General features: G+C 40.3%; 2 protein-coding genes and 1 pseudogene across 5 annotated transcripts in view; 1 reads left to right on the top strand and 2 right to left on the bottom strand.

The window, feature by feature from the left end:
- Nucleotides 1-6790, bottom strand: part of LOC146526189 (E3 SUMO-protein ligase ZBED1-like) — a 7381-nt gene extending 591 nt beyond the window's left edge. The window contains exons 1-3 of the mRNA XM_085161416.1: nucleotides 740-6790; nucleotides 356-368; nucleotides 1-37 (exon numbers count right to left, since the gene is read on the bottom strand). The exon at nucleotides 1-37 is cut by the window's left edge and continues 591 nt beyond it. Of these exons, the coding sequence (XP_085017542.1) occupies nucleotides 1-37; nucleotides 356-368; nucleotides 740-957 (268 nt within the window). The 5' untranslated portion in view covers nucleotides 958-6790. The remainder of the gene's footprint in view (nucleotides 38-355; nucleotides 369-739) is intronic.
- A 34242-nt stretch (nucleotides 6791-41032) lies between these two features.
- Nucleotides 41033-140863, bottom strand: LOC146526187 (protein MTSS 2-like). Of its 4 annotated transcripts, XM_085180076.1 has the most exons (16): nucleotides 140295-140863; nucleotides 119155-119216; nucleotides 118399-118472; nucleotides 71732-71816; nucleotides 70826-70917; nucleotides 69724-69798; nucleotides 66770-66778; nucleotides 63590-63747; nucleotides 61952-62059; nucleotides 61765-61862; nucleotides 58947-59223; nucleotides 58557-58631; nucleotides 54469-54624; nucleotides 53835-54017; nucleotides 51547-51712; nucleotides 41033-50996 (listed from the first exon to the last, which is right to left on the bottom strand). In XM_085180076.1, exons 1-16 carry the CDS (start codon nucleotides 140379-140381, stop codon nucleotides 50128-50130), a joined length of 2574 nt encoding a protein of 857 aa, XP_085036202.1. In that variant the 5' UTR covers nucleotides 140382-140863; the 3' UTR covers nucleotides 41033-50127. The 4 variants fall into 4 exon arrangements, with proteins under 4 accessions (XP_085036202.1, XP_085036287.1, XP_085036369.1 ...); XM_085180161.1 differs by lacking the exon at nucleotides 66770-66778 and having other exon boundaries at nucleotides 140295-140861; XM_085180243.1 differs by lacking the exon at nucleotides 54469-54624 and having other exon boundaries at nucleotides 140295-140850.
- On the top strand, nucleotides 109617-110471 carry LOC146526188 (uncharacterized; annotated as a pseudogene).
- Nucleotides 140864-144179: the final 3316 nt, after the last annotated feature.

Genomic DNA, 144179 nt, shown 5'->3' with positions numbered 1-144179 from the left:
TGAAGGCAGGACTGTGATGCGGTTTTCTCCCTCGCCACTAGAGGGCGCGGCCGTTTTGTGAGTAATGTTTTGACTGGGATGAAAAATGGTGTTCGTGGAGGCAGTGTGAATCACAAGTTATGCTCGGGAGCAGTTTATGTGGGTTCAATGAGAGTGTGCGTCCATAAGACTGGTGAGTTACAGGATATTTCTTGTGTAAGAAGGATAGCCTGTATGTTTTATCGCTCTGGACATCCTCTGTTTGTACATTTTCTATAAGCTAAGTTATCGCTAAGCTAAGCGGGCTAAGCTAAGCTAAGTTCGCCTAGGCCAAACTGAGTTTGGTTTGAGTTGGTGATTTGTTATGTGTATTTACCTTCTTTAGTTGGCTTCATAAGTGAGTAGGGCACAAGAGTTAAGTGATAGGAAGATGTTTATGTTCTTTGTTGCCAAATATGGTTCAGACTATAGGTAAAGGCCGCCAGCTTAGTAGTAGGGCCTATAAGACAAGTATGTGGCTGTAATATGTTATATGGTGATTATTGTTGTCTATAATTTGATTGTAATTTGTGTTCTGTTTTTCCATTCTGTTTGTAGAACCACACACATACCCACACTCACGCAAAATCTGCCATTAAAGAGCTGAACGATCATCCCCTGTCCTCGTTATTTTCTGGAGGGTCATAGTGGCACTTGACCTGTGCACACCCTGCGATCACCACTGTAGAACTGAACCTCATATCAGAAATCATCATAACACTCGCTCATGTGCTTTTTGCAGAGGTGGTAGAAGAGGTTTGTCGTGTTGGAGTCTGTGGTAGCGATCGGTTTGCAGCATAATTTGCACAGTACCGTTTTCTGGTCTGTGTCAGACTCTTCAAATCCAAACCATCTCCATATTACAGAGGTAGCCCCTCGTTTAGGAACAAGGTCCTTCTGTGTGGAGCTACCTGGTGTTGCCTCGTCTTCATCAGCCATGCTAGTGTGTCTGCATCCACGTGGTGGCCATCAAAACAATGAAGAAAATATTGCCGTAAACAGTTTATTTTGCAACACCACGAAACAAACGATAGCGTAATGTGCAGCTATATACGTTTTCATATCATCATCATCCGATATATATCGTTATATTGAACAGCCCTAACTCACTTATGGTACTGCATTCTTTCTATCGAATAAAAACTGTCAGTGACTTTGTACCGCAGTATATACACAACAGTTAAGATAATGTAACCATAAACGATAAAACAAGAACATCTAAACAGCAGCACATGTCGGGAGAGAACTAACTGCTCCCCCAACACGCCACAATATCTTTAAAGGTCTGCAAGTAATAAGGCTGAAAATTCATTTTGAATGCCCAGGAACTTTGGACCCTCAGGCAGCACTGCATTAAAAAACAGGCAAACAGGCATGGCTTTGTCATGAAAATCACTGGCCTCAGGAACACACACATAGAATCATTTTTACAACACATTTTAGAGTGCTATTGTAGTCATTTGAGATATTTCGGTTACATTCTCTGCATATTCATTTATTCTCTTTTAGTCCCATTTTTGGCATCCATCCCATCAACTTGTGAATGACATTCTTGCAGATTTAGCAGCTAAACAGTTGCTGCTGTAGAACATTCACTACTAAACAGAACTGACAAGAGGTAGAGACAGTTTCTCTACCTTGCAAAAAGGTACTGATAAATTTCAGAACTGGAGCTGAGAGCCCAGATCCCCCCTCCAAAAAAAGTACCAGAAACTCACTGCAAGAAAGTTGATAACAATTAGTAGTAAATTGAGTAACTGAAAGATTAAAACAATTCTTTGAAATGCTAAAAAAACAAAAAAACAAAACAAATTAAAAACAAAAACCTCTTACTAAGTAACAAACTATTACAATCAGCCCTGAGAAGCAGCTGGGAAGTCATCAGGGAGATGCAGATGCAGCTGGGGTTGAAACACAGACTTTTGAGCTGTCAAATGATGCAGAGAACATGATCGTTTTAGATGCACAATTCCTACAGTTTTCAGTCTAAAGAAGGGACACATTTTGCAGGATTTAAGACGAAAGCTTCGACTACGTGCACAGAGATTCACAACCAATTGGAACACCTAAGAACCGAGGAACACACACAAACCACTGCCAGTCGGGTGAGGAAGACTTTTTGTTCCCCAATACAATGCTATAGAAAATAATCCCAGTAACATCTATCCATCCACTGCTGCGTTTCAGGTTTGCCTTGAGCCCTCCTCCTATTAAGGCATGCCTGAGACACCTCACCCAGGAGGCACGCGGGAGTCAGATGCCTAAACCACCTCAATTTCTAAAAATACATTTTTTTAAAAATCCAGTCGCCTAAAAGAAAACAAAAAGATCCTGTTACCTGATGAATCAAAGTTTCAGATTTCAGTCAGTGGAAGTTATAAGGAGATAAATAAGAGATCAAACTTACAATGAAACACGGTGGTTGGAATTTTCTGTGTGGATTTGCTTAGCTTGAGTTAGGCACCTGTACTGAATTCTACTCTGACCGAGTGGAAGCAGCACTCCTCTTCAGACACATGCTTAACCTTCATCTCTGTGGAGAAAGGATTCATGCTCCTGCAGGATAATGAGCCCAAACATACCTTAAAGCTTTGCAAAAATGACTTGAAAACCAAAAAAGACCAGGAAGTGCTCACTGTAGTTGACATTGACTTCATAGACACTTGATCACAAACCTACTGAGCATGTATAGAGGCAGTTAGAGACTTAGGAAACCAAATTATGACACTGTGAGAGTCTCTGGGTAACAGATAAATCACGCTGGGATAAAATTGCTGAGCTGCTGTCCTTTAAGAGAAAGAGGGGACAAGTCAAAAACACACGTCAAAATTCATGTACATTTTAACCTTTAAATTGCTGTTAATAACAATAATATTACCTTTGAAACAAATGTAAAACAGTATTATCTTCACTAGTGGTGTCAGTCACTGGTTTAAATAAAGGGCACTCATGAATCCTATCACTGTCCTATCGCTATTGAAGAGGGAAATATGACTACTGATGATGATTTTGCTGAAGCATGTGCTGAATTAATAATATTATGGGCACTATAAATAACCTAAGCCATGCGTAATAGATGCGCATAATGACAGATGAAAGTCCACTACCTCCTTTCCTGTTCATTAAAAAGACTGACAGAGCACACAAAAGTATTGATATGCAAACAGGTCATAAAGGTTGTGTCTAAATCCAGTTCTGGTCGTAGATGCAAGTGGAATGGATGTCAGACCTCCCAGCTGCAGTATTAATTTGTAAATCAGACTGACGGATATCTGCTTTCAGAAATTTCTAGGAAAATGTCAGTCTTTGTGCACACATCTTTATCTTTATCTGGAACTGGTTTGCTGGATATTCAATGGAGTTTATCAGGTGTGAAAACATACTTAGGCCCTCGATATATAATAGGGAAATTAACCCTTTAAGACCTACCATAGAACCAAGTCTGCCAGAGCTTACTTTATATTTTTACATGCTGTAGAGCCATTTTTGGGAGCTTTTCAAGTTGCTATACGTCAATACAACTGTTATAGCCCATATTTTAATAATATGTCTGCATTAAGTCCATAGTAATTACATTAATTGCAAAAAAGTGCAATAAACTACAAAAAAATTAAAATCGTTTTTGTTTGTTTTTTTTTACATATATTTCTACTTGGAGAAATTTAAGAGGCTTATCCCTCAAAACTTTAAATACAAAAAAGTTGCAAAAAATAGTTTACAACAACAGGAAATTTATTTTGAGTGTCTTCATAGTTTTATTTTTGAGATACACCAATTTTTATATACTGCAGGAAAAACGAATAACAATGCAAAGAAAACAGCATGTGCATTAAAATAAACTATTTCCAGCAGTGCAATTTGACTTCTAAGCATCACAGAAACTATTCAGAAAAGCACAAAGTCAAACATGACTTATAAAAACACCAGTATATGCTTTTAAGGCCTACAAGTAAAAAACTATATTTTGTGCGAAAATGACATCACTTCCGGTTTCGGACAGGAAATGGTGGACATGTGGTCGCTCGCACTGACGTCTATTTCAATGTGGGAAGTGTTACAAACAGCTGATCGGATCGGCAAAGCGTGTTTCTGGAATATTATGTTTTTGTTGCTGCAAGCGCTTTTTATGCAATTTTTGCAAAGCTATATGTGGAAGGAAACTGTGACCTAGGACAAGCTGATGTCATAAGATGTAAGTACAACTCCTCAGGTTTCATATGCAAAAAAATTATTGCGCTAGCTTACGTGGTTGCAGTGCTACCGGGATTTTAAAATAGTTACGCAAAACGGAGCGTGTCCACTCTGACTGGCTTTAAAGGGTTAAAAAGCCCAGTATCTGAAGAGACTCCAATTTGTGGTTCCAAAGAGAGCTTTCTGAATTATACAAAGGGTCTATAGTCTTTGTGAGAAATATTGCCATGTGTTTGGGTTATTTAAACCACAATTACAGTTTTAGGACTGATGCACTTTCTTTGATCAGTAATGTATTACTGGGCAAGTACCAACTCCAAAATAACAACTGCAATGTGATGAAATCTGTACTGAAACAGTGAAATATGGAACACTCAGTATTCATAACATACTGACCATGTAATCAAACACAAATATAGCCTCCACCCCTGTGTCCTAATTACTTTGTTGACTTATTAATGAGAACCAATTAAGATCTCAACTTTAGTTCCATGCTAAACCAACCATAACTGCTGAGTAAATCTGTTCAATGATTATAACAAATAACTTACAACACAATGATTCATGCATAAGGAAAACAGAAACAAAAACGCTGCATAAAGGTACCTTTGACCTTGTGTGCAAGGGTCAAGAAAAAAAAGATGTCTCTGCAATAGATCGTTTGCTTGCAGTTCAATTTACTATAGAATCGAATTGTTCAGTTTAAACAGTATTTCTTATCAAATCCCAGCGCACTTCTACCTTCGGTAAATGGCACAAACCGTGTTCTCTTCTTATCTCATGTAATGATTCTGCCTATTTAAGAAATATACCTTTCTGTAGTTTTTGAAGCCCTTCAGGCAAAAATCTACACGAGCTCTTCTTTTGTTTCTGTAATCTTACTTCAATCAGTTTTGTAAATGCAAAGATTTTTATCCTGAGGCTATATACACTTGGAAACATGCAGCTTCACTATTTAACTTCATTAAGAGACAAAAGCTGGAGTGTTTTATTAAATGAGGAGCAACGAATTGATATTTTCTCACACCAGTCGCAGAATGTACTGCATACTTTCATCTGTTGTGCCTTTTAACACTAGAAAGAATGATCAAATTGATTGTGCATGTTCTGTTTAACACTGTGTTTGTCCTTTTGTTGTTCTGTCACTGTGTTAATCAATATGTCTTGATAAGATCTAAAAACAACAACAACAAAAAAAAAATCTGTATTGGAGTTGATCCAAATGTATCTAAATGGTTTGTATCGGGTAAATGGTGAAACTGCTCTCTTTAACTAGTTAGTAGTGACGGATGTGTCTGTCCAGTCTAAAAATCAAGTGCAAGCCAACTCCCCAATCAAATCAGACCTGGAGGCCATACATGCATCATAAAAAGCCTGCTTTAATTGAGAGCATTTATATAGTGCTTTCCAAGCCTTATTGACCACTCAAAATGCTTTACACTACAAGCTACATTCATCCATTATTAGTGGGATTTTCCTGACACACACACACACAGGCAGTTTTTAGGGTTCAATACACTGTTACATGTAGAGGAGAGAGGCTTGGGGTGGGATCAGGGCACTGACTTGTTGATTATTGAACGATGGGGTATAGGGCTATAGGGCTCACACAAACGCACTCTTTATTAGGACGCAAGCTATAAAATTCCAGGATCTGGTGAAGTTTAAAACAGTGCAAATAATATATAAGGCAAGGAAAGGGATGCTCCCAATCGAAATAAGTAAATGGTTCTTAGAAAGAGAAGGGAGGTATAATTTTAGAGGGAAGTGGAATTTAAAATTACAAAGAGTAAGAACAACATTGAAAAGGATGTCTATTTCAATAGCGGGAGTTCAATTCTGGAATGAGTTAGAAGAAGAAATAAAGGTCAGTAGTAGGGATGCAACGATACTAATTTTTTCAAATCGATACGATACCGATACTTGGATCTGAGTACTTGCCAATACAGAGTACAAAAAACGATACTTCTACCACACACACACACACACACACACACACACACACACACACACACACACACACACACACAAATACAATTAATTGGAAGACAGGTTTTATTATATTCCCTGCCGATAAAAAATAAAATCTTAATAAAAATGACCACAAAAAAATTTCAAGTGAAAAATAAACACTTCTGTTAAATTATTGCAGAGTCTCCACATTGTAATTTTACAAAATATCACTGAACTATTGGCACTGTCTCGAGCTTTCGGAATAATAAATAAACACTTCTGTTTAGAATAAAATAAATACAAATTAGGTTTGAGAATAAAATAAACTTTTAAATTATTGCAGAGTGTCCATATTGTAAACAAAGAAACAAAATAATTATTATTAAATAAATAATAAAATATAAAAAATTATAAAATAAATAATAAATAAAATAATAATTGTCCCCCTAGTGGCCAATCTAAAAAACTACAACAGGAATGACAAGCCACCCTCTGACTAATGAAATAAGTTAGTATCGGTTCATGGTATCGGTTAACTTTTACGAGTATGAGTACACACACATTTTACAGTATCGCCCCGATACCCGAAACCAGTATCGGTATCGGTGCATCCCTAGTCAGTAGTGATATAAACCAGTTTAAAATAAAACTCAAAAAAGAAATTTTAAATAAGTATAAGAATGAAGAAAATGCAATTAACCCAAGACAGCAGTCAAACTGATGATTATTTTCTTCTGCAAATTAGCAAATCTAAATATAGTTTAGTTGAACATGAGAAAATATGTTTTTTGTGATGTTATGTTCTAAGTTGAAGGCGTTGTATATGTTTTTGTTGTTCAAATTTAGACGATGAGGATGTAAACCTGAGGGGGTAGGGCTAAATAAGTATATACTTCTGCCTACTCCTTTTCAAACAACTGCATTTAATGATTTTATGAAACGTTGGTGAATGTAGAATTAGAATTAGAATTCAACTTTATTGTCATTGCACATGCACAGGTACAGGGCAACGAAATGCAGTTTGCATCCATCCAGAAGTGCTTTAGTGATATAGTTATATTACAATATATATTAGCAATAATATAGATATGTAAGTATGTTACAGAAATGGGTCTATTATGGTATGTTATAATGTACACGGTATGAAGTATGTTATGAATATTCTATAACTATAAGTATGTACAGGCTGTAGTGAGTACAAGCTATGTACAGGCTATGAACAGGATATAAATATGAAATAAAAAAAAAAACTATACAGAAATCTGAGATATACAGTTATACAGAAATGTGAACTATGCAAGTTATAAACAGTTGTAGGATTAAAAATTATCGTATGATTATTTACACAGAACTATACAGTAGTGCAGTTAAGATAAGTGAGATATGTGGATAATTTCTACAGAGGTATATAAAGTGCTAGTGATTGTGAATGGTGGTTCAGTTCATGTTATTATTGTGTGTTTGAGGGTACGGTTGTCCATTGTGTGTGTGTGTGTAGGTGGTTGTGGGTGTGTGTATGTCCAGTCCATGAGTTTAACGTGGGTCAGATGTCAGGAGACAGAGTTCAGGAGTCTGACAGCTGTGGGGAAGAAGCTGTTCCGGTACCTGGTGGTCTTAGTCCGGAGTCCGGAATGTATATGTTTGAAATAAAAAAGAACTGAACTGAACTGATGTACGTCCTCAGCTATAGTTGACCCAGACAGACATTTAGTTTTATAAAGTAATATTATCATATAAATAGTTAAAAAAATATGTTAAGTCCACTTTGTGGTAACTTTAAGAATGTCTGGTTTCATACCCAATGTGTTATATTACTTTTTTGTCTTTAGCTAAAATATCACTATAGGAATATGTATCGAGATAACCAAGAGGCTAAACTCACTGCGAGGCTCATGTTAGGAATCACTCAGAGTGAAGTGGCAGAGTGAGAGCTCTTCTTTTCAGATGAATCTACTCACCATGAAAGGACACAGTTGTTGTTAACTATTGTTAACTAATTTAATAAAAAATGTGAAACCTCAGTTTTAGTACTTTGGCCGTCACCATTTTGGTTTTGGATGAGAGGGTGTACCAGCTACCACTAGCAAGCTTGGCTAAAAAAGCTGCACCCATACACTATATAGAGATTTAATGCTCAGGTACACATATCTGCTAATTAGCAAGGTTGTTATCGTTAACGAAAACTAACGAAATAACGAAAACTAGAAGTGAAAAAACATTTTCGTTAACGGAAATAAAAATAAAAACAAAAAAAGGAAAACTAACTAAAACTATAATGAGTGTTCACAAAACTAACTAAAATTAACTGAATTTATAGCAAAAATGTGTTTAGTTTTCATTGATGTGTGCGTGTCATACAATAGTCAAGGGTGAAAATGAAGTTTAGTTTACAGATTTTTTTCTTGCTGTCTCATTATGCCAGCAGGTGGCAGCACGTTAGTCGAGTAGTCTGTGTTGCTGCTCCGTCCACGCGCAGAATCATGTCAGGAAAAGTCGGGAGCCAGAGTCCAATTTGGGATTACTTTGAATATGACTGTGTTTTGGATAAAGCAAGTGTCTTGTAGTGGAAAGAGACAAATCATGAGGGACATTTCTAAAGGGAAAAAAATCCCACAAACCTTAAAGTGCACTTGAAAAGCTCACACAAGAAGGCTAACCTAGCTTACCTTGAGAAGGTAAGGGAGCACACTCAACCCTCATCCCCAGAAACAGAAGCTAACCCCAGGCAAGGCAGCGTGATGCATCCCGAGACAACAGGACGGGGATATCTACACAACTGTGTGAGTCAATTGCCTTCAAAAAGTTTATCAATTCACTTGAACCAAAATTACGAACACCCGGTGCTGCGAGAGTTAATAGTCTCATTGGGGCCAAGATATACATTTTATAGTTGCCTGGTATCAATGGTTGTTCATCTGCCTTTATTTATTTATTTATTTATTTAAAGAACCCATAGGTGGGAATGTGATTTGTCTGTCTCTGCGTGTTAGCCCTGCGACAGACAGGCGACCTGTCCGGGGTGCAGTATGGTAGCTGGAATAGCAACATACCCAAGGATGAGCAGAAGAGAATGACTGATATGATGAAACTGGGACTTTGTTACGCTTAATTATTGCAAACACGACTAAAACTATAACTGAAACTAATCAAAACTAAACTGAAACGAAGGATTTTCAAAAAAATAAAAACTAAACTAAACTAGCAAACAATTGGTAAAAACTAATTAAAACTGATATAAAATTGAAAATCTGAAGTCAAAACTAAATAAAAATAAAAACTAATAAAAATTGCAAAACTATTAAAACCCTGCTAATTAGTGTCAATTTAGTGCCACTAAAAATGCTGAAATACCACAAATACAATCAAGATGTCCAGTGTCTATAATAAGTGGAGATCAAAATTAGCAGATGTAGGCACAGCTGTTAATCAAGGTGTACACAACTTTAATTTTAAGCCTTAGCAGTTTCATAATACATGACTTATCCATTTAACTCCCCATAGGGTTAGTATGAAAGAAGAAATTAGGTATGAGTTTAAAATGGTTTTATGAGAAGAACGATAACATTTTCATTTTTATGTCTGAAGTTGAGCATTTTAAAAAGGAAGTCTATAGGGATTCATTTGTTTTCAGAGCCAGCCAGCAGCTGATATTTTGAGCTACAAATGCTGGAATCCCTCATATCAGTCCAAAGTAGATCCATCCCACTAACCAGTTCAGGTTGGCAGTGTCATGGCCTGGGTCTGTTGACCCAGAGCTCATGTATTTTTGGTATATTTTTCAGTATGCTATGTTTTTGGTGGTTTTCTCTCCCTTTGTCCTTTCTCCCTGTGTTCTCCCGGAGGTTTTGGGGTCGCTGAGGGGACGGCGACCCGGAAGCGTTCCCGCACTGGAGGCTGCCCCACCTGCCGCTCATTAGCCTTCACCAGCTGCACCTGATGGCCTCAGGAGGAGCGTCGTATTTAAGAGGGTGGCGGAGCTCCAGTCGGCGCGGGATTATACTAAGTCGAACCTGTTAAGTACCTCCGTTGATTAGTGAGTTTGTGAACGGCTTCGCTAGTGAAGGCTGCCTGCTGAGCTGTGTGTGTTTTTGTGTCCAGTGTTGCCAACTGCTCAGTAAGGAAAATCGCTATTGGTTGTCCTAAAAGTCGCTAGAAGTCACTAAATGACGTCATCGCCTAATTTGCATAATTTGCCATGCTAATGTATTGTAACCTACGTTGTTGGAGAGAGAAACAACATCGTGGAAGAGACATAAAGTGAGTAAAAATTGCATTTAGAATTCATTTAGAACTACAAATTAAATTTCTTTTAGCAATTATTGTTTTTTTTAATGTCACAATTCCAACCCTGCTCCTTTATCCGGGCTTGGACCGGCAAAATAACCCAAAAATGGCACTCTGGTGGAGTTACTTTGTGTGTGTGGGTGTGTGTTTATTAGTAGTTTAAAACCTTGTGATCCACAAAACAGCATAACAGTAAAAGAAGAACTGACTGCGTTACAGTCAGTGCGAGAGCAACGGCTTCGTTCATGCGCGATTCATTTGCAGTTTGGACGCACAGGTGTGAACATCTGCTGTCCTGATAGCAGCTGGGGGAGGACTATCCTCCGTCGTCATAGATAACTCTCCAGTAATACCAGAAAAAGTCGCCGGATTTGTCGCTAGTCACTTTTTAGAAAAAAAGTCGCTAAGGGAGTCTGAAAACTCGCTAAATATAGTGACAAAGTCGCTAAGTTTGGCAACACTGTTTGTATCACCAGGAGTCGGGAGTCAGGAACGTCGGCACGAGGGAAAATCACGGAGTGGAATCGGGTTTTTGGAGTTGTTGTCACCTTTTTCACTGTAATGGACACGTACACTGTGTGGGATTCATAGGGGAATCGCCACAGGAGTCACAGTGCAGAATTGTATATAGTTGTTGTTTCTGTCCACTCACTACAAATAAATCCACTGTCCTTCACCAGAGTCTCGCGTTTGGGACCTACTTTCTCTACAACTCCACGGTCTGCCGTCGCAGCCCGTGACAGGCAGGGGTGTTGGACCCCATTCCAGCTGTGGGGGTACACCCTGGACAAGTTGCCAGGCTCTCACAGGGATACAACTTGCATATAAAGTTGGATATATATATATATCAAGCTTTTAAGTGATGCTTGTCTTATGATGCCACCTTAATAGGATTGTTCAGAGATACGAAACCACTGTTTCATAAACTATATTCACAAAATCTCTGTTTATAAAACACAGAAAGAAAACACGGCAGAGCCAAAGTCTCAGAGCTTCGTATTAGGTGGTAAAGTCATTTTTCTATTTTAGTTCATCTTTTTCTTTTCAAAATTACACAATGTGCCAATTGTCCCTTTGAAAGAATGCTTCACACTTTTTTTTCACAGTGACTTTCCACAATCAATTCACCGCCCACCTAATGTGAGGATAGATTATTGTGCAACATGTAAGCCCATTTCACTTCATCACAGTAAAAAAATAATACCCATTAGAAACAATTAGACTGCTGCTGTCCCTGTATCAAATTTTGGGAATTGTCAGTATTGCACATGCTACTTCCTTATTCGAAGCTGAGCCCACAGGTCGTTAATATAGCTGCCAGTTTTGTGTTTTTTTGTTGTTGTTTTCTTGCCAAATCCTAGTTTACACATAATTACCAATGCGTGATTAGCACACGTGCAATGTTCCTGCTGTGCAATCTCCATCTACTGCCAGTGGTTGGTGTGCATCATCCAATTGTTTTACATGGGGGTGTTGCATGTAATCAGAAGCATGACAGCCCTGATTTATGTATTTAGCATATTCGAACACTAAGCCAACAACAAACATAAACGCCCTTAATTATTTATTTATAAATTTCTCATATAAATTTAAATCCCTTATTTTACAAGTACATAACCAGCTTCCAGTTTGGATTCAGGAGACAGACACTATCTCTACTTTTAAGATTAGGCTTAAAACTTTCCTTTTTGCTAAAGCATATAGTTAGGGCTGGACCAGGTGACCCTGAATCCTCCCTTAGTTATGCTGCAATAGATGTAGGCTGCCGGGGGATTCCCATGATGCATTGAGTTTTTCCTTTCCAGTCACCTTTCTCACTCACTATGTGTTAATAGACCTCTCTGTATTGAATCATACCTGTTATTAATCTCTGTCTCTCTTCCACAGCATGTCTTTTATCCTGTCTTCCTTCTCTCACCCCAACCGGTCGCAGCAGATGGCCCCGCCCCTCCCTGAGCCTGGTTCTGCCGGAGGTTTCTTCCTGTTAAAAGGGAGTTTTTCCTTCCCACTGTCGCCAAAGTGCTGCTCATAGGGGGTCATATGATTGTTGGGCTTTTCTCTGTATCTATGAAGCGCCTTGAGGCGACATTTGTTGTGATTTGGCGCTATATAAATAAAATTGAATTGAATTGAATAACTGACATAACGCTCATCTTTACTTGAAGCAGTAAAGATGATGCTTAATGAAGCAGTCTTAACCTTGTCTGTGTGTGTGAGTGTGCATGAGAGAGAGAGACAGAGACAAAGCATGTCTGTGTCCACTTAACCTTAAAAAAAATATCAATGTGTTCTCTTTCCTTCTTTGTCTTCATCTGTTAATTTCCCTAGCGAGTGATTACAAGCACATTAATGTGGTTCAACAGCAACCTTCTCTGAAGACGATTGGCCGCTTAATTGCCCCATAACTGCATTCTCAATATTGATCAGGAATGAGTGCTGCACCATCACACATGGTTTAATACACAGAAAACACGTGGGAGGGAAAAGGAGACTAAAATTTAGGGGTAACAAGCGAACACACAGCGAGATGATAGAAGGAGAGAGATCGCTGTCTGTTTGTAGGTGTGTTGTGAGGGGAGCTCTGGATGTAATTTGCTGCAGCATTGCAGTAGTGTGGTGGGGAGTTGCTCTGAGAGCAGCCATCTCACCTGACTCATTAGAGAGAGTAATAAATCGCTGACTATAGATCAGTGTCAAGGGGCTACTCCACTTTACCCACTGCATCAATGTGCATTGTAGGTGTGTGTGTGTTAGCACCAATGTATTTGCATTTGTGTGTGTCAGTACACGTGAAAGCAGCCGCACATTTGTATTTGAGCGCGCACGCTTGTATCTCTTCTTATTTTATTGTTTTTGTTTCCCTGCAAGAACGTTGAAATCTTCACATACGATTGCACTTTGTCTTCTATGCATTCTCTTAATGAACATATAACACATATATGCAAAGTACCATCTTGTATAGTCTTTATTGCATGTGCCGTGGCTGTCACGTAAGGAGAGGGACTATTGTTTTAAGGTCACGGCTAAAGGCAGAGACATAAGCTAAATCAACCAACAGGTTTTTATATCCTGCCAGTTTTCTTGATGCATAGACGAGATTTGGGAACTGCAGTAATGCATACCGCCTTTTCCACGGAACCATAATTAAAGACAGTGACATATTCAGACCAAATTCATGCTGAATGCAAAGTGTTGGTCTGTGAAATGATTTTGCACTCCTCATTTGTTTGCCACAAACAGCCAATTTACCAGCTATACAGCTGTTAGAGGTACTGGAGTGTGACTGTGCGCGCAGTAGCTTCCATTCAGTTTCTCTCAGTTTTACCCCTTGTCTCTCTGAGGCCACTAATTAAAACAGAAAACTTCCAACTCTGCTGAAGCTTTTTTACTGAATTCCAGAAATTTTGAAGTCATAAAATGTTCCACCTGGAATAAATTACTGACTTGGTAAGGTCATCCAAATACGCACCATGCCACATACTTTGGTGAATCAATTAAATTCATATTCTGCATAACAGTGTGTATTGTGCTTTTGGCAAAAATCATTACAGTCACTGAAATGTGAGATGGACTGACTGATGAAAGGAAAGGGCCAGTATGTGTGATGTAGGTGTCACGGTTTTCACTGGCAGACCGTGTGGAGGGAGGAAGAGGACCCAATGCAGACACTTGGAACAAAATTATAATTTAATAAAAGGCAAGCTGTTTATTTGTGGCTGGAAAAAAGGTACAAAACAAAACGCAGATGAACACTGAGGCAAAACTAACTAGAACTAAACTAAACGCTGACCAAGAACAAAACTTGAACGTGGAAAAAAACCTGGAGACATGACAGAACTCAACAGACGACCGGACACTGAACAAAGGAAGACAGAGGACTTAAATACACACAAGGGTAATGAGGGAAATGGAAACACATGGGGAACACAGCTGACACAAATGAACATGACGCCACAGGGAAGCAACACTAAACACACTGAACATGGAAACACAAGCCTGTCAAAATAAAACAGGAAACATAATGAGATGAAGACTGTGACAACACGAGCCTGTCAAAATAAAACAGGAAACATAATGAGATGAAGACTGTGACAACACGAGCCTGTCAAAATAAAACAGGAAACATGAGATGACTGTGACAACATGAGCCTGTCAAAATAAAACAGGAAACATAATGAGATGAAGACTGTGACAACACGAGCCTGTCAAAATAAAACAGGAAACATAATGAGATGAAGACAGTGACAACACGAGCCTGTCAAAATAAAACAGGAAACATAATGAGATGAAGACAGTGACAACACGGGCCTGTCAAAATAAAACAGGAAACATAATGAGACGAAGACTGTGACAACACGAGCCTGTCAAAATAAAACAGGAAACATAATGAGACGAAGACTGTGACAACACGAGCCTGTCAAAATAAAACAGGAAACATAATGAGACGAAGACTGTGACAACACGAGCCTGTCAAAATAAAACAGGAAACATAATGAGATGAAGACTGTGACAACACGAGCCTGTCAAAATAAAACAGGAAACATAATGAGACGAAGACTGTGACAACACGAGCCTGTCAAAATAAAACAGGAAACATAATGAGACGAAGACTGTGACAACACGAGCCTGTCAAAATAAAACAGGAAACATAATGAGATGAAGACTGTGACAACACGAGCCTGTCAAAATAAAACAGGAAACATAATGAGACGAAGACTGTGACAACACGAGCCTGTCAAAATAAAACAGGAAACATAATGAGAGGAAGACTGTGACAACACGAGCCTGTCAAAATAAAACAGGAAACATAATGAGACGAAGACTGTGACAACACGAGCCTGTCAAAATAAAACAGGAAACATAATGAGACGAAGACTGTGACAACACGAGCCTGTCAAAATAAAACAGGAAACATAATGAGACGAAGACTGTGACAACACGAGCCTGTCAAAATAAAACAGGAAACATAATGAGACGAAGACTGTGAAACACATAACAGACTGGGGAGATGGAACGATATACAAGGAGAGGAACAGGAAACAGATAAAGGGAAATGAGGCACAGATATAACTAAAAATCATACATAAGAGGACAAGTGCATCATGGGATGCCCCCAGATGCAGATGCTGTGAATTTATGTATATGTATTGAGAGATATTCTAATCAATCTATCAGTTTATTAGATTCCATTAGCAAGAGTATGATTTAGTATAAGGCTGGTGGAAATTCTAGCACTACTGGGCAAAATGGGATATGCTTCTGCTGATAGTGTTGGATCATCAGGTAGCACACTATGCTATTGAATGAAGTGAATGTTGTTTTTTTTCCTTGTCTTTGCCATGTTTGTGCTCACTTTTTAGGATGCTTGTGCATACAGCTGAGCATGTGTACCCAAATTTTAAGGATCTCCTTTGCTAAAGATAAAATTCACGATCTCAAAAAGCTCAATTTGAGGGGAATCATCATGTCGGCTTCAAAGCTTCTAAAAGGTCCTCTCACTTCAGTTTGTGAATTCACAAAAATCTCATGAAATGGCGTTTCGCTCGTCGAGAGACATAGCGCTGGAATCAAAGGCATGGATCAATTATCCACAGTTACTACAAGAACACAGCTTCAAAGGATACATATCAGATCATAATCTCTGAGGGTTGTGCTTTCTCCACCTCCTCTCAGATTTCACAAACACAAATACACGGGGAGAGAGAGAGTACGCAAGGAATACGCACACATATGAGTTGTAAAAACATTTAGTTTTTACATCCTTGCATTTGATATCATTAATGTCATCAGATCAGGGGGACTTATTTGACTGATTAATCACACTGATGAGACTGCCTTAATAAGTGAGGAATTGAAATTGGTTCATTACTTTGTGAATCTGACCCACTTACATAGAAGAAACAGAAGGAAACAGAAACAGGAAGAGAGACGATGCCACACTCTTGAAACCAAACAATGAAACTTGTTTAAGAGAAGATAGCGTCACACCTCAAATTCAAAAGCATGGAGGAAAAGGTTGTTTACTTCTGTCGGGGATGGACATGTGAAGCTACTCGAAGAAAAAAAACATTAAATACAACAAAATGCCAGAAAAGACATGAATGAGGCCTGTGCAGTGAGACATCGAACTGTGATGCTCTGGTTTCAGAGGAGAATAAACGAGGTTGAGAAAAGTGGGCCTCCAGATGTGACTCCTTGTTCTTACGCCCCCCTTGGCATCATCTTCAGACGGCTGGAATGTGTTCAATTATATTCATAAATATAGGATCGTCTCATAGCTGACAAATATAGACTGGATTTGTATTATTTAAATGCAACCTGGGAGGAAAATTACAGGGTGAATATGCAAATGGGTTAAGAAGATTAAAAAGATCAGCAAAAAGTAGGGGTGTTTATGTGGCATGGCAAGGCGCCACAATAACGGGGAGGGTAGTGGGGAGGACAGGAAGAGAATGAGTGAAAGAGTGAGGGAAGAAGAAGTGAATGATGAGAGAAGAGGGTGAAAGAAAGCAGAGAAAGGGAGAAGAGATAGGAGAGATTATGAGCGATTGAAGCAGGGGTGGAATCTGAGGAAAGGAGACAAAGTAGGAGTGTTTGAGGATCGGACAAGGACGGGTGAATGGTGTTAAACCAGGACAAAAGGAGCAGATGAATAAGAGCAGAGGTGTTATCTGTGGAGAGGAGTAAGAGTATTATGTGCAAGAATAGAGCTGCAAAGCACTTTCTTAAACAGCAGAGTGGGCCAGGCACAAAAACTGATCCTGATCTAATCTTCTCTATTGTCCTTCACTTGGGCGTCTTCAAACTTCAACCACATCTCTGCCTCTGCACACACTGGTTCAATCTGCTGCCACAGTTAAGCACAATTAATCTCATGCTGCCGATCGTAGAGAAAAAAAACAAGTAGGGGAAAAAAGGCATTTTTAAAACTCCGCTAAATAAATCATCGTACGAGCGAGTTAATTCCTGCTCTCCCACTGGTTTGTTTTTGACAGAAATTTCCTGACCAAAGGAGCGATGACGAATACCTATATCTAACTAGTACAGCTGATAAGTTGCCATGGTGACGATTAATGAAATCCATCCCCATCTTCTCTAAATGTGGCTCCTCATTAACATGGTAATAAACATTGCAGTCGTTATCACGAAGACAGATCGGCGAGAATGATAGCTCATCTTTTTCCACAAAAAAATTGAGCGGTGGTGGTTTGGATGTAGCGGGGAGGGCAGGAGGAGGGTCGACTGAAGAACTGAGGATATAAGGCGAGACAAAAGGCTGTGGGAAGATGAAGCAGAAGATATGTAACAAAAGAGAGAGTCTACAATGTTCAGAGTGGATTGTTCAAAGCTTTAAACAGATGGCATTGCTATCCAGAAGTCATTGCGACATTTCATTTAAAATATTTTCAGCACCTTTTTAAATGTCTGCACTGAGGATTTTTTTTGTAACTATATGAAAAAGTTTTTTTTCTTCCTTTAACAAGTCTCTGATATTAAATTTGCATTAAATATTAAAAACAGTCTCAAGAGGAGCGCTAGATAAATTTTTAAAGTGAAAGAATCACTGTTTCACTGTGATGCTGCAATCCCCCAGTCATGCTCACAACACAGACATGCATCTTCCAAGCTTGCTGCTGTTCAGCTGACCTCTGTGGGCTTATTACTGGATGTTTATTCATGAACTTGCCATCAGTTTAGAAGGACATTCCATTCCAACATGTTTTAATAATTATTTCTTCTTTATATCTTCTTCTTCTTTCAGAAAATTACATGGCAGAGCCTTCAGAGAGCAATGAGAAAACATATACTCGAAGCAGGTTCGGTCGTTTTAAATCTAAGAAAAAATATTCCTTATTCAAAAAGAAACCTTGTGATTTTTGTCAATATATTACCGACCAAAGAGTTGGAGTCTAGAGAGTTCACTGAATTCTCATGACTAATCAGTGTTGCTTTTTTAACTCTCTCAGAAAATGACCTTAATATGTGAACATGAATACCTCTACCAAGCAAATTATAGCTCTCATTTGAATCTCACAAAAATCTGAAAAGGCTGCTAAATCCCTCCAGTCTGTCTTCATGCTGCGATTCGGGAGATTTTTTTTGGAACATGATAAAATCTTTGCAGACTTCCTCAAATATTTGCTATAAATACGAACGGCTCAGTCATTATGCAGGCGGATGCTAAGATTTATGGTTTTCAAAAATCAAATCTGACAACCAGTAATCAGTTTTAAAGCAAGGTCTATCTGTGCTTGAGAATGTCTACTTCCATTTCCTCCAGTGAGCCTGTTTTTAACTGCTCGGTGATTGAAGACCAGTTGTCAAGAGGAAGGGGAAAAAATTGTTTTCAAGGCAAATATAGCATTTAGTATTTTTACAATGTGACAAATAATCTCCGTAGCAGATATTTCACTGAGTCCTCTCGTTACTCGTTTTATTTGTGCAATTGTGAGGTTGTGACTGTATTATTGATGTCAGTTACGGCAGCGGTTTGAAGAGAAAAGAATGGTCACTGAGAAAAGTTCAAACTTATTTGCAAATTTATTTGTTTACACAGAGAAAATAGAGACGATGATAAAAAAAAAAATGTTTTGATCTTGTGTCTCTGTGGTAAAAGAGAAGTGTTATGCTTTTTCTTATTTCTCTTAGTTACAATCAAACTTTAATGAAAGCTGATTAAAATATAAGCAAATAACTCAAAGCCTTCGGTGTAATGACATTAAAACTAGAATCCAGCAAAGCACAAAGAACATGGCAAAGAAAGAAACTAAATGGATGAACACCTGACATGCAGAAATATTTTTGGTGGCTGCAAAAGAAAACAAAAAAACCCCTAGCCATATGGATAATGGAGTTAGAGACTGCTATGATTAACAGGTATCCTGTTACAGGACACCGGTGCCCATCACTGCCTGCTATTCCTCACCTCTGCTTAGTGGACTGGACTGAAGTGCTACCAAGAGCCAAGTTCAGTCCTGGCAGTGGCCAAAGAAAAAACCTCAGTGAAGCCGTTGAACAAGACTTTCAGCTGATGATGAGACAATTCTGTCAAACTTTCAGGTGCCTCAGGAGGATGAAGCCATTTTCTGACTACATGTATATACTGGGGTTTGAGTACTGCTGTCTACTGGGGATATAGTAGGATGGGAGGAGAATCACCTGAATCCCACTGACATGTCTTCTGTAGAAGAAGCAGAGAAACTTACAACCATCAGTGTGGCTGAAGTCTCTGAGGTACCTAAACAGCTGTGTGGCTGGGTCCTGGCTTTGTATTAAATTCATTCTGAATTCCTGAATGTTGTGGGGCCATGCTGGTTGTAATATCTCTGTTGCACTGCATGAAAGTTGGGGAAACTGTCTGAGAATTTGCAGACTGGACCAGTGGTTGATTCCCCCCCAAACAGGGTACCAGAGGGTGTACTCCACTTTCACTGGGATCAGCCGCCCTGGAAAGATCTATGCCTCAGATTCAGGGAGAACAGTATGTTTTTTTACTGTTGTGGAACAAAACACCAGCTTATTTTCCTCTCAAGGATACTTTGGTGGGTGTGGACTTCTGACCAGGACTTTTGGAGTGATTTATGGTGTTTGGAGCTGGACTATAGGGTCTGTTAAGTAAGACTTATTCCCAGTGAGTGTCGGACTTCACCGAGGCTGTCCTGTAGAGAAAAAAATGTTTATAAAATTATGGCTATAATTTCTAGGAACAGCCAAGTGGTAGGAGGTACTCTCTGTTTTATGTTGTTATGTACTCATGTATTCTTGTACAATGCACCTGAGTGGGAAGTGGCAAAAATGAGAGGTAGCCCCAGAGTCTCCAAGTCTAAGGCTATGGTTCTCAGCCAGAAAAGAGCAAGCAGAGGCGTCCCAGGGCACAAAAAGTAAAGGGAATGACTGAAGGATTGGTACAGTGTCCGCTGCTACATGGTCTGGAAAGAGGTTATAACTTTTGGCTAACTTGAAAATGCCTCAGCATTCAGAAGAACTGGAGGAGCTGGTGGTGAATAGGGAGATCTGGGCACCTCTGCTTAGACTGCTGCCTGCAGGATCAGGTCAGTGTAAGTTGAAGAAAATGAATATATTATTGAAACTCATGCACACATTGTGATTCCACCAAATGTGCTGCAGTGCATTTAGGCAGCAATCCCAGTTTGTTTGTTTTTTTTAAGCCGTTTCAAACTGCAGAGTGCAGGTGAGAGAAGGTCAGACACAGGAACAACATAGATAATCCAGAATAGGCCCCGTGCAGAATAAGCACTGCACTTCAGACACTGGTGTGATTTATTGTGACGGACGTAACAAAACTGAAAATAAACACCTGGTTTATTCCTGGAGTGGGATGTATCTGTCAGTCACAGTTGTGACTAAAAGTTCAAGTGACGCAAAACGTTTTCAGATTTCAAACCGGGCTGCAGCATTATTGAGACTGCAAGTCTCGTGGTTTACTTATTTCAGTTTAGTCATACACAACAAACCCCTCCTCGTCGTCTGTAGTGGAAAAAAAAAGATAAGCAACACATTGTGTCCATCCATAATGACTCCAGGTGATTTAATACACAAGAAGATCATAAAACGATTATGATTTCAGGAAACTAGAGAGAAAACAAATGAAAAAGTTGATTTATTATCTGCAGAAAGTGGTCCCACTCTGGGCTTAAATAATTACAATGTGGCCAAGGTTTAGCATTGTGAAACATCAAAGAAAAAAAACTGCCTTGTGGCGTTCTGATCTTAATCTGCTAATGAAGGGTGTAATTATACAACATCATCAGGTAGAAAATGAACTTGTTCCTAATCCCACCCACCCAAAATTCCTCACTGAAAGATTCAGTGGAACTGATTGGGAGAGCACATTGTGGGTGCAGCAGCCAATTGAATTTTCCACCCCCTCCCTCCTCCCAAGAGACTCTGCTCCAACTTTCATTACCCACAACTTCCCCCCTTTAAATGTTATTGCATTTACAAATCCATTAAATATGTCCTAATTTTTATCTTTTAAATCAGTAATTGGAGTTGCCAGCTCTACACAGTGGCTCCTGCAACAGCAGCTAGCTGATATAATTGCAATGTATGCGTGACTTGAGTATAATACCAATTAGCTGTGTTACCTCCTTGAAGAGCAAACTGTGTCCAAATAAACACATCTTAATTATGCCCGCAGAGAATAGGATGGAGAACACACAATTAAAGTGGCTAATTAATTCAGTGTTTTATCATGATAGTTTTTCCTTTTTTTCTCCTTACCCTGTCTTGCTTTAGCCACAATAATGCAACTAAAAGATTAATAAACTGTTCGTCCTCTTCACAGGACTTTGGGTCAGCCTTTATAGTTTTTGTCCTGGCAGCCTGTTTGCCTCTATGGACTGAAGAAAAGGGGAACAGTGAAAAAGGAGAAAAAAAGAGGGAGAAAGTGCCAATCTCATTGAGTTTCACTGTGCTAACCAGACCAATCAGGCCTATTGGCTTCTATGGTCCACCAGACCTGCTGTCTACCCTAAATTCTCTCAAACTTGACAAAGCCTTTCTTTGAGTTTAATCTTACAGCTTTTGTCTTCTGTTCTTTCAACAGCTCTTTATATATTGTGTTCATGTTTTTATTGGCTTCGAGCTTACAGAGCCAATCACAGCTGTCACAGGGCAAAGGTGGGGGTACATGCGGGAGAGGTCATTAGTCAATCACAGGACTCATAAACAAAGACAGACAATCATTTACACCAATTTAGTCGAAGGAGCTTGCAAAGAAAAGTGTCTGGACTTCTTTAAGTTACTTGAAGACGTTTCACCTCTCATCCGAGAAGCTTCTTCAGTTCTAAGGTCAAATGGTGGGGAGTCCCAGATATAAACCTAGTGGGAGTTTCCCCCCACAGAGGGACAAAAGGACCCCCTGATGATCCTCTAATTGCCTGAGCCAAGGTGTGAAACTGGGTGTGGGTCCCAATCAGCCAGAGTTTCGGGTGAGTTCATTGTGAAACCTGGCCCCACCTTATCATGCGAATTCCTGAGGTCAGATGGCCCAGGATGTGAGTGGGCGTTAAGGCGTCTGGGAAGGGATCTCAGGGGGTCCTTTTGTCCCTCTGTGGGGGGAAACTCCCACTAGGTTTATATCTGGGACTCTCCACCATTTGACCTTAGAACTGAAGAAGCTTCTCGGATGAGAGGTGAAACGTCTTCAAGTAACTTAAAGAAGTCCAGATGCTTTTCTTTGCAAGCTCCTTTGACTACAATGACCTGGATGACTGAGAACCTTCACAGACATACATCAATTTAGAATTTCCACAGGAAACCTAACCCCATGCATTTCTTCAGACTGTGGGAAGATGCCGGAGTGCCCGACTGACGCATGAATTGGTTTGACGTTCGAACATGCAAACTGTTGGTGGATTAGAACCCGCTTGGAACTTCTCGCTGCGTGCTAAACACTGTACAACCATACTGTCATGTCATAATGGTATAATAATGAAAATAACATTAATACAAGGGGACATTCTTACATCATTCCACACTCCCATACTCTTTTCTCTACCTGCAAAATACAGAAGGTTTGTGTGTTTGCTGGTATTTGTTGAGCTGTTGGAAATATTCTCCAAAAGTTGATTCTGTTCATCTGGACGTAGCGTTTTGTGGGAGAAACGTTTCGTCATTCAAGTGACTTCTTCAGTCTCAGCTGACTGCAGGTTTCCCCAATCTTATAAACAGCCATTCCCCAACTCTCTGTCAATGGTACTCATGGCCATTGATCAGTGGTCTTTGGTCAGTGGTTGTTGATCAATGGTCATGAGAATTTGCATAATTAAGATTAAGGAACAGACCTCCCAGCCCATTGTTCCTGGGCTGGTTTCAGTCATTATGCAAATGTACTGTTTATAAGATTGGGGAAAGCTGCAGTCAGCTGAGACTGAAGAAGTCACTTGAATGAGTGACAAAACGTTTCTCCCACAAAATGCTACATCCAGATGAACAGAATCAACTTTTGGAGATTTACTTACCTGGTTGGTTGAGCATGCATCAAGATGTTGGAAATATTGCATTTCAATTTATTTGCAACTTATAGAAATGTTAGTTAAATGTTAAATGACCACAACCATCTGCACAAACAAAACAAAACAACCTAGATTGGTCCAATCCACTTTAACCCTTCAATACAGACCTATAAATGATACAGAAATGTTTTTTCCCCCAGGTCTTTCATCCCTTCCTGAGTGGTAAGCACTGCGTTTGATATGGTTTTATGTAGCATTGTTGCCTCTAAATTGATTTACAATGTCTCAAATCTACAGTAAAATGTTTGTAAAGTAAGGAATATAAAGTAGAGATGCTTGTGTCAAAAGGATGTAAAAGTAATATATCTGGGAAGTCTACTTAAGTACACTAATGATGTAATTTTACTTCATCACTTCCCTTCTCTGATCAAGAATATGTTTTAATTAAGTCACTTTAGAAGCTAACCATCTTGAATTTCCTCATTTGTAACTGCTCAGTACGGTAAACAAAACCTGTCATGCACATATGAGATACGTTATACAAGAAATGAGCATAGAGAGACAATAACAACATGACTATAAGAGAGTCTCTGTAGTCATCTTTAACTACAAATGTCTGAATAGGCTTACATCAGATCAGATACACAATCCACCACGGGCCCTGGCTGAAGCAGCACAGTACAAATGCAGGTTCAAAGTGTCGGTCCCCAGAGTGTCAGCTCTGCTCCCGACATTATGTTGTGAAGGAAAGTGGATCACATAGTCAGTCAATGAGTCTCCGTGGCTTTGTGAAATAGCATAGGAGAAAAGCTTGCATCAGAGTGACTCTAAACTCTCTCGGTGATGCAAGCTCTTGCATTATTCTATTTCAAGCAACAATGCAAGGAAGCGCAAAAGAAAAACGAATGCTTCCACTTAATTCATCATTACCAAACATTTCTAAAATACAGTTTATTTTGATAATAGTGATTCTTGAAAGACTCCTATAAGTTTTTAATAGATCCCCCACAGAACTTTCCACTCCCATCAGTTGCCCTGGTTAGCAAGTTTAGCCCCTTGACTACATACCTCTGCCAAGGTGGAAAATGTTCTCCACACCATGCATAATAATCTCAGTCCCTGGGAGGACATCTGAATCCAGATTACTTTGTGCTATTTTCTTAAATTAACATTTTAAACTCCGTGTGCCCCAGTACTGGTTTATATATTTGGACATCACAGAAAATAAAGAGCCTTTTTAAAATCCTTTTAAAACTGTTGAAGTTTGGCAAAACCACATTTCTCTTAAAACTGTTATGCAAAACTGCTTTTAATAATTCTGCTAACAACCAAACCAATCACATGTATATCTTCTTGGTGGAGATATTAACTGTACTTTACTGAGGGAAACATTTGTAGTACTAGGTGCAGGTATGTCAAACTCATTTTATATTGTGGGGGACATAACTCAATCTGATTTTAAGTGAGTCAGACCAATGAAGAAAAAACTATTGCCCCCCCCCTAAAAACCCAAATAACAAAACTGCGAACAGTTTTCATTTTTTCAGTGTAAAGACGTCCAACTACACAAATATTATCTGAGATGTATCAGGGAAAAGTGCAATTTCTAAAATAAGTCTCATTTTTTCTACATTATTCACAAAAGCTGCTCCATGATATAAAAAACAGAACCCCATCAACACGCTCGTAGGGTTGAAACTCGAAGATAAATTACATAAACTTTAATTTTAAAGTATAAATTATAACTTTAATGAAATAAAATTACAGAAAAAAGTAATGGTAACTCATTACAATTTTAATTACAAGATTTTTCCCTCTTAATTCTCTTAATTCATAGAACATGTACTTTTCTTTTGCATTTTTTAACCTTTACTATTGTTTAAAAAAAAAAAAAAAAAAATATATATATATATATATATATATATATATATATATATATATATATATATATATATATATATATATATATATATATATATATATATATATATATATATATATACATATACACACACACACACACACACACACAGTGGGGCAAAAAAGTATTTAGTCAGCCACCGATTGTGCAAGTTCCCCCACTTAAAATGATGACAGACTGTGAGAGACAGAATGTGAAAAAAAATAAAAAAATCCATGAATTCACATGGTAGGATTTGTAAAGAATTTATTCGTAAATCAGGGTGGAAAATAAGTATTTGGTCAATAACAAAAATACAACTCAATACTTTGTAACATAACCTTTGTTGGCAATAACAGAGGTCAAACGTTTACTATAGGTCTTTACCAGGTTTGCACACACAGTAGCTGGTATTTTGGCCCATTCCTCCATGCAGATCTTCTCAAGAGCAGTGATGTTTTGGGGCTGTCGCCGAGCAACACGGACTTTCAACTCCCGCCACAGATTTTCTATGGGGTTGAGGTCTGGAGACTGGCTAGGCCACTCCAGGACTTTCAAATGCTTCTTACGGAGCCACTCCTTTGTTGCCCGGGCGGTGTGTTTTGGATCATTGTCATGTTGGAAGACCCAGCCTCGTTTCATCTTCAAAGTTCTCACTGATGGAAGGAGGTTTTGGCTCAAAATCTCACGATACTTGGCCCCATTCATTCTGTCCTTAACACGGATCAGTCGTCCTGTCTCCTTGGCAGAAAAACAGCCCCATAGCATGATGTTTCCACCCCCATGCTTCACAGTAGGTATGGTGTTCTTGGGATGCAACTCAGTATTCTTCTTCCTCCAAACACGACGAGTTGAGTTTATACCAAAAAGTTCTACTTTGGTTTCATCTGACCACATGACATTCTCCCAATCCTCTGCTGTATCATCCATGTGCTCTCTGGCAAACTTCAGACGGGCCTGGACATGCACTGGCTTCAGCAGCGGAACACGTCTGGCACTGCGGGATTTGATTCCCTGCCGTTGTAGTGTGTTACTGATGGTGACCTTTGTTACTTTGGTCCCAGCTCTCTGCAGGTCATTCACCAGGTCCCCCCGTGTGGTTCTGGGATCTTTGCTCACCGTTCTCATGATCATTTTGACCCCACGGGATGAGATCTTGCGTGGAGCCCCAGATCGAGGGAGATTATCAGTGGTCTTGTATGTCTTCCATTTTCTGATGATTGCTCCCACAGTTGATTTTTTCACACCAAGCTGCTTGCCTATTGTAGATTCACTCTTCCCAGTCTGGTGCAGGTCTACAATTCTTTTCCTGGTGTCCTTCGAAAGCTCTTTGGTCTTGGCCATGGCGGAGTTTGGAGTCTGACTGGTTGAGGCTGTGGACAGGTGTCTTTTATACAGATGATGAGGTCAAACAGGTGCCATTCATACAGGTAACGAGTGGGGGACAGAAAAGCTTTTTACAGAAGACGTTACAGGTCTGTGAGAGCCAGGGATTTTCCTTGTTTGAGGTGACCAAATACTTATTTTCCACCCTGATTTACGAATAAATTCTTTACAAATCCTACCATGTGAATTCATGGATTTTTTTTTTCCACATTCTGTTTCTCACAGTTGAAGTGTACCTCTGGTGCAAATTACTGACTTCTGTCATCATTTTAAGTGGGGGAACTTGCACAATCGGTAGCTGACTAAATACTTTTTTGCCCCACTGTATATATATATATATATATATATATATATACACACACACACACACACACACACACACACACACACACACACACACACACATACACATACAATCATGTGTTTATATCATATTATAATGTGGAGTGTAACACCTGCTAAAATACAGTAAAAAAAAAAATTCCCAAGTGTCTGTCCTTCATTACATTTTTCACATTTTCTAAAGCTCCAGACCTCGCTGGCTCTGGGCCATGCATTTGGTTCTCCTGTTAAAGTTTCAACTATTTTTCCCCCCTGATGTTCTACTCAGAACCTGCCATACAAAGTTGATTGCTTTTAGACAAACTGTTTTTTTGTAGACAGAAAGTTCAAACACTGGAAAGTAAATGAAGTAAAAAAATAAAAAAAATAAAAAAAAAATCAGCCCAAAGACTTAATATGAAGAAATATTTACCCGCGGCCTTTGATTAAAATTTCTCACTGAGATTACCATCCTGACAAGTGGGTTCAAATTCACTCTCTTCACTGGAGCCATTTAAACTTGGGGAAAACTAAAGAACGAGCTCAGAATGGATTTAGCTGCAATAAGCAACAATGAATGCATCATCCTCGATATCAGACCATATCAGATTACATACAAACAGTTCCTATAAAAGACCAACTTTAAAACTGTAGAATGTGAAAAAAATCACATGGAAAAGGCACTAGGCTACATATTTTCTTTTAGAACAATATTTATGACCTCACTGCGGATTTTCCCACACATCTATCTCCAGGGTTTACAGAGAATGGTCCCAAAAAGAGAAAATATCCACTGTGGCAGTTCTGAGTGGTTAGAAATGACTTGTTGATCCCAGAGAACAGACCAGAATGGGCAGATTGTAACTAAAATAACCACTCACTGCAACCAAGGTATCCAGAAAAGTATCCCCGAATACACAACACACTGAACCCTTAAGCAGGCTGAAGCAGCAGAAAACAACTAGGTGCCAATCCTGCCACTCCTGCAATTTGCTCAGGTCGACCATTCATCCTTTATGACCACAGTGTACTGATCTTCTGAAGGCTGCTTCCAGCAGGAGAAGGCACATGTCAAAAACCTCAGATGATCTCAAATTGGCTACCTGAACATGACAATGACTTAACTGTGCTCGACTACAGTGATGTGTGGTGACCTTTACAGAAAGGCAATTCCCCTCCCATCCCCAAGAACAAAAAACAAACAAAAAACAAACAAAGACACAGACAACAACCCTCATCTGTGTGTTTCCCTATCAACATTAAATTGATTAATATTAAAATAGCTTTATATCGTTCAGATGAGCACATTTTAAATGCTTTATATTCTGTCATATTTGTAAATGGTAAATAGCTCTGGTTCTTATTAAGCACTTTTCTACTACTACATCCACACAAACGATTGCCTTTCTATGCTTTGTAGTGGCTGTGCAGTGAGGACCACATATCACTGGGAAAAACCAAACTGTTGTTCATGAACTCAAAAACGCAGACCTGTATCTTGATTTAAAAGGAGGAACATTTATTAAAAACAAAGAAAAAGAACTAAGCCCAATTAAAAGGCTTCAGCTGTGTGTGAATTGGTTAACTGTTAATATCTGTGGGGGCACTAAACATATTTAGCAAGATGAAGGTGCAATATTGGCACAACAGCGGGTAAACATATTACATTGAGACATTCTTAAAGATGCTATTTCCAAAAGTGCTGCTGAGTTGAATCTCCAAAAGTTGATTCTGTTCATCTGGACGTAGCGTTTTCTGGGAGAAACATTTCGTCACTCATCCAGGTGACTTGTACTGTTATTGGAGCGGACATGGTCAGAGCTGTCATCTCCTTTTTCCATCATCATCAAAGCTTTACTTGCCAATGTACTAAAGAAGTTCTTAACTTTTTCACACTCCATTTTCTCAACAGGTTGGCTAAGGTGATTAGCAGAGGTGTTTTTTTTCTTTGTTTTTGTTTTTTTCCACTCTTCACTATACCGCAGGAAGTTGAGTGATCAGTTTAGAAGCCAAACACAATTCAACTAGGGTGGGTGCAACTCCATGCCACCTTTCTAGACCGGTGCCAGTGGTTAGCAAGATGAAACTCACCTGGTACGATGATAATTCACTGAAGCTCGTTTACTTGCTAATATTAGTTGTGTTTCCACACAAAGCACAGATTGTAACTGATCTCAGAGCACTAAAATTAGAGCCAGCCTAGCACCCATCACTTTCTCTCTAAAAACCAGAGGTTTATCCATAATGTGCACATGTAATGTGCAACCACCAGGCAAATGCTGCTGGTCTCTCAGCTTGCCTAGCTCATGTCATTGTTAATGGGAGATGGAAACATTGTTAAATGGAGACAGCTACAGTTTTCTATGAGCATGAAACAAGCTAAGCTTTCTGCCATAATAGATGATTGCAGTTTCAAGATGCCAGTAATATAAAGGACGGATGTGGAACATTACAGCTCAAATAGCATCTTAGTCTCAATTCAATTGAGCACCTTTCAGATGTGGTGGAACAGGAGATTTGCATCATGAATTTGCACCTGACAAATCTGGAGCAACTGTGTGATGCTATCATGCCGCAAAGAATTAAGGTAGTTCTGAAGGCAAACGCGGGTCTCCCCAGTATTAGCAAGGTATTAAACCATATCCAGGAAAAGCTTACACATACAGTGCTCACATTGTAAATTACAGGAATTTTAGTATGCATCGATAGAAGATTGGCCATTGCACTTAAATCTGTGTCCGTGCAGCTGACATAGTGGAACAATGCAGCTGCACCTCCTAAAGCATAGACATCCTTTGAGGCAGGTATAGCCACAATCTTTATATAATATTTTAAACATTGATACATAGAAATTATGTATCATATCTTCAGTGCCAAAATGACTCTGCCATTTAAGAACATCTAAAACTGGCACTTGGTAAAGGACGATGGAACAGCTGGTCTGAAAACTATTTCAGTCTAGATGAGCAGAAACGTGCTTTTAGAAAGAGTCATCTTGATATTCATGTTCATCACCTGATTGGGTCTTATCAGTAAATAAAACTGAAATCATTACAGCTGAGCTAACAAATCCTTTGTGATTATATCCATCCTGTATGGACTGTTGCCTGAAATTTTAGCATAGCAATAGTTATTTCCTATGGTGAATGAAGCCGGAAAATTATCAGCTCTTGAGATAATAGTCCCCCCGATCAGCTTATGAATGAGCCAGCAACATAATGGATATTTGTCTAGATCGTGAAATTTAAGTATTTTATTCATTTTCAGATTCGACGCACCTTTAAGAGCCACATCAGGATTTTAGTTTTATTTTTCACAAATCTAACTATGTAGATAATTCTTTCCTATCGCCTCCTTTGAGCATCATAGCTCTATGTGGTTGGCCATAGACTCAGCATCATGAACAACTCAGCAGCCAGGCAGCTGTGAAGAGAGAGCGGGAGCCTTTATTGAAATGCTAATGCTGTCGTTCATTAGCTGTCTTTAATTAGTGAGTGTGCTGCTGTGGGCTTCTGGCTAACTGCAGCCATCAATGCCAGACCAGTCATCAACAGACAGGAGAAACGCACCATTCCCAAACAGCCTGAGAGAAAGAAAAAGAGAGAAAGAAAGAGAAAAGTCTGTGTGTGTCTGTGTTGGGAGGGGACAAGGGTATATTTTGGGAGAAGGACAGAGATATTGGGAAAATGGAAAGAATGAGGAGGAGATATTAATCAAAGTGAATAATCAGTATAGACTAAAATATGAGTCATCTGGGTTTTTACATATTAACCAGGGCGTATCTTTGGGGCACAGTCTAACTTGTTGTCAAAACATTCATAAGGCAACTAATAAACAGACAGGAAATCATTAGTGGTGATTGACTGGTGTGAAAGCTCACAGCCTTGTGGGATTCAGCTGGTTGGGAAGCTGAATGGAAATCATCTCATAACTAAATATTTGGTTAGTTTGGTGGTAATTTCAGGTATGACTGATGGAATACCAGGGGTTGCAAGGCAAAACATGAACGTTGGGTTTTCAGGGGCATACAATTTTGTTCTCCCTCTCTATATTTTGTGTGCAGCTCTTAAATAAATACACAGACAAAAATCAACCACTGCTGTCTAACCTGAGATTAACATAAACCTCTCCAACCCTCTTCCCATTATATCTTAATTGTTCATTTTAATTCATTGTGCTAATAACTGCACAACTTGTTTTTTACAAATTAAATACTACGTGCAGCTGTCTGGCTTGAATTGTGGTAGGCATATTAGTTTATGTTTACTTGTTAGACTGAAAATATCTATTAGAGTAAAAAGTATTGTTGTTGTGGTGGTACAGGAATTTAATACTGAAGCAAACACTTTGAAAGCAGACTCTTTCCTGGAAAAAAATACAATTAAATAAAATAACACAACTTAAAAGTAAGAAGTTCAGCCCAAAAAAAAAAAAAAAAAAAAAAATCATTAAAAGCCCAAACAAAAGTGTTTTCTTGTTACAACCACTACCTGATTCCATGCTAGAAACAATACTACTGGCACACTATACTATAACTACTATCTATCTCAAAAATGCTGTTTGAGGTAGGCGAGTGCCTTAAATCCCAAACTGACGTCAGAGTGACGTCTTTTATATGTCATTTTGGGACGTACAATTTTGGTCCGTTGAAGGGTCTTTTTTTTCGACTTCTACTGAACTTCTAGTGTTGATGTTCGTGGGACCTGTACGAACAGTTGTGTGCAGTAATGCAAAGTGATCAGCGGACATCTCCAAGATGGCACGGGCTCTTGATGCTAAAAAAAAAAGTGAGTAGCTGCAGGGTGGATTTTGTGCAGAAATGTTCCCCAGATTCTCGCAGGCAGTTTCCGAAATATGCGCAATGACAAAGACTGTGGAGCAGATAGTCCAGTTCATATATGCATATGTCACATAGATGTCCAGAATTGGTCATGGACCAACGGATCCAGTGTAGACATGACCTGCATATCTATCGGAAGTCCAATATTTAGTGGGATAGGTCTCCCTGTGGTACATACATGCCCTGTTTGAAAATAAGTAAGTATGTAGGCAGGCACATATTTGTCCAAGTTGCTCATCTAGAAGTAGCGTATTGAATGGAAGGGTAATGAGCACATAAGCACTATTCAAATATTGCAAGAATCTGTTCTTTTTCATCTTAAAATACAAAAAAAAGCAAACATGTTGAAGATGTTGAAGTCCAGCTCAAACTGGTGAGCGTGGAGCTGAGTTTGATAAGCTGACCTTGGATGTCCCACCAAGACCATTATGATGGAATTCGTAATTTGAAAGATTCTGTCAAACACTTCAACGTGTCTGTGAACGCTCTTCATGTTCTGCTGTAATTTGTGCACATTTCAGTGCGTTGTCAGTACAAACATACTTACTTGTTATATTGTTTTTTTCCCCCTTTGTTGTTCCCTCTGCTGTGGACATGCCGCAAGAGCATATAGCACATCATTTACTGAGACAGCCTTTCTTTCTACCACCAAGTCGCTCCTCTTTCTTCCTTCTCTCTCTGTCGCCAGTACTCAAGGCCACTATGTATGCAGAAGAGACATGCAATGGTTTGTTGCTGTAAGCTGAAGTATTTTGTGATTTCTGATGCAGCTTTCAACAGCTTCAGACCAAGGAGCCACCGTTATCCCTCAGGCCTGACAGCTACGTCGAGGATATGATGACAGTCGCAAAATGAGAAGACTGGCATTTTTCTGTCATTGTGTAAGACACCCAAGCTCCACATCCCTTTCATCTCAAGCAACATTGCTTTGTTATTCTCTCCGCTAATTCTTCCCCATCTCCCTCCATGCCCTCCATCTATCGTCAATAATATATACTTATATTAAACATGAGATCTTTGCGATTCCTTGTGAGGTGTCACAGCAGGCCACTGATCAGTGTAATAATAAAAACATGCCATCTTTGGCCTTGTTGCTCTATGATTAGGATTTCATCAAAAGTAAAACTAGTGCTTTCACCTTTCCCTTTTTAATTTCCTTTGCCATGTTTATACATGATAGTGTTTGTTGACAGTCTAAATGGCCCAGAGGAAAAAAAGCTGTTCGTGAGATCTCTCTCCCTCTATATCTCTCTCTATATATATCTATATCTCTATATATATCTCTATATCTATCTCTCTCTATATATATATCTCTATCTATCTCTCTATATAAATATCTCTATCTATCTCTATATATACACATCTCTATCTATCTCTCTCTCTCTCTATATATATATCTATCTATCTATATAAATATCTCTATCTATCTCTATATATACACATCTCTATCTATCTCTCTCTCTATATATATATATCTCTATCTATCTATCTATCTATCTATATCTGTCTGTCTATCTATCTATATAAATATCTCTATCTATCTCTATATATACACATCTCTATCTATCTCTCTCTCTATATATATATCTCTATCTATCTATCTATCTATCTATCTATATCTGTCTGTCTATCTATCTATATAAATATCTCTATCTATCTCTATATATACACACATCTCTATCTATCTCTCTCTCTATATATATATATCTATCTATGTATCTATATCTGTCTGTCTATCTATCTATATCATGTTTAACAACTTGCTATGAGTTTGAGTGGACTGCATATGTTTATTTATTTATTTTCAGAAAAAGACTAATCTGTGTTTCTGTCTTCAGTAATAGTAGTTTATTGCGAGATGTGTATGTACTTTGGTTCAACAAGAGTGGAAAGAGGTGCCACTTTATTAAATGACAATAGGTAATAAAATGTGACCCTAAACCTATAAACATATACCCTACCATTTCCATTTTTCCCCAGATTGTCAAAGTGAAATTGTTTGTTTAATTTATACAATTAGTTTCTATTTGACCTGGACACCAGACATGTGCAGTAAATCCCAAATGCTTGAAATTTTAAACAGCAAATAGAACAATCATGTTAATTGAGCTGACTCTGATTCAAAGGCTTCACGTTACAAGTTTCTCATGCTGCAGAAAACCACTACAGCACTATAATCATTCAAGAAGAAAGAATGGCTGTCTTCAGTTTCACCCACAATGTCATTGTGTGTTTTGTTAAATGGAGGGATTTCTTTCTTCAAGATAAAATGGCCATCACATTCACACTTCCTTAACCACTATATACATATTTCACACACTCCTTTCATTAATCCATGACATTCGTGTGCCCACAGTAGGAAATATTGCAGCAGACATAATATATTTCTGTCTCAGTTTAAAAATAGCAAGAGTCAGTAATTTCTTATTCACCATGTTTTGTCTGAGAGGAAAACAAAACATTCTCAACAATTTTGGGTTTGAAAATATGGGAAAGAAACTATGGGATGTATTTTTACTCTAAACCAGTGTGTAAATGAGCAGGACTATTTTAAAACCAGTTCACTGACACTGAGAGCACAACTGGAGGCTTGTTTTCAGCCTTTGTGGTCTATGTCACAACTCTAGCAGAGTTTTTGTTCATGAGCTGCAGCTGTCTAACAGACTTTTCAAGAGACCTGAGGAGATGACTTGCTGGAGTTAAAGGCATGGTTGTTTTTCACGCACTTCGTCAGACACGGATTCTTCAAGTGCCTCTGTAAGAAGGCTCCATGTTGTTCTTGGCTTTCTTGTTCTCCTTCTGTAATCAAGTAATTAGGGCAGTTTTCTGAATACCTGTTCAATCAAATGCTAACATGTATAAAAGTATATCAAGACCTTAGACTCAGTACTTTGCTTGGTCTTGTTCTGTGTGTTTCCACTGTACAACTTTGCACACCTGAATAGTTTATCTCTTTCCTGGCAGATCCAGTGAAGCTTCTGTAGATTGGATGTGGAACATCTGTGAAATGACATTTTTAGGTCCCTCCAGAGACATTCTATAGGCTTTATGTCTGTGTTTTGGTTAGACCACTCAATGCTAGTCAGGTACTTCCAGTATGTCATACTGAAACAGACATTCTTTTGACAGCCCAATAACTCCCCGTGTTCGCCTATAATCATTCCCCCTTCAATTTTGCCTTCTTTTCCAACAGCTAAGAAAGAAACTCCATAGCACAACACTGTCCACTACCACTGGTTTGTGTTAGGGATCAGATCACTGGGCAACAAACTGGTGAAAGTGCCTGGCTTTTGGAGTTGAGCCTAAATATTTCTCTTTTTGACAGAGAAAACATTCCCCTCATCATTTACCAAAAAGCCTCAATGATGGAGCACTGCTGAGGTGGTTTTCCTTTTGTCCTTATCTCTAAAAGAATTTTTCAAGCCCTGTTAAAGTTACTCTTTGGTTCCAGTCATTAAAATGACCAAGGTACCACAATTCTGGTAACTCAGTTTGAGAGATTTTACACTTTACATCATTAATTTTACTTTGGACCTTTTGGGTTTTTATGCCCTGACATGCAGTTTCAGATGTCTGGCCTTATATAAACTAATTTGTTCCTTTCTAAACAATGTCCTGTCTGTTCAGTTCACCACAGGTGGGTTCCAATCAAGTTCTAGGCACATCTTATTAAAGCAAATAGAACGCGCCTGACCACAATTTGGAGCCACAGAAAAGGATCTGATACATTTGTAAATTAAAGATTTCAGATTTTGAAAAAATGTTTTTTCACTTCGTCACTATGGATTATGTAGACTAATTGTAAAAAAACAAGTCTTGTAGACTTCTATGCATGTGAATAAACCATGCTTTCCAAGCACAGTTAATATATAAGAATGCATCCATACACTATATAATGTTGTACTCCCTCTTTTCTACTCATAACAATCAGTTCAGGTTATTGTTACCTTTGGGATATTTTTTGCACAGTATGGGTCAGGTTACCCTGAATGTGAAATCTCTCCATAAACCTTGCACAAAGTAAAAAAGATAAAAAGCATGGCATGCTTTGAATGTTACTTCAGTTTATTTGGATATGAAGGCAAAAGCACACACATTCTTAGGTCGACAGAAATATGCACTCACTGGGTGGAGTGTTTGACAGTGCAGGAAAACTAATTTAAAAAGCAAAGTTTAAAAGTAATAGTAAAATTAGTTGCTGATATACCTATCCTGCAGTGTCCGTGCTACTTCTCTATGAATAAAATCACAACAATACGTGAGTCTTTTCAATATGTCATGCAGCAATTCGCTATTTGTTCTGCTAACACTGAGCCACACGATTTAAACATTTAATTAGAGTCCCAGTATGAGGAGAGAAGAGCAGAGTAGAGACACATTCACTTCAGCTAAGAGCGCATGCACCCATGGACACACACACACACACAAAAGGCAGTATAACGGGCTTACAGTCTCAAGCTGCTGTGCGTTTGAATGAAGCTTGCCTCCCTCAGATTAATTGTGCCCCACTTATTTTTAATTAAAGTTCTATGTGTGGTTCCATGCTGGCAATTGGGAGTAGGTGTTAAGTAAAAGAAGTCTGTCCTTGCCCTATCAAGTGCTTTAATCAAAACCAGCTGACAAGATTTAGCTCAGTTACCCAGCAGACCATTCACTAATTCTCAGCAGATGATGGCCACCACCGGCAGCTATTGTTAGAAATGGAACATAAATCTCCAGAAACGATAATGAAGGCTAATGAAAAGTGTTTTTGGCTGTTTCAAGCTTGAAAAGAAAGAAAGAAAGAAGTTATTGATGCTTTAACTGTATTCACGGGAAAATTAATTTGATTCGTTTTAGAGTACCTTGCCACAGTTTGCCTCAGAAATGTAAGCCATCTGAGGATGTCCCTATGTCTGTGTGACATATTCCTGAACAACTCATGTTGTTTAACATATTTACATGTGTGTACAGTAAGCATGTACCATCACTGCTCTGTCTGCTTCAGACCCATTTCTGCATTTGAGAGTTAAAGGTCTTGGCTGCCCCCTACCAGCACGCAGTAGAATACATCTAATTTCTTTCACTTCATTTCCAGCCTCATGAGTGATCTATAACTCTTTGTCGGGAGCAATGACCTGGAAAAATCTGAATTGAAGTGGAAACTGCAAACTCAGCATTAGCAACTGCAATGTTCACTAAGGTGTAATCAGGATGGGGTTTAGTTTCTCTGGCCAAGTAATCAATGTCTGTGCTTCAGAATAAAACTCTACAGGCATTTCCAACACTCTTAGCCATGGTTTTAATCATTATTTATTTTCACTGTTAATCATTCAAATACAAATTTTTCTTGTCCGACATTCATGCCATTAAGAAGTTTCACTATCCTTTGAGTTTCAACCCTTGTTAGTTACTGAATGACTAGATACTAGCTACTTCAAAATGTGTTGTTAATTAAAGAATTGTAAGGATCTTTAACCCTGGAGAAACCATGGGGTCAAATTTGACCCCATGGTTTCCCTAGTAAACCAATGGGGTCAGCTCTGACCCCATTGGTTCTCCAGGGTTAAGGCATAGGGAAGCATTCATGATTTGTTCATAACCACAAAGGTTATGATTGGGTATTTCACAGTATAGTTTCTCAGCTGAAGCCCTTTTGATTCTCGGCAAACAAAAGATTTTCAAAGCACCCAGCTTAAGAGCAGCTGAAGGCTAAGCTTTGCAAGGTGTATGTGGGTTTTGAGAAATTCTTTAGCCGTCCAATTAGATTTTAAAATTCTTGTTTTCATTTTTCATTTCTGCCTCAGTGTGCTATATGCTCTCATTCATAGACAATATCTCATTCATAATTATATAATATATTCAATTCCCCTCTCCGCCTGCACACAGTCTTTATCCTTCAAGTTTGGGTCCATGTGCTCCAATTACCACTGAGACCACTCTTGCCTTCAGCCCTTGTATTTCTCGAGCTTCTCGTGTTCCATGTTCCTGAAGTTGTTATCACTCAGTATGGCAACATCTATCACTACGACCATCTTCTTCTTCTGCTTGTTCACCACTGTTATGTCCAGTTGGTTAGCCATCACCAGAAATGTCTGCAAGTCCCACAGGATCTTGGCTCTGTTCATTGTCTAAGTAGGCTATCTGATAACCGAGAGGGCATAGGTTGCTCAGATTTTGTTCCTTTCATTCAGCTGATTCTTGAGGACTTGTCTTACTCTCTGCAGGTTCAGCTTCGTTTCAGCCTCTTGGTGGTTCCCATTTAGCTGTAGGATTCACAGGTACCTCAATATCTGCAATGCTGCCTTTTAGTAGTGTGATCCCCTCAGTTCTGACTACCTTCCCTCTCTGTGTTGCTATCTGACTACACTTCTCCAGTTTGAATGACATTCAAATGTTGTTGCTGCAGATCCTAGTGGTGTGAAGTGATGCCTCATTCACTCCTGGCGTACAGCTTGCTGTAATCCAGAGGAGGCTGCTGACGATTGATCCATTCTGTAGTCAGTATCTGCAGCCAGTCAGTTATCTCACTGAGGTGGTTCAGGCCTGTGCAGAACAGCAGTGGGGATAAAGCGTCTCCTTGGTAGAACCCACGCTTGATGGTGACTTGTGCTATTGGCTTGAAGTTGGCCTCTAGAGTTGTTTGCCACATCCCCATTGAGTTCCTTAGAAGGCTCTAAGGAAGTAAAGTTTGAAACCTCATCTTAAAGGTAGAGCTTTGAGCTGGTTCCACAGAAGAGAGGCCTGAAAGATGATGGCTCTGGCTCCCATTCAACTTTTAAATACTCTAGGACCCACAAGTAAGTCTGAAAGCTCTAATGTGATGACGTGATACTATAAGGCAGGGGTCCCCAATCCCAGTCCGCGAGGGCCGGTGTCCCTGCAGGTTTTAGATCTCACCCTGGGTCAACACACCTGAATCACATGATAAGTTCATTACCAAGCCTCTGGAGAACTTCAAGACATGTTGAGAAGGTCATTTATCCATTTAAACCAGCTGTGATGGATCAAGGACACATCTAAAACCTGCTATAAGGTCATTAAAATAAGAGGTGTATTTCTATCAGTACAGGATTTTGCATCAACTGAAGGCTTTTCATGGAGGTTTTAGGACATCCTGTTAATAACTAATTACAGTAGTCAAGCCTTGAAGTGATGAATGCATGAACTAGTTTTTCAGTGTCACTCTGAGACAGGATGTTTGCAATCTTAGAGATATTGCACAATGGAACCAGTCCTACATAGTTGGTTAATATTTTATATATTAGCCCTCTATAATTTGAATTTGGAAGTTAGAGATCATCCAGGTCTTTATGTCTTTAAGACATTCCTGTAGTTTAACTAACTGGTATATGCTATCTGTCTTAATGGACAGATAAAGTTTGGTATCATTTGAATAGAGGTAAAAATGGGAGTCTATTAGATATGATTCAAACCACCTTCAATACATTTAATACAGTTTATTTAAATCCAGGTTGAAGACTCACTTATTCTCAGCTGCATTTGAATAAAGCACCAAATCCGCACTTAAGCTTAAATTTCAAAACTTACATTTTAACTACTGATTTTATCTACTGTTCTGATTTTATCTGTTTTGATTTTATATACTGTTTTGTTTGTTTGTTTGTTTGTTTGTTTGTTAATTAGTTAGTTAGTTTGTTTGCTTGTTTTAATCAATTTTAAATCGTGCTTTTTATTTATTTTTGTTTCTAATGTCTCTGTAAAGCACTTTGAATCACCTTGTTGTTGAATTGTGCTATACAAATAAACTTGCCTTGCCTAATACCTACAGTTGTACCTACAGACAGGGGACTACAGATGAGTCCACTGTCAAGAAGACACAAGAAGATCATTTGTAACCTTTACTAAAGGAGATGAGCTCTGAAACCTGACGGAAACATTCCTCTCCAGATGATCAGTTAGTTGTTTTACTCTTTCAAGTCAAGTCATCTTTATTTGAACAGATGACTTGAAGGTCCCCAACCCCCGGTCCGTGGCCCGGGGGTTGGGGACCGCTGCCCTACCTGGAAAAACTTTGCTAGACACGCCCCTCAACAGCTACCAGCTGTCAGCTACGTAGAAAAGGATCCTGGAGTTATTTGTCTCTCGGAAGTTCATAACTTCCCTTCAACTCATTCATGTCACCTAAAAGGCATCAAACCTCCTTGGCTGTAATTGTTCCAGCCCAGAGTCGATCATGACCATTTGGCCAGTCGCCACCTTTCATTGTTTATACCGTTACAAACAACAACAACAGTATAAAAACCCAACAACATCGGCCCATAAAATGAAAAATTACCATCGGTCCACCGATGGGCAGTCCAGCTGTGATGATACGTCTGTGAGATTGTTATGAGTACCTGTTTCTGTAATGGTTAAAATTTTATTTATGAAAAAAAATCATGAAGTCATTATGAGTGAAGGAACACTTTGCTCAACAGAGCTCTGACTTTCTGTCAGCCCGGCTACAGTGCTGAAGAGAAACCTATGGTTGGTCTTATTTTCTTCAATCAGTGATGAATTTTAAAATGCTTTAGCTATAGCTAATGCAAATTCTTTCCAGAGGTCCTTCTCAACACGGGTCTAATAGAGTTCACTAAACAGAGGAACCTTATTTGTAAGAATATAGACTCATCTGGAGACAGCAATGCCCTATTGAGCACTTCTTTTCTAGCTTAGAAGAGAGAAAGACCTTGAATAATTGGCATGCCTTCTTCCTTTTTGAAGGTGTGCCACACACATAAGGCCTTGTATTCTGCGTATGGAGAGGAATGTGCAATACACATAAAGACCATGTTTTTATATAAATGTGAGCTTCTATCAGAATGTACATATTACTCTTTTATCATCTGCAGACTCCTATTCAATGTTTCTATATACATGTGAGAGAGAATGTAATTCATTTTAACTCTAACTTAACCTGGACCTTCTACTTTTTATTTACATTATCTGCATGGAATCTTTTCCTAACCACTGTTATTGTGCACTGAAAGTGAAAGTGTCTTTCTTTGGTTCAGTGACTACAGGTAGCCTTTCTACCGCTGACTGGCCTATAGATGCCACACAGACTATTCACTGACCCATACTGAGTCGCTTCTTACAGTGCATACTAAACTCTGTAGATGGTTTAGGATTCTGACCATGTTTCTTGAATAAAAAGATTCGTTTTACACAGCAGCACACAGTTTAAGTACAACTTTTATTAATACTGGAATCATCACAGTGCGTTTTGTTACATTAGCAGTGACTAAAGTTAACAAAAAAAGGGTCAATCTTACAAAAAGGAAGACAGAAAAGAAATTTTCACCTTCAGCGACAGAGGCGAAACAAACTTAGAAATCAATTCACAATAAATTAAAGGAAAAAAAGCGGAAGTGAGGGGGCGTGAGAAGAGAGAAAGACAAGACCACAGTGCCTGCAGAGCTACTCAGGGGGAAAAAGAGGAGCTAAAAGACTGGTTTGTACAGAAAGAAGAAGCAGGTGTTGACTCTCTCACAATGTTATTATTTGGAGGAAAAAAAAAAGCCCCTCAGAAAATGCCTCAGCTGTGAATTTTGTAGAGATTTCATTGAGAGTTCAGATGTCGGCTGTCGAGAAAGAGAGCAAGCGAGCAAGAGACACTACTGGAACTGGAGTATAGACACCAAGACATTCAATTTAGTTGCAGTGACAGTGGCACCGGGAGGCCACTTCGGCCACTCTGTTCTGCATGGCTGTAATGCAAGAGGTTGCAATGTGTTACATCAGGATCTCATAGAGGACTTCAAGGTACCCTCATGTGGCTTCTGAGAATCAACCTTAGTCATGTTTGCTTCAGACCAGTGTGTATATGTGCGTGTGTGTAGTAATGTGGATACCTTCCGTATTAGACAGCAGGAAAGACTGACAGATTGTGTGTGGGAGGTTGAAGGGAGGAACAGTAGGGGTTTTAACCATCTCTCCTTGTACAACACACATAATCACACTCATACAGACACACATACACAAGTACATAGTTCAATATAACTTGGGCAGATGGCTAAACGAGTGGGTTGTATATAGAGCGACTCAAAACTTTTTTTTGTCTGATCAAAAATATAAAACAATCTGTTCTTCAATGGCCAGCATTGTGTGGTTTCCTTACTTCGATCAAGTCAGCAATCAAGAACATTATGTTCATTTTGACTGGGGTGTTTCAAATGAAGACATTTTTAAATCTTATGTAGCATATTATGTAAGCATACAACATTTAAAGGGAAGTTATTTCCATACAGATTTCTAACATTGTTTTCATGCTGCGAGCAAATGCTCACAGTGGAAGTCTTCCAACCGCCTATAAATCTCCGTAACCAGGGAAACGGATATGCATCGGGTCATGAAGTTTACCGGCTGAGAGAAGTTGGCCGTGCCTTAAGTTTCATCATCAGTCGTCAACATGCAGTTTGAACTTCTGTTCTGCTCTACTTTTAATTTTACTATGTTGCACTAACAGCAAAATGACAGGATGCTGACTGCTGCATCTTCTCCAGTCTCTATAACAGTGATGTAAAATGGCTTCAGAAGAAATAATTCAGACAGCAGTTGGAAAAAAGCTGATTACATGTGCAGCGATTTTGATAGAAAAATGACTTTTGTGCAAGATATCGATCTAGTAGTGTTGTCTCCTGAGCCATGCCGATCAAAAACAGAACATGTGAAATTGGCGACACTGAATGCTTAGTTAAAAGTAAACAATGTTGTTGTTTTTCATGTATTAAATGATGCAAACAATTCTTCCCTAAAAATGAGACTCTCAGCCTGTGGACAGATTTCTATTCGAAGGACTCGGGTTAAAAAAGCCAAACCTGCTTTAAGCCATCTTTTGTCTGGATGACATCAGCTAATGATAGCTAGCAAAAGACAAATTGCTAGGCAGCTAGCTAACATGTATCATCTACTTAAAGTAAATCAGAGAAGAACTGTTTCCTCTAGAAATCAACCTTCAGTTAAATTTGGGTTACAAGACCACGCTTAACAAATTGGTGTTACAGCTGTAGTTGGTGTGGTCAGTTAGTGTTTTAACCTTTTCCTGTATGTTGTTCAGGTTTTTTGTATTCTACCCTTTTTTACTCTTCTGCTTTGTCACTCCTTGCCACAATGGAAATCAATTCACAATTGAACTGCAATATATTTGAATTATTTACATATGGTATTTTGGTGGTCTCCCTAACTGACCTTGTACTGTTAGTTTAAAAAGCTCACATGGTGTCTTTGACAAAAGCTCACTGAGAAACCAAGTAACGTGAACGGCCTTTGAGGTGATGTCGTAAAAAGCCTGATCAAAATTAATTAAAATGTAATCTAGCACTGAGACAGTGTTAGAGATCCATCTGCTTGCCTTGAGACCAGCAGATATTAATGTGCACGCTAGGGAAAAGTTTAACCTACCTAATGATTCCAGCATTTTGAACAAAACACCCAGGTCCCAAAATGATAGCATCCATTAGCCATTATGACACACTGGATCCACACATGCATCCTGACATACAGTAATCAGACACAGAAGGAGGGGGGAGGGAAGAGGGTGAAGGGAAAGACTGAAAGATAATAAACTGAGCGTAGTGTGTATTCACTGTGGACTACGGTGAAAATAAAGACTTCATCAAAATTATTTTTCATTAGCTTTGATGGGCTGCGAGGCACAGAGAGACAGAGTAATGCTAATGGGGCTCCCATCTTGACAAGTGTTGTTTTCTGATTTGTCAGCCACACATTATCCCTGTGTGTACTGATTGAGGAAAGTGGATTAAAGTTAAATGGCAGTAGGGAAAAGTGAGAGAAGACGGGGATACACAAGTTTAAATATCTGGGAATAGAAGAACATTTAAATTCAGTTCTCTTCTGCTTTTTCCACTTGGCGAAATACGATTAGCATGGCTAACTGGTAGCTTTCATATACCTCCAGGCTGTTCAGACAATTATGGTATTAGGAATTTTCAGCTCAGTCCATCTCCAGTTACATAATCCAAAAAAAAAATAATCATGTTTTCATTAAAAGTTAAAGCAACCGCTTAACATTTTGGAAAATTTATGAGCTTATTTCTTTATTCTCTTGTCAGTGTGAGCCATTCACTGTGGGAACAACACTTGCCAGTTAACCTCTTACTTTGTATAATTTACATTTTCAGATTAAACACAAAAGTGTATTACTAAGTAAACTACAGGTATAAAGGTAGGTGGAGTGTTTCAATTTGGAGCGGTTGGGTTTCCTACAGCTTCCAAACCTCGCCATGCTAAAATTACCATCTGTTGGCTATGAATTATTCTTTAATGCACACACTCACCAAAATGTTAAACTAGTCCTTTCACATACTCTATGCAGCCTCGTGCTAATCATTGAAAAGTATATAGCTTTCTAGTTTTTAGTGCTTGTTGTGCAGTATTTTAAGTATACACAGTATTTTTAAGTACTGTGCATGTTTTTAAGTGTGTGCATTACTAAAGAAGCCGCACATTAACCTTGATAGAAAACAAGAAAGCTGATATAAAATGGAAAGTAAACTGTGGTAATATCATTGACTGAGCCAAATTATGAAATTAACAGAAGAGGAGATTGTTCTATATGTTAGTCCTGTTTCTAATATGTCCACAAGTGTTTCCATCTATGCACGCATGCCTGCATGCATGTATGTCTATGTGCCTTTGTATGTTTCTGCAGCAGCCACTTTGTTTGAAGGTGGGCCCACACTGAACAACACATACACTCATAAACTGTAGCACAGTTTTTCCAGCTTGTTCAGTTAGTTACACAGTTAATTTAGAATTTTAAAAACATTATTATTTAGTACGATATTTCTTGTGCTGTAAACTGGGTATTTTAAAGGAAAATAGCAGTGTTGTGTCCTTTAGTCATCTTAACCATTCAACCTTTTACTGTGTGCCTTTAGGCTGCCGTGATCTCATTCGATTTGAAAAACTCAGAGGTTTTAGAATACTTGTCTGATCCCAAGTTGTTATTTATAATTTGAGTGCTTGTTCTCCAGGGCATTATTAAAACTTTATTAAAGGAATAACTTCCTGTAGATAACTGGCAGTTTATTCCTTAGTTTTCGTTTCATTCAATAAATATGCAGCACTTAAAGCTTCAGACTCAGGGAGACATGTGTAGCTATGAAGACTGAAGTCAGCTTCTCATAATCAGAAAACCACACCCACTGGAGAAGAAAACAATCATAGCCTCAACATGCAACTTTTGCAAGACTTTAGAATATTTCATGGCTCTAGGGCTCCGTTTCTCAGAAAGCGATTAAGTCTGGTGCTAGGCTAGAACCTTTTTCAGTGGCAAAGTTTTCTATTAATCTGGGACTTTACACACACTTATTCAATCCCTCTCCGTGAGAGGACTGCTGCTAGCTGGATGAGTGTGATTGTTTATGCCCGAGTTTGCTGAGTGTCGCATCAAGCTGCAGCTTGATTGTTATACTGTATTTTTATTGTTTGCTGATTATTGCACAACACAACAACATTTTGTTTCAGTCTGTGTATGTCTGTAAACACCATGTAAAAACATGGAATTACAGAATAAACCTTCTTGAATCTTGGCTAGCCTTCTCACAACTCTGGGAAACTTTTAGAACATTACAGGAAGTAGTATCTTGTCAAACACTAAATAAAAGGAGCCTGGTTCTGTTGGAGTTTTCTTCTTTTAAAAGGAGTTTTTTAAATGTCCTACTGCTGCCAAGTGCCTCCTCGTCAGGGATCTTTGGATTGCTAGGTTTTTTTTTCCTATAATAGAATCTTTACATTATATATAGCATGTAATATAAAGTGCCTTGAGATAGCTGAATTAATAATACTAATGAAATTGTACATTTTCCTACTGAGTGACCAAGCCTTGCATAGCTTTATTAGGTTAACGCCTACAGTAACTTTATGCTGCAGTTTCAGGATCCCAGAGTTTTCCCATTCTTCCTAATGCCTCACATTTTATTACTTTTATCTAGCAGGGTTGGGTGATTAGACAAATATACTGACTATAAATAAATCTTAATATGGAAGTCTTGGTTCCCACGTCCATTTTGGAGTTAGGCGATATGGGTTCTGCTGCAAAATTCTGCAAATATATCTACAGTACCCAGTTGTTGGACTCATCGTAACCACCTGAAAAATTAAACACACTACCCAACACTAACACCCAGTTTTACCATTTGAATGGCTCAGTGTTTTGGTTTGGCAGCTTATTAAACCATTTGGTGGTGCACGACACCTCACAGCAGCTTTTAGGCAAGGTCAATTTTCAAAGTCAGTGAGGATGATACACCATTTTCTTCTCCAGTGTGTATTATTTATTTTGTCTCTTTAAAGATATCTGAACTCCAAATAACACCATTCGAGCTGTGAAGCGTGGAATAACTTTAAGGTGGACGACACAAGTATCCTAGTCTACAAAACAATGGTATTCTCCTTTATCATACCCACAGTGGATCATGATTGTGAATGCACATACATGCACTACCCCTGTATTGCTTTCCTGTTGTTTAAAGAGGAAATATCACCCAGTCGTACAGGAACAATGTTCTGACATTGCAATAGTTTAAGCAAATCGGACACAGTTGGATGCCATCCTTCACCATGTCATACATTCAGGTATACAGATTCATGGACACGGTGACCTTGACAGGTGGTTTAGGACAAACTCTTTTTCACTTTTCTCACTCAAAGCATGTTTTTTACCCCCTTTCAACTTCTAAGATTCAGAGTCAGATTCATCACACAGCATCCACATGTAACAACAAATGCACAGTTTCCTGTTGACAGAACATTAAAACATCCCCTATTTGATGCACTGTTGCAAACTTCAACAAAAAAAATGGTGTTTTTGCAGAAGGTGCCTATGTTAAAAACATCTGTTCTCCAACTCTTTATATTAAATCATTCTAAAGAAGCCACAAATGTGCCTGGAACAATTTTCTATTCGAGGCAAAAGAAAATAAATAAAATAAGTTGACAAAAAGAGTATATAGGAGAGTGGATGTCGCAGGCTATGTTCAGGTCACTGCTAAAAGAGCATACAGACATGTTGATGAAGAGTTCACTAGCCTAAAGATCAACAGCCAAACGAGGACACACTCACTCTCGGCCCACACGTCCTGCATCCGTATGTTACACAGCTTAGTAGTTTGTGTTACAACTGGAGTTTTTTCTTTTTTTTTTTTTACATTAATTAAAGTTAAGACAAAACATTCAAACAGTACTGTAGAAGAAAAAAAAAACAACTAAATATTCCATGTAATATTTTCTAACAAACCTTTATACCAAATCTGTGCGCCTGATTCTCTTTAACAAGTACAGCACATACAGTACATATTGTATGAACAGGCAGTGAAATGCTCATTTCACACATCTTTTCCTCTCTGTCAACTTGCAAAGTTAAATATTCCCACGTCTTTGTCATCAGCGAGCCGGCTTCACCATTCCTTGCATCTTAATGTTCATAAAAGTTTCTTTCGCGCAGCCGTATCCTGAGCTGAACTGGGGCGGCCTTTTTGTGTTTAGACACCAGCGTTGTGTCTCGCTGCTGGGAATACATTCATTTTATGCGACTGAATAAATGTGGGGCTAAATAATTACGTTGCGTGTGATTGAGCTAATTCAAAACCAGCTGGCCAAAGAATCTGAAAAATTTCGGTTAGATTACATTACTTGTTACAGTCCTCCAGTACTTGTACTGGATTTGAGAATGGTGGCTTTCAATAGCTTCAAAGGCAGTCTCACCTTACACCCTGTGCAGAAGTCCAACTTTCAATTGAAGACTTGGGCAACAGCAATACTTTCAGGAACTTGCGGGCAGCTAAGAAAACTTTGACGCATAATAACCACTTTGACAAATGTACTCCCCCTGCACTAGGCAAACTCATCCTGTCTCTTATTTGAAGAGTTGAAAACGATCTCAAGTCTCTTGATCTGCCAAGACTATAAACACGTAGACCTCCAAATTGTTGAATAGCAATTTTAATGCTATTGTTTAGTTTCAAACAATAATCCCTCACTCTCTACCAAAATAAAGAACTAAGAACTAATGTCAAAAATTGTCAGCTACAAGCTGGACGTGTCTCCGAGTGTTTTTATTACGTCTGTGCTATGTGTGCTATGATGTTGGATTAAAATCTTTGTTTTATTTAGAAAGGACAACATACAGAGTAAATCTAAGGCAAAAGAGTATTGTTCAGCTTTGTTCAAGGCTTTACTTTGTGTGGCCACGATGTAAAAAAAGACACAATATTTACAGGTGAGACGATATTTTTTAGATAAGCAGCTGTCATTGAAGATTTGGACAGTGAAAAATACAGCCCGAATTTTGGATACTGGTTAAGTATTAAGAGGCAAATATCCAAGTAAAAGTGTTCGATTTTGTTCTCGACCACAGGTGTGTTTATTGGCCCAATTTGTGACATTTTCGCCTCTCTACAATAACATAATACAGGAAAACCGAATTCCAACTGTTCCACTCACAGTGGAAGAAATTTTATTCTGAAAAGCTGTTTTTATTAGTTTTTTTAAAGGTCTGTGTCCACAGTAGAAACTCAATCAAACCTATGATGCTATGAGGCAGAAGTCTCAGTGACAGAAAAATAAAACTGGCAGGAAAGTATGGATCTGCTTTATACAGTCTGACCTGTCTATACTGTGCTTTTTTTTTCATTATGTGACCAGTCCTTTAAATGCCAGTGCGGCCACAGCATTAAAAACTTCAGTGCTCTTCACGATCCACAACAAGCAATAGCTCGCATGGCCCTGACACTTTCTTATCCCATCTCATTCGACCAATCTCCCAAATCAACCAGTCTTCCTCACTTGCTCTTTGTGCCTCCCTGTCTTCTTCTGCTTCTTCTTTCACAAATTAAATAATTCCCCCCTGGATACCACCTCGCTCACTTTCACGCTCCCTATCATACAGTATGACTACAACAACACCTACTGGCTATTGTACATATTACCAATCCCCTATCAAAGTGCTTACAGTTTTCCTTCCCTCCCCCAGACTTTTGTAATCCATTTCATTCACCAGAAAGAGACAGGGACAGAGAGAGACACACGCCAAAACCGGCTAGGCATGAATTCACAGTCGATGTGTAATTTAGCATTCCTGATGATTGCCTGAATGTGACAAAGGAGAATCTACAATCCTCCATCGAGCCGCTTCTTCGAAACAAGAAAATAAAACACATTTATTGCTCCATTTCTGATTTAACATTTTCTCTCTGGTTCTAGAAAATATATATGAATATATCTATACGCCTGGAGTACGTCTTGTAACTTCTCGTACAGCGGTAACAAGGTAAATGACGTCACAATATAAACAAGAAAATACACGCACAACACACAGGAGAAAAAAGCCCTGCCCTCATTGGGTAACCAGCTGTCCTGCAGCAGAGCTCTACCCACCCTCCTCGCGCACATACACACAATTAGTCACACGTAGACACACGCTCACGTTTTACATTTGCCCGCATGCACGCCCATGAATGCACGCATTCACTACGCAGAGAGCGAGAGAGGGGGGGAAGGGGGCACTAGCACGGTTCAATGCCAACAGTGGATATTTCCTTTTTTTTCCAAGATTCTTTTCATTAGGATGAACCAGAGAGGCCCTCTGGCTTGTTAGCTCCCCGTACTAATACCAAAGCTTCAGTTCAATGGGCTAATAAGTACAGTGTGTTGCTGCTGAGACAGCTTGGGTTCAAATCCAGCTGCTCACATGGCACTCCGAGTCCCCTCTCTCTCGTCCACACCAGCCCCTCGTTCAGTCATCGGTCTTTCATCTGGGATCAGACAGTCGGGTTAGTTGGAGAAGAGGATAGGGAAAGGTGTAAGTTGGCAAAACAGAACAGAACCCAGCGTTTCTCTCTTTCTTTGCCTCTTTTTTAAAAAAATCATATCTGTTTTGTTTTTTTTTTTGTCCTGTGAGTCTTTCCTTCCCTGGGTGAAGGTGTATAGAAGACAAACATGCGTCCAACACACACTAGTTATAGTGGCCTGCTAGGAGCCTGTCAATGTTCAGCATTTAACTTTTAACTGTCAGCATGGGTTAACATTATTATTGTTATTATTATCATTATATTATATATCATTACTCTAATGGTGTCTTTAAACTTTTTTTCTGTGTATGCTTCTGTTTTCATTCGTCTTCTGTTATATTATAGCTTTCCCTACATGGTTAAGTTTTTGTGTATGTACTAGGTGGTTGGGTTGCATCACACCAACACCTGACTCCCTCTCGGTTGACAAGCATCATCCTCTTTCTGCTGTTCCTCCGATCACAATATACGGGGAGCTGAGCGGTCATTGGAGACGGTTTTGCGAAGACGGACTCCTCTCCTGATGGTGGTCAGCATGTCACCAGACCCTTCTGCCCCTTCGGTCCCTGTCTCAGTGTCAGTGGGGCCAGTTGGTGGCGGGGCTGGGTCATCAGGGAGGGCAGGGAAGGGAAACTGGCCCTCACCAAGGGCGTGCGCACTAGCTACCAGCTCGCCAATCTTCTCCACTAGGCTGTGCCGATTGGCTGCGATCATCTGATCTTCCTCTGATCCAGTGCCCGAGCCTGTTCCTATTGCAAGGCCCCCATGCTGCTGAGCGTAGACCTCTAACGCAGCCCCTGATCCCCAGGCGGTGTTAGGCAGGCTGAGGCGCTTTGGTGATGCCTTCACATAATCAAGCGCTCCCTGTGAATCCTCAGCTCCAGTGAAGAACACACATTCCTCACTCCCCACACGGACAGGTACGCCACCAGCGTGCCCTCCACCTGCACCAGGTGAATGAGAGTCTCCAGGGACAGTGGGTGTTTTGACAGGCACGATGGGTGGTCGAATGGGGATGGGCCCCGCACTGGATAACGTGCGCCTCACGCCAGGTTTGGTAGAGGGGGTTCGGCGGATGGTGGCAGTCCCTGGAGTCCCTGTTCCACCTCCGCCAGCTCCACCGGGCTGCCCTGGTATCCCATGAGCCCCTGGACCAAGAACGCCAGTGGGCAGGCCAGCTGTGCTGGCTGGCCTCTTGGTCTGGATCATTCGCCTGTAGTTCTGGGCAATATTAGAGTGGCGAGGAATTGTGGAGGACTTGTCAAACTCTGTCTGTCCATCTGGACCTTCGGCATCACCATTCACTGAGTAGCAGTCATAATCTGAACCTGATATGAGGAGAGCAGAGGGTAAAATAAAGAAAGGTATTTATGAGATTTTAGAGAAATGATTGAACTAGATGTGCCAGAAACAGAGAGAGAAGAAAGACAATGTTCTGTGGTCGCTTTATTAGATTAACACAGGGATAGCTACATCATTTTGGTAGCGCAAGCCAGCAAGTGAGCACATTTAATATTTTTCAATTTTATCTTTATATTGTCATTTTCCAACTGCTGTCAGAGAAACTGTCAGAATACATCCATCATACACTTTAGCTGCTGCCTGGATGATTAAATGGATTCACTTAATCTGATTTTGGTAAAACTACACTCAATGGCAGGAGTGCTAGTGGGAGGAATACAATAAAGTAAAACTTCTGCAGAAGTTTTAAATATTGATATTTCCCCTAAAAAAAACAAAAACCTTCCCTTAACAGGTTGCTTTTCCTGGAATGTTACAAAAATAAGATGATGAATGTGGCCAGGTGAAATGTAATATATGTGGGCACTGAATGAGATTAAATGCTGCCGTAAAGAGTGTGGTAGATTAGAGTTTCACCTTGTGAAGGAATTGTGTCCTCTGAGCAGGATGGGGTTGTGGTCTCTGTGCTATATCCACTGGAGTACTGCAGGGAGTCTCTGTTGCTCTTCTGCTGCTCCATGCTGAGTCCCCTGGTAAGCACCATGGCCAGGTCACTGGCTGCTGGAGAAACCTCCTCTCCGTGCTGAGAACATACAATGAAACACTGCACTGGAGTTTGAGCAACCCGCTGTTTGAAAACTAAACCCTAATCTACAAATTGAATAGAATAAAAAAGGTTTCTGGTCCTAAAATGCAGTAGCAAAAAGAAAAGAGTTTGTTTTTTTGTTTCATTTGTAAGCATCCACCTGAGAACCTGGAAGTGTTTTGCCTGTGCCGTACCTCGTGTTGACAAGGACACTTGTGTTTACAGCCTTTTGTAGTCATATTTAGGCTTTTTATGCTTTTTCTAAATTGACAACTAAGTCAAGTCTTTAGCTGACTGTCTCAGATGTATTCCACAGCGAATGATATAAGAGCTGCTCCCACAGACCACAATACCTGGAATAACTACAGGGTGGGCCATTTATATGGATACACCGTAACAAAATGGGAATGGTTGGTGATATTAAAGTCCTGTTTGTGGCACATTAGTATATGTGAGGGGGCAAACTCCTCAAGATGGGTGGTGACCATGGTGGCCATTTAGAAGTCGGCCATCTTGGATACAACTTTTGTTTTTTCAATAGGAAGAGGGCCATGTGACACATCAAACTTATTGGTAATGTCACAAGAAAAACAATGGTGTGCTTGGTTTCAACGTACCTTTATTCTTTCATGAGTTATTTACAAGTTTCTCTTTGTTCACAGCCATTGACATGTCGAAGAGGTTAACATGTGAGAAGCGGATCGAAATTGTGTTGATATCTGGTGAACGCAGTATCCGGGTTATTGCAGCAGATTTCAATGCAAGACACCCTACGAGACCACCCATCTCCCATGCTACAGTTAGAAAATTGCTTGCTAAGTTTCATGAAACTGGTTCAGTGTTGGATTTGCCAAAATGTGGACACAAGAAAACTGTCACTAATGAAGAAACATCAGTGGCTGTCCTAGCTTCATTCAGCAGGAGCCCACAGCGTAGCACTCGCCGCATGTCACTGGAGAGTGGCATTAGTCGAACATCCCTTCAGCGGATATTAGCTACTCACAAATGGCACCCTTACAAACTCCAGCTACTGCAGCATCTCAACGAGGATGACCCAGATCAGCACAGAATTTGCAGAATGGGCAAAACAAAAATTGGAACAGGACCCTCAGTTCACGCAGAAGATTTTGTTCAGTGATGAGGCAAACTTTTATGTGAATGGTGAAGTTAACAAACAAAACCACCGCTATTGGTCTGACACTAACCCACATTGGATGGATCCCTCCAAGACTGTTGGAACAACAAAAGTGATGGTTTGGTGTGGTATATGGGGTACAACGATAGTGGGTCCATTCTTCATCAATGGAAACCTCAAGGCCACTGGATATTTGAAATTGCTACATGATGACGTGTTTCCCTCTTTGTGCACTGAAGCTGGCACGTTCCCTGAGTTTTTCCAGCAAGATGGTGCACCACCACATTATGGGTGCCAGGTCTGAGCATTCCTAGATGAACAGTGTACTGGAAAGTGGATTGGTCGTCGTGGGCCAGTTGAATGGCCCCCACGGTCTCCCGATCTGACCCCCTTAGACTTTTATCTTTGGGGTCATCTGAAGGCAATTGTCTATGGTGTGAAGATACGAGATGTGCAGCATCTGAAACTATGGATACCGGATGTCTGTGCTGGCATTTCTCCTGCGGTGTTGCTATCAGTGTGTGAAGAGTGGGAGAAGAGGGTTGCATTGACAATCCAACACAATGGGCAGCACATTGAACACATTTTATAAGTGGTCAGAAACTTGTAAATAACTCATGAAAGAATAAAGTTACATTGAAACCAAGCACACCATTGTTTTTCCTGTGGCATTACCAATAAGTTTGATGTGTCACATGGCCCTCTTCCTATTGAAAAAACAAAAGTTATATCCAAGATGGCCGACTTCTAAATGGCCACCATGGTCACCACCCATCTTGAGGAGTTTGCCCCCTGACATATACTAATGTGCCACAAACAGGACTTTAATATCACCAACCATTCCCATTTTATTACAGTGTATCCATATAAATGGCCCACCCTGTACTATAGGCCATACTTTATACATATTCATGCATTTGTATAGACGTACACACAAATTGCTATCTTCAGCCCGTGTTTCAGTATCATCAACTTCACTATTACCTTGGCAGCGATGGTAGCTGGCGTCATCCTGGCTCTCTGCCCATCATCAGGATGTGATGGCCCAGCATATCCCTGGGAGCCCGGTGATGCCTCACTCTCCCTCAGCCTATCAAGAGGTTCCCTTCTTCTCTGGACTGCCGCTGCAGCCACAGGCTGCTCATACTGACCTGCTTTGGACCAGTCCTGAAGAGGTGAGCGGAATTAATAAACAGGAAGTAGGTGGTAACATTAGCACACACGACTTGTCCACTATCCAGCAGTTTGATGCCCTTCATCTGAGTGCAGAAACAGGGGGCCTTTATGGGTACATCAAGGACTGTGTGCAGGTCAGAATGTGTGGAACAGAGGCCTTTTTTGAGTGTTAGAGCATGTATATGTTGATGACCTTTGACCCTGCTTGGTTTTGGTCAGTTACCAGTTGGCAGACTGTAAAACCAATGAGGCAGATGAAGCCAAAACAAAGGCACACAAAGCAAGTGGGGATGAACACTTGCAATGAAGCAGTGCAATGTGGTTATGAATGAGTTAATCAGGTGATAAAAAGTAAAAGAAAATAAATTCTATGCATTAACTTGTTAAACAGAAACAGAAGAAAATGTGCAACTGAAGAAATGGAAGCGAATGGAGAACAAACCTTCCACATAGGAACCTTTGATGTGGGAGAGGAGGAGCTGGATCCAGGGGGGCGGTTATAGGGTGGGGACGCAGGAACAGGAAGAATGACAGAGAGAGGCCGGGTGGAGCCAGAGTGAAAAAGAGCGGGGCGGAAGGTAGCGAAGGACGAGCCAAACTGCGGGACGAGAGACACAGTCATGTCATCAGACAATGGAAAAGCCACAGACATGAAGCAAGAGTGAGAGAGCGGGAGACAGAGAGACAAAGATAGTTATATATAGTAGGGGTGCAACAATACTCGTATCGATATTGAACCGTTCGATACAGTGCTTTTGGTTCAGTACACATGTGTATCGAACAATACAAAATTTATTTGATCAACTTTCCTTCTGACAATGCTGTCTGTGTTGAGCGCTCAGTGGATCTGCGCTCGACAGTGCAGCCTAGGCGGAGTAGTTGAACGCAGATTCACTGAGCCCTGGGCAAGCTAGGAGACAGAAGCTAAGCTCTCGTTGCAACATGGCAAATTGAACCTCCCCCACCCTCATTCAGATTTGGCGTTTGGAACTATTTTGGTTTTCATGTGATGTATGACCCTGAAGGTAAGCGCGTCATGGACTAAAGTAAAACAGTATGTTGGATGTGCCACGCAATGCTGAATGCTGAATTGGTGGGAACTAGTGCGTTAGCGCAGTTAGCTCGTTAACAGAGGTTTGCCGTGTTGTGGCGTTAACGTTATTTCAACGAGATTAACGCTGACAGCACTAGTGGGAACACAACAAATATGACTGCACATTTACCTCGACATCATCCTAGTGCAAAGACAAGTGGAAGCAGACAAAAACAACAAGCACGCATGCTACAAACTTTACCCGAGTCATTTAGACAGCCGTTAGCACATGATTCTCCTTATGGGGACCTGATATGTTTAATATGCTGTTAAGAATATAGCCCAGAAGAAGCGTATAGTATAGCTTTTCTTTTGGAAAGAGACGTTTCTCTGTAATAAACTCTCTTTTCCAAAGATGAGTGATTTCTCGATCAGATAGATTTATTTTTTATTACTTTGTTGTTTCAGCAACATTAAATTTAAAAACTGTACTTTTGAGTTAAAATATATATTTATAATTTGAATAAATGACAAATTAAAAAGGCATGAACATTTTTTTGTATCAAAAAAATATCGAACCGTGAATTTTGTGTATCGTTGCACCTCTAAAATATATATATATATATATATATATATAGAGAGAGAGAGAGAGAGAGAGAGAGAGAGAGAGAGAGAGAGCGAGCCAGCTACTGGGTCACACACGAAAACAAAAGCCAAACATGTGTACACACACACACACACACCAAATTCTAAGAAACAGATAAACAATGCAGCTGAAACCAAAATGGGCCTCTTGAAACACAATTAGTTACCGCTGTCATGCATCAAAATTACTCTATATGCAAGTTAAGTGTGATTAGAGTGGGACTAAGCCTCTACATCAACAAAGCCTACTTCTAATTGTTAGTTAGATACTGTATGTTTAACATGTTTATGTTGATGTATTTGTAGCAAAAATTCAGATTGCTGAATTGTGGCACTTCTGCATCAGGTACCACACAAGACTCGGGTAGTTCTGCATATTTGTGGGATTTGTACAGTGATCAAGGAAAAGACAAACGAAGCATTGTTGGGGGAAAACGTGTGGAAGTTGTACCTCATGCCTGACGGAGATAGAAAAAAATGATTGGTGGGAGCTATTGTTTGATTTAGTAACTTCTCATTGTACCTTCAGTCACAAGAAAGTAAAATGAAGTTTAAGTTAACTGTGCACAGTATGCAGTGCAGTTTGTTATTATTAAAGCTGCAGGCATGACTTGTTTCCCTGAAGCACATAAATAATTGCTTACTATTAACACTTGTCTTTATGTAGTTAACAGTAAGCAAGGGTTTGGGCTTATGTAGGGCTTAAAGTAAAGGAGCTCAGGTAGAAATCACAGTAACTCTGCTTTTGTTGCATGTACACGGAGCTGTTGCACCATTTTCCCAAAGGTGCTGGATGTGGATACAGTGAGATGAGTTGATGAAACTGATCTAAAGGGTTTTAGATCAGTTTTAGGGGAGCAGAAAAATTTTAATTGTCTCGTGAGTTTATAATGGAACGTGTCATGTGTCTAGCGTGTCTGCCTCAGATTCCATGATGATTTAATTAAGAACATCCAGAAATAACCAACACATGCAATGCACAGGAGAGACTGCAAGTCTGCCTCGTGATGCTTATGCTAAATCTTGTCAAGATAACCAGTGAAAGTGGGGCACACGGTCCAGCTTGACAATGTGTATCAGTCAAATTAGAGATGGATCACAGATGGTTGTGAACACGTCAAGTGAAAGGGAAGCAGTATATGCAAGCTGGTACGGAGGACAGATGCTGCTTAAGATCAGAAATGCATATTTATTTTGCCTTGCAAACTGGCTAAAGAATGTATAATGGAAGAGGAAGAAACAAGTTCCCAAACATAAATAAAACAAGTCTCTGATTTTGTAGAGCTTTATTTGGGTATGCCTCTATCAATTAAAAGCACAGAAGACCGGCGTTACATGCTCCTATTTTCAGTTGGCGAGCAGGAGAAGATGCAAATGGCTGTAAATCTTAAAGCCAACTTTACAATTGGCACCAATGTGTAGGTTTATGCTGAGGAAGATACAACTTTGCCCCATGTGCCTATGAAAACAGAGCTCTAGAAGGCTAATTGCTGCAATGAACATTTTTTTAAATTGGAGAAAATGCATTAATTCAACCAACCCCTCGTGTCTCAAATACATTTGCCTCACTATTCTCTTGTGAGTAAGTGGGCGGTGTTTGATATGATGTTGCTTGATGGTACCACAAAGCTTTTCTCTGCTGGAGAACACATCAAGACCCCAGAGATTTAATACTGTCAGCTCTATACCAAGTTTGACTTACCATTCAGAAATCAAAGTCTCCTACTGTTCGCGGAAATCCCTGAAAATCGAACGTCCTGCTACCTTGATGAGTGTAACGTCTCATTTTAAACAGCATGTGTTGTGCGCTACCTTGTAATTCTGTATCAACAATGACTTTATACTACCGCAATTATCACAGCTGTTTAAAAAATTGCTCAATCTTATATGAAATTACATTTTGTTGTTCTTGCCTGATGTCCCTGGAAAACACTACAGATAATATAGGTGTGAATCTGACGGGTGTTCAGTGGAAATCTGGTTGATTTGGACAAGATAAGGAAACTTGAAGTAAACTTAAATGAAGCAGAGCTTAATTTTTAATTTCAAGTAATTAATCTATCTTTCCCCCCACCAATCATTAAGCTGTATTTGTAAATATACCCTAAACTGAGAGTTTAACTCTAAACTTAAGAATAAACCAGCACTGTCAGGGAGAACTAATCTCTCACAGAGTGACCACAAGTATGATGTATGATTGTATGATTACTGTGTAAAAATCTTAAAGGACACACATTATGCTAACTAGAATAATTTTGTATGATCCACAGCTCACAATAATTCCTGTTTCTCTTATACTGGGCCTTCATTCTATCCTCCATGTGAAGCAAATCATTATAGCCCCCCTCTCTTTAAGTTAGTCGTGCACAAACTGTGTGCTGGGCCCGCTACTGGGACATAGACCCACTATATACTCAATACTACATGTACGCACTATGCATACATAGCGTGAATATGAGTAAGTATGAATAAGTATCAAGTGAAACTAATAGAAGAATAGTTATGTCTAACAATCATAACTAAGAATAATTTTTGGAGGGTAAAAACAAACGAGTCTGTTGACACTATAATTTTTATATTCATTTTTTCGGCTCTTTAATTGGAGCATGCCAGAGAAGGTTTGGGAGCCACTGCTTAAAGCTAATTTTCACACAAGGATGGGTCGTCTGGAAGCTCTCAGAAACAGAGTGTTTAGGAAAGTCTGAAGCCTGAGCTTTTGGCTCATAAGGACTACTTGTACACAAACTGACCTTTATTTGTTAACTTTTTACGACCACACTTTTATTGCTTTAATCGTTTTTATGCTGCATTTCAGACTGTCCATGTTATATGTTATGAATAAGAATACTTACAGTGGTGGGGGAGCTGCATTCACTGACTGACTGGCATGTTTCTGAGGCCTCTGATGATGCTGAGCTGGATGATTTCTACACCAGGAAAGACATAAGAGTGACACAAACCGATAAGAGTTCAGACCAAGAACCAAAACACATGTGTGAAACTTAATGTTTTTCATTAGATATCCAGTAATTAAATTCTATTTAAATATTTATCCTTTGTTATTTTAAAGATACACTGAAATGTTTAGTTTACCTGCTGGCTGTCCTTAAAATAGAGACCAAAATTTTGTGTCATTGTCTTTTTCAGGCTGTGCGTGTGTCATTGGAAGCCAGCAGTTTAAGCCACAGTAACTCTGAACGGGTCACATAAATAATGTAAATTTGTCCATGAGGCATTTGTACCTGACTAGTGATGTCTGAGGGCATAGGTGAGGGTGGCTTGGAGTAGATGTTGGCATCCTGGGACACGAAGCCCGAATCATGTGAGGAGACACTGCTGAGGCGGTGGGCAGCAATGCCCCCCGGTGGTGGAGGCTGGTGCGGCAGGCTGCTGCGGTAGCGACAGGAGGAGGAGGAGGATGAGGTGGGCGAGTGGGGCAAGGAGCCTCCGCCACCAACACCACCACTACCACCTCCCCCTGACGAACGGGAGGCACTACTGTGGGTGCTGTTTACACTGCTGTTGGGGGAGGAAGGTGTAGAGGAGAAGGGAGGGGGCAGAGCGATGGAGGTGTGAGGAATGTGGAGGTGATGATTCCCAGCGTAGAGCGAAGGCAGTATCAGGGAGAGACAGCATGATTAGAGAAGTAATGGTTGAATTCAGAGAGAAGAAGTGGGGTTGGTTGTTGTAGAAAATGATGGATTGACAATTAAAGGAAGTGTTGGAAGTTCGGATGATGGGTTGAAGGACCAAGAGGAGTTTACAGCAAATCGTTGGTTCATCAGGTCAGTGAAAACCCGCAGTGCGATGACGCAGTAAAGCCACACACCAGGAACAGTTAAAAGTAGAGACCCGCAATGAAAACAGGTAAGCAAAGATCCAGCAGGAGAGAAAGAGGGCAAATCACATGAAAGCACACAAACAAGACACAAGTAATAGAAGATAAGTGAAAAAGAGTTCACAGAATGGCAGTTTTGAGTGGAAAAGTGGGAAAGATAAGGACAGGAGGGGGTAGACAGAGGGTGTGTAAACTTAGAAGGATCCAGCACACACACATCTATACACACAATAAACACTGAAGGCAAAATGCTGTGAATCTGCTTCACATGCACTGACACTCAGTTTGCTTCACAGAACCATAGAAATCAGTTCGTAGTCTTTTGAAAGTATTCAGTTTTTTTATGCATTTGGCTTGTAAAAGAAAGGCTGTCATAACTTATCTTAAGGCCAAAATCCTAGATTCTTTATTATCATTTATTCATAATGCTGTTCTGTCTGAAGGCAGTGCTTCTACAAAACTGATGACCCAATCATCAAAAGCTTGTTGAAGCACCAACTTCATCAGATGTATAAATGACGTCTTGATGCATTCTCAATCGTCCAGGAAAGTAAATCTCCAAAAGTTGATTCTGTTCATCTGGACGTAGCGTTTTGTGGGAGAAACGTTTCGTCACTCATCCAGGTGACTTCTTCAGTCTCAGCTGACTGCAGCTTTCCCCAATCTTATAAACAGTACATTTGCATAATGACTGAAACAATGGGCTGTGAGGTCAGTTCCTTAATCTTAATCATGCAAATTCTCATGACCATTGATCAACAACCACTGACCAAAACATCTGAGTGATCTCACTGGAGGATGAACATCTGACTCTCATCATCCACTGGAGCACAAACTGGGTGTCATCAGGACGCTCCAACACAGAGCGAACACCATCCCCACTGACGCAGCGGCCAGGGAGGCAGAAGAACAGCACATCAAGAAGGCTCTGAGTAAATGTGGTTATCCCAGCTGGACTTTTGTCAAAGCTGGAAAGACACCTAAAGAAAGCTCCAGCCGATCCAGGAGAGAAGGACAACCGCTGCCCAAGTGAAAACCTGTAGTGATCCCATATGTGTCAGGAGTATCGGTGCAGTTGAGACGCATTTTTTCTAACACCGGGTCTCTGTGGCTTTTAAACCCCAAAACACGCTGCGCCAAAAATTGGTCCACCCCAAGGATCAAGTCCTCCAATACAAACAGAGTAACATAGTGTACGCTGTTAAGTGCAGGAGGATTGCCAGGATTTATACATCGGGGAAACCAAACAACCTCTGGCGAAGTGGATGGCACAACACAGAAGAGCTACCTCGTCAGGCCAGGACTCTGCAGTCTATTTACACCTACAGGCCAGTGGACACTCTTTCAATGATGAGGCTGTAACATCCTGGACAGGGAGGAACGCTGGTTTGAGGGCGGAGTCAAGGAGGCCATTTACGTGAAAAGGGAAAGACCATCTCTGAATCGAGGAGGGGGCCTAAGGGTACATCTTTGGCCATCTTACAATGCTGTGATTGCAGCCATTCCCCAAATCTGTGAATGGTACTCATGGCCATTGATCAGTGGTCTTTGATCAGTGGGTTTTGGTCAGTGGGTTTTGGTCAGTGGTTGTTGATCAATGGTCATGAGAATTTGCATGATTAAGATTAAGGAACTGACCTCACAGCCCATTGTTCCTTCAGTGGGCTGGTTTCAGTCATTATGCAAATGTACTGTTTATAAGATTTGGGGAAACCTGCAGTCAGCTGAGACTGAAGAAGTCACCTGGATGAGTGACGAAACGTTTCTCCCACAAAACGCTACGTCCAGATGAACAGAATCAACTTTTGGAGATGTATAAATGAGCTTTCATTTCAACAGACATTTGGATTTAAACAGAAACATCCTTTTTTCTGATGCCCTTTCACTCAGCATTTTCTAATTTGCTGGCTAAGTTTACTTTTTAATATTTTTCAGTAAGTTTTTGGCAGTCATCATGTTTTAATGGCCACGTTAGAGCTATATGTGGTCCAGTTTGGTCCTATAATTATGCAGAATCACCACAGCCTGATCATGAAGGAACATTTCTGGGGTTAAATGAGTGGCTCTATCACCCATAGACACAGAATGTAATGACAGACTGACATGTAGACAACACGACTGACAATCACACTGACATATAAACATCAAGGATGGCTCCTCTTTCTGATACTCAGAACACTGCCTATGTATGCATGGATAAGAGTGTGTTTGTGTGTGAGTACCTGCACATGCTGCTCTTGCGTGAGCCAGAGCTGCTTGGGGATGACGGAGGGGTCTGATAGGACCAGCTGTAATCGGACCCCTTTAGATCCTTAATCACCTGAGAGAACATGTAGGAGTCAGAGGTTTGTCTTCTATTTGTTTCTGTCTTCGTGTAGTCTGGATGTCGTGTTTGCGTATGCTTTTCACCTGTTCACTGGCAGGGGGCAGTTTGTGCGGATCAGTTGTCAGCACAGTGAGGTCATCGATGATGGCCTGGAGATGGGTGATCTCACCCAGCATAGCAATCTCTCCATTCTTAAAACAAGATTAACAAACATTTTTACTTTTTCTTTTACACTAAAGTCCAAAAATTCTCAGTGTACAGTTTCCACAACAACCATAACACAGTTAATTATACTCAGAGCTCTAGTTATTTTTATGTATGATTATTTTTCGTGATATAATTAAAGTGTAAATTAGTGTAAGCAAAGCAGTTTAGTTTCTTGTCTTTATAAAGATAATGTGGTTGAAGTGTCAGAACGACACAAAGTAACAACTCATTTTACACGTTTTTGCTTTACATTGTTTGTTAATTAATGTTTTTCTGCAAGATAAATGTTATACTGATGCTATTCTTTAAAGTGTCTCCCATCAGCACAGCCCAAGGCTGTTCGTTTTAGCCTTATAGTTTTGTAGCTAAATACATGTGGGTTTTTTTAATGGGGCAATATCAAACAATGGCCTCGGGCATAAGGGTTCAAATACAGTAATTATCAGTGGAGCTGTTCAGCTTCTCTGTACGACACTTCAAAAGTTACTTCAGACAGTGCTCGCCCTCATCTGTCCATCTTTCCTCCTGCTGTTAAAGTCGACCACATTTCCTCCATATGTGTCCTCAGTGTTGGGGAGTAACGGAATACATGTACCGCCGTTACGTATTTAAAATACAAAATATGAGTAACTGTATTCCGTTACAGTTACCGTTTAAAAAGGTGGTATTTAGAATACAGTTACTTTGTTGAAATAAATGGATTACACGGCGGTACTTCCCTGTTTCATATTGTCGCGGGTCAGGACTGTTTGGGTTTTGTTTGACAGCTACGTTCTGTTGTTCCAGGCGGCAGCGTTACGGTTGCCATGGTTACAGGGTGACGCTCTCTCTCTGCGTGTTTCCTGGGTGAGAGAGGCCTTTTTGTTGTTGTTGTGCTAAGCTAATAGGCAGAATGCTACAGGTATAGCTCTAAAGAATGTAGCATCATAGGCAGTGTAGTCCGTGCTGCAGGGAGAATGGACTGCCATACACGTTATGTGTCTGTGAGCGAGGGAGGGAGAAAAAGGAAAAGTACGAGGAAAAGGAAAAAACGGGAGCTGGAAGCATGTAAATATAATAATAACCACTGCAGCCAAGAAGAGAGCCTGACGAGCCCAGTTGTAAGTAAGCGATTAAGACTCGACTGTACACCGTGTTCGTGTTTTCCTCCAAAAACAATAAGTTCCGTTGGAGCAGCCTTTCAACGCCTCTCTCTGTCTCTGGCTAACAAACTTGACCCAGACAACAAAGTAAAGCTAGTTTTCGGCTACGAGCCCGACACAGAACCCACCGTATTAGCCAGAGGTCCCTTTACTACGGTTCGGAGCCGCGGACCTTCAGTAACAGTAATAAATCACAGCAATAGTACATTCATGTAGTTGTAAACAGCATGATAACATATTAAGTAATCCAAAGTATTCAGAATACGTTACTCTCATTGAGTAACGTTACAGAATACATTTTGGAGCATGTATTCTGTAATCTGTAATGGAATACATTTTAAAAGTAACCTTCCCAACACTGTGTGTCCTCACCACAACTGGCTGAAGGAAACCAATGAAGGTGCAGAAGCGACCCCTCTCCTCCACCAGGGCACGGCGCACCGCCTGCTTCTCAGTCTCCTCCATCAGCAGGCACATGTCGGTCACATCCTGCATGGCACTGTCGAGCTGTGGCTGCAGGTCCCCTCGCCCTGGGTGGGAGAAGGCGCAGCAGTGGGCGAGAGACGTTTATCAAACGAGAGAGCAGAGACAGACACAGGAAGGTAGAGGTTTTCATCAGTGGGTGAAAATGAAAAAGGAAAGAAAGATGGAGGTGTGGAAAAGTGTTAATGTAACTAAATGTGGAAATCTCTCTGTCAAGCTTTGCTTCCCATAATGCAGGAGTTCATCCAACCGCTAGTACAGATTATAAAATTTTGACCAAGACAAAAAAAGCAGCAACTTGTTTATGTGTTTGTTTTTAAGCTATTTTAGCTCTGTATTTGTTCTAATATTAATGTGCAGTAGTCAGTTTGCTATGTTGTTTTTTTAATGAACTAAGACTAAAAGTTTTGCTGAAAATGTAATGTTATCATATCTGTTGTAACTATACTGCAATACCTTGATAATAAACGCTTAAATATAAGTGCATATGTAATCTGAAAAAAGAAATTCTATCTGCTATCTCTAAAAATACATCAAATGCAGTAAATGGAAAGCAAGACATGAAATATTTCTTTGTAGTTTTACAGCATGTAAGAGCAGAATGAGGAACAAAACGATAACAGACGAGGAGGGGTAGCATGAGAGTCAGATTGAAGCCTGCAGTGTCACTACAAAGCTGATAGTAACAGCTACAAAGTCATGCAGGAGTCAAGGAAGAAGTTCAGTTACATCATGCGTTGTTAAAAGTGACACTACACGACAGCTAACTACAGACGCTGAGCTCTAATCTGTCACGAGGGGCAAAACTTGTTTAGGAAGCATTGGAGCTAGTTCATGTAGTTTTTAAAAAAGGTCATGGTTACAAGTTTCATTATTTTCAATGGAGAAGTAAAAGCTAAACCCCAGTCGACCATTTAGGTGCAATAAATAAACTGTCATGTTGTTGTTGGCTCAGTAGAATGATGCTCATTACAAGCAAGGCTCGATTGCCCACTGGGCACAGTATGTAAGTATTCAGGTGATCCGAAAGGTCGAGGTTCAAAATGTGACATTCAATTTGTGGTAAAAAGACTACAAATAATTATGTTTGTGCAGAAAAGTCAGAAGTATATTTTAACCTATAAATTAACATCACTTAACAACATTGCTACTAGGGATGGGTATCGAAAACCGGTTCTTGTTGAGAACCCAGTGTTTCAATTCCTTGGAATTGTTTGCCATTTTTGCAAACGATTCCCTTATCGATTCCAGTCGCCCCGAATGACGTCACCACGTTGCGGAGCGTCATTTACCTGACAGGAAACATGGCGGCTAAGCGGCTCAAACGCTCAAAAGTTTGGTTATACTTTACGAGAACGGATGACAACAGGGCAACTTGCAATACTTGCAAAGTAGATTTTTCATTTAAGGGAGGAAACACTACAAATATACAAAAGCATTTGCTCACAAAACACACGATGACCTTAAATGAATGTCGTGTTTTTAATTCTGCTCCGGACTCGTGAATCTCAACCCAGCAGCAGCGGTAACGTTTGCACGTCCTCTCCCGTTAATGCGGCAGGTAAATAATCAACTAACAGTGCATATTATGTTAGCGCGATCTGCCTTATTATAAAACCTGCCATTACTGTGCATTTAGGTGACCATGATGAGACAGAGTCTGGCTCAGATGCTGGCAGTTCTCGCTGCAGTCTACCGTTAGCGTCTCCTTTCAGGCCAGGATAGACGAATGTCACCGAGCAGTGACTAAGTTTGTGGTCAAAGGTTTGCAGCCATTTGCCACAGCAGATGATTTTCGGTAAGTGAATGTGTTTAATTGTAGGCAGGGACATTACTGGACATTCTTGTGTAATTGCTACAGAATAATTGATGTTATACTTTGTTATTGCTACAGAAGAATATTTATTTTATTATTTTACATTTACATTTTTTCCCCGGGGACCCTGTGACACCCTATTGAAGAGCCGTAGGCTGGATCTCTTAAGATCTCACTGTTGGGTTTGTAAGGCCATGTTACTCCTAAATTTCTATCTTGTTCAAAGAGAAGATATAAAACAAAGTTCTAAGCTATTAGACCGTAGTGTTCTCCTTTTTTAAAAGAATTGATGAGAATCGATAAAGAATCGAATCGTTAAACAGAATCGAAAATGGAATCGGAATCGTGAAAATCTTATCAATACCCATCCCTAATTGCTACCCCATCTCATGAATCACCGGTCACAAAAAAATCTCAATATCAGTTGTTTCAGGCAAATTAAAAGTTTCTGATTGAAACCTTCCAACATCAAAATGCACGATCTTCTACAATGACCCCAACACGTCGGCTCTGTAGAAGATCATGAAAGTTCTTTATCATTTTGTCTGTGTTGATTTAAAGCTTTAAATCTTCAAATCTGGTCATGCACACTTTTGAACATTGTCTGGTTTCCCTGGCACCAAAGGAGGAATAAAATATAGGAAACACAACACAAATACAAACGTCAGTTTTTCCGTTGGTCACTGGGCAAACTGTTTTCTGCACATTTTCTGCACACAGACTAGAATGGAGGACTTAGCTGATTAAAATGAAGAAAACAGACTGAGTGTGATGCCGTTCAGGACACACACAGCACGTGTTTCATGTCTAAACTAAAGTGGCACCAGCCTAAAAGCACCTGTGTTGTAATGGGGCCTCAGATGGAAATTTAGCTTTAAGGCTTTATTATTTCAGCTTGCAATGTGCTTATATGGTGTACTTGACAAAATAATTGTATGCTAATTACATTACCATAAACTCATAACTAATTAATAACAATTTATGCACCGAGAGCGAGTTAAATTAAACAAAAGCCTACAGCTTATTATTGGAGTCCCCGTGGTGGGTTAATCCAGCCCTGATAAGGTTCTCTCTATTCCCCTTAAGTCTGCTTACATGACTATTTCATTATGGAAGACAATTTCCTGATATACCCCCAAAACTTTTCCATGACCTCAAATTTAGTAATAATCACTGCCTGCAGGCAAATGCTGGAAATTTGAAAAGGAAAGGATGTGATGCGGTAGAGCAGCGAGCGGCAGGCTGATACTTACCCTGCATCTCTATAGAAATACCAGAGGGGAGGAGAGACAGAGAGATGTAGCAGTGAGAGGGGGGGGGGGGCAGAAAAAAAGGAAGCAAAGTAAGGAAAGAGAAAGGAAACAGAGAGAGAGTGACAGGGGCGGGGAGAGCAGAAATAGCAGAACTCATTGTTAGGGTTAGTACAAGGAAGCCATCACAAGACAGCCACAGTGCCAAATGTTAGAGCAAAATAACACAGCTGCAACCAAAAGTTCAATCCAGAAACAATAATATCATCAAGCATCAGCTGCGACGGGGCTTATCAGACACAGGAACGGACATTGCACAGTTTCACTGTTAATCTAGTCCTGTTATAGGATAGTTTAGGCTTTCAAAAGTGGAGCTGTCTCATTTTGGAGATGCACTCAGGTATGCAACATTGTGGAAACATTGTGCCAGTGTGGAAGAGATCAGGATCAAAACGCATTTTAGCCACATGAGCTCTCATGTCATGTGAACTAGAATGTCTGATGGCTTTAAACATTGCATAGATGGATAGAAGTTCAGACTGAGGACTAAGGAGAAAGGGCAGCGTGACGTCTCGGTATGCTTTTGTACTTTTTTAAAAAACACATTTTGCTGCTGACCCTTGAAAGCAGGACTTTGCTTATCTGTTACACTGGTAACTTTTCAGTTACAGTATGATAACTTCTACAATAGGTAACGCACTGACTACTGTGAAGCGCCTCATACAAACCCCCCTTCAAAGATATCAGACTATCGTTTTAAGATCATTTCTTATATTACCCTTGTTTTATGTGAGAAAATGACATCTCTAAGCATATAACTTGCATTCAGATTCACAGTCACTGGGTTGCTTTTGAAGGTGTGGACTTCCTAAAGAAATCAGGCTAGAAAAAACTGACATGATCATGACGGGACTTTTTATCAACACAAACAAAATCTTTAGTGAGAAACAAACTGAAAACTAAGATTCATAATTTATATTAAATAGTAGCCTCTCTTTGCACTGATGATAGCTTTGCATAATAATAGTAATATACTAATATATATTATTGCTTCACAGGAAACCTCTGAAGACAGGCTGAATTTAAATTCTGCTTCTTTTTTCACTGATTTTGATCATCATAAGTCCAAAGCTAGGAAGATTATGATGGACCTCTCCCATCCCAACAATGGACTCTTCTCACTGTTGAGGTCTGGGAAGTGCTTCCGCTCCCTTAAGGCCAAAACAGAGAGAATGAGGAGGAGCTTCTTCCCCCAGGCTATTCGGGCCCTGAACCAGGTGTAGGACTGGACTCACACACACATCACATCACCACACGCACCACCACACATTTCCTATAATTCCTATAATTTATAATCTTTATAATCTTTATAATCTCTTTCCGCTATTTGCACATTTTTTACTGTAAATTTCTAAGTTAATTTGTAAATTTTGTAGTAACCTGTAATTGTAAATACTGTAAAACTTTTTTTCTGTCATTTAATGGTCGGGCATTGTACAGCTACAAGCATTTCACCCCCATGTCATACTGTGTATGGTTGTGTGTGTGTGACAAATAAAATTTGAATATGATTTGAAGCAAAAAAAAAAAACTTACCAATTAAAATGGTGCAAACTTTTTTGAGGTAACAGTATCAACATTATCATTATTATTATTGTTGTAACATTACCAACATTCTAAGCGTTTGTTCACAGCAAACCTTTCAATTTTTTCGTTTTTTCTGCTTTCCATAGGGGCGCATTTTTTGCCTTACAAATAACTGTTTACTCTGTTTCCAACATACTAATGTGCTTATAAGCCTTTCTCCCTAAACAGAGAGAAGAAGAATTTAAAGATTAAATAGCTGTTTCCTGTAAAATGTTAACTTTTTTCTTTTTCTGTTTCAGTCCATTAGTTGTGTTTGTGCCAGCACAGCACAACAAACACAGCTAGCCTCATCCAACTACTGCAGTAATAAATGCTAATGCTAACCCCACCTAACTAAGTAAAGAGAAATGACATATTAACATATTGACTAGCTTTTCTGTTTAATAATTGTAAAGAAAAAAATAATGGACTCTCACAAAGTCCAAGAGTTACCTGTGCTTTGGATGACAATTTGTTTTCTTATTTTTCCCATGAGGCAATGCAACTGTAGGCTCCGTAAAGGCTACCAGAGTGTGGAATACTACACCAGAGGACCTGACCTCTACAATATGATAATGTAAACACACCTGACACAGTCAGGCATGAGTTACTGTGCATATAGAAGGAAAAGCTTCATCATAGCTGTAGGAAAACATTTTGGAAGTTGTCCTCATGATGCTGAGAGACTGTAATGAGCGTGCAAAGTATTCATCAAAGCAAAATGTGGCTACTTTAAAGATACTTCAAATTGAAAGTGCATTTTGCTTCCCCCCTCTCTTTCTACATAAATATACATTTAAATTCTGACAAACCCTTGAATGAGTATATATAGCACTCATTCAAGGGTTTATGTTTTATATAAAATATAAAACAACAATTTCAATAATGATAAATAATTATCTTGAAATATATTTTAGACAACTTGCATGTGTAAATTAATCTGCCTGGCAACTGAACGGAAGCAGCAGCAGAAAGAAACCAACAATTATTGGCTGCTGCCTCGCTGGGTAAAGCGATTCAGGACAAATGAGAAAAGACCTGCAATTCTACAGAACGCCACCAGATGGCAACATAAACTCATAACGACTCAAGTTACTGTTTGGATGATGCTCACGTAGTCTGTTATCAAGAGTGCCAGTCAGATACAAAATGGCTCATTTTTTGTGATTAACTGCAGCCTTACACTTACGATGTTGTGTTTAGATAAATAACAGTAGGAACAATGAACTGGATATCTAAATATATTTACAGCTGCAATACATAAAACACACAAACAGCACTTGGACGAGAACTGTCTGAGTGACAACCATGAGCCTGAGCTTGACTGTTACCTTTACGAGCCTTCTTCTGCAGTTTCATGGTGTCAGATGATTTCTTCTTGATCTCGTGACGTGACCTCTTGTACTCTTGACAGAGAATAAAGAGAGATGTTTTAGAAAAACGAATGCAAAAGCTGCTGAGCAAACTCGTACTGTCTTGCATTTCCAATAATAACTCAAATAGAAACAATATTAACTTTCAGGAACCGAAAGCACCAAGAGGTCAGCGAAACACTGATTATTATATTTGGTTTCAGATGTACCCGCTCCCGTTTAAACACTGTTGTATACAAAGGTATAGTTTTAGAACCAAAGGATGTGGAAGCAAATGTTTAAGTAAGATTACCTGTTTACTACGGAAACACATATTAACAGGTAAATATCCTGTTTATATTGACAAAGTTCTGTCAAGTACCAAAATAAAGTCTATAGACAGACTCCTGCATTGGGACAAATTTTCATGGTGTCAGGTTTCAGTCTGATCATAGTCTGAGTAGTATGAGGAAAAGACAACATGTATTTGGCACAATGCTATCCTAACAACACTGGCTTTGTCTTTTTTTAAAGCATTTGTAAAGAATGACCAGTGCACAGAGCAGGAAGCGTCCCGGCTACGTCAGAAGCCCCAAAACATGCTTTCCCTCAAAGTTTAAGTCAACTATCTGACACCCTGGCAGTGGGACAGATAATGGAACAGATAACTTGATGAGAATACTTCCTTGGCATTTTCAGACATGATTCTTTAGCTGTTTGACAGTTAGGACATCTGCAGGCATTTTCCAGCTGCTGGGGTACAAGGTCACAAGGCGTGACGATGAGCAGGTAAAGAGGAGCGTCGCTCTAAGAAGCTGCAATGTGATCAAAGTAGGCATACACGCCACACGCAGCGCTGCTGAAACCTCATCTTAAATCGGTGTGCAGAGTTTGCTTTTTCTGCTCACTGCTAGCCTGTGCTAGCATAGCAATGGTGCAGCCCAGCTGATCAAACATTTGCCCTTCTGTTAGAGCCGTACATAAGCAGTACACTTAAAGCTACTTCAGCGGTGAGGATATGGGGTTAGAATTTAGCGATGTTGAAGTTGAATGAATAAGCAAATCTGGGATGTCTGTGTACCTTTGGCGTGATCCTTATCCAGCTGGTTGGCTGTCTTCTTCCAGTCCTCAATCTTGTCCTGAAGAGGCGTGATAAGACTCTCCATCAAAGCACTGTGGGAGAGACAAAGAAGTAGATATTTGAATGCAAGTTAGATGCACTGGAAGTATCAGAGACAGTGAGCAGGGAGTCATTAAATAGTGTGACATTGTGACAAATGACTGGTTTAATGTAAACCTGCAATATTCAGATCTCCACAGAACAGTGCAAAAAGTACAAAACATATTTCTGATGTTAATGTATACATCACCTCCACCTATTGTTCTACTTCATAATTTTAGTAACTGGACATTTTCCCACAACATGTCCACACATGCATACACATGTGATACACATGCTCCAATATTAAGATAAATGCATGACTATTACGACATGTGTACATCTTTTGTGCAAAGCCGCACAAGAGCTTGAAGATAAATCAGTCATCAAAAACCCCGTCATTACCACAGTCATAGATCATTATCGCCATTACCATCATCATCAGCGTAATAGCTTTTGCTGTGGAAAAGTCATTAGAAAGTAGAAAAAAAATGAAGATAAAGGCAAACAATGGTTGAAAGCAGACTCTTGGTGAGGTTTCCAGAGCGGTTTGCATTGTGTGCCATAGCTATATTTATTTACAGCCACTTCAATATGAATAGACAGACCAATGTTCCTAATGGAGTCCATATTGCTGTCAAGAAAACCTCACCAAACATGTGCCCCATCATAAAACAAAGTCAGCTTTACTTGGAAATACACACATAGTTGAGCATTTTCTGACTTCTGAAAGATCCTGATGGGCTGCAGTTTAGGATCAGAGGAAAAAGTTACAGAAGGGAACAAATTCCTACTTGAAATAAGGGAGCTTGAAGGATCATTTCTTACTTGGTGAACTGACGAAGTTTGGCCTCAATGCTGCGATGCCTCATGCACATCCTGGTCAGAGCTGATCCGATATCTCTGGTTGCCCCTGGAAAAACAAACCAGGATCTTATTGTGAAGCATAAAATCTCCTAGTAAATTTACCACAAAGACCTCTTTTTTCTGTTCCACAAAAACACACATCACAAAGCTGTGATCAATATTTACGTTACAGCTCGCTGTGTAATGTAATGCAGTTAAAAGCGCTGCATCTTTCAAACACACGAACAGCTACACAGACTTTGTATTATTTTACCTCCAGCCAGTGTTTACACAAGACACCGATCTGCCTCGTGTAGACACTACGCGCACACCCCGGCTTCATCCAAATAAAGCAGTGTCTCGTGAGTGTGTGTGTCCTGCGCAGGGACCCAGTTTCGTGAGTAGCTAACCTGCAGCTGTAAACAGCAGTCTATTTTAAGGCAGTAGATCCATGTGGAAAAAGTTGACCTCAGAGTTTAAGTCAATTTAAGTGATGGCAGAGACTGCTAACTTCCAAACAAGGTGTTCAGATCTGTTGCCGCTGCGCTACAGGTGGAAAGCCTGCACGAGAAAAGTGATTTACGCATTTAAAGACTTTTAAACAGAAGTCAGGCTTATATAGTATACCTTACCTAGAGAGACCATAATCTCTACTGCCAGTGAAATGTATATAGCAGAAAATTCAGATTAAACAGCAACCAAATGGGATTTCCTCCTGTTTATCATACGGGCTTAGGCTGGCTTACAAAGTAATGGTAAATGGCCTGTATTTGCAAAGTGCTTTACACACCCAGTCATCCACCCATTCACACACTGGTGGAGGCAAGCTACAGTTGTAGCCACAGCTGCCCTGGGGCAGACTGACAGAAGTGAGGCTGCCATAACATATCATACCCTTCTGGCCATGACCAGTAGGCGGTAGGTGAAGTGTCTTGCCCAAGGACACAACAACCAAGACTGTCCGAGCCGGGGCTTGAACCGGCAACCTTCCGATTACAAGGCGAACTCTCGAGCCACAGGGGGAGTACACCAGGAGGAAGGGCATTAATCTAATACAGTGGTTCTTAACCTTGTTGGAGGTACCGAACCCCACCAGTTTCATATGCACATTCACTGAACCCCTCTCTAGTGAAAAATAAAACGTGATTTTTTTCAAATTCGAGACATAGATATGTTTTTTACTGGTGCACAAAATGAGCCGTGCATGTCACGGCGGAGGCTCTGCCAAACCCCTCAGACCGACTCACCGAACCCCTAGGGTTCGATCGAACCCAGGTTAAGAACCACTGATCTAATATGTTCTTTTTAACATTTTCATCCAAAACTGGAATCATAATTTCCAAATAAAAAGGACATTTTCAACCAATGCACACGTTTACTGGAACTTTACTTCCTCTTAGCTTTAATTTCACCACATAAAACACATAATTTTGTAATTGTAGAAATATTCTTGTTTTGCACTCTGCCTGTCTGTGTCCTGCATTTTGGGTGCTCACCTATGCTCACTCCACATGACAAAATGATTGAAATTACTTATTAGTTAAATATATATTAGTTAATATTGTTAAATATTAGTTATTTAAGAGCCCTGAACTTTTCTAGACCTTACCTAAAGGAACTGCATGTCAGGATATGTCTAACAGAGTTGAACTGAACATTCATCAGGACCATGCAGCAGTCTCTCAAAGCAGACAGTGCAGAATTTGTTAGCAAGACTCAAAAACGTTGGTACAGCAAGCTTTCTGGAGTCAGTTTGATCATGTTTGAACCGACTTAAGCTGCATGCAGATAAACTGTGAAGAGCTTTTAAAAAAGCTGACTGCACTCTGAACGCAGCGATGAGTGGCCCGAAGTGAAAACTGGTTTCACTAGATGCCCCAGAGTTTAGCTGGCTCAGTCGATAGTTTATGGTTTGTCAGACTGATGGTCCACTGAATTTGCAGTGAGTAAGTCATGTGTCCTGCCTCCCGCGCACTCCATCCATGCTGTCTCATCTAAATCTGAGTGCTTCTGGTACACTTAAATGACCTCTCTCCTGTTGCTTCCTAGATGTGAGAAATGTGAACTTTGGACAGTCTCCAACCTAATCTCCTGATACCTCTGAAGTTCACGTGTGAAAACAGCTCAGGGTGATGATGAGGTAGTTAAGCTTTGGGAAGTTGGGTTAGAGTTTTTAAAAAGTGAAATGTTTATTTTAAGGAATAAGGAATAAAATTCCTGCTGTTTCCTGCTCAAAGGCAGACGTCCACGTCACCACTTCCACCACAGTGGCCTCAGCAGCTTTAAACCTTAGACACACAAACTAGTCTAGAGTACCCCGTAATTACCAGGGAGCGTGGAGACCTCCTCTGCAGTCAGTTAAATCTGCATTACCTACTACATTTGATTTCACAAACTCAGTGTTATGTGGGTTCCCTTCTGTTCTAATATGAAACAGAATGATTTGGTGCTATTCTCGTCTGATCAATCTAATGCCTTGCTCATGAGCAGTGCAGTGGTAATTAGTATTGTTCATTTAATTTCCTCACCAGATAGTCAGCAGATTCAAATCAGCAACCCCTTGATTAAAACAACCACAAGGCATATACTCAGATGTATCAGGCATACATCTGAGTATATGCCTTGTGGTAGGCACAACCACACACTCACAAACGCCAAACCACACACAGACTCTCTCCCTCACACACACACTCACACACACACACAGTGTTGTTCACAACCAGAGAGAAGTGCGCCATTCATAATTAGCAAATTCCTCCCTCACGCCTCCTGTTCTACCCGGCAACCATTCATTAAAGCAGCAACACCCACCCCCAAACAGACACACATTCATAGACACATACACACATACTAAGAATATAAAAGTGTACAATGTGCACGTTGAACAGTTACACAACTGAAGGAGTAGTTTGAACTGTGCCTGCCGAGAATGTGATCGTACCCCAGATCCGTGAGTGGATCTCAAGTGAAACTAATGAAGAGTGTCGCTGTCTGATAGTTGGTGTCGAAGGAAAAATGATGATTTGGGAAAGAAATGAGAGAGGACGAGGTGGAGGAGAGATGAGAGGCAATGAAGACGAAAAGGGTTGCTTTGCACATTTTAATGAGCTCACTGCTGGAGTGAGAACCACGGGACTGGAGTTACAGCCAAGTGTGTGTGTGTGTGTGTGTGTTTGATCTCTACATTTATGGTGGTGCTCTTCCTGTTTGTCTGTTATTACCAGGCCTCTCAGACTCCATAGGAGATCAACAACTAGACAAAAAACTGTAACTACTCACATCTGGAATCCAGCTACTGTGTCTGTCCACATCCAAGTCAGTTTTCGTTTTCTTCGAAGCCAAATCACCATGTTAACTTGAACCAAAAGAGGAACTAACAAGACTCAAACCACACTGCGCATTTTGAACATACTCATCTTTTGATTTGCTTCACCGTTTATGGATTGCTGGATGTGAATGAGGATTACATAATTGTACACACACTGTAGATCTGTTCAGCTGTGATCATTAAAGGCAAAAAGCAAAAAATAAATAAAAATCAAAATAATAATAATAATAGTGTACCTATAGTCTGCTTTTAATAATATGTAAACGAGAACAAAAGGAAAAAGCCACAGCCCATGAAAATAGTTCTTACTTTACAGCCCAAGAATATATTTTTCAGAATTAGTTTTTTTTATGTTTGTTATTTTCACATAATTGGAGTGCACCAGTTTTCAGAGATCCCCCCCCCCCCCCCCCCCCCCCCCCCCCCCCACACACACACACACACAGTGTTGGGAAGGTTACTTTTAAAATGTATTCCATTACAGAATACAGAATACATGCCCCAAAATGTATTCTGTAACGTATTCAGAATACGTTACTCAATGAGAGTAACGTATTCTGAATACTTTGGATTACTTAATATATTATCATGCTGTTTACAACTACATGAATGTACTATTTTTGTGATTTATTACTGTTACTGAAGGTCCGCGGCTCCGAACCGTAGTAAAGGGACCTCTGGCTAATACGGTGGGTTCTGTGTCGGCTTGTAGCCGAAAACTAGCTTTACTTTGTTGTCTGGGTCAACTTTGCTAGCAGAGACAGAGAGAGGCGTTGAAAGGCTGCTCCAACTGAACTTATTGTTTCGGAGGAAAACACGAACACGGTGTACAGTCGAGTCTTAATAGCTTACTTACAACTGGGCTCGTCAGGCTCTCTTCTTGGCTGCAGTGGTTATTATTATATTTACATGCTTCCAGCTCCCGTTTCTGCTCGATGACAGCTCGTACTTTTCCTTTTTCTCCCTCCCTCGCTCACAGACACATAACGTGTATGGCAGTCCATTCTCCCTGCAGCACGGACTACACTGCCCATGATGCTACATTCTTTAGAGCTATGCCTGTAGCATTCTGCCTATTAGCTTAGCACAACAACAACAAGGCCTCTCTCACCCAGGAAACACGCAGAGAGAGAGCGTCACCCTGTAACCATGGCAACCGTAACGCTGCCGCCTGGAACAACAGAACGTAGCTGTCAAACAAAATCCAAACAGGCCTGACCCGCCACAATATGAAACAGGGAAGTACCGCCGTGTAATCCATTTATTTCAACAAAGTAACTGTATTCTAAATACCACCTTTTTAAACGGTAACTGTAACGGAATACAGTTACTCATATTTTGTATTTTAAATACGTAACGGCGGTACATGTATTCCGTTACTCCCCAACACTGTCCGTTACTCCCCAACACTGCACACACACACTATGTATGTCTGTCCTACAGCGGGGTGGGACCGCCTCCTGGGACATGCGACCTTACTTGTTTTCCTTCATGTTCCCTTCAGTCACTCTCCCTTTCCTGCTTTTGATATGCTTCCTGGCTGCAAAGTGCTCTGTGAATATACTGTACAGAGGGATAAAAAAAAAAGGATAAAAGAGTAACAAATCCACTTTTGGAATTTGGAGGGATGAGGTGAAAGTCACGTGTTTGTCAGTCAAGAGACTGTGTGTGTGTGTGTGTGTGTGTGTGCGCCGGGAGTCTGTTTAGGAGTTTTTGCTCGCTGAGGAGATTTGTTTAAACTCACTTTTTTGTTCTCTTTTTTACTTGCTGGTTAGGGTCAGTAACCAAAACTTATTTTATTTAGGAAAGTACTATAAAACTAAATATTGTACTAAAAGTACTATATTGAGGGGAAAAAAATCATGCAGTAGGTTAAAATATGGGGCATATTTTAACCTACTGCATGATTTTTAACAACACTGACCCTACATGCTGCAAAAAAAGATGTTCACCTAGTAAGTTTAAGGGTGGGCTTTCCATTCCATACACTAACCAAGTTTGTGTGACCCCCAAAGTTAAGTTTGTTTGCTAGTGTCAAACAAACTTGACTGATTAGGAGGAAAAACTAGCCAGGGCAAAGTTAAGAGAGCTGTGCCATTGCCCACTTGGTTCATTTGGACTCAGTATGGTATACTCAGTGGCTCAGTATGCATGTAAGCATGCAGTATGCAAGTGATGACTATCAGCACCCAAGTGCTTCCTCAACCACAGATGCCTCTGTAATTATGTTTCTGTTAAGGAATTCACAAATCTGTGGGGACAGCGTGTCACTGCTTCACTAATTAAGCCACAAAATGACAATAAAAATGGAAAAATAAATGAAAAAAATCATACGACCTACGATGAGTACTTCCTAAATGTGACATGAAGAAGTTCCTTATAAGTATTTATATGTGATTAATTGGAAGTAAGAGACTTGCGACTTTGAAAGAATTACCCTGAGGTCAGAAGAACTGGAGAAACCCACAGAGAGAGGCTAACGAATGGTAACCTTGTACTTTCTCAGATCTAAAAATAATTTAACTTTTATACAATTAAAAATTTGAAACCTGTTATTTTATTCCTATCCACAGCAAACAGGTTAATTACATTTGCTTTGTTAGTACAGTAACCAGTCAAACTAAAGAACTGACTAGTCTGCTGATATAGCCTCTGGGCTTCAGGGTTCCAGAGTAACCAAATGATAAATGGGGCCAGACTTCCTGTTCAGTTACAAATGCAGATAAAAAAGTAATAGTTTCAAGATTGCATTTGGACAAGCTTCTCTCTTTTATCTCAGTGCAAAGCATTTTCCCTGAATGCAACCAAACCCAGTTCATACACGATTGCTCCCAGGAGCAAAATATTGCTCTTTGCATACAGATTTAGTTTATTCATATACAGCTAACTATTTATAGAGAGCGGTGATATCCTGCCACCTGATTGTTAATCATTACAAAAAGTAATGATTAGCACTAATAAATATATATATATATATGTGTGTGTGTGTGTTGAATGACAATTAATGTTCTTTATATAACTCCTATATTTTTGTGCTTAAAACCTTGAATGGAGCTGATGATATGTATTCACACTTGAGGCAAAGTGAGCGCCTCCCTTGTAAATGGCAAAGTAACTGATCTTTATCACCTAGCAACTGACTTAACTGACAGGGTTGCTACGGTTTCCATGACAGCACAGATCTTGGCCTGTTGCTAAGGTCAAACTGTCTGCTGCTACGGAAGCGAATGTCTGAACTGCACTGCAACAGAGAGAGAGAGAGACAGGAGAACAGAGTGGGAATACCAAACAGACACACAGACTGCAGTCACTCACTGGCACACAGTAACATCACTGTGAACACCGGAAAAGCGCTCAAAGCGGTGGGAACGGGAAGCGACACACCAGCACAAACATCGTTATTACATTAACTCGTTATTAGGGTTACCCCTGTTTTGTTAAGGAATGTGTCTGCACAGAGTGCAACAGAAATTGTCTCACAACTGTTTTAGTTTAACAGTTTTAACTGTTTTCACAATCAAATAACCTTAACCCGTCACTGGTGATGGTTAGCATTTATAGCAAGGGTGGGCAACTCCAGGCCTCTCTCACCCATCTCACCCTGGGTCAACACACCTGAATCAAATGATTAGTTCATTACCAGGCCTCTGGAGAACTTCAAGACATGTTCAGGAGGTAATTTAGCCATTTAAATCAGCTGTGTTAGATGAAGGATACATCTAAAACCTGCAGGACACCGGCCCTTGAGACCTGGAGTTGCACACCCCTGATTTAAAGGGTTAATATCCCTGTAGCTACAGTATTACCCCCTTAGTGGGTCCAAGGTAGCTATGTCAAACATATTTGTTTGACAATAATACCGTCATTCTAGATTTATATCAACTGGAAGAAAAAGAAATTCAGCAGGCTTGATAAAGACTATAGCAACAAATAAATAATGAAAGTATAGAAATATATCAATGCACTATAAACACATAAAATTTTCCAGAGACATTAAAGAAAGGTCTTTATAAAATGCAAGCCCTTTAAAAGTATAACATTATTACTTATAAGCCGTTTTACCTCTGCTGGTACAATGAGGAACTTTCTATCAAAGTGTGGGTATATTTTCTAACTCCATTCATTGCATAAGATGGTAGATGTACTGGCAGTTATAGGGTGCTTTCTAGTCTTCTTGATCATTCAGAAAGCTTTGAACTGTATGTGTCATTTAGCCATTCATGCACAAATCATACAACACTTTATTGTATTCACACAAAAGGCAGGTGGAAGGACACTTCCAGTCTGGCAGAGATGGGAACTGAAACCACCGACCTCCCCACTGTAGAAACACACTCTTCCTCTTGGCCACTAAGCCCCATCTTGGAGTAATTGCAACTAATTCACTTGCACATGCACGTGCACACATGCACACACACTGTACATGCTGCTGTACACTGTTTCCTTCCCAGGAAAATCACTTCTTCTGCTCTGTAATGATAGCATCTCTCTCTCTCTCTCTGCTTCCCTTTTCTCTGGTTCTTTGCCTAGGGCATCTCAGGCCTTCCCACCAGTGCATCTCCATGGCAACTATTATCTGTACTTTTGCAGAGGGATTCATCAGCCTCTGGGTTTTCATTTGCTGTGCAATGCAAGCAAACCTGCAACTGTAATAAAGTGAATGGTAGTGATTGCTATGTATCTGTTTCACTTGGATAAATGCATCCAGCAGGCGTATGCACATCTTTCATGTCATGTGTGTGAATGCACTGGGTTGGGCCTTTTTTCAGTTTCATATCAGGAGACAGGACAAAAGGAAAAAATGACAACTGTGTTTGGATTCTTCACAGTCAAATGGAAACGCACACATAAAGACACACAGATGCATACACACAGAGACACAACTATATATGAAGCAAATGGTTTATTAGTTGTTCATTACTCACAATTAGTTCCTAGTGAGCTGAGGTTATGGTTGCATAATTACTCCTGTCACATGTCAGTCACTGGTATCTTTTGCTCCCAATGGTATCTGCTTCAATTGCTTGTGTTTCAGGTCCAATTAGTTTAATGACTTAGAGTGGCAACTTTTAGTAATGACCGGTGAGATAATTATAGTCGTTCTAAGTCACAGCTTACACACGCACATTATTGTTTTATTATTATTTTTAAACATTTATTTATTGGTTTTAACCAGTTTTACATGGTGCACCGTGAGCAAAAAATAAATAAATAAATAAATAAATAAATAAATAATAATAATAATAATAAAGTAAAAAAAATAAAAAATAAAATAAATAAATAAAAACAAAACCACAACAACAACAGAAACAACATAATAATAGAAACAAAAACAAAGCAAACCATAACAAAAGGGAAGGACAGATATACAAATCAGTCCACAGTGTGTAAGTTCTCCAGAAAGTTGTAGAATTTTGACCATATAGCCCAAAACTTGTCCAGTTTATTTCTTAATGTATAAGTTATTTTCTCCATAGATAGTACAGATGTCAGTCCATTAAGCCATTTTGTTTTATTTAGTGTCGTTTTCACCTAAAAACAGCTGGTGACACACAAACTTGCAAAGAAAAATAAAAACACGAGTTATGATTAGTATTTGGTATTTAAACTTTTCTTAATGCTATCAGTACGTCGTACTCTGTTCTCATCAACACTGTGTTTCTTGGGCCGAGTATGGCGCAGATTTAATGGATGGAAAAATACAACTGCTAAGCAAAATAGTTCTTCATGTTATGGTTAACGTGTTTGCGTGGGTTCCCTCCGGGTACTCCGGCTTCCTCCCACCGTCCAAAGACATGCAGTTTGTGGGGATAGGTTAATTGGATAATCTAAATTGCCACTAGGTGTGAATGTGCGAGTGAATGTGAGTGCGAATGGTTGTCTGTCCCTGTGTGTTGGCCCTGCGACAGACCGGCGACCTGTCCAGGGTGTACCCCGCCTCTCGCCCTATGACAGCTGGGATAGGCTCCAGCGCCCCCCGCGACCCTGAAAAGGATAAGCGGAAGCGAATGGATGGATGGATGGATGTTATGGTGACATCTCCACCCTGACTCAGCCTCACTGAGAGTTCTTGACTTCCACACCAGCGCTGATATCTTGAACACTCCATGAGCTCGATGTCACTAATACAGGTCAAGTCTTTGCTCACCAAACAATCTATTTTCTTCATTCCAAGGATTGCAAAACATGTTGAAAACATTGATAAATGTGCAGAAGTGATCAAGTCATGTCAGCGTGTGTCAAAATTTAACCAGAGGTTCTACTCCAACATGTCTCAACGCTGTGCTACGGGATACAGGTCTGATGACAGAGATCACTTTAGTTTAATAAACTCATGCTTTATAAAACCTGTTACAGCTGTTTGGTTTTTAAAATGTTCCATATAGCAAGCTATAACTAACTAGAATTAAATGAATACTAAATGGTAAACAAAAATGGATGCAGGTGGTCAGCAGTAAATTTCAGCACATTCCAGCATTGACTGATTGGTATGAAGGGGTCAAAGATGTGGGAAGAAAAAGTCTCTGGCGCCATTACACAGTGAACAAAAGGCACGTTAGACCCATGAATTGTCAATGCCATATCATATTCTGAGCATACCATCAAAGTTCCTTAATAGCTCATCAGCTCACGCTTTCTTGTTTTTGGTTTTTGTGAGTCTGAGGCCACTGCAGCTTTACAATTTCTGCCCTGTCCTGATAGGACCATGAGCTGACTTCTCCAGTTTGAGGCCATTTACTTCAAGGCTGGACATGCTGTGTAACATAACACACAGCTTGTTGTCTCTATTATCTGGCTTCCAGATAGCAGATAAAGTTGAGCCTAATCTGGGCTGCTTTTGGGAATAAAGGCTCAGTTATAGGTTTGGTAACTGGTGTGCTGGCCAGATGTGGCCCAAGACACACCAGCCCATATATGGTAGACCTGTCAATGGGCTGAGGCAGCCAGACTCACTCTGAGTCAGTACCATCAGTAAAGACCAAACGTTGCCCACAAGAAACCTGCAGATGTGGGACACATTTGGACCAAACGTTCATTTTTATCCGAGTCTAGTCCAGCAGTTTCAGAAACGCAGTAATTATGCCATGCATACCTGCAATATGATAATATGCTTCAACATTGCAGACTTTGTTTTCTGGCTCTGCTGTTAAGAGACCGCAGACTGTCAAATATTACACAAGCAGCTAAGCTTAGCTGCTTCTGGTACTTTAATGAAGAACGACTCCTCCACATTTAGTCACAAGCAGCCCACATCCAAAACAAACACCTGCCTGTTGCTCCCATTCACTGATACATCATCTATTATGTGAGCCGTCTGGTTTGAAAACACTTAAAAAGGCAACTGCATCACTGAAACTTTTAGGGACTCTCATAAACTATACGCAATCCCTTAACCTTAGCTAGATTGTACAAATGAAAACCAGTCAGAATGAAAAAAAACCCATTTAGTTCACATTTCACATAATGTAACCTGTAAGAAAGGTTGTATTTGATTAGAGATAATTGCAGTTTTTATAATTATTTCCTAACTTTTTATTCCCTTAATGATAAGGGAATAAAAAGACATAATAAGACGTGTAAAGCGAGGAAAGCTGACACACTTATACTCTGTTAAATTTAACCCGGCCAAGTGTTGTTAGTTATGCTGTAAATCCACTAAAGGCCACAGTCCATTAGCAGATTGCACATCTGAAGACACTGCCAGTAACCCTGACTTAGCTCAAAGGGTCAGCCACACATAAAGATGAAACACACAAACACATAAAAATGACAACAAGGACTGAAGAAGAAAGACAATAAAAAAAGCAACGCAATAGGTGATATACAGACGAAAAGGAATGTGCAGGATGACGATGCGTTTGTGTCTCAGGTGGCAAAACACAGAGGGTGGGTTAATGCTAGAGCAGGTGAGGCTGTGGTTGCCAGGGTTACAGACGTCTGCAGCACCCGCCCATCTGTTCCCCTGACAGCAGCATCTCTTCAGTGACACAGCAACAATAAGAGGGAGAGGTGAAAGAGATAGACTCAAAGGCAGAAAGGAAGGAGGAGACAAAGATAGATGGAGACAGATTAAAGAGAGGAAGATGGGGAGAGAGTCTGCAGTAGTAGCACCGGCTGATGAAGCAGAATTATTCATGAGGCCTAGATTCTCCTCTCACCATGAAACCAAGACAGAGATTGTGCTTTCCAGATAACTAGACAGCCCTGGCCAAAACAAACCACCTCTGAGACAACAGCATCTACATTATGTTCCAGTGTAAATCCTGTGCCGCAAATCTCCAATACAGCATGCTGAAGGAATGCATTACAGCATGAAACATTATACTTAAGCAATAAACCACAAGAGGCCGTGGTTTGGAAGGATCTTGACTGAGAAGAACACTGGTGGTAACGGTGTAAAGGCTCATTAGCCTTACTGATCAATAACATGATGATGCGATGATGTTCTTCACTGAGTGAATGCATTTAACCCATTCACTCAGTGAAGCAGGAGTACCTCAGGGTAGCCGTTGAATGGATTTGAACCCTCAACCTTCCGATCATGGGGTCACCACTCTACCCTACTGAGCTATCCCTGCCCCATATTATTAACATAGATAATAATGCGGTGGTTTGTTGGGAACGCGTAAATATGATGAAAACCAACTATATCCACTTCACACACTCAGCTGATGTTGCACAGTATCACGACACTATAACTGCGTGTTTTTACAGCCGGTGCATCGATTTTAAATGAAGTCACAGCGGCTGTGTTTACCTGTGCTTTTTGTGTAGATCAAAGGCAGGAGCAGTTAAGGTCACAAGAATTAGAGCCAAGCACTTCAGTAGAAACAAAGAAATTTCTCACATGTTTGAAATACAGTAGTTCGGTGATTTAAGCTGTTACTTCTGCTGAGCTCCTTTGGGAACAAGTCAACAAGCCGTACAAAGATCTTGAAATGTCTTAATGACTCCTCTTCGTGTTTTTTATCTTTATGTGGCCATAAAAAACTTTAAAACACATTTAACTCTGCATACACCAAGCTGCTTTGGGTGTTTTATTTTCTGGGGTTGCTTCAAGTTTCTCTTTATTCAGTACCATTAACAACCAAATCACAACAAGTGCATCAAGGTATTTTAAATACTAAATATGAGTAACTGTTTTCCGTTACAGTTACCATTTAAAAAGGTGATAATTAGAATACAGTTACTTTGTTGAAATAAATGGATTACACAGCGGTCTTTTCCTGTTTCATATGTTGGGCTATCCCCTCTCTATCGGGCAGGAATGCATTTCTTACTTGGAGATTCTGACACCACTTCACATTTAAAGAAGAAAGGGATGGGCGAAATCTGACAGTGCAGTGCAAACTCTGTTTGCCACCAATCAAGCTGCTCTCAGCGTCAAAAAACTCCACCTGCAACCTAAAGAAACATCTGGAAACAAGTTTGTAGCATCCAGTCGAACTGAGAAGGCCAGAACTGATGGTTGTTGAATGACCTTTATTTTTCCTTGTCGTGTATCAGACAACGAACCAACGTAAGAGCTAGACAAACAAATAAAACAATTACCATGTTATTTATGTAACACCATCTTAACCGCTCATTACGCTGGTCTAACCGTTTTCTATTAAACTATATAATACATATTATGCATTTCAGATTGCTCAACTTAAATCATGTACATTACAAACCTTGTTCCCCTGTCGACTGTAGCTAGAACCATTCATTTTTGTACACTTTAACCATGTTTTTCTCTCCTTTTTCTCCGTTAGCAATAGTTTACCGTTTTCTTCCGTCTTTTTTGTACATCAAGTTGGTTACCGTTACATCATTCACTTCCGGTCACACAGGAAGTTACCAAAATAAAAGCAAACGTTATATTACGTGAATATGAGCTAGCTTTACATATCCGCCGTTACAAAGTTCTTTTTTAAAAACTAACGTTAGCCTGCTGCAACTACCTTGTTTTAGTTGTGGTAACTACCTGGGTTATATGCCACTTCAGTATCTTTGATATACTATTGCTATTACTGAAGGATTCTTCCCCCCGAGCTAACATTGTTAGCTAGCGTTACCTGAGGTTAGTTCATAGGCTCGTAGACTTGATGGATAGCATTAACAACCTGCTAGCTGCAAATAACCATGTGCAGTTCTGAAAGCAGTCTATGAACTAACCTCAGCTAACGCCAGCTAACAATGTTAGCTCGATGGCAAGTAGCCTTCAGTAATAGTAATAAATCACACAGCAATAGTACAGTACACAGCAATTTATGTAGTTGTAAAAAGCATGACAATATAATTAGTAATCCAAAGTATTCAGAATACATTACTCACATTGAGTAACTTAATGGAATATGTTACAAACTACATTTTGGGGCATGTATTTTGTAATCTGTGGTGGAATAAATTTTAAAAGTAACCTTCCCAACGCTGTTTATAGAGAAACCCAAACATTAAAACCCTTTATGAGCAACTACTTCTGATTCTGATTCAAATAAGGACACATTAGCATTTATGTGATAGGATACTACACCAACAACATGCTTGCACGGTATGATTGGAAGGTGGGTCGCGCTGTTACCTCACAACGAGAGGACCCTGGGTTTGAATCTGTTGTCTTTCTGTGTGAAATTAGCAAGTTCTCCATGTGCCTGCGTGGGTGGTCACTGGGTACTCTGGCTTCCTCCCACAAAGACATAACTAGGTTAACTGGCAACTCTAAATTGGCCATAGGTGTGAATGTGAGTGTGAATGAGTTGTCTCTATGTGTTAGCCCTGTGACCTTTCCAGAGTGTATCCCGGCTCATGTCCGGTGACAGCTGAGAGAGTTTCCAGCCCCACCATGAAACCTGAACTGGATAAGAAAATCGTTGAATGAGTTATTTTTATTAATTGTGTAAATAAAATGTTAATTTTAATTTTAAGGATGGTATTGGTTCACTGTAGAAGGTCCTGCTCGCCACACAATTCCCCCCCCAGTGGTCCCCCTTGGCAAGACTTTAATATGGTAATAATTTTAATAAATGTGAGCACAAGACAGAGGAAAACACCTGCCAACGAGTTGAAACATTAAGTTCTTATTTATTCCTGCATATACAATCTTTGTGTCTCTTTGTATGTCCCTCACGATTTCCCGTCGTCACCCCCGGGATGTGCCACTCCAGTACTTTTACTGGCCCCCATATGGCCATCCTTATGAAAAAATTCTGGAGGTGCCCCTTGGGACAGCCCTTCTGTCATGTTATGACATGATTTCAATTTGTAAGACTGGATATTTAATAAGTAATTAAAGTGCCCAGCTTATGAGCATTGTTACCTGATTCAAGCTCCATGTGGTTTGTTCAAACTCAAATTACGTGTCAGATAAAGTCAAGCTCAGCCTGGAACTGCAAGTTGTGCTGTCAGTCAGAAATGTTTTGACTTGACAGAAACTGTGACACGTACATTCTAGCTTTGACCTCTGACCCACTCTGGATTTATGACATCAGTCAGAAGGTCATGACAAGGTCACTTCCTGTCAAGACACATCTTTCCACCCTAACTGCAATAGCTATAATGACGGCAGACTAAGATAGGCGATCGCTGATGAACTGATGCACAAACTCAGAACTAAAAATGTTTTATACACATTAGCTTAGTTTCCTTATATCTGTTGCCTGGTTACTTATTAATGATTTCCAACAAATGTTTTATTTCCTTTGTGTTTTACATCTGAACTTTTAATTTCCTTAATGAGCCTAGTGGAAGACTGTGTCTCCTGAGCGAAGATCTTTTATCTGTTCCTTGACGATATTTGCTGTCTAACCTCATTATAAAATGAACAGTCTGAGAAAATAAGATCAATGCCCTCTTCTAAATCTTTTTTAAAACATACTTTTTTCCCCACAGAGTCTTTCCTGCCTCATTTATTTTTATATTTTTTATTGTTTCATTTTTGTGTTTGTTTTCATTTAAATGGTTCATGGCTGATGTGTTAAACTGTAAACTGCTCATTTTTTGGTGTCTTTTTGCTACAGTAGTTTGGTTTTAAAAGTATTAATAAATACAGTTTATCAAATGGTAACAAAATAAAAAAAACAGTTTTAGAAACTGTATCATGCTCAAACCGAGTGCAGTTTAATGCTGCAGCTGCTTATCAGACGCCGTCCCCAGAGATGCATCAATCAGGACCCAGATGAGTGTCAGCTGAGACGACCCAAGCAATCAATGTTCTGCTTGAGTCTAGCTGATTTTTACAGCAGTCATTGTCCTCCCCAGTTGCACGAGATTAAGAAATCATCATGAAGTGATGGCCGCAGAGCTCCTTTTCTGTTCAAGGAATTTCTATTAACTTGGTTTTATGTCCCGAAATGAGTAAGAGCACTAATTGTCCAGTCAGCTGGGATTAACTGTTGTTGTTCTGTTTGACAGAAAGAGCAAAAAAAAAAAAAATCCATCACAAATTAAAATTAATTTCAGTTATGAAGAAGGGGCCAAAAATGCCTGAGATGGATATTAGTTATATTACATAACTCACAAAAGACACATAAACTCCAGCTCTTGTTTTTGACAGCAACCGCAGTTACACGTATTGATTGACTAAACCAGCGGCCCCCAACCTTTTTTGCGCTACGGACCGGTTTATGCCCCACAATATTTTCATGAACCGGCCTTTAAGGTGTCACGGATAAATACAACAAAATAAAACTAGTACTGGTACCGAAAAAAAGAAAATTTATTCATAACACACGTGAAAAGACCAAGAAAAACCAAGTAAACGATAACAAAATAACGCTGAAAACCGATAAAAACCCTGAAAACTATACATTTCACACCTGAGCCTCAACTCTCGCGGCCTGGTACCAAACGACTCACGCACCGGTTCGAGGCCCGGGGGTTAGGGACCGCTGGACTAAACTTTCCATGTCAACACAGTTCTGATGAATTTTGCTTATTCAGGCCTGATTAGGTAGAATTAATGCCTTATGCACTCAAATAGCCTTTACTATAATTAGCACATTCACCTTTTTCTGTATGTGATCTGTAATTAGGCGCTTTCCACATGTCCTGCATCAGTCATGCTGTTGTTAATTTTGAAAAATGAAATAGGGTATGGCAGTCTGCCTGTGATAGTGGCTGACCTACTTGATTGACGAACCCCTGGCAACACAAGCAACTCTTCTGCATTATGTAGATGGAATTTATGGAATAAAAGTCACTTCTCCCATCATCATAAAACCATAAGCAAACCATACTGATGACTGGTGGATAGGTGCCAGGAAAAATGACAAATGCAGCAGTTTCTAACATGCGACTAGATCGCGGAGGCTGTAGACAAACAGTGTAATGTAAGAGTTCAGATACAAAATGTTCATGTGATTTGTACCGTTTTGGTTTTTCTTATCTATTTGTTGAACCATATAGAGTTTATCAACTTATACTTCAAAAAATAGTTGCCTTGCAGCATGAAATGCATACGCTGAAAAAGCTATCCATGTCACTCATCTTAAGGGCATCACAACTGCAGAAATGCAGCTACAGCTGGCGAGTAATGTACTGTGCCCTAAAATAAAAGTCAAAGCCAAAGTGCATCTGTGTTCAACAAAGACAGGTCACGGGTTAGAGCCAGAAGCTTAGCTTAAAAGGAATAGGATACAGCTGATGTGTCTATGTGCATTATTGTTGCAGAAATAAAAGGTTACATTTTTCCATCTCTATATCTCAGCTCTCTGTCTTAGTCTTCCTCTCAATTTTTCAGTAATACACATTAAACCCCTCTTTTAGAGTTCTTGCTTCCTAACATGTGGGAAAATACATTCAAACAACTTGACAGGTCAAAACACAGGTTTGAATGTGCAGAAGCAAGTAAACAACATAATAGGCGATTTCTGTGTAGTCCACCTGCGCATTAATTCCCTTCTATCAAAGAAATATATTAACATGCATCACCTGAAACTGCAGTTTCTTTTATCTGTTTCCATCCCTGCCATTTGATCTCCTTTCTATGCGAAAAAAATGTCAAATATGAAGCATAATTAAGCTCCATTAACTGACCCTGAGAACTTGAAAAACTGACCCGAGTTCAGAACAACCTGCAAGAAAGCGACCCTGCTCCAGGATTAGACACTACTTGGCAAAGAACCTCAACATCAAAGAGCTCAATTCATGATCACAGAGGAAGTCCAACTTCCTTACTCAACAAACAGACGTGCACATATGTATACAGTAATTCACAGCCCACAACCTTGGACCCAATAAAATGCAGGGCACAGTAGACCAGAGTGTACTGGTGCAATGGTTTAGAGAGGAGTCAGCTGGGCCTGGGAAAGCATGCACATTCTCTGGCTTTGATTACAGAGGCTTTAAATCTCTCTTACACACATATCCACAAGGACACACATGAGCATACGAACTAAAATACAGATACACACTCGCTCCCCAGAGACAAAGACAGGGTTGAACTAAAGGCCTCCAGACAGGGTATAGGCCGTTTTTACACAGAAATGGGGGGTGGGGGTGGGGGGGTGGGATGCTGCCAAAGGACAGTTTCTGATGCTAAAAATACCAACAGAGAAAGGGAAACTGGCCAAGTTAGCTAGCTTGAACTTACATTACACAATAATCAGTGGAAAAAAATGCAAGGAGAAAAGAAGAAGAAAATGCAACTTAAAAGGCTTCCTGCTGTCTCTGCAAATCAGTAACAACAGAAAAGCAAAGTTCAAAGTAATACAGGCTTTAAGCATACCCTCCATGACCTTCCTTCTGGTGTCTGAACTGCTCCGTGGGTTCCTTCTTCTCATAGATGTAGAAAAATGTAATATTTTTTCAGAAGTGAAATATCACTGAAGATGTGAATAAGCTTGGTGCTTTTTTAGCTAGTGTGCTAGAATGCTTTAGCTCAGGGGTGTCGAACTCCAGGCCTCGAGGGCCGGTGCCCTGCAGGTTTTAGATCTCACCCTGGGTCAACACACCTGAATCAAATGATTAGTTCATTACCAGCCTCTGGAGAACTTCAAGACATGTTGAGGAGGTCATTTAGCCATTTAAATCAGCTGTGATGGATCAAGGACACATCTAAGGCTACGTCCACACGTACACGGGTATTTTTGAAAACTGAGATTTTCCGTTTTAAAAAATAATCCCGTCCACACGTAAACGGAGAAATGAAGGAAAACGCTGCTAGGAACATGCCAAAACAACAGGTGGCGATATATTCCTAACCGTGTAGAAATGTTGGCCAATCCGAAGTCTAGAAGCATCGGCGGGAAATAGTAAACAAAGATGGGGCATAGAAGCAGAACCGAGTGGTATGTCAATTCAATTCAATTCAATTTTATTTATATAGCGCCAAATCACAACAAATGTCGCCTCAAGGCGCTTCATAGATACAGAGAAAAGCCCAACAATCATATGACCCCCTATGAGCAAGCACTTTGGCGACAGTGGGAAGGAAAAACTCCCTTTTAACAGGAAGAAACCTCCGGCAGAACCAGGGCCAGGGAGGGGCGGCCATCTGCTGCGACCGGTTGGGGTGAGAGAAGGAAGACAGGATAAAGACATGCTGTGGAAGAGAGACAGAGATTAATAACAGATACGATTCAATACAGAGAGGTCTATTAACACATAGTGAGTGAGAAAGGTGACTGGAAAGGAAAAACTCAATGCATCATGGGAATCCCCCGGCAGCCTACATCTATTGCAGCATAACTAAGGGAGGATTCAGGGTCACCTGGTCCAGCCCTAACTATATGCTTTAGCAAAAAGGAAAGTTTGAAGCCTAATCTTAAAAGTAGAGATAGTGTCTGTCTCCTGAATCCAAACTGGAAGCTGGTTCCACAGAAGAGGGGCCTGAAAACTGAAGGCTCTCCCTCCCATTCTACTTTTAAATACTCTAGGAACAACAAGTAGGCCTGCAGAGCGAGAGCGAAGTGCTCTAATAGGGTGATATGGTACTACAAGGTCATTAAGATAAGATGGAGCCTGATTATTTAAGACCTTGTATGTGAGGAGCAGGATTTTGAATTCAATTCTGGATTTAACAGGAAGCCAATGAAGGGAAGCCAAAACAGGAGAAATATGCTCTCTCTTTCTAGTCCCTGTCAGTACTCTTGCTGCAGCATTTTGGATTAACTGAAGGCTTTTCAGTGAGTTTTTTGGACATCCTGATAATAATGAATTGCAGTAGTCCAGCCTGGAAGTAATAAATGCATGAACTAGTTTTTCAGCGTCACTCTGAGACAGGATATTTCTAATTTTAGAGATGTTGCGCAAATGGAAGAACGCAGTCTTACATATTTGTTTAATATGTGCGTTGAAGGACATATCCTGGTCAAAAATGACTCCAAGGTTCCTCACAGTGTTACTGGAGGCCAAGGTAATGCCATCCAGAGTAAGAATCTGGTTAGATACCATATTTCTAAGCTTTTCAGCGCCGAGTACAATGACCTCAGTTTTATCTGAGTTAAGAAGCAGAAAGTTAGTGGCCATCCAAGTCTTTATGTCTTTAAGACATTCCTGCAGTTTAACTAATTGGTGTGTGTTATCTGGCTTCATGGACAGATAGAGCTGGGTGTCATCTGCATAGCAGTGAAAATGTATGCTATGTCTTCTAATGATGCTGCCTAGGGGAAGCATGTATAATGTAAACAGAATTGGTCCTAGCACCGAACCCTGTGGAACTCCATAATTAACCTCAGTGTGTGAAGAGGACTCTCCATTTACATGCACAAATTGGAGTCTATTAGATAGATATGATACAAACCACTGCAGTGCACTACCTGTAATACCTACAGCATGTTCTAATCGCTCTAAATGTGTGCGTATGTGTGGAGGGACAGTAACTGTGTGTGTATATGTAAGCATTTAAACACTGCAGAGAGGACAATTAACAGTAACAGTATTGTAGAAATTCATTTCACCGAAACAATAATGTGGCGCACAGTGTGACGTCAAAAAAGGCGCACACCACCTTTGACGCTGTGTTTTCTCCGTTTTTGAAAATATCCACCCTGGCAGGTGTTTTTAGAAATCTCCATTTTCAGTGACCGAAAACGCCGTTTACGTGTGGACGAAAGGTGCAAACGCATAGAAAAATCTGCGTTTTCAAAAATGCCCGGGTACGTGTGGACGTAGCTTAAAACCTGCAGGACGCTGTGTTTTCTCCGTTTTTGAAAATATCCACCCTGGCAGGTGTTTTTAGAAATCTCCATTTTCAGTGACCGAAAACGCCGTTTACGTGTGGACGAAAGGTGCAAACGCATAGAAAAATCTGCGTTTTCAAAAATGCCCGGGTACGTGTGGACGTAGCTTAAAACCTGCAGGACACCGGCCCTTGAGGCCTGGAGTTCGACACCTGTGCTTTAGCTATTATTCTGTATTTGAATAAACAGTATGCAGTACATGTGATGGCGGCCTCTCTAGGGTGTACCGCGCCTCTTGATTAAAAGCTGGACAAGCTGCAACCCTAAAATGAATAAGAAGCTAAGCAAATGGATGGATGAAGTTGAATATTGAGACCGCACTTCGACACTCGATTCACTTTTCAGACCAACACAGCCAAGAGACAAAGGAAGCAAAGTGACTGTGTGTGCCTTTCACCTTTGAGTTAACTTGCACATTATTAGATTTGATACATTCCTAAATGGAGTGAGGTTAAACAGCAAAAAGCCTGATAAATTATTCAGAGGGAAAAAAAATAATCATCAAGTCTTCTGCTGATTTTCTCTTTGATATCCGTCTAATGTGAATGTCTAAACAATTTCCATAAAAACAAGTTGTTTGATTAGGCACATGTCCGCACTTTTTAGTACACTTCTTTATTGCGGCAGTTGACATACACATGCGGCTGCAGCTTTTCAGCTACAGCCTACACACATCATCATCAAAAACCAGTGTTGGGAAGGTTACTTTTAAAATGTATTCCATTACAGAATACAGAATACATGCCCCAAAATGTATTCTGTAACGTATTCCGTTACGTTACTCGATGAGAGTAACGTATTCTGAATACTTTGGATTACTTAATATATGCTGTTTACAACTACCTGAATGTACTATTGCTGTGATTTATTACTGTTACTGAAGGTCCGCGGCTCCGAACCGTAGTAAAGGGACCTCTGGCTAATACGGTGGGTTCCGTGTCAGGCTGGTAGCCGAAAACTAGCTTTACTTTGTTGTCTGGGTCAGCTTTGTTAGCCAGAGACAGAGAGAGGAGTTGAAAGGCTGCTCCAACCGAACTTATTGTTTCGGAGGAAAACACGAACACGGTGTACAGTTGAGTCTTAATAGCTTACTTACAACTGGGCTCGTCAGGCTCTCTTCTTGGCTGCAGTGGTTATTATTATATTTACATACTTCCAGCTCCCGTTTTTGCTCGATGACAGCTCGTACTTTTCCTTTTTCTCCCTCCCTCGCTCACAGACACATAACGTGTATGGTAGTCCATTCTCCCTGCAGCACGGACTACACTGCCTATGATGCTACATTCTTTAGAGCTATGCCTGTAGCATTCTGCCTATTAGCTTAGCACAACAACAACAACAACAACAAAAAGGCCTCTCTCACCCAGGAAACACGCAGAGAGAGAGCGTCACCCTGTAACCATGGCAACCGTAACGCTGCCGCCTGGAACAACAGAACGTAGCTGTCAAACAAAACCCAAACAGTCCTGACCCGCCACAATATGAAACAGGGAAGTACCGCCGTGTAATCCATTTATTTCAACAAAGTAACTGTATTCTAAATACCACCTTTTTAAACGGTAACTGTAACGGAATACAGTTACTCATATTTTGTATTTTAAATACGTAACGGCGGTACATGTATTCTGTTACTCCCCAACACTGTCAACAACAACAGGACCTGATTCATTCTGCTTTAAGCCGCCGAGGCATGAATGGGGATGCCGTTTAGGTGCGTCCGCCTACTCGACAGCCGCGCCGCAGACCACGCCCCGCCACAGCTCTGCAGTCAAAAACAGGCTCACTGTAGCCACTAAGAGTGATTAGTATTAAACTCTCAATACATTATATATTTTTCACCTCTGTTCACAAGTTTCTGGATTTCTTTTTTTTTCTAAGACTAAGACTGAAATGTATTTTTCCATGTTTGACAATGTTCACAGTGATGCAGACTAATGAAGCAGTCTAGTGAAAAAAGTTACAAATAGTTGTTTGAAATGAAAGTTGTTTGTTAAAAACAAAAACTACTGAAGGATTCATGTGAATGAGTTTATAATCTAAATAAAGCTGCAGCTCGGCTTTTCTGTCATTGTTTGGTTTAGATGGGGCGTGAAAATATTTCTTCCCGCCATGTGGTGAACGATGTGAAAAGTTTGAGAAACACTGGATTAGGCACATACACTTTATTTCAGCACAGTGCCAAATGATGTAGTCTTGCTCTGGTGTTAATTAATCCTTTTTGTATATAGAGTACTAATATATAAAATATAACAATTAAGCTAATAATTAAGCATTATTTATTTGTATAATAAGTTAATTTACATCCTTGACTACACAGAATGCACGTATGTAACTCTTTAGATAGCTTATGTAGAAAACTAAGAATGTCCTCAACATTAAGTCAGCATTAATAAAAACTTGGCATACAGAAAAATACTATAAATCAGGTCTGTGGTCAGGTTTATTCAAACAGTCATCCCACTCGGTTATACACAAAACCTTGGATCCCTTCCACCTACAAGGTTGATGACCTCACTGGAAACCATCCTGTCCCTTGTCAGGGAAAAACAGAACATAATCACGCAGTAGCACTGCTGTTTCTCATTCACTTTACTCAAATACAGAAACATGACACCTAATTAGGATCAATAAAAAGGAAAATCAATGGAAAGTACATTTGTGCATCTTAACAAGCTGATATTGATCTGATATCTTTTACTGTTACCGTAAATGTTCAAACCTGAGTTTCAGTTTAGGTGGAGTATCAATCCTACAGCACGTGGTTTTCACAAGGAAAACTCTGAATCCAGATCGGAACACCTCACCCACTGGTAAGAACAGTTTAAACAAAAGGTGGTGTCTGATGCCAGAGTAGGCGGAGGTGCTTCCCTCAGCACCGGCTGTTGAGTGGCTGGTTTTCTAAGCTGTCTGCAGTTCCTACCCTCTCGAGGCTACATGACACATGATCTTAAAGTGCTCTCACTGCTCTGGCAAATACTTAGAAAGCCACTCAGTATTGGTTCAAGGGAAAGCTTATCTCCGTTACAAATTCACCCTGTTGCTGTCTGTGCATATGTGCGTTCTCCTGTATCATGCATTGAAATGGCCAGCTGAACATTTCTGTGGCCACTGCTCTGCAAACTTCTCTCAACGCATTTACAAAAGTTCAATAAGGAGCACACACAAAGAACAGAGGGCTAACACTGCAGTGCTCTCCACATACGTGAAGTCACTGTCAAGTATTCTAATCCATACATTGTTAAAATAGCTTTTGACTGAGTCATGGGATCCAGTCCAGAGTTATGTTTTTTCCCTTATAATAACAGAAATTTGTTGCCAGTGGGGTGAGCTAATCTGCCTTGCTGTCTTTTACAATTTTAACACAGAAAATTTCCAAAAATGGCCCTGAAACAAGGGACTGCACTCTATATTTATCTCAGTGATGTGATGTATTTTTAAAGGAACATTTTAACATTTTTGAAAACAAACTGGCCGTAATAAAGTTGATGCCACTCTGATATTGCTACAGGATATATATATACAGTGTTGGGTAGGTTACTTTCAAAATGTATTCTATTACAGAATACAGATTACATGCCCCAAAATGTATTCTGTAACGTATTCCGTTACGTTACTCAATGAGAGTAACGTATTCTGAATACTTTACTTAATATATTATCATGCTGTTTACAACTACATGAATGTACTATTGCTGTGATTTATTACTGTTACTGAAGGTCCGCGGCTCCGAACCGTAGTAAAGGGACCTCTGGCTAATACGGTGGGTTCTGTGTCGGCTCGAACACGTGTTGTCTGGGTCAACTTTGCTAGCAGAGACAGAGAGAGGCGTTGAAAGGCTGCTCCAACGGAACTTATTGTTTTTGGAGGAAAACACGAACACGGTGTACAGTCGAGTCTTAATAGCTTACTTACAACTGGGCTCGTCAGGCTCTCTTCTTGGCTGCAGTGGTTATTATTATATTTACATGCTTCCAGCTCCCGTTTTTGCTCATGACAGCTCGTACTTTTCCTTTTTCTCCCTCCCTCGCTCACAGACACATAACGGGTATGGCAGTCCATTCTCCCTGCAGCACGGACTACACTGCCTATGATGCTACATTCTTTAGAGCTATACCGGTAGCATTCTGCTTATTAGCTTAGCACAACAACAACAAAAGGCGCTCTCTCACCCAGGAAACACGCAGAGAGAGAGAGAGCGTCACCCTGTAACCATGGCAACCGTAACGCTGCCACCTGGAACAACAGAACGTAGCTGTCAAACAAAACCCAAACAGTCCTGACCCGCCACAATATGAAACAGGGAAGTACCGCCGTGTAATCCATTTATTTCAACAAAGTAACTGTATTCTAAATACCACCTTTTTAAACGGTAACTGTAACGGAATACAGTTACTCATATTTTGTATTTTAAATACGTAACGGCGGTACATGTATTCCGTTACTCCCCAACACTGTATATATATATATATATGGTCTAAAGTCACTAAATGAACAACATGCACATATTTTAGTAATCTGGTGAATTACAAAAAACCCAACCAGTCCTGGTTGGGATAAACCAGAACTTCTACATGCTAAATACTACTTTACAAGAGATGCTTTATGGAGTGCAAGAAATTTTCCTTCCAAATAAGGTCAGGAGGTCAAATCTGGAAGTTGTGCAAGACCAACATCTTTCAAGGCTGCTTGCTGGTACTCTTAAATAAATCCTATTTTCTTTTAGCTTCAGTGTTTGTGCCATTTTGGCTGCTTTCTCTTAAAACACATTTTTAGATAAACTCACAAATTTTCCACAAAACTGCTCAGTGTGGTTTCCTGGCATGTTGGTTTGCACGCCGAGGACACACAGGGCTTACAACAGGGAGAAGTGCTTAGAGTTAATTGGTATGCAGTGAACACATTCTCTCACATAACAAAAAAATTACAGAATATAAAGGTTGCTGTGCAGTTGTGTGGCAACTGCCTATAATTGCATATTAACTGTTGTTATCATTATAAATGTTTGGCAAATTGTTGATTAATTCTTGACTTTGTCCCTGAAAAACCAAAACACATGTGAAGAGGAACATAAAAATCATTTATTATTTTATGCTTTTCTATGCATTGGGTTTCATAACATCAGATAGTAGTTTTCCTTTATGTAAAGCAAAAGTTAAAGGATAAAGTGTGTTATACATGCCATGAAATGTCCTTTGAGGCTAATTAAATTGCCTCAAAGGACAGGATCTAAGATACGGTTATAATTTCTGAATAATAAATGCACATATGACAACGTGGAATCACCAGTCAGAGCTATGCCATCACAACCAGAGTTAGGCTTGTCTCTGCTGAGTCATGCACTGCAGTGATCTAAATATAGCATTGTGGGTAATGTAGTCTGAGCATCATGTATGCACGTCTGCTGTTCTGCACATTATTGATCCACCAAGGAGCAAAATAATGTATAGAACTGGCTCTGAGAACATGAGAAAAACAAAAGAATGATGATCCATAACTGTCACAGTAAGTGGCAGTGAGTGATGGCATGTTATACATGGAGTCTCGAGCCATAACTCCTTCATATTATTTTCTTTTTCTACTTTTATTGTTCTTTTTTTTAATACATTTGCTCATAAAATAAAAAGAAAACATGCAGAAGAATAAGGGGTTAGATTTTTCCCCAAAAGATAACACACTGGCATCTGTGTGCCGCTGTTGCCATGGCAACACAATGAGAGAGAGGGGATGAAGGGTATGCAAAAAAATATGAATGGAAGAGGAGTCCGCGTAGATATCCCTGCATCTGTACAGGTACTGCGTCCATTATGAGGGAACATTATGGCATGAGATGTTAGTCACATGACAAATAAAATAATGTAAAGAAAAGCAGATTCATTGAACAGAAATAAAATGATTTGAATTGTTTAACTGTACTAAAGTATTTAATGTTGAATACAGATTTCATTACTACTCAAAAGTCAAGCCAGTTTCTCAATTTGAAATTTGCAAGTTGCACAAGGTATGGTGTGAAATTGCAGGTGTGCAAGTGAATAGGATTGAAGCAGCACTGACAGCAGTCCAGATGTTTGCAGGAAGTATGGAGACGCAAAGCAGGTCTGGGTTTGTATTTTATGTCCCAGAAAATCACAATTTTATTGGTAACTCTTGTAGTGAAAGAACGATTGCTGCATGTTTAACATTCCACAGATATAAAGTCCTTTCTCCTAACATTACAGAACACAAAGAAGTTGTTCAGCATGTAATAAATATTGCACAGCAACATTCACTTTGTATCAGACTATGAGTGATGCTAAAATCAGGGAGAATCCCTTTAAGATCATAACAGGTCGAGATTGGACATGTAATTCTGATCATTACGTTAGGGTTTGTAGAAAGAAAGCCATTTGAGTGTGTGTGTGTGTGTGTGTGTGTGTGTGTGTGTGTGTGTGTGTGTGCGCATGCAGCTGAGCCAGCACCAGCCACACCAGTTATCACGCCTGGCTGATGGTCGTTAATGCTGAGGATTAACACCTAACTCTCACATAGCTGTCAGCAAACACATGTACACACCACTATACTAGCTTTTCTCTAACTGCTGCAAGAGTTGCATCAGTATTTTGAGAAACTTAGTAAAAAAGTTATCAAATGCTAAAAGTGAAAATATAAGCATGTAAGTGTAAAAGAAAACCTTGTGCTTCAAATTGTTCCTGACAAAACTCCTAAAACACAAAGATACATACTGCTCCTCCGCCCAGCCTCTTTACTGATTAAACAGGATTGGCCCTTGGAGCAGTGAGACTCACTGAGCTCAGCTTCCCATGCTTACTGAGCGAGGACATTGCTTGTGTGTCTCAGTGTGTGTGTGTGTGTTTGTGTGTCCAATAGAGCATGTCCTGTGTTGTTGACCTCTGGGACAATACTGCACTGTGACATGAGGAAATGTCCACAGAGAGCTGCCAGAGACAGACAGAGCGATGGAGGGAAGGAAAAGGCCAATCGAGGAACAGGAATTGTGAGAAACACAAAAATTTAATAGGAGAAACATGTTGTGAAGAAAGAGATGGCAAAGGGGGGAAAAAGAGAAAACGTGAGGAGGAACGCAATATTTGGATTAAGTGAGGAGGGAGAGAAGAGCGATGGAGGGGCTGCAGGGAGGGAAATAGATTCACAGTGGCCGAGGCTTAATTAAAAACAATAATGTTGTTTTGTTGCCCTCCACATCAACAGACCCCTCAGCCATGGCCTACTTAGAGAGAGGGGGAGGGGAGGGTAAGAAAGAAAGAAAGCAAGAAAGAAAACAAGAAAGAAAGAAATCGTCATTACAACATCTCGATGTAGTTAGGCACAGAATTATGAACTGACCCTCAATCTAGCAAACGGCTTATCCTACCTACAATCAAAATTTCTTCTGTTTAGCATTTCATATTATACAACGTTAAGAAACCTACAGTAAGATCAGGGCTGTCATAGCATGTTACAAAATAACAATGTAAAAGCGATTCATTGAATTCTAAAAAAACACATAGGTTTGGTAATCTCACAAATTTGTCAAACACAAAATACACATTAGCATAACATGTGAGGATTAGCCTCGTGAGCAAAAGAAAACAAGACAAATTTAAAGTTGTGCTTTTAGATAAGTACGCTTTTGCACAGTTTGTGTACACTAAACAGAAAGTGTACTAGCTAAATGTTACCTTTATGCTAGTTAGTAGGGGTGGGGGAAAAAATCGATACTGTGTAGCATGGTGATATTTTGTTTGCTAATAATGTATCGATACAGGGACAGCAGAAATCGATATTTTGTTACAAAAAAGGTTTTTGTGCTCTGACTTCAGAGCATGTTGATCCTTTTTCTGAGCAAGAATCCTGACATTCCTTCACTGTCCAAATGTGTTTAACTTTTTTTTGGCAGCAATAAACATGACAGTTTACTTATTTTAATTTAAGACATGTTTTATTTTAATTAAGTTTAAAACTTTTTTATTTAATGTAAAATTATATTTTGTTTTAATTTACTTTCAAATTCTTCAGTTGCTGAAGGGGCTGCATAGTTTTCATAAACTGCATAGTTCAGAATAGCTATAATTGTACCAGATGGTTGCGTTCAGTTAAGTTGGACTAGACTGTAATACAAACCGTTCAGTTTGTCAACAATAAAACTGAAATGAGAGAAAGACTGAGTGTGAGACTTTGATATTAGATAAAATGAATATTGATTAAAGTTTACCTTTATGTACAGAATCTGAATATCGCAAAATATTTAAAAAAATTGCAATAATATCGTATCGTGTGTTAAGTATTGTGATAATATCGTATCGTGGGATGTATGGTGATTCCCACCTCTACTAGTTAGCAGTGGTGGAAGATGCCTGCTTAGTTTTGTGTTTGTGTTTGTGTAAAAACTCGTGTCTTTAGAAACTCCAGGTATTGCAGTTATTTCTCTGTCCCTTCCTCGTTTTATTCCTTACTCGCCGTCCCTTCATGAAGAAGCTACATGCTGCCTTTTACACAGTAATACTTTAAATCCCAGCAATGGCACTAATTTATACTAATTTAGCCAAACTTAAATTGCACCTAGCTTTTATGTCACACCGTTTTTAAGTACCACTCTGGGGTTTAGGTAAGGACAAGAGCTGACTTAACCTGATGCTAACCTGGTTATGTATAGGACAAAATCTCGCTTCGAACATTTTGGTTGCACGATGAACTCTTCCATCTCCAGTGCGTCTCCGGTTGACCGTGAATGGCATGCTGTCCGTGAAAGGCAATTAAAGCATCTTTCTCAGATTTCTCCTCTCCTCTTGGCAACAACATGGCTATTTTTTCTCTGCCACCACGTCCCTCTTTTTCTCACACACTCACTCTCTCGCTTGCTTTCTCCCTCCTTGTTGCCTGGCAACCAAGCTCATAAATGTGATCCCACTTGTCTGCGATTGGCTCAAGAGAGAGGGTAGGTCCACGTCAGAGTCAGAGACAGAAAATGAGTAGACACGAATGCATCGCGCACCGGAGTTATAAATGTAAAAAAAATATCGAGCGACTGAAATGAAAAATCAAAAGTATCTGGAGCGCAGAGTACAACTAACATACTCTTTCCACTGGGTCTGTCTGTGTGCTCATGACTGGTATAATATACAAATGTTTACACTCATGCCCAGGAGCTAATATATATGCATGTCAGAACTGCAGATGTAGAGGTAAAAGTGTGTGTGTGTGTGTGTGTGTGTCAGGAGAGGATTTATCTCTGTGCACTTGTATTAAACAGCAGGTGGTCCTTGGAGGAGGTGCCATGCTCCAAGCTGAATAAGGGAAACCGCTCTTGCTGAGTTGCATGTGTGCGTTTGAGTAGCTGTATTAACTTAAGTGGCCCCACATCTGCAGGTTACGTCTCTTCCCCCCCCCCCCACAGGGAGTGTCACTGACATCAGGATGGAGAACCCTGCCAGCTAGAATGTGCTGAATACTTTTACTAAGAGATTAATAAAAAATATATTAACCCCCACAATAAAACCATCACCACCACCACACACCCACAGACATAAACACTGTTCCTTTATTATGCAGCGCATAGTTTTTCATTCATAGCTCTTCTGCAATAAAATGTCTCAGTAGGCCTGTTTCTTACATATGAATCTCCACCCCCTCACACATGAATGACTCTTTAGACAGTCAGCTCATTAAATCCTATCAGGAGAGTAAAAAACAGAAAACATAAATAGTCAACTTAAAACAAAAAGTTACTCATTAGCAGACTAGATTAATTACTGTGGTAACATTGCATCTGCATGTAAATTATTGTTAAGATATCCTCACGTAATGTTTACATTTTAGCTGCATTGTTGCCAAAGGAAACAATATGATATGATTTTTACCTGCACATCTCCAGCAGCCTACTTCACAAACGAGCATCACTGAATAGTTAGACATTGTGTGTAAAGGGTGTTGGAGAAAGTTGTCATCTTTAATTGCTGAATGGCAACATGTTGCCATATTTAAGAATAACAGAAGTTATATCATGTATGTATTTATATGAAATATATACACAATGATGATTATAGCAAAAGATAAGATTTTGCATGAGTACAATAAAGACTGTGAGGGTGATGGAGTCCAGGAGCAGCCGTGTTCTCTTGCACTCGCCAGCAGCCACTCTGGCACTTTGTGGCCTGTGCCCAGCACGTGATGCGCACGTACATAAAACCAGTGCTGGGTAAAGCTGAAGTTCAGCCACTGTCTTAGCTGAGCTTGGTCATATTTACAATGACAGCACAGGCCTGTCACTGAAGACCGCCTCACATGTCTCCAGAGCAGCCCTCTGTCCATTCTCTGCCTTTATTGCTTTATATACCCGACTCTCTCAAGCATGGACCTCTGTGTTTTCATGCAGTGAAAACTCCATTGCTCTGAGGTCAGAACAATCCTTTACTGTTCCTATCATTTCATTAACCAATTATCTTTCATTTCTTCACACTGCATCACTGTGCTTTGAATCTAAGATTCTTTATTTGCAGCACATGCGTTCTTCTTCTTTTTGTCCCCTTTTAAATGTGCTGTGTGTAGCACTTTTTAAACACCAATAAACCCTGCTCCAATTAAAAACCTTACCTTGTTAAAATTACTGTAAACATGTAAGACCACAGCCAGGATAATTGGCAGCCTCCATGTCATACTGTTGGTATATAGTGCTAGTCTTTCTGAAAATCAAGGCCACATTTCCCATAAACTTCATTACTTCCTGACCTCCAGCTCACTTCCTCTGGATTTACTGACACAGATAAACACATTAGAAATTAGTTTTCCAGCAAGTTTTCTCTCCTCTCGACCATCTGCAGTTATGATAAACCTGACTTTTGTTTCTCCTTTTATTTTAGAAAATCATGAAACTATAAAGTTCCAGTGTAATGCCACTGTATGCATTCAATCCACACTGGATGATGTTTTACACCAACTGAGAGCCAACACATGCAACCAAGGTTCTTCTGTTTCCATCTAGTTTACAGTGCTTAGGTTTGTCTGATGACTTTAGTCACTGAACAGCGATATAATAGACATCAAAGTGCACAAACTTCAGGAGAACCGTAAGCTTATTTGGATTTTCTCAGTGTGTTTGTATTCCCAGAACACAAGTTGATTATATCAGGACATTGTTTGAAGGTGTCCTTTCTCACACTCCATTAACCATGTTCTCACTTTTGGAATAATTCTATGTGGTTTAGCCAAGGGTATCACCCGAGTGCTGGATGGATATGCAGGAGGTAGGACACATGCTACTGCTCAATAAAAACACAATGAAAATTGCTGTTTGCACACACTGTTGTTCATATTCTATATCAACACGTTCTCACTCCCACAGCGTAACATTTTACGCTAGGTGACAAATCGTCAACATATTACGTTTTCGGCTACCCACCACGTTCCTAAATGACGACCTCGGAAAAAATGAGGAAATATGAGAACCATATGGACTCAATCTACACATGTTCGCTCTTTTTCTTCAAATCGCTTAGAAACACGCTATTTAACATCATTAAAGTCCTGGTTAAGATCAGGAAAAAGGTTATGGTTAGGGCTAGGGATAAGGTTAGGTTTAGGGCTGGAATACAGGGCTGGAACATCTATAGAGATTGAAAATGTGACGTCATTCAAGAGTAAAACCGCAAAGAATTCTGGGAACTCGTGGCAAGAGGTACTAGCGTACGCAGGCTTTAAATTGAAATCAGTTACACAGCGATAAAAAGAAACACAAAAAACTGTCAAGAAGCTGTTGTATTATTAACTGCAAGAGCCGGTCGCATGACAGCCACGGGAAGCCGACGGGTAAAGAGATAGTTTTTTTTATCGGATTACGTCGTTGAAGAGAAATTATTCGAGCCATGTTTCTGAAGTAAAAAGAGGCGACAGATGGCCTGGATTGCAGCCATTCAAAGAGCAAATATAACGTCCCAGAACACTCCAGCTCACAGGTTAGTCTGCTCCAAGCATTTCCACAAAGGTCAGTGTTTTGTAGTAGTTAATACGTCATTTTTCATAACATAATTGGTGATATATGTTACAAGCAAGTCTGGCGCTGAACAGAAATTGTGGCGCTATGCTATCACTAATTGCCCAGTACGATTACAGCATACAATATTATTGTCACTGCTACATTTCTGTAATGCGAACCAGAAATTATTTCCACTACTAATTAATTACCGTTGAGCTCAAAGGTCCTATTAATAAACGGTTAACGAATGTGTATTTATGAAGACGATTTGTGAGACTGGTAAACTTACCTTTGTTCGTACGATGGTCTTTCGTTCTACACGGTGCATTTCAAGGTCCTGTACCCATCCGTCGGTAAACTGTACCTGGGCTTGTTGCAGTGACCTGAAGTTACTGAACTTCATGAGTGTATGCACTCACTCCAAGAACCGTATAATTATAAATATGAGCGTGGTGAAAGTTGGGCAGCACGCTAACGTATTTTGTCCACTCTGTGTGCTCGTAAGGGTCTAATCCTTTCACTCCTTTGATTTTTTCCTCGTATCTTTTCTTTGCCTTTTCATCAAGTCTGTCTTTGTACGGACCGGCATTGTTCTCCTTCGTTTTGTACATAACTTTTTTGGGAGGCAAAGAAAAAGCAAGAAGGTACTGGAACCGGAGAATGAACGTTTTGCGGTTCTGCAAATGCTTGCATTTGATGCGGTACTTGGATTGTTTTGCCACGAGTTACCGACATGCAATGCGCGAAAGTCACGTGGTCTGTCAATCTCTATTACCGCGGGAGCGTCATTGCACTGGATTTCAGCCATAACCCGCCGCGTACCATAAGAACGCCAAAGGTCTCCTTTTGCGTTCATCAGGAACGCCGCGGGACGTGACAAAACGTCGCCATGTTACGTCTCGGGAGTGAGAACGGGCTCTATATATGGAGTGCAAAACTTTTTGCATTCTGTGGGCATATTGTATTTCGAAATCCAATCATACATATTGTAAATCACAATCCCTTCATTTATCCACCAACTGCAACTGTACAAGTCGGAAGAATAACAGAGAAATTTGGCTCTTGGCATATGCATGATTGTGTGCACACAAGTGTTGGTGTGCATTAAAAAGATTTATGATATTCATTACGTATCTGGGTGCAGGCAGGGAGCCTGGCAATAAAACCACCAGGCATTCTGTACCATCAGATCATTATCTTCCTCTCTTTTTCCCTCTCTCTCTCTGATACACACACACACACACACACACATACACGTACACACAGGGGCACTTTATTGCTGCACACAGTGCCAAATATGCATAGTGAGAGTCCTGGGACTGACCCAGGTTTTACTGCTGTGATTGCAGAGAGAGGACAGATATGAGGGAGGGGGTGTGTGGATAGAGATGCCTCAGCATCATCAGCATCATTAACATCATCATCTTCATCATCATCAATATTGCATGAATAAACCACACGAGTAAAAACAACAAATCTGATACATAATGACAAGTCACAAAAGGCTTTTTTGGGACTTACGATTATCATGACATCCTGTCTCATTTACAGCCACCTCTGTCAGGAAATGAAAGAGGTGGCTGTAATAAACGCTATGGAACAAAATATTAAGTTTGCCACACGTGATATAAATAGAATATTCCAGCCACAGCCCAGATCTCTTCAAGAGGTTAAATAAAATAAACAAATATATAATGTAAATATTCTACAAGTCGTCAAATTCTCATGTCATGCTGCAAAAAGAAACATGAAATATTATCGCTGTATTTGCATCTTTATATGAGGGTGGTGACAGAAGTGGGCAAGAATTCAAACAAACGGGTGTGAATCTGCATGTCAACAATTTTATACAGATTTTATTGACAGTAGAAACTGTTACTGTGGATAATTTCCATCATCTGAAAAATATCTTTATATATTTTCCAGCATTAAAGCTTTGAGCCCACGTTACCCACTCGAAGTTTTGAGTTTGCCAGTGAACTAAGAAAAAAACACTACAAAAGCCCACTCTGTAACTTAAACAAAAGCCAAAACAACAAAAGGAATAGGCTTTGCTGGGAAAACCTTCAGTTAATCTCTTTGTATAAACACACACACAAACACACTCACATGTAAAGCACAGTTTTCCCTCAGGGGCGCTGAGGAAAGTGAATGTTTGGGCTATAAGACAGGGGTGGAGAGCACATCTGAAAGTGCACTCCCATTCATCCCACACCAGGGAATTCACAAATAATTGTTCACTTCCTACTGCTGGATTTCACCCACTTGTTAAATGTCACACACACACACACACACACACACACACACAATGACAAAACCTAAGAAAACTGTTAATCTTACCTAATGTGGCCACTTTTAATTTTGTTAAGAGAAAATAATGAATATAGATTACTCCAGGAGAAAACATAGATCGAGAAAAAATCATTACCTGGCGTTTGTGACTTTTCCCACTTACATATAAAAATAGAGCGTGGCTTTAAAGCCACCATGTTAGCATTTACAGATGCACACATTTTTGTGTTAGTCTTCCTCTCCAAATCCTCATCTTACCCCTAATAAGAAAGAAAATATAGACTATCTGTCAGGGTCCTGGGTCTCCTGACCCAGCGTTTTTAGTTCTTTGTGATTTTTGTATTATTGTACTTGTGTGTGAGTCTGTGTCTGCATGTTTGAGTTTCCCTCTGTGTCTTTTGGTTCATCGAGTCCTCTGCCTTACTGGTTATGTCTCTGTGTTTCTTTGTTGCTGTCTCCACCGTGTCAAGTTCGCGTCTCTGTGTCATACTTCCTGTTTTACTTTGAAGGTCCGTGTCTTATGTGAATGTGTTCAGTTTACGCTTCCTTGTCTCGTCAGTTCTTATTTCCCCCAGCTGTGCTCTCCTTCTGTGTCTCAATCCCCTCGTTACTTCCCAGTGTATTTAAACCCTGTGTTTCTCTGAGTCAGTGTCGATGTAACAACCCTTTTGGGTTATAGCACCACTAGGGGGGGTTGCCCTATTATTGTAGTAGTTGTGGAAGTCTCCTAGTGGGTGTGTTGTTGTTAGCAGCGGCCATTTCATGCTGCTCATGTTCAATTCTCTGAGGAGATACAGTGGGGCAAAAAAGTATTTAGTCAGCCACCGATTGTGCAAGTTCCCCCACTTAAAATGATGACAGAGGTCAGTAATTTGCACCAGAGGTACACTTCAACTGTGAGAGACAGAATGTGAAAAAAAATCCATGAATTCACATGGTAGGATTTGTAAAGAATTTATTCGTAAATCAGGGTGGAAAATAAGTATTTGGTCACCTCAAACAAGGAAAATCCCTGGCTCTCACAGACCTGTAACGTCTTCTGTAAGAAGCTTTTCTGTCCCCCACTCGTTACCTGTATGAATGGCACCTGTTTGACCTCATCATCTGTATAAAAGACACCTGTCCACAGCCTCAACCAGTCAGACTCCAAACTCCGCCATGGCCAAGACCAAAGAGCTTTAGAAGGACACCAGGAAAAGAATTGTAGACCTGCACCAGACTGGGAAGAGTGAATCTACAATAGGCAAGCAGCTTGGTGTGAAAAAATCAACTGTGGGAGCAATCATCAGAAAATGGAAGACATACAAGACCACTGATAATCTCCCTCGATCTGGGGCTCCACGCAAGATCTCATCCCGTGGGGTCAAAATGATCATGAGAACGGTGAGCAAAGATCCCAGAACCACACGGGGGGACCTGGTGAATGACCTGCAGAGAGCTGGGACCAAAGTAACAAAGGTCACCATCAGTAACACACTACAACGGCAGGGAATCAAATCCCGCAGTGCCAGACGTGTTCCGCTGCTGAAGCCAGTGCATGTCCAGGCCCGTCTGAAGTTTGCCAGAGAGCACATAGATGATACAGCAGAGGATTGGGAGAATGTCATGTGGTCAGATGAAACCAAAGTAGAACTTTTTGGTATAAACTCAACTCGTCGTGTTTGGAGGAAGAAGAATACTGAGTTGCATCCCAAGAACACCATACCTACTGTGAAGCATGGGGGTGGAAACATCATGCTATGGGGCTGTTTTTCTGCCAAGGGGACAGGACGACTGATCCGTGTTAAGGACAGAATGAATGGGGCCAAGTATCGTGAGATTTTGAGCCAAAACCTCCTTCCATCAGTGAGAACTTTGAAGATGAAATGAGGCTGGGTCTTCCAACATGACAATGATCCAAAACACACCGCCCGGGCAACAAAGGAGTGGCTCCGTAAGAAGCATTTGAAAGTCCTGGAGTGGCCTAGCCAGTCTCCAGACCTCAACCCCATAGAAAATCTGTGGCGGGAGTTGAAAGTCCGTGTTGCTCGGCGACAGCCCCAAAACATCACTGCTCTTGAGAAGATCTGCATGGAGGAATGGGCCAAAATACCAGCTACTGTGTGTGCAAACCTGGTAAAGACCTATAGTAAACGTTTGACCTCTGTTATTGCCAACAAAGGTTATGTTACAAAGTATTGAGTTGTATTTTTGTTATTGACCAAATACTTATTTTCCACCCTGATTTACGAATAAATTCTTTACAAATCCTACCATGTGAATTCATGGATTTTTTTTTCACATTCTGTCTCTCACAGTTGAAGTGTACCTCTGGTGCAAATTACTGACCTCTGTCATCATTTTAAGTGGGGGAACTTGCACAATCGGTGGCTGACTAAATACTTTTTTGCCCCACTGTACCTTGATGTTGTGGCGGCCTGGCACCGGCGACTACCGAACCCCGGACATGTATGTGCGGACAGAGTAGAGCCGTGGAGACCTGGCTTGTATGGTCTTGTGTTGCTGATAAGAAATAAAGGTCTGTTGTTTAATTTAACTGACTGGCTCCGAGTTATCCGGCTAACCTCCACGCCACATGCCCGCTGGACCTGCTAGCCGCTCCTTCCTCGCCAGACTGCTGTTACAAAGTGGCGCCCGAACATTGTTCTCTGGATCTTCGTCGTCATCCGGACCGACAGACAGTGGGCTCGGATATATTTCCCATGTTTTTCAACGATCGACACTTCGGCTGAGGTGGCGTGTTTTTTTTCCTCTTCGTTTGGCTGTATTGGCCGGGCCGATAGGACCCCGTGAAGGAGCTGACTCCCCGCGATTTCAACGATATTTGCAGGCGTGGAAGACCACCGACCCATCGCTTGACACGCTCGCCTGCCGAGGGAGAGTACTCCGTGAGTAACTGTACGGTCCGTCGGACCACTAACTCAGTGCTATTGGACCGTTGCGACATCGGCGGTGCTAAAGCTAAGGCTAACGCTACAGTGACTTTGACTCAGTGTTCATTCAGAGTGTGCACGGACGCTCTCCGTCTGACGGATATTAACGCTTAGGTACTGTGTGTGAACGCTCTTTCACTTTGCCATAACTTTTGTGGGAGAGAGTGGTTTCGGCCATACTTTTGAAATGGCGTCCCACCCAGACACAGGGAGCGAGGGAGACGGCTGCGACTCGGATGCTGAAGCTCCCAGCCTGACAAAGTACATCATCCCTCCCGCTACCCCTCATGACCTCAATCTTAAGGTGGAAAACTTGTAGGAAGAGGTGGAGAAACTGCGAGTCTGCTTGCACGATTCGCTGGAACTACAAAAGAGCCTTCTGAAACACTTGGATGGTGGCGCGAGAGGGGAACCAGGGGAGCAAACATCTCCTCAGAGAACCCCCAACCCAGTGGCTTTCTCCACACCATTCACACAGAAAGGGATTAATGCAGAGCCCCCTCCGCTTCTCCAGCGTCAGTCGGCAGATCTCTGCAATACATCGAGGATGATCACCGCAGCGCTGCACCAGGCCAAGCTGGAGCCCCCAGTGTTCGCTGGTGACGGTGGAGTGTCACCGGAGGAATGGCTCCAATCAGTGGACAGCTACAGATCGTCGCTGCGCCTAACCGACTCACAGGTTCTGAGTGAGCTCCCTCACTTCCTCAAGGGAGAACCCAGTAAATGGTTTAGGGCCCTCAGCTCTCACATTACTACATGGGCACATTTTTACCAACTTTTTGAATCAGTGTTTGTGTCAGCTGATAACCAAGAGCACGTTTGGCGGGGCATCCTTGATCGCGTCCAATCACCGGAGGAGCCCCTCCCAACGTTTGTAGCTCACATGCTCGGTGAGTTTAATAAGCTAAGATGCCCGCCGCCGGAGCATGAACAGATCGAGCTCATATGTAAACATTCATTGGAGAAGTATCGGGTTGCGTTGTACGGTACGCCGGTCCCATCGGTTATGGACCTACTGCTTCGCGCGCACGAGCCCGCATGATGCCCACCAGATTGTGCAAGGCATTGTGGGGCACATGGAAGATGTAGAGTCTGGAGCACACTGGAATACTCCACTGAAAGCCAAAATTAACTTCCAACTCAGTGGCAGTAGACGCTACGCTAGATACGGGGGCATCCCTGTCTGCTGTGCGGGCTGAACTCATTTTGGAGAACAACTTGTCTCCCAACAGAACCCACCAGTGGATGGGTCCGCCGGTGAGCCTAGTAGACGGTGCTCGCTGTCTCCCGGAGAGTGTTACATGGCTGCCCATAGGGTTCCTGAACAAAAGGTTTTACCACCGGTTTGCTGTCATCCGCAACTTGTCGTCCCCCTTTGTCTTAGGGATGGACTTTATGAGCAGGGCCTCTTTGACAATCCACATCCCCTCAAGAACCGTAGTTATGGACGACATTCCATGCCCAGGCGCGGATGAAGAGGAGGGTTGCTCAGTTGATATGTTGAGCGATGATAATGTCATTATGACGCTTGACATGGTAGAGCCCTCGCTGGAGACCAAAGCTCTGGAGGCAAACCTAACAGATAGTCAGAGAGAACTATTAGTTGTCCTCCTTGAACAATTTAGCAGTATGTTTGATGGACATTTGGGTCGCACGTCTTTAACTGAACATGTGATCGACACGGGAGACGTGAGGCCTATTAACCTCCCCCCATACCGCACCTCCCCTGCAAAGAAACAACTCATTGAAGTGCAGATCCAGAAAATGCTGGAAGATGGCATAATTGAACCGTCCATGAGCCCCTGGGCCGCACCTGTCGTGATCGTTAACAGGTTGGGCGCTGACCCACGGTTCTGTGTGGACTTTAGGGGGCTGAACCAGGTGACTCAGAAGGACTCATACCCCTTACCGCGGGTCGATGAGTCCCTCGACTTCCTAGCGAGAGGTCGATTCATTTCAACATTGGACCTGGCGAGGGGTTACTGGCAGGTGCCGGTCTCAGGGGACTCACGCCCTAAAACAGCCTTTGTTTCCCATTGTGGGCTGTTTCAGTTTCGCGTGCTCCCTTTCGGACTCTGCAACGCACCAGCCACCTTTCAGAGGCTGATGCACAACGTCCTCAGCGGCCTTGTTTACAAGACATGTGCTGTATACCTGGACGACATCGTGATTGTGTCCCCTAACTTCGAACAGCATTTGTCGGACCTGCGGGAGGTCCTGGAGAGACTTAGGTCTGCGGGCCTCTCGTTGAAGCTCAAGAAATGCCAGTTCTGCCTGAAGGAGCTCACCTTCCTAGGCTACCGGGTTACCCCGGATGGCATTAAACCGGACAGTGACAAAATCAAGGCTGTGATGCAGTTCAGAACTCCGTCCTCAATGAAACAGGTGCGGCAGTTTCTCGGTCTGACGGGGTACTACCGCAGATTCATAAAGGAATATGCTCGCCATGCAGAACCTCTGCACACCCTGACAAGGAAGGATGTTACCTTCCAGTGGGATGACAGGTGTCAGGAGTCCATGGACTTCCTGAAACAGAGCATTGCAACAGCGCCTGTCCTGTCACTCCCCGACTTTTCCCGGCCTTTCTTCATCCATACGGATGCATGTGACCTGGGCTTGGGGGCGGCCTTAATGCAGAAGGATGCAGAGGGTAGGGAAGTAGCGGTCGCTTACGCGAGTCGAGCTCTTCACAAGGCAGAGAAACCATACTCTACGCCAGAAAAGGAGTGTCTGGCTGTGATTTGGGCTTTAGAACACTTTCGTCCCTATGTGGAAGGGCTTCACGTGACGGTCTTGACTGACCACAACAGCCTTAAGTGGCTGATGTCACGCCCAAACCCCACCGGCCGGTTGGCGCGGTGGTCCCTGCGCTTGCAGGACTTTGACTTTACCATCGTACATAAGGCTGGGGTGCACAACAGGGTGCCAGACGCTCTGTCTCGCAACCCACTACCTGCACCAGAGGGTCCTCCTATTGAAATCTTGCCAGAGCATGCTGTCATCTGGGGCATGGATCTTCGTGCCCAGCCTCCCCTTTTGTTAGAGGACCGAACACAACTAAGGCAGCTGCAGTTGGATGACCCAGGTGCAGGTCCAAAGCTCCGAGACCTGGAGTGTTCCCCCGATCTGGGTTCGGACGCCAGTCCTTCACCGTCCTTGGTGGTCAATGACGGCCTACTCTATTACCGAGGCCCGAAACATAAGCGCAATCTTCGGCCCCAGGAGGAGCTGAAGCTGTATGCTCCTACGGCTCTCCGGGGTACCCTGTGCGGTTATTATCATGACCACCCTACAGCAGGTCACCTGGGGATTGCTAAGACACTAGCAAGAATGCAGTCTAGGTTTTATTGGCCCAAGATGGCATCTGAAGTTAAATGCTATGTCTTGTCGTGCCCAGTATGTCAACTCACAAAACCCAGTCAAAGAAAGCCAGTGGGCTTCATGGTCCCCATTACGCCCCAGCGACCCTGGGAATACGCAGGGGTCGATTTTGTTGGACCACTACCTCGCACCGCTTCGGGGAACTCGTACATACTGGTCTTCGTGGACTACTTCTCCAAGTGGATCGAAGTGTGTGCGGTTCGGGATGCGACGGCTCGAGTAGCGGCCAGTAAGTTCATTAACGAGGTGTTTGCTAGACATGGGGCCCCTAGATACCTTATTTCGGACAGGGGCTCACCTTTTGTCAGTGAGCTGTTTGATTCTGTTCTCTCCACTCTTGGGTCCACCCACCGCCTCACGACGGCGTATCATCCGCAAACTAATGCGACCGAAAGAGTGAACAGAACTCTCAAAACAGCCATCCGCGCCTACGTGGGCGATAAGCACGCGTCATGGGATAAGTTCATGTCCCAAATCTGTTTCGCGCTGCGCTCAGCCCCCCATGAGAGTACAGGACTCAGCCCTGCTATGATGTTGTATGGTAGGGAGCTGGAGACACCCCTTGACTTGCTTACTAAGCCGTCTGGAGAGAGCGAGGAGTCATCCATGCCCTATCCGGAGACCCTTAAAGCGTCGCTTCAGGAGGCCCACGATCGTGCCAGGGAGACACTGGCTCGCAGCCACGCTAGGCAGAAACGCTACTACGACCTGAGACGCCGACCGATGACCTATGCAGTCGGAGACTTGGTGAAAGTCAAAGCTCATCATCGATCGGATGCTCAATCTTCCTTCGCAGCCAAGCTGGCACCCTTGTTTACAGGCCCCCTCGAGGTTACTCAGAAGCTTGGGGAGGTCAACTACAGATTAGCCAAGATTGACACTGGTGAAGACGCAGGAGTCTTCCATGTCGTGAACGTTCAGACATTTTACTCCTGGGACTCCACATCTCCTTCAGGGCACCGGACTTCGGCTCAGGAGAGCCTGGATGAGACTGAAACGTGGGGACAGCCCTCATTCCCGAGTTCAGGGGATATCGAAGCAGGCGGGCACCCTGCTGAGGGCGCCTCTGAGTCGCCACCGGCTGAGGGGGTACACTATCGTTTGAGACCCGCCGGTGCCCCAGAATCACTGAGGGTTGGACTGCTACCAGGTGGACTAACCGTCATCATACGGACAGACTCAATGTTGGCTGAGGATTGGTTTCATACATGTACATGCTGTAATTGTTCTGTTCATAAGGGGTGATTACTTGTTCTGTTCCACTGAGCCCTCGTCATCGTGGCCCGTGAGAGCCTTTGTTTGGTTTTCTGTTGTACCGATTTGAGTGACCGGTTGTGTTGTATGTCTGACTGTTTCCCTTGTCTATGACCATCTCTGGAAGATGGATTGGCAGTAATACTGCATGTTCTGTATTGTTTGCTTCAAACACTAAGTTTGTTTATTGACTGTACCCATGCTGTAAGGTAAGGGTGTCTAACAATTCCTCCACAACCTGCTTACTACCTAATGTAACTATGTATAGTGAAAAAGGGTAGCGGGAGGAGGGTTACCTGGGTCCGGCTGAGGACAGCCTGCTAATTGCCGGGGGGGTGATGTAACAACCCTTTTGGGTTATAGCACCACTAGGGGGGGTTGCCCTATTATTGTAGTAGTTGTGGAAGTCTCCTAGTGGGTGTGTTGTTGTTAGCAGCGGCCATTTCATGCTGCTCATGTTCAATTCTCCGAGGAGATACCTTGATGTTGTGGCGGCCTGGCACCGGCGACTACCGAACCCCGGACATGTATGTGCGGACAGAGTAGAGCCGTGGAGACCTGGCTTGTATGGTCTTGTGTTGCTGATAAGAAATAAAGGTCTGTTGTTTAATTTAACTGACTGGCTCCGAGTTATCCGGCTAACCTCCACGCCACATGCCCGCTGGACCTGCTAGCCGCTCCTTCCTCGCCAGACTGCTGTTACATCGCGTCGTACCCTCAACAAGCTGTGTGTTTTGCCGCTGTGTTTCCAGTGTTTTGTCTCCAGCTCCAGTTCAGTATTTCTGCTACAGTGTTTTAGTCCACCAGCGTTTTTCTTTGTCTTTTGGTGAGTTTAGTTTAGTAAGAGGTTTTTCCCAGCAATAAAGCTGCGCTTTAAGTTGTACTTCTCTGTCTGAGTCCTGCATTTTGGATCCAGCACTCCTGCTTGCCTGCCTGCCACACAGCCAACCATGACACTATCTACCAAAAATAACTAAAAATACTTTTTAGTTATTTACTTTTATCAGGTATTAACAGCAGACTGTGTCCAGACATATTATTTACTCATAGAGGTTTCAGCTAGATGCTAGTGTGAGCAGACTCTGTAGCACACAGATATTTAATAGCTATCCCATGCTTCTAGTGTTAGCATGCTAACATTAGCTATACACACTGAACGCAAACGATAGTGGACACGTTTGTGACCAGGCTAAATCACAGAGAGTGAACTCTTTGTATTTTACCAATCAGCAGGTCAAACAAATAGTGAAAGATGTGATTTTGGTCAGTTTGATCACTTTGACCGACTTTGATTTTCAACATAAAAAATGTAAAATTAAATAAAAAGTATATAAAATATCCTCTAATAACACTAGAAATGACTTGTTTGTAAAGAGTTAATCTTGAGAGAAACATACAGCAAATAACATGTCAGTACAAATAATAAAATACTTTTGAATAATACATGTCAGCTTCATTAGTTGGGGATCCTTCTCTGAGAGGCATGTACAGCAGCGGTGAAGGGTTTGGGGACATTTGAAACGTCCCTGTTTTTGGAAGAAAGATGAGAATAAATTGATCGTTAATCAGAAATCTTTTATGAGGAACTGCATAGAAAAATGTACAGAGTTGTGTGTTTCAGTGGCACAACGTGTTCCCTGATGGAATATTTAAAGGCTAATTCATTGTTTCATTCATAGAAAATGTTTTAAATCGTGCTGACTCAGCAGAAAACCCATTTGTTAATTAAAGAAGGCCGCTGAGTCTCTGAAACATCAGCCTTCAACTACAGGCAGAAACGGCCAGTGAACAACTGTGTGTACAACTCCAGTCACAGAAAAATCAAAAGTAAATTTGATCTGAATAGAAAGAAAATTAGGAAACCAGGAAACAGAGTTCCTGGTTCGACATCTCACGAGTCCTCAACTGGAGGCTTCATTAAGCTGTAAATGTAACAGCCGCATTGTGCTGGTCTGGGTAGGGAGTCCTGCACGCTGTCGCATGACAATTTCAACTTGTTTTTGAAATGAACTGCCACATAAGCCTTTTCTTTCTTCTGTTTTTAAGAACTAAAATAGTTCACGGCAACTTTCACAAGATGGTGAACGATAACATGAATCATTAGCTGTCAAGACTTTGAGAAATATTCCATTAATAATGGGAGCCTGTTTTTTTTCTCACTTGAACCCAGCATAACATTTTGCAGCGTTTCAGTTCACTTAAAATTTGTTTGACAGCCGTAATGAAAACATTCCCAATCCAGCCTTCCAAATGGGACTGTCAGTACTAGAGCAGAGCACAGGATCATCAGTACCCTTTGGGCTTGATTCATACACACTGTAATAAGTAGCACATTGATATAGCAAGTGGCAGGGAGACAGAGAGCATCATTATTGGTGCCGTCTCCTGCCTGCATCCATTTAACAAATCTATTATAGAACATCACACACTGAGAAAGAGACGCATCTGTATCGCAGTCTGACAAATGGACTCTAACAGGAATGACTCATCGGTATAGAAAGTAGAAAGAGCCTCTGATGAACAGTCTGGATCTTTGTGACAGGACCATTTATGTTATATTTCAGCGTGTCTGTGTGTGTGTGTGTGTGTGTGTGTGTGGCACGTATAATGAGCTGACAAAGCATGGTGACTTCCTGTCTGGCCTGTAAAAGCAGCATGATCTTCCTGTATCCTCTGCTATAGGAGCCCACCTGGGGCTGCAGACACACACCACATACACTGTCTACAGCTGCACCTAATAAGCTACATGGATGGAGAAATTCCCTGTATTACTGTCTTGGTCGTCTTCCTCACTTTCCTCAGTGGTACCGTACTATTCACGTGGTTGCCGGTGGACGGTGAGTGTTTGTCTGACCTTCTTAGCTCACATCCCACACTCTCTTAAAACTTGCGCCAAGCTTTAAGCCTACGCACAGAATATCAAGTGTGTCAAGAGTGTCAAGCCAAACACACAAGAAAACAATCCATAGCCCATGAGTCTATAAACTCTGTTGAATTTTTGGCTGAGTACCATGTAGGAAAAGAAATGTAACAACATTAATCATGGGCATTTTAGGAATTTAAGATGTGAATCAACTTGCTAGAAAGCAACCAAACCGCTGTTTAAAGTTACACTTGTTTGGCACATTACCCACAGGTTTTACCGGCTCTGTATAATGTGCACATTTTTTTTAAGCTCTTCTTAGGAAACATGATCCATGGAATTGTAGCAAAAAATGACAATTAGACAAAGTTTAAAGTGCAGTAGTCGCACTGCGCACAATTCAAGCTGTTTATTTGCTACATAAATTCCCTCACTATCATTCTGCACCTCTGTCAGCAACAATCACCCAGTGAGCTTTACAAGCATTTCTCACCCTAAAATAAATGTTTTTGCTACACCTTCCAGAGTCATTGGGTACAAAAACAATCTGAGGCTATATTTCTGGAGCTACTTTCTACTTCACACTGAGCTTACTGTTGTGTCATTCATGAATTATGGAGATTTCACACCTATTACATGACCGATTTGATTCATTTGACGCAAAAACAACTTATCACTTTCATTTATAGATATGAGTTTTCGTCATTTTAGTCTGTTTTTCTGCACCCTGCATTTGGCATTACTCACACTTTACTCGCTCACCAATCAGCATTAACATTTACTGATGCTGACGCTTGATGCTGACGCTTTTATGTGTATTCACCATGACCGCCATGATAATACGAGAAAAAAATATTAGTTATTCCTCTGGTACAGTAGTTGGAGTACTGGGGACTGTAACTATTCTGCAGGTTGCTGATGTTCAAACATTACCTCTGTGAGAACCTTCTCAATAACTCAAAAACACTTTGACAAGAAAGAATTAAGGACTATTTTTGTGTATCTCAAAAAGACTCCATAGAATAAAAATAATAACCAATACTTTCCATTTCTTTTCTTTCCCAGCAATAAAATTCTGATGCACATATTTTTTGTCCCCTGTTGCCTCAGTGTTTAAAAGGTGTTTCCCGGTGCATTGGGATGCCTGATAAAATGCATCCTGCTACAAAAATAGATTTGACTGACCTCTCTGAGGTACTTCCATCATGTTTCTGTCTCTGTAAACAGCAGTAAACTTGTTTTGAAGTTTGGGACAAAGTTTACCTCGAGGACACTGGAAACACTTTCATGAGTAAGATGGCTCTTTAGAAGGCTGGTTGATAATATCTCAACAACATAATAATACTCTTGATAGTTCTGCAATGTGGAGGGCATTTCAGAAAAGCAACAACAGAAGACACAGAGCTTACGGCTCTCTGAGCAAGTCGCTGTTTCTTTCTTACAAACCCGCACACACACGTTGTTATCCTACCTCTGGTGTTGGTAGCCATGTCTGCCACCTTCTGAAAGGCATCAAGGAAGGCCACGGCAGCCAACACAGTGGTTCTATGGACAGAGAAAAGCATTTTGACAAAACTTCAGCCTGACTTCGCATGATATTAGGATATTATGGAATTTATACATAGACTATATTTAAAACTGTATATAAAAATGAAGCTGTACCAACAATACCTGCTGCTGTGTCAGTTTTAAAGCCTTAACTTCCTCAACTCGTTTTAGGTGAGGCTTGGATTTAAGTGACTCACTAATAAAAACATTTTAACAACTAAAATGAACACTTTAATTTCATTCATTGTCATTTCTGATTCATCTTTTGGATGCGACAGTGGGCATGTCTGAAAAAACAGAATGTGAATATTTTGAAGGAAACACAGCGTTGCAAACAAAAACAAGTGGAAAAGTCATGTCTGTGATGTGGGACTCATATACCTTTCCACAGTTTTTGCTAGGACTGTCCTACAAGAAAGCTCAGAGTGTGTTAAAACTGTAACACCCAGTTATCCACTCCCATATTAACTGGTTTAATGCCCTATATTAGGCCCACATTTCAGGCTACTGCATTCTCATATTTAGTCTATGCCTTTAAATGAAGGCAAAATAAAAAAAATCCCAAATTCTCTCGACTTTAATCTGTCTTGTTTTGAAACTGGCATTAAATATTCTCTTAATATTTTCATAATTCAAAAGCTGTTGACTGTGCAGTGGTGTGTTGTGCAGTGGAGCATACCGGAGTTGGGAATGCAGCTTGGTGGCCTTGGCGCTGAAGTCCTCCCACACAGGATAGGAGCACTGACAACACAAAGAAAGGGATCCACATTAAAATGGAAAAATATCATTTAATGATCAAAGTTTACTGCATATATGTGTTACCAAACCAAAATACACGCGTTAAAAAGGATGCCAGAAGAAAAAAGATACATGAAGTGGGAAGATAATGACGTAGGAATAATATCCTAACATGAAGAGTTGCTTTTGAAGAATAAAAAAAGTTTTACTTTTGAGACTTTGCATTGCATTTTGCTTATATATGTTTCTGCGCATGCATGTGTTTAAATTAATAGCAATAATGTTCAATGTGAATTAAAAATAAACAAATATTCTGATAACAAAAAAGTGTCTTCGTTGTAAATTTACTACAGACGTTTTCATTTCATATGCTTTGATGTCCTTTAACTCTACATTTTTCAAGTTAAAACCATAAAGACACACACACATACATTTTCATATCTTTCCTGACCTCTCTCTGTTGAGGTCAGGAAAGCGATTCTGCTCCCTGAAGACCAACACAGAGAGACGGAGGAGGAGCTTCTTCCCGCAGGCGATACGGTCTCTCAATCACACCACCACACAGTACTGACCCACACATATAGTTCTTACACACACACTGGACATTCTGGACTTTGTTTACACTTCATCACTTAAATCACTTTAAGCATATTTGCACTGCACAGGACACTAAATAATGTGGATTGCACAACACTGGACATTATATTCTTCATTTCCAGTTAATACTTCTACAGCTGCTGTTATTGTGTATATATATATTTATATTTCTCATACATTCTTATATATTTCTATACTGTGTATTGTGTATTTGTTGTACAGTTATTTATTTTCAACTTTAATTTATATATTTTATCTTATTCTTTCCCAGTTAAATTTACCCTTCATTCTAATTTGTGTTGTACAGTTATTTCATTTTTAACTTTATTTTTTATATTTTATTTTATTTTATTCCTTCCTAGTTAAATTTACCCTTTTTAATTTTCATATTTATTTCCTCTCTTATTCATAGCCTTTTCTTTTTTTTCTTTAGGTCACGAGCAGTTGTGTAAGCATTTCACTGCATATCGTACTGTGTATGACTGTGTATGTGACAAATAAAATTTGAATTTGATTTGAATTTGATTTGAATTTGATTTTAGTGAGGACATCTCATTGACATAATGCTTTCGCTGGCTGTTTACCCTAACCCTTGCCATCAAAAATGAATGCCTAATCTGAATCCTAACCCTCAGCCTAAACCTAACCATAACCTAATTGTAACCTTGTTACTAAAACTGCATTTTGAACCTGAAAAATGCCTTAAAACTCGAGCGGACGGCATTTTGTCCCCATAAGTGACTGTTGGTCCCCACAAGTATAGTAGCATGACATTTTTCTGTCCTCACAAAGATGTCTAAACATGTACACTCACTCACACACACACCAATTCCATTCTCTCCTCCATTGGTACTCTGCATCCCCCAATCCCTTTTTCACCCCCGCTTCACCCCGTCCTTCATCATCAACCCCCTCTCCTCCTCATGCAGCCATCTAATCCATCTATCCAACATACAGACACACACAAATGCACACACACACATATAGAGAAGACTTGACAGCCACTGGCATCAGGCAGCATCAAAGGGTCTGACTAGAACAGCCAAGATCGTTAACACAATTCAAAGCTGAAACGGTGTCTTAATGGATGCTACTCCCCCATCCTCCTAGCACTTCTTAAGACTCGATGATTCCTCTATCACACACCCCCAGCACATATTACATTATACTTGATCCAGGTTAACCTATAACCCTGTTAAATGCTTGCAAATTGTGCGTGCCGGGGGTTGGCGGGTGTATTTATATCAGCATGAGGTCAAAAATGTCTTTACAGGAACAGTGAAATATGAGAAAGCTGCCAGTGTAAAATAGAAACTCGAGGAAATGGAGGGGATAATGAAAAAATGAAAGTGAAGGAAAGAAGGAGGAAGTGGATGTTTTTGTGTGTTTCTGGGGGGTGGGGTATCCTGTCGTGATGTCAGCCTGGCACAGACAGTAAGGCCTGTATACTCTTTGATCTGGCCTGTTTGATGTGGCTTAATTTGGTCTGAAATCACAGTACCATTTCCCCTTGGTACTGAAAGCTACTCCCTCTACCCTCTACACACACACACACACACACACACAGTAACCCTGCACCCCCATTTGCAGGAGCTTAAATAGTGTGGCTGTAAGATAAACCAAAGCGATGCCCTCCTCCTCGCACACACACTCATACATACACACGAGGGGAGTCCTTCACTTTATTAGCATATTTGTGCAATTTCAATCCAATAAAAATTTGGTGGTAAGTTACTGTATGAAGACTGAGTAAGGATGTGTGTGATTGCTTTCAGCTTCTTAAAATGCAGGACACACACTGTATGCTGCTGTGAGGTATGAGGTATGATCAGTAGCTTCCAGATTAAATGAAGACTGTCTCTGTGGGATAGTGGCACTGAATATTCAGATGGCAGCATGAAGGCTTTGGGTTTGGTCTCGAGGCCATTCTGTGTGGCATTTACATGTTTTCAGCATTCCTGTTGGTTCTCTTTGGGTACTCCAGCTTCTTCCCGCAATCCAAAGACATGCATACTGGTTTAATTGGTGATTCTAATTTTGCTCTGGATTTAAGGTGCATGGAATTAAATGCTATACAAATATATGGCTAAACATGAATTGTAGTCTAAATTGTTTTTTTATACAAGTACCAGTCCATTTCTATTGAGTGTTCCTGTAAAGTAAACACAAGTTCCTTTTAATATTATATTTGCATACCATATAATTTTATATTATTTATAATGTGTTCGACGGACCTTACTGGCCGTTTGAACATTTGTAAACCAAAAGAAAGAAAAAAAAATAGTAATAATAACCGGAAAAAGAGTCTGACAAGCACTGATCATTTTTCCACTGATTTTAAATCCAACTGTTTCATTTTTATTAATTTCCACAAAATATAGCATCAAACAGCATGGATAGTAAATCTCTTTCTCGGAACAAAAGATCAAAGAAACTGCCACAAAGATTTCATCTTTTATTTTCAAAAAAAATTAAGAAAAGATTGTTATTTCGAGGTGTAGAGCTTTATATGTGCTGGTTTGTTCTGGGATGTGTCTGCCCTTCCATGTGAAACGTGGGGAAAGAGGGACCCAGACTTTCAGGACCGAGCCAGAAGGCATCAGTGACAAAAGATATGACATTGATTAAGTCAGACACAACAGGCTAAACAGCTAGTCTAGCTAAATAACAAATAAAAAAAGATTGAATTCATAGAACGGTATCAGGTGAGCCATCGTAAAGTAATTTGACACTGGATTTACTGGATTATACTCAAAAATAGCATCAAGATTTTGCATAATAGGCATCTTTTTTGAAAACAAGCACACAAAACCATCCATCCATTCGCTTCCGCTTATCCTTTTCAGGGTCGCAGGGGGTGCTGGAGCCCAGCTGTCATAGGGCGAGACGTGGGGTACACCCTGGACAGGTCGCCAGTCTGTCGCAGGGCCAACACACAGGGACAGACAACCATTCGCGCTCACATTCACTTGCACATTCACACCTAGTGGCAATTTGGATTATCCCCACAAGCTGCATATCTTTGGACAGCGGGAGGAAGCCGGAGTACCCCTAGGGAACCCACGCAAACACGGGGAGAACATGCAAACTCCACACAGGAAGACTCCGGCCTGATGGTGGAATTGAACTCAGGACCTTCTTGCTGTGCGGCACCAGTGCTAACCACCGTGCTGCCTGCACACACGCAAAACCAGTGATTACACAATTGGTACTTTTCTTTAGTTGACACTTAAAACCTATGAGGCTAAGCTTTAAAAGATTCTTACAAAAACAGGGATTGTCTTTCAGGGTCAGTGACACATGTGTGGACTCTTCTGAAATCACTTTTGCATTTAAGGAGATTAAAATTCCCCGGGCCTGCACAGCTTCTTCTATGTTGTTGCGTGTATGTTTGTCTCAACCAGAGAGCTAAAAGACCGCGACCGTAACCACTGCTCTCAGATGATTGTGGGACTTGGAACATCACTGTGGCCGAGGGGCAAATACATCAGAGTGTGGGAGACACAGACAGTGGGAGACAGTGAGTGTGCGAAAAAGCTCTGGGATTGTATACTATTACATCACCACTTCCTGTGTCACAAAAACCTCAACAGGGCATGCACGATTACCTCTTGCTCACACACACAGACACAACAGCCATCCATTTATTGTAAACATATCACCACTAAACTTTATGCCAGCCGTCTTCCTCTCATGTTAGTCAGTTGTTTAAAAATGGGTCAAATTCTAAAGACATTGTATCAGCTGAGCGTGTGCATAATCATGTAATTACAATGGTTTTGTGTTCCTTTTATAGAATATCGTAACAGAAATTTCAAGCTCCACTTCACCTTCACACTTTGTCTTTCTCTCTTCCTTTATAGCCTCCCTTCCTTCCTTTTTCCTTTATTGCTTCTTTTTTTGTGGATGTAGCAAAACCGAATGTGGTTAGACTGCTGAGCTGCTGCCTGGATTTCATGTTCTATCGAGAGTGGACGTGCACTCTAAGCAAAACCATTCATTATAATAGAAACCCTTTGAAAATAACTGTCATACAACAGTTTCTGCATCTGCCTATTTTGCTCGTGAAGTTAAACAATCAGTTGTTTTTGGACTAACAGAACAGGATGATGAATGTGACCGCAAAATGTTGAAGCCAAATCACAAAACAAGTGTAGCTTTCTTTAAATTAATGGTGATTAACGTTCAAAGAACAACTGCATGTTTTTTTTAATTGATTGGTTTTATTTTCTTTCCTTTGTCTCCATCCTTAGCAGTTTTGAATAAAAAGGTTCATCTGCTTTGAGTTAATTAGTGGTGACAATTAATTAATTAGCAGTATCCCTGTTTCCATGTTAAACTGATTGTCATGGAACATCTAGTAGTTATCAGAAAGCACTGTTAGTGGTGGACAGGGTAAGCAGTTGTTTTGGGTGTTTTTCCTCTGTTAAAAAAATCCTTTTTACAGTAAATGTGTGTTGCGAAAGCATATATATAAGTGTCCAGTCTGAGCTTCAAAAGTGTATGTTCTTAATACAATACAAATTACAAGAAGTTGGGACACTGCGTAAAATGTAAAAACAAGTTTTCAAACCTCATAAACCAACATTTTATTCACAATAGAACACAGAAAACAAATGTTTTCAGTGTTCCCCAAAAGTGTTTACATGGCCATGTTTACCACAGCATAGCATTGTCTCTTCTTTTAGCAACAGTCTGTAGACATTTGAGTACTGAAGGGACCAGTTGCTGAAGTTTTGGGGCAGGAAAGTTGTCCGGTTCTTGTCACATAAAGGGTTGTAGCTGCTCAACAGTCCAAACAAACGACAATACTAATTTAGGATCATCTGTCAACTTAACCTGCTTAATTTGGACTGCTGAAGAAAGCCAGTGCACCTAGAAAATATCCACGCACGCACAGGTAGAACATGAAAACACCAAAAAGAAAAGCCTTAGTGCATTGATACTATGAAGTGAAATATTTTTAATTAGCCTGTCCATGGTGAAACCCACTTTTTAACTAGAGCCTAGCCAAGCTGATAGGGTAAGATTCACGGCCGTCGATTGGATAAGTGGAGGAAAATGAATGGAGAGATTATTATAATTCTGATTATTATCAGAATTTGCCGTCCTTACACGCAGTGCATTCCAGTTCAAATGCATTCTGGCTAATGGTAATACTCAGTTTGGCGACAGTGTTGCCTAGATAGAGCATGCAGGAAGTCAGCTACACTGCACTTACTCATAGTGAAATCACCAAGCATAAAAACTGTTTAATCTTCAATGCAATTAAAGTAGACATTTGCATTCTTGGACATTTTAAGTTCAGGGCTGAATCTGATGATTCCTCCATTGACTTCTTTTTCTTTGCATGCTGGAACATCACTCAAAAAAAATCCAAGTTAAGTAGGATTTAGACCGTGGTGTCATCTACAGACAAGTTCTAAAAAATGCACGAGACTAACAAGACTTTGCATGAGTCTATACGTTAAATAACTAAAATATCAAAATGGTGAGCTGTATTTATTTTAAAAAAAAAACAAAAACAGAATAATATCATCCTTGTGGACAACTGTGGGCACTACACACACATGCTACTACTTTTTATTCCACTTGGAGAATGTATTTACAGTTGGTCTCTTCGGAGGATGCACATCTTCAGAGAGCCTTATGAACACTCTCTGATGACAATATTTATGTTACTTGGACTCTAGTGGACCCTTGTATGCTTGGGGATGTTGAAAGTACTCCTGCTGCAGAAAAAGACATTTGTGGCCAGCTACAGAAGTTCCTACAAAACAAATATTGGTAATTCAGTATGACCAGGATACATTAAGAAGGCCATTTGGTTTGAATTTCATTAATGTGGACAAGAACAATAAGTGGCATGAACCGATAGTATGATTATATGATTTTTAGGTGTACATTTGATGGATAGAGTTTCCTGTTTATTTTTATTTTTTTAGCTGAATTAAAACTTACTTTTTGATAGTTGTGCAAATATTAAAAAGGTGGACAAACTGTGCTTTAATCTTTCATAAATATATATTTTTCTTTTCACTCTTTTTTTTCTAGTAATCCTTCATTTAATCCAGTTCTGATTCTAGACTCTGGGGTACTATCAACAGTCCTCTGGCCTAGTTCTCATAGCACCAGTCCATCCAGTCTGCCCAGCATTCTATTGAGAGCTCCACTCCACCACTCCACTATAGTGGACGGGAAGCTTACTGTCTCCACTCATTCTTTTGTTCCCTTTGTCTCCCCCACAGCAAGACAAAAAAACAGAGGAAATCCAGCAAGAGAGACAGAGGGAGAAAGGGAACGGGTGGAGGCAGGCAGAGAGGGATGTAAGGATTAGCATGAGTTTTATTTTTTTTTTGGTCGTATCACCGAGCCAGTTCACACTTTAAAAGAGAAATGCAAGAATCAAACAATAGAAGCTAATTTCACAGTGCTCCATATGCATAATCATCTGCTTTCATAACGAGGATCAAACTCACTATTATCAAGGTTGGGGACGGATGTATAACCCACAGAAAGAGTGTTATATATCACATCTCTTCCAGAAAGAATGGTGATGTGTTTAGTCTCCTTTTAGTCAACAGTACCAGTGCATTAACTGGGATTTAGTTACATAGGTAAAGCTTCACGTTCCTGCTCAGTGTGGCTAGATACAGTTTAGTGGCCAGTGAATTAAATTATGTTACATTACAGTCTTTTCCAATTTGGGCCTTTCTAATATATTAATTTTACCAGCAAATTAGACCTTGTATATTCCTGTAAAACTACAATATTTTCCTGTTTCATTATTTTAACTCATAGAGATTTGGTTTATTGTATCATCAAGAAAATATCAGTCACTCTTTGAATTTGATGGTGGCTGACTTTGCTTTTTAGAATTTAAATTTTCATGTTGAGAAGATTACTCCTCTGGTTATCCAGGTGAGGTGGTCCTGCTGGCTTTATCAAGCAATGATGTCCCGCTCAGTCTAGACTGCACCTGAGTACAAAGTGGCTCAGAATAAGCTGCCAAGTCTGAAGTTTGGGAATGAAGCTGGAGAGTAACAAAAGTATTGAGCCTTAAGACAATAGAATCAATTAAATGGTTGATCTACCGTCACCTAAGACCACGAGGTGTGGGTACTGACTAAAAGAATAAGATACCAGACATCATGACAAAGCTTTCTCCAAACAATCTTTAGAGGAAATACTCAGTGACGAGAAGTAAGCAGACTCCAGAGTAGAGCTGCTGCGCTAGGGTTTTCTCAGATACCAATGAGCGCTAAAAACAATCAGATTACGTACTCATTTGCAACAGTATCAATATCCTTCAGTCAACACATGACTTCACGCCACACCACTGCAGACAGACACAACCGCTAGTTGATGTTCAAAATGCTGAACAGTCTTTATAAGGAATTTCAAGGGTTCAGTAAAGTAAAGTAAAAAGTAAAGTAAATTAATGGCTGGCTAAATGAATAAATACTTAGCGTAAATCAATGGTTGCTTTGGTGCAACCATTTTTTTGTGTTATTTAAATGTTGCGTTAAATTACTGGTTAGTTTGTATGGGATATAACAAAGTTAGCTTGTTGTGAATTGAATGTGAATTTATTTTATTTTTATTCGTGTGGTTCCTTATGGCCAGTCTGGGTTTACATCAGTGAAGTAAACTCATTTAGATTTAAGATGATGATGCTTAGATTAATTCACTCAACATATCAACAGTACTGTCTAGTATAAAGACCTCATACTGTTAGTGTACGAAATGGAAATCAGCCACCATGGCTCGTGAAACTGTTGACATCTTGTTGAGTTCACTAGACTGCAGTCTTGGGGTTCATCCACATGCCAGATTCCACTTTAACCCATTTAAAACTATTTTTAAATCCCGGTAGCTCTGCAACCACGTGAGCTAGCGCAATAATTTTTTTTGCATATGAAACCGGAGGAGTTGTACTTACATCTTATGCCATCAGCTTGTCCTCGGTCACAGTTTCCTTCCACATATAGCTTTGCAAAAACTGCATAAAAAGCACTTGCAGCAACAAAAACATAATATTCCAGAAACACGCTTTGCCGATCCGATCAGCTGTTCATAACACTTCCTAGGTGGATAAGAAGTCAGCGCGAACTATCGCATGTCCGCCATGAACTGCCCGAAACCGGAAGTGACGTCATTTTCGCGGAAATGTAGTTTTTTACCATCCGGGCCTCAATGAGCCTATACTGGTGTTTTTAAAAGTTATGTTTGACTTTATGACTTTCTGTGTCGTTTCTGGGATGCTTAGGACTCATATTGCACTGCTGGAAATAGTTTATTTTGATGCATATGCTGCTTTTTTGCAAATTTGCATTATAATATTTATTTTTGTTTTTCCTGCAGTATATAAAAATTGGTGTATTTCAAAAATAAAACTATGAAGGTACTCAAAATAAATTTCCTGTGGTGGGAAACTATTTTGTGCAACTTATTTGTATTTACAGTTTTGAGGGATAAGCCTCTTAAATTTCTCTAACTAGAAATATATGTTAAAAAAACAAAAACGATTTTCACTTTTTTTGTAGTTTATTGCACTTTTTTGAGACTTATGTAATTACTATGCACTTAATGCAGACATATTATTAAAATCTAGGCTGTAATGGTTGTATTGATGTATAGCAACTTGAAATGCTCCCAAAAATGGCTCCACAGCATGTAAACATATAATATAAGCTCTGGCGGACTTGGTTCTATGGTAGGTCTTAAAGGGTTAACCCTGACTGTACTCATTTTACTGTTCATGTGTGGAGGCCTTCACAGTTGCACATTCATTAGAATTAGAATTAAGATTGGAATCATATTTTTATTCTCGTGTACTAATATTATTTTATTAATATAGTAATATAGTACAAGGTTCAGTTACCTTTGCATAAAATAGATGGTGGAATTTTCCTTCAACAAGCTACTTTCCTACTTTGAGTACATTTTTACTCGACTGAAAAAAACATACTTACTACTTAGTACTTAAAGTATTTTTTAACACAAGTATCTGTACTTCTATTTAAGTACAGGATGCCTGTACTTTTTCCACATCTGCCTATGAAGTGCATTTGCACTGGACATATGCATTTTGTGGTTTCAGTTAGAGAAGCTAGTAGTCGAACTAAAACTCGATGAACTAAACAGGGGAAAATGTCACGTATGTAATATCAGTTTTAAACATTCTGAATAAACCGGTACGACGCACATCCTCCACCACATCACTTTGGCAGTTGGTTTTGGAGAAAAAAAGAATCAGCGCAGCAATGATGAAGCTGCCTCACTGCATAATTGATGAAGTGCAGCAGCTAATTCCAATCTAAACACAGTGATGAAGGAAAGAGGAAACCATCTGTGTGTTGTTGTGTCACTCTGCTGTTAGGCCAGAGATCACAGACTCCCTACGAGTGAAACATCTGGGATGTCTGCATCATACACTGCGCTGATGAATGTCATGTAATATGCAAAAACAGGGGTAGATATGAACATACACACATAATCGATCAAGTGTATCATAATAGGAATGAAAGATGAGAATTAAAGAACATTAGCATTATTACAATAGGATACAGCTAAAAATATTTAACCGGTGCTTTAGCAGGATGACATTACACTATTTCAGGTATATGGTATTATTTGTGACTACAGATAAATCTTTTTCCTTTAACTGACTAACATCTACCAAATCACTAGAGAGCCATCGCTGGTTCGGCATTGGGTGTCAGTTTGGCAATGTCCAACCCTCAGTACAGAATTTCCACCTACATGAAGCAACCCAACAGGAAACACAAAAATGTAATTTCAAAATTAAGATATTATGCTAAATTTCTACACATGTGTCTCTTTATTATGGGACTGAGTAACATTGATATCATCATATTAAGTTGAGCAAGAGGTTTCCATTTGGACGTCCAAATACCTGCCAGTGTTTTATGACCATACAGACACTTCCCTGGAGAATTTACATTAAAATGCATCAACTGTGCATTCGAAGAAGTATCACATCAATGACTGTTTTCAGTTGTGAGTGTCAAGTAGTCAAGGTTTAGCCCTAGACTGCAGAGATGCTGCACTACACAAAAATACCACTATAGAAAACACTCAACTGACCTCATTTAGTAGTAAATCATTGTAACTGTGAGAAGTAAGCAAAGTTTAACTGGTAAGATGCTGAAACCCAAAGTTTAGATTTACTAGTTGAGATTGTTGAGACTTGCCAACGTGCCCTTATCTGTGTTCAGTCTGTGTCAGTATCTATTGAAGTGTCATCAAGTTCTCTAACAATAATCTACAGAAGAAGATAGGGTTCAATTCAGTTCAATTCCATTTATTTATACAGCCCAATATCACAACGAGAGCTTGCTTGAGGTGCTTTATATTGTAAGCTAGACGTTACAATAATACAGAGAAACCCCAACAAATAGATGAGAGCCTATGAGCAAGGATTCTGGCAAACGTGGGAAGGAAAAACTCCCCTTTAACAGGAAGAAACCTTCAGCGGAACCAGGCTCAGGGAGGGGCAGTCATCAGTTGTGACTGGTTAGGGTGGGGATTGGAAATTTAGATTTGCACTAATTAACAAGTATAATAGCAAAAACTACTCCGAGCGTAGCAGCAATTGCACCAGCACCTATATGCTATATGCAAACATATACTTTAGATCATGATGTTGTCTGACTGCATTTATTTGATGTGTCACTTAATATATATTTCTGCTGCTAGTTATGGTAGCAACACTATAATGACTTAAAATGACAAAATCAGTTTTTTAAAAATATAAATAACAGTATATACTAATCTATATGACCTACAAAGTGGAGCTGGGGTGGTTGATGCAGTTAAGCAGAGGAGGTTATGGGAAAGAGTCCAGCAAGTCAGAACCACACGTCCATTAATTTGGGAAAAAGTCCAATCAAAGAAAGAAAAAAATCATCAGCTAGCCAGTAAACAAGAAAACTGACTTATGATGATTTCAGCCTTAATTTTCAGGCCAAGTAATGATTCACACACACTTTAAGCATAAATATTCAGTCCTGAATCATAAAAGGCACACGGAGATGCACACATTTTACACCCTGCACAGTGATAAAAGATGAGACTGAGGTGCATTATCATTCATTGGATGGCATGTTCACAAGGAGCCATCAATCACCCAAACTCTTGGCTTTTTTTCCCTTTTCCTTTACTGGGCTGAAGGTTATTATTTTCTGCACTGCTCCGCTCTTGTCAAAGGGTTGTCACTTGAAGCTGAAGGTGTGCCCATCAGGCTTCTAAGACTAAGTGCAGCTGTTATCGTCGCTCCCCTCATGTACAGAGAGGAGAGGTGGAACTTGATTGTAATGCCTCATAATATTATGTATTACCACTGTATCACATGGCAGTATCAGTGGTTAGTTATATTAGTGGGCCATATTGTTGCTGTGTGGAGATCAAAACAGAGCCAAATACAAAACTGCACTTAAAAGTTCTTAAAAGTTAAGGACTGGCTGACCTTCACATGTTAAAGAAATTATGACTTCAGTTTCCTTTTACTTAGTTGAGCTATTCTTGTTTTAATGCATTACTGTAATACTATTGCAGTTGAATATAGCTAATGCTATATATCAGCTGATGATACGAAACACAATAGATTCTACCAATTAACTGTTTTCAAGAAATACCACATATGTCTTGTTGTGAAAGGACCCTGAATTTAATAGTGGAGGAAGATGGATGGATGGATGGATGGATGGATGGTTGGATGGATGGATGGATGGATGGATGGATGGATGATTGGATGGATGGATGGAAAACCTACCTTGGAATAATATCCCAAGTGATAACCTCAGGCTAGCTAAGATGTGAATAGAGTGAAGCTGTGCAAAGCCAACCCCTTTTCATCCTACGGCATAGAAAGCAGGGAAGTCACCAGGACACACAGTTATGGTACCATTCGATAGCTGCCACAGCACCTGCGCTCCTTTGGCTAACATTAAATGCTTATGCTAAAGTCTTGGCACTGTATCAGCAGTAGCCTTGATAAATATGATTTAACATTTGTATCTTCCACTATATCAATGTTTTAAAATGTATTTTCAATATAGGAGTTCATTTTTGTTTTGATGATCATTTTGATTAGCAGTGGAGCTGGGTAATGAGCATCATCAACCCTTCATATTAAAAAATGATGAGAGCAACTATGGGTGTGAAAGCCCCTGCTCACTAATGCCCTTCACACTAATGCCGGTATAAATCCAATGCTTGTCAAATACATGTGATTATGAAATGATGACATATAGAGCATGAAGAAAACTTTCTTTTTGAAATGAACAGGAGAATATTGATTTGCCATGTTCATTGTTATTCTCTGTGTCAGCCTCTGGCCTGTTCATAATGATCAGTGTGTTTTACAGTAAACAGCTGAGTTGTGATGAAAAGGTTTTGACAGGCCTGACAAAGGGTTCACTGAGTGAAGCTGTCTTGGCGGGCTCCCAAGTAGCCTCCACGCCTCCCAAGACCAGTCCTCCCCATTCATCTCTACTGACTCTAATGAGCCTCGGGGCCCTAACGACCTCTGAGATTTTAACAAGCTCTAACGAGGGAGATGCTCCTTTGCGTGTCCTATTGGAATATTGGCATCTTATACATAAGTATATGATGGACTGTAAGTTTTTTTTTTTATGTTTTCATTCTTTGTTATTTTTAATGAAAGAAACACAAAGCCTTGCTCTCAACTTTTGCTTCTTCTTGCGACTTTAAAAATCTGATTCTCTCTGAAGTACATATTTTAGGAATATCAAAGTCAATACATTCTAAAACTGCAGCATTAGTAAGAGTACAGTCATTTCATTTTATTGGATATAGCAAAAAGTAAAATAGTAAATTCCTGGCCAACTCTTAAAAATTTAATAGATGCCCCTGAAAAGTTATTACAACTGATATTGCTGGTGCCTCTCAGCTTCAGTGATGATGGAATTTGCCAAATTCAAAGGAGTTGCTCTGAACACCAGTAAGATTCAGTATTAAAGTCCAAAGTTATTAACTTTAGATGCAATTAGGATTGGAATTATGCTCTCTGTTTTTAAACAGTGCTCTTACCATTACTGTTATTAGCAGAAACCTGAACTGTGTCAGTTAGCAATAATAATCAATCTCAACTGCCAGATGAGGACAATGAAAGAAAAAAAAAAAGAAATTTCAATTAATCAACCAAGTTTGTCATAAACTCTTCAAGTGAAGCATAATATTTCATCAAAAAGCAAGACTTCAGTATAAACAAAGTTCCAACTGAAAACAGAAATCCAAAAACACAAGGAACAAACAGGAATCAATAAAGATAAACAGAGGGAGCCAGGGAATGAAAAGATGAAAAGAACGACATATAGCAGTAAAAAAGCAAACATGAACCTTGAAAAAAGGCAACATTACATGTACACAGAGGGCAGAAGGCAACCATGGGCAGGTGGTGGGGCAAACAACAGAAACAGTACGCAGGGAAAAGAGAAAATACTAAAGACAGAGAGAAGAAAACATACTACTACTACTACTACTAATAATAATAATAACAATAATAATATGTTTATTTGTATATAACTTTTCAAAACCATTATTACAAAATCATTCCAGAGGAAAAAAGAAAAGTGTGAAAATGTGAATAAGATACAATGTGATTTACATTTCTGTGAATAACTTAAATTTAACATAAAACTCATGAACACTGAGGGAAGTAAAACTATTATAAAAATAAAAATAAACACATGAACCATAACCAGAATTGCCAAACTGAAACTCAGCATAAGAATGTTAACATAATGAAAACAGGAATTAAACACTCAACATCACAGCAAAGTGAAGAACAGGAAGAACACAAACCTAGTATCATGACAAAGTATCTATTTCTATCTATTTGCCTTGATTCTGCTAAACTTACTCAGCTTGGATAGATTACAGAAATACAGCAATCCTTCTAATACATCATACGATTTGCATTTTATGTATTTCCATAAAGTAAGTAGATATGCAAGTTATGTGAATTCACTTCTGGAGTATCCAGCAGTATCCCTCCAGAACTGACAACAAAAAACAGTTTTGCCTGTTTGTCCAGGACAGAACTGCTAATTGTGCAAGTTAACAGACTTATTAGTGTCGCAGGTCTATCATTGAGACATGGGATAACCCATATGTCATACTGATGCCCATTGTCGAAAGATCTGTGAGATATTCACTGAAAGGCAATACAGACAAGTGATTGATCATTAGGTGGTCACCCCATGCATATTAAACACTTGTCTCAAACATAACATCAAACATCTGCAGCATGAGCTAACATGCTGGTGCTGATGTCTGCGCTGCAAAAAGCTCATTGGTGTGAGTAGCAGAGGCTGCATGGACATACACGAGCTACGTGGAGAAATCTGCCTGTCGATTTTCCTCCATCTTTGGGTTGAACCCGGGCCTCTGCTCTAAACAACAGGCCTTGCATTCGGAAGTGTCCTGGACCACATGGACACAAACGCACCACAGACTGGACTAATGATTTGCTTCCACAGAGCATCTTCAGTTCTGTGGCATGGCCAAGGGTCATGGGGCATAATTGTCACCAGCTTTTAAAGGGATGGACAACAATGAACTGTCTCTGTGAGGCTACTGACCAGTTTACTTCCACTTCTGCTGGTTTGGTGGGGTTGTTGTTTTTCCTGGTCAACACGTTAATGAGGACTCAGGCAGGCACTATGTCCATTTAACACTCTCAATTCATCTGGTATTTTTGAGATTCTCTTTAAACAGAAAAAACAGGACATAAACACTGATTGAGGCAGACTACGACATACAACAAAGGTCCCTTGTTTGAATCAAACGAGGGTCTTTGTAGGCATATGGTGTCTTAACCACTTATCCTCTGATACAACCCAGCAGCAATATTTTAATGGCAGTAATAGCTCTTTCTCCTTTTTTAAATCCTTTGTGGAATTTAATTTGCCATTCAGAGTCATTGTAAAGCCAGCATTTAGTATAAGTGAAGCTATAGGGCAGTCATTTACATGAAAGCACTGCTGCCACACATGCAAGTGGATCATAAATGACTTGCCTCATAACTTTGTATTTTTGATGTGCATCCCACAATGCCAACAACGTCGCTGCAGGCAATACATGAAGACTCAACTGCATTTTTGCATTTGCAGATATTCAGTGTGCTATGCTTGCTAAGATTATTAGAGCATTATTATTAGCTGAAGAAACACTTGTTTGAAACATCACATAAATGTGTTACATAGATGACTCTTGGAATAAATGCCCGGATTGCCAGCAAGATCTTTCCAGCAGTGGGGGAAAGGAAAAAAAAAATTTAACGAAACCAATTTTAACTGGGGAAAAAATCACAAAAGCACAACGCAGGATTTTTAAAGTCTGATAAAAAGGAGAAAAAATGTTAAGAACTGAACATGCACGACACAGCGCAGTATCCAGATACCAGAAATACAGCAAGTTTGACAATAAAATTATATTCTCCTTTACTCTGTCCTCCCGCCACTGTCAAGAAAATATTATCCACCGGCTGATTTAATCAGATGACCATGAACACGACGTCTTCATCTTATCAGATTGACCCTCCGTAACCTGTGTGAACAATTCACTTGAAAGTGGCGAGACATGGCCCTCGAGGGATATACATTTGCTGACAACTACACAATGCCCTTAAACACACACACACACAGAAATATGCACAGAATTAGCTGTATGAGTATATGGGAACGTTTCCCATGTATATTTCTTGTACACAGTAATGAGAAGATTATTACTTTGTGGCTGTTTTATTATTATGAGCTACTTTGCGACTCCCACTGTGCACCATTATTAATTTACAGTTATCCTCAATAATTCTACATCAGATCAAAGGCAGCTTGCATATATGATGCACATACAGACTGCACATGTGCACATGCATGAGGGGTGACTGACTGCCTCGGGTGGAGAACCTGCTGAGTACTGGAAGAGGAAGGGCGAAGCAAGAGGAGAAAGAGGAAGATGATGGAAATGAGGAAGAAAAAGTGCTTTCTAAACTGTGTGAATCCACTCTGCTGACGCTGGCAAACAGTGAACGCTGGGGTTGAATCTTGCAAACTGAAAACCATGCATGACACCTAAGGGCACTGGCTTATAGATCCACTTGCAGAAAACAAAATTATACAATAAACGTGAACTGGCAGGACACGGCATCTTGAGAGAGTGCACAAACTTTGGGGAGAAGCCCCAAACGTTCTCTCATCTGATCTACTAACCTTGAAACCTTGTGAGGCAGTATAGTATACTGATCAACCCTAATATCACACATAAATCCAGATGTCCAACTGTTTTAGATTTGTAGAAATAAATAAGTTATCAACTCATTTTTTATCAACTCAACAGAAATCTCAATAGCTAAAATACATAAAAATATATGTAGGAGCTTGACATTTACCACCTCAGTCTTTCTTAAACATAAGCACTAATTTTTGTTTCAGTTTTTATTTTTCATTCACGCAAAACAACAATGACACTTGTAGTTGATATACTGATGCACAAACTCCTAATTCACATTTTGAAGTTTCAGTCTCTGTTCACAGCTACCCGTGGTCCATTCCTGAGCCTGTTGTTTTCCTACCAGCTGGCTTACTGGCAAGGTCACTGTCATAACATTCAGCCTCAGATTCCCTTGTCTGTCTTGGACTGTAGCTGGCAGTGATAATCCTTGTTCTGCTCAGGAGATTTGCTGAGAGCTACTTAGAAATCCTCTACCTGCTCTAGGTTGCTCCAAGCTCACTGAGCCCAAAGAGCAGAGCAAGGACTTCCATGTGTCATGTGCAGTTGGAATCCATTAGTGGGATAATATATATAAAGTGTTTCAGATCAATTTAAAACCAACAAGGAAACCAACAAAAAAGAATAACCAATAAAATAGAATGAAATGTTATCCTAATACCAGTTTAAAAAGATGAGTCTTAAGCTGCTTTTTGAATGAGTCCATTGAGATCACAGATCATAGACTGGAGGGCAGTGGATTCTAGAGTGATTGCAAATGTCACCTTCAGTTTTTTGTCTAAATTTGGGGATAACAATCCCTGATCAGAAGACCTGAAAGTCCTGCTGGTGACATATGGCTGCAAAGGTTTGTTAATATAATGCTTAACTGTGCAGAGACCTAATGTGAACATTCGAAGTCTGATAGGGAGCCAGTGCAGTAAAATCAGCCAACCCAGTATCACAGCAAAAGACCTGCTGTTCCATTGTGTAGTTGCCATGGTTTGCCTCTTCTAGGCATGAAATGGGTTGATCAGCAAGCGTGTGACATGACAATTTTTGGAGGATCTGGTGCAGACCATTACCTGTAGCTGTAGGCGATCCAAGGAGCACAGCGTCAGGTTTAAAACACCACGACACCAACAGTCAAAACACTGACCTCGCTGGGAGTTTCTAAACAACGAGTGACATCAGGGTGGGTGTGCACATCGTTCATATACGGTTTATGTATGTTACTTTCACTTCATCTTCTAATTGTTTTCATAATTCATGAGTAGTTGTGAGAATACTTGAACGATGAATTTAGTCTTAGTCTTCTTCTAAATTAAAAGATAAGGATCTAAAAATCAAACAGACTGCTATGTCAGTATGGCTTCTCATTTGCATTACATTTGCATTTTAATTAACACCATTTATAGAAGCCTGGAGTTGTACAGCTTTGTAACATTTTAGAATACTATGGATGAAAGGGTAGACTAGATCGAATTTATACAAATCCTTTGGATCAAAGTGCACATGTTCATGGATGCAGATGGGATGGTGAATATTCCTAAATATTTGACAGTGTGTGTACAGGAATCAGCAATATGCTGCTTTAGAAGTTTTTTTTTCTTTTAAACGTGCTGTATTTCATTTTAAAAAATACGATGTCTAAAACATAACGATCAATTTTATTGTAGCTCACAAATGACTGTACATTATTATATAATTATGTATCCAAGTCTTTCGCTAATTCAAATCTAATCTAAATATGAATCGTGGATGTTTGTGGTACTATGCACAAATCATGTACTGGCATTTTAAAAATGCTTCCTCAGCAGTGTGTATTTTGTCGCACAAGTCATGCATCAATTTAATCGCCAAAGCTGTCAAAACTAGCTTGTTTCCAAGAAAAACTATTAATTTGTTACATTTGACAAACGGCTTCTTCCTTGGTGATCTATGAACACTGATTAAAGACAGAGTTTCCTGTAGAATCAAAAAGAGTTTGAGGGCTGATGACTCAATGATTCTTATCCCTTCACTAATGTTCATTCAATGCCTGCTTGAGGAATTCATACAAACTATATCAGGTCAGGAGTGCTCTAGCCCAATTTCTAGTGACCCACATTTTTCTGAGTTAGGTTAACATCCACGGGAGATGCATTAGAAAATAAATGAATAATAAATGAAACACTGATGCACTGAGAAGCCTATTCTTTGAGCAATGATTAACCCATCTCAATGTGTACTGTACACATATGTTTGAGCATGAGCTCTTAAGAGAAAAAAATGACAAATCCTTGGTAAAGACACATGAAAATACTGATTTATGATCACCGCTGAATATGTATCCAATTACAACACTCTAAGTAGACATTCCTCAACCATTACCAAAGTATAAATACATACTGTTGCTACTGCTAACTTCTAATCACACGTCACACAAAGCTAAATATTTTCATTAGTGCCATGTGTAAATTTCAGTCACTGGATCTACAATCACTGTAAACAAATTTCTGCACATGCTTATTGCTGAGTGTAAATATGAGACATGATTTATGGTGGTACTCTCGCTGTAGTCTGCTCTTAGTCTGAGTCATATTGACCAGTCTCCATGTTAAGAGCAAAATAAAAAAAAAGAGGATTGCATTTGCTGCAAGTGCAACTGCAATATGAATTTAGCTTTTAAAATGTGACATATATATATATATATATATATATATATATATATATATATCTTCTTGGCATCAATCACTTTTAGATGTGCACACTACTGCTTTATCATTAAACACTATTAATAGTAAATCATAGGAATGCTCCTTTTTTATTGTCCATAATGTTCTAGTCACTATTGACTGGATTTTGCCAGTCATGTCATTTCTCCATCCACCTGTATTATTTGAATTACATTAATTAGAACTGATCCATTGGAAGTACTCTCTGATCGTGGGTTGATATTGATATCCGGGATCATATCCCCTTCTGTCACTTGGACATGTCTCACCCACAACAGAAAGTCAATAATTTATGCTTACAACACAATGAGTGTGCTGCATTGGCTGTGACCTCTAGCATGTGAAGCCATACAGAGAGCAATGAAATGTGCAACAGAAAAACCTTTTTTTACATTCACGCGTGTAAACTGGTTTTTAGTGGAACATACAGAGAAGGGTGCGTGTCATCAGGTGACAGGCAGACAGAAAAGCATGCAGAGGTGCATGGGCGTCTGACGAGCAGGCATACACCCGAGACTGCATCTCCAACCATTTCATCCAAAGCATCTTACAGCAGCACCGGTGCACTTTCAGCTTGGGTGGGTACCGAACCACTCCACGGTTGCTGCAGAATCACTGACTGACAGGCAGGCCGCGGTATGGGCAGACAGACACGCGGACAGAGAGGCTAGGTATCTGCGCGGCTTCTCGTGCTTTTGTGTTTTCTCGCTGGATCAGCCTGACAGAAAATCAATGACGCTGCACTCTCACGGAGACGCAGAGTAACCAGAAAAGCAAGGACGACGGAGGCTTAACGTGCAACAGTCGAGCGCGCACCTTTTCTTACACCGTCGCTGCAGGTCTTAGGTTGAGGACAGTCTGGTGAAGATTCAGGCGTGTGCATGTGAGGGAATGTGTCAGTCACGACAGGGGTACACATCTGATTATATTTGCCAATTATACATGCCACTCCACGGAGCCGTTGAGATGAATGGAGTCCCAGGCTAATATGGGCACTTCCACAGGGCTTTGATATGAGACCCAGCTGGTCTTCACATTTCACACACTTCACTTCACAAATTGATTGCAAAATTATCCACATGCATAAACCTGATCAGACTGAAAACAGAGGTGATGGTGCCTGGTTGTTGTGGTGGTGCTGAGATTTGAGGATTGCATTAAAAAAAATAAAATAAATGAAAATAAAATAAAAGAATGGATTGACGTTTGCATGCGCAGCCAATATTCCGGGCGTGAGGAAGGCGGTGGGGGTCGGATCGCACCAATAACCCGCCGGGCCGCCGCATCACTGTCAGTAAAAGGCTGCCATCATCCATTCATTCACCTCATTGTTAAATAGAAGACAAATCAGCATTAGCTTTCAAGGAGCGGCGTGTGTTCAGGTATTTTAACCGTGTAGCCCATCTGAGAGCACCAGCTGGGATTAGGCTGCAGGACACCGCTATTTTCAGGGAGGGAGCACATGTGTTTAACCGTGGCAACAAATTCTTATAAATAAACTTTCATTTACCTTCATGTCGTTGACAATCGCCTGGAACAGACCACCGAGGGCCCCGCATTCCTTCTCCACCGTCTCCATGTTTGCCAAATCCACCATTCGCCGGAATTTTTAGAAGCGCGCACCAATTGCGCGCTACCAACACCCAGCAGGGAAAAAAATATACAAAAAAATTATTTCCACAAAATCACGACCGGTCTCTGAAAACCGGGAGACCGACAATAACGGGAGGGATGCAGGAAGAACGGGAGGAGGAGGAGGGGTGGGAAAAAAAGAACGATGCCGAAACAAACGGCTTCGTTGCGGTCTCTTCCAGGAGAAGGTAAGATTGGGTTTGAGAGAGGAAAGACACACAAAATCTCTCTCTCTCTCTCTCTCTCTCTCTCTTGCGCTCTCTCACTCCCTCCCACTCAGGCGGTGAGATGGTACCGGGGCGACCACGCTCATCTTGGCGCAGCCAGCGCAACGCGGGGACGCATGTGAACGCAGCGGAGAAGCACAGGGATGTGGTGTGTCAGAGCCTGTGTCTGTGCGTTCGTGCATGCATGTGCTCGTAGGTAAAATAACGACAGGCTGTGATTGGTGCACAGGCGGTGGGCTCAGCGGTGCAGGGAGAGCAGCCAGTAATACGATCCGTTCAACTGCAAGCGAGTCACAAAAAGGGGAGGCTGGACAATCCTGGACGGTGTGTCACATGGCCGCACGCAGGCACATATACATGCATGTAGACACACACACACACACACACTACAGCATGGGGCTTACTGTCAGATAGAGTTAGATACTAGAGTGTGTGTATGTGTGTAGGAATGCGTACTGACCACTGACCATTTATGTTTAAACCACTAACCATTCAGTGACATGTATGAGTGGTTATTTTTGACATTGTGGCTATTTCTGAAATTCCACCTGCTACTCTCTTGTGACATGAGTTCACTGGTCTACCCAGGAGGCAAAACATCTTCAGGTCCAACACACTTCATTTTCCATATCAGTTACTCAGAGTAATAAATAAATACATAAAAAGTAATTAAAAATAAAAGTTGACTCTGTTTTATTTTGATCCTTAAGAAGAAGCAGTTATTTAGATGCCATGGTTTACAGTTTGCGGTACAAAAATATCTTTATGGATAGGTTTCCCCTCTCATAACAGCTGTTTGGAAACTGTTAGAGGTTACAGTTCGTGGTGTGTCCTCTCTGTCTGGTAGGTGTGCTGGCACAGGCACATGTAGAAAACACCTGTGATGATTCAAGTGACTAAACAGGACCTCTTGACTGAGGTTAAAGTTACCGGACTATGTTTATATCCTCACTAAACAACTGTTTCACTGACTGTACCGTTTCTGTTGAACATAAAAAATAACAGTTTAAAGACATGCAGCAAACTGGAAACTGGAAACAACTGGGAACAATGAATTTCTATTTGGTATAATGCACATCATTGTGTGTTGCATACTTAAATAAATAAATAATATGTGTTTTATTTTGAAATAAACTGGTTTAATTGTTCTCATTTTCAGCTTCATAGTTTTATTTTACAGTTTTCAGTTTTGCCTCCTTCCTTTAAGCTCAGCCTCGGTGCTCACACTCAGGGCTGTGTACCTAACATGACCATATTAGGGGTGTTCACTCTCATTGACATACAAATCCATGAATGAGCATTTAGAGCAGTCTAAAGCTCGAGTCTGTAGCTCAAGGAGATTACTTGGACATACATATCATTATCTCATTATTTGAAACTTTGGTCTTTCTGTGTTTGGCCATATCACTATCCAAAAAAGAAAAAGAAAAAAGTATAACGAGTAGGTTGGGCAGTTGGGGATTAATATTTATACTTACACTGCTGTTAGTATTAAAATTTCAGTACCAGTCAGAGTTTGATACAAAGTCCATTACTGTTACATGACATTACAAACACTTAATAAAACACCCAAATGACACATCTGCATGCATTTAAAAAAAACGCCCCCTGTAGGCATTTCACACTTTAATCTTCATAGAAGCTGCTGAGTGTAAAAATAAAAGAACGCAGTAGTAACTCTGAGAGACTATCAAAATAAAAGCTGATTTAGGAGCCGTGTGGTTCCACAGTGATGGAATGAACTCTGACAGTGTTCATTAATGTAGTCAAATTACTGTGAGTCAAATTTATGCTTTTTGAGTCAGAAAATGCATAAAGATGACTGCGGTCATAAGGTTCTTGGTAGCTACTGTTAAACCGCTGTGCCTCTCATGTAGACAGTTACATCATTTTTTTCAGAGCCATAACGAACTACAAAAATGTTTCCTGAGGCAGTTCTAGTATGAGCAGAAATCCTTTCAGTGGGGGGTTGTTGTTTGCTGGATATGGGGGGAAAAAAGCTCCTGAATAAAGGCATTTCTTGATAATGTTTTTTTTTTGTAAAGATAAAGGACAGATAAAGAAAAAAAGAAAATCTGTGCTTTCTGAAAGCCATATTCACCATCATAGGCAGCTTAGCAGTAACATGATGCGCCACGCAGCCAGAACGATGCTTTAAAGGTCAAAGGTCACAGTGGGGTGGTAATTCTGAGACTATAGATGAATCATGTCAAAGGAATTCTTGGGACAACAACGGAGAGGCTAGATGGAATTGGTTTCAAGCAGAAAAATGTTGTTATGAGTTGAAGATTTCAGAGTGCGGTGTAAAGATATTCCATTTTTATTGGAACAGCTTGTGCGTCGAGTTTAAACAACCAGAGAAACCACAAACCTTCTCAAAATTCCAGATCATCAGATGGACAATATTTAAGGTGGATGTCCTCTTCGTGACTCTGTAACACTGTCCCATAGTCCTTGTAGATATATTTCTCATACAGCATGTATTTTTAACTCTGAAAAAAAGTGATCTGTCTTTCTGTTTGTGTATGCTCCGGTTGTTTTTGTGTACAACTCTTAAATGAGACTACCTGGAAAAAAGGGGGATTTAATAATAGAGAGGAGGAGATAGCAGACGTAATACACATTGGTATGCATACAGGGATGAATTTCTGAACACACACACAAACACTTAGCTCTAAGCTCGTGCCAAATGTTCAGCATCCTCCTAGAGACCTCCTTTTGTGCAGGGAAAATGCACCCATGCAACTCCTGTGTATTATGTATATGTGCATCTATGTGTTTCTATGGCTACACTGGTGACCTTGACCGAAGGATGTAACGCATATCACATAACCAATGCTTTCTACCTCTTAATGTAACCCCTCGTGTGTTTATGCGTCTTCTTCTGTCTGGTCTTCCTTCACACATTACTCGCTCGCTTGGACTCTGCAGAAAGCTGAAGAGCATGTGTTCAAGCGCAGCAAAAAACTCTCCTTTGGTTCTCATTATCTCTCACGAGGCCTCTCCTGAAAATGATCGGGTCAGTGTAGAAAGTAAACATACTTCAAAGAGTCATGAAAACAGTGTGGGTGTAGTAACAGCTGTGTATGGTAAAGTGACAGATTCCAGACAGGTTAAAACAATTTGACAAGGTTTTACTGCATTCCTAACTCTGGAGCTGATTTCTATTTAAAGATTCCTTGCACTCTGCTAACAGTGGCCCAGATGGTCCTGATGGTATACAGTGATGCACACGTAACAGCAATGATTCACTTTCCCCTTTTATCCTGTTTGTGGCTTTATTATTATATTTTTTGTTACTGTCATGCTTAAAGGTCTTAAAATACATATTATTAAAGACATTAGACACCTTCAACCAGATTCATGATAGGAGTGTTGCTTCATACACACGTTGTAACATAATATTTAGTTTTATTTAAAGCCTAAAAAGAGCCCGTGCTAGTGTATCTTCTCTGCATTTCATATATTAAAAGTAAAAATTCTTTCAAAACACCTGCTAATAAATCACGTAGCTGTTATTGGCTCTTTGCTCGTCA

The sequence above is a fragment of the Neolamprologus multifasciatus genome, chromosome 1, assembly GCF_963576455.1.
Source record: "Neolamprologus multifasciatus chromosome 1, fNeoMul1.2, whole genome shotgun sequence".
Lineage (NCBI taxonomy): Eukaryota > Metazoa > Chordata > Actinopteri > Cichliformes > Cichlidae > Neolamprologus > Neolamprologus multifasciatus.
The sequence above is the reverse complement of the archived record's forward strand: the minus strand, read 5'-3'. Positions and strand labels throughout refer to the sequence as shown.

Bases quoted from the DNA above. Each gene is read 5' to 3' on its own strand.
- LOC146526187 (XM_085180076.1), bottom strand. From the start codon at position 140,381: ATGGTGGATTTGGCAAACATGGAGACGGTGGAGAAGGAATGCGGGGCC. The intron at 71,817-118,398 runs GTAGGATAACAA...TTGTTTTTCCAG, and splicing joins CATGGCTACCAACACCAGAG to GGGCAACCAGAGATATCGGA. The intron at 59,224-61,764 runs GTACTCACACAC...CTCCCCCAACAG, and splicing joins CGCAAGAGCAGCATGTGCAG to CAGTGTAAACAGCACCCACA.